This window comes from Calidris pugnax, unplaced genomic scaffold, assembly GCF_001431845.1.
Source record: "Calidris pugnax isolate Ruff unplaced genomic scaffold, ASM143184v1 scaffold24, whole genome shotgun sequence".
Taxonomy (NCBI): domain Eukaryota; kingdom Metazoa; phylum Chordata; class Aves; order Charadriiformes; family Scolopacidae; genus Calidris; species Calidris pugnax.
The window spans coordinates 34,568,038-34,701,362 of record NW_015090922.1 but is presented as its reverse complement, the minus strand read 5'-3'; the positions used below and the strand labels follow the sequence as shown (position 1 = coordinate 34,701,362).

At 36.6% G+C, this 133,325-nt stretch overlaps 1 protein-coding gene across 1 annotated transcript; it reads right to left on the bottom strand.

Moving 5' to 3' along the window:
• Positions 1 to 15,743: 15,743 nt before the first annotated feature.
• Positions 15,744 to 116,618, bottom strand: ADGB (androglobin). The gene is made up of 35 exons (XM_014950504.1): positions 116,479 to 116,618; positions 114,190 to 114,340; positions 112,500 to 112,592; positions 110,223 to 110,294; positions 108,843 to 109,031; positions 104,486 to 104,625; positions 103,115 to 103,201; positions 101,415 to 101,596; positions 99,588 to 99,710; positions 94,063 to 94,157; positions 91,415 to 91,589; positions 90,586 to 90,676; positions 87,689 to 87,830; positions 79,399 to 79,444; positions 73,663 to 73,831; positions 70,558 to 70,621; positions 68,267 to 68,369; positions 66,964 to 67,105; positions 64,744 to 64,858; positions 63,089 to 63,256; positions 61,086 to 61,224; positions 58,265 to 58,399; positions 55,957 to 56,050; positions 52,698 to 52,832; positions 52,337 to 52,490; positions 45,859 to 46,046; positions 42,068 to 42,252; positions 34,789 to 34,985; positions 33,090 to 33,201; positions 25,669 to 25,856; positions 23,872 to 24,027; positions 21,332 to 21,440; positions 19,154 to 19,256; positions 17,638 to 17,821; positions 15,744 to 15,989 (listed from the first exon to the last, which is right to left on the bottom strand). Exons 1-35 carry the CDS (start codon positions 116,616 to 116,618, stop codon positions 15,798 to 15,800), a joined length of 4,758 nt encoding a protein of 1,585 aa, XP_014805990.1. The 3' UTR covers positions 15,744 to 15,797.
• Between the last annotated feature and the right edge of the window lie 16,707 nt (positions 116,619 to 133,325).

Sequence of the window (133,325 nt, the reverse complement as noted above, 5' to 3'; positions counted from 1 at the left end):
AAGCTATTTCTTTTGATTGTTAAATAATCATTTCTGCTGAACTTTGCAGAAAAAATTGAGTTATGGAAAATGTATATCCAAAATCAAATAGATGTCCAAAAAAGCAAAAAAATGTTCATAAATTATTACAGTGCCAGGTTCTAGAGACATGACACAACAGTCTTAAAATGAAAAAAAGGTCATTATGCACTGTCATACCGGTTCCTTTCCTGGCTTCCATGAAAGGCAGATTTTTATGCTGACACTTGTGGTCTGCAGCTCTGTGGTCAGCCCAGCGCAGGCACTCCGGACACGTGACTTTCCTTCAGGGGTGGCTTTGTGGCATTTGGGAGAGCCCAGCGGCTCCGTGATGCACACCATTGGACAATCCAGGCACTGTGACTCTGGATGCCATGTAGCTGGAGGTCAGTGCAGGATACGCAGATGGACAATCAGCCTGATTTTGCTCCCATGTACAAATGGCGTAACAGAGGGATGAGTTATTTCACCTTGTTTTCCCAAGTTCAGAGCACAATCTGTTCTGTCACCTGGTCCGTTCAGGCTACACAGATAAAGATTTTTGCAAAACATCCTTGACCTTGCCACAGTGTTTTCTCAATGTTTACAGAATTTCAGTGAAAAGAGACACATTCTGCTGGGGAGAAGGAGAATAATGTCAGTCTGGTGCTCGCATTGGAGAAAACACTGAAGCGGGGTTAAAAAATTCAAATTAAATTTGGGTTTTACAGCACCACAGGAATTGATGAAATGTATGCCTTCTCTTGATGTAGTACTCTGTTTGCTCGCTCTGCTGACGAGGGAGGTACCAGGGACTGCACTCCAGCCAGCTGCTGCAGAGTGAATAACACTGCTCACAACGCCAGCACCTCCCCAGGTTTCAGTCAGACCGTGTGTGGCACAGCCTCTCCTCATTAGCACTGTCCCCACGGGGAAGGAGTGCTTCAAATCTCAGCCAAAAGCACCTGTGACAAGCAGAGGTTCACACTTCCCCTCAGAAGTGGGAAAGCCTGCACAGTGCCCGTGCAGACCCGACAGCCTCCGCAAGCCCCTCACCTGCCTCTTTGACACCTCTCATCTGTGGACAAGGGGACAACCCAGCCCCTCAGCTCACCCAAGCAGCTTTTCTGTGGCACAGCTGAATGCCAATTGCCTGGTGGCAACTCCCTCACTGCAGCCTTGAGCCAAACCCTGATGAAATCCTGGGGAGACCTGCTGCTGATCCCATGGCTCCCCACAGCTGAGACTGAAACGGCCCCATCCTCCTAAAAACGCGCTCCCTTCCAGCCTGAGAATACCCTGTTTGAGGCTTGGGTTTTTTTTTTTTTCTGATCTCATTTACTTCCCATCACCGGGCCTGTGATTACTCTCCCTCAAACCCTCTCTCTCCCTCCTACCAGCATGCCTTGCCTAATTCCTCCCGAGACGTTATCAGCTGGGATGATGAGCAGCTGATCTCTCCGTATTACTGCTGACGCAGGCGGGCTGACAAATGAAAGAGCCAGCGTGAGCCCCGCCGGGTCAGCCTTCGGGGGAACAGCAGGGGGATGCTGAGGGGATGGCAAACAGCAAGAGCCAGCAGCTCTTGATCTCCCTTCCCTTCCCTTTGTGGCTCTGGGCACGGAGCAACGTAGGGGAAAGACCCCTGTGCTTCATTGCCCTCCGCTTGCCAAAAGCCCCTGACTACCTGGCTGATCTGAGCCCTGCCCAGTGCACTGTTACACCGCCAGCTGGCAGCTTTGCAAAGGGATTCAGTGCTTTTTATTAGGTTGGTTGTTGGTGGTTTTTTTTTTTTTCCCTTGCAACCACCCCTAGGATAAAGAAACACTCGTGGCACAACTGCCCAGGGCCTGCTCTAGCAGAAAATGCTGCAGAGCAGCGGGAGGTAAAGCACCCTTTGAAAGAGGATGAAACATGCCCTTAGTTTCTCCTCCTAGAAAAGGGACTGGATTCTCAAATTTTTGCAACGTGGTCCCTGTGACCACAGAGGCTTTGGGGTCAGAAACAAATCAGCGAGCAGCCAGGGGCATGGTTTGATTCTGCTGGTTCAAAAACCTCACTGCAAACCAGTGTGCCCTGTGTTGCCGATACAATACATAGGATGCACTGGTGAATGCAGAGCAAATCTAGGATTAGTGGTGTTCATTTTTGTGCACCACAGAGAGAGCAGCATAGTTCAGGAGGAGGAGGAGGGTGAGCGGGGAGCCTGTGCTCTCAGGTTCATGCACCTTTCTTGGTGCCATACCAGCTGCTGGCAGCAGCATTAGCACTACCACAGCTCACAGGGTGAGCAACCAGGCAGGAGGTGGCAGGTCAGCCCCTGAGAGATGCCCAGCCATGCAGGGGTGTCTAATTAACAGGAAAAGATCCAGCATCAAGGAAAGGAAACGGCACAGAGCCAGCAGACAGGCCGGGGACTATTGTAAGAAGGGGTGAAAGGGTGAGAAAGGTGGATTTCTGCTCTGGGAAGGGAATTGCAGCATCCTTTGCCCTGTGCTGCTAGATCATCCTTTGCCAACAGAGCATCCTTTGCTCACAGCTTCAAGGGCAGAACTAGCAATGTGCCTTTTTTTTAAACACTTATTTGTTTTAGAAGGAGCACTTCTTTGGCACTAAACTGGTGGCAATACATATGTGGAACATTGTCCCAGAGATCAGCAGGACCAGCCACATATGTTCCCTTGCCAGTTCCCAGGGGCCTCTGGGCAATTGTCGTTTTGTCGTTTTGTGGTGTGATTCCTCTTCAGAGAAACAGTAAAGTTAAAAGAGGGAGCAGAGGCCTGAGTCTTTTCTCCGCTGGGATGGCCCACAGACCTTGTTTCAGCAGGAGGGAAGAGCCATAAGATCCTGTGGTCTCTCTGCTCACACTGTCCCTGGTGAGAACAGGGCTACAAGGCCACGTAGCTCCCTCCACCCACCAGCCCCTACTCAATTCTCCTGATTTTAGCACTTGGGATTTTCCTTAAGCCTCAGTCCTTGGCATAAGCTGAAAATACGGAAAGTTCATCTTTGTCCTAAAAAAGGTTGGTTTCCAGTTCTGCACTTGGAAATGTGCACTGAGTACACTCAAGTGGATCCCGACTGTGGGAGCAATTTTACAACATGATGATTTCTAGGTGACTTGCGGGCATTCAAAGTCTGCTTTTCCTCAGAAGAACAGACCAACACCTTGAACTGGGCTTGTGGTATTGCAATTACTGTGATGAACTGCCAGAAAATCAAATCAGGAAAATTATACATAACCAGCCAGTATTTCCCCACTCCGTTTTGTTACCAGCTCACCTACCTTTCCCTGTGTATTCCTCTTCTAGTGATGCTCCTGGTGAGATGGTGCTTTTTCTTTTGTATTTGAGTGATTAAAAGAGAATTACTACTTTGATGCTCTGCTTCACTAATAAATCTGGATTTCTGTGTGAAAAACGGCAAAATAGTTTGAGAGAAAATGTGCTTGAAAATGCAAAGATCTTGAATGTCCGTTCCTGCGATGGACACATTACACAACATAACAAGTAAATAAAGCTTTAAACAGTCCTTTATGCTGTAGAATTGTCACTTAATTGCTGTGGGGCAAGGCTGGTGCTGGTGGTCATTGTACCCAGGCAGACATACTCTTTCTGTGTCTCATTGCAGGGACAGAAAAACCTCAGGGATAGAGATGTCCCTGTCTGCTGCTTGCTTACCTGGGGTTGGCTCATATTATTTTCCGTTAGCCTGCGTAAAATAAATCCCACAAGGACAGAAGCTAAAATAAGCATTACTACACACATACATTCTGCAGTGGGTTGTTAAAGTGCAGCAGAAACAAAATGTGCCACCCAATGCCCTGTTTGGAAACCAGTGGGCAGATGGTGGCCCTTGGGGTGTGACCGAGTGGGTTTGTCTCACCACTAGGTGACGCTCGTGTCTCTCGCAAAGGCTCCTGCCGCCCCCACCGCTGGCTACAGGTACCAGAAATGGAGTCTAAGATTAACCCGGTGTCTGCTCGCCAGGTGGGAGCTCTCTGAGCATCTCTCAGACACAGTCGCTGCCTGGGTAATCTAAGTGGTTGCACCTTAGGAAGCCTTACTTTTTTATTTTGCAAAAGCGAGGTGAGAAAAAAAGGATGAGTCGACTTTTCAAATTTTGGTTTCCCTCCCAACGGAAGGAAGGTACCGTGCGCTCAGCAAGAGGGTTTCTTCTACTGAGTTGTGCAGCGTGGCTATGGATTAATGAGAGAAGGCATGTGATGTGCTCCGGTCCTACAAGACCCCAGACTCACCATGAAACCATGGCCATGCTGTACCTCCCATCTAACACCACTTTCAAAAGGCCACAATGCTTATGTGTTATTACTGCTAATACCCAAATTACTCTCTGCAAAACTAGGACAACTCCTTGGCCTCCGGCGTTCTCAGGAGAGAGAAACCATCCCTGTATGCAAGTGCTCAAATACCATAGGGTGACACTCTGTAGCTATCACTGCAATGGAAAACTTTTTGAGTAATAGTCTCCCTTCTGTTTCAGTGCTTGATTATAGGTGTTTGATACTGCAAATTTTGGAAAGAGGAGTCTGTAAAAAATAGCCTGACAATAAAACACTGGTATGGCTTTAGGTTAGCACAGTGATCATGTAGCAGAGAACTATAAAGGACACAGAAAACCGTAGAACATGCTGTTTAATTGCATTTCTTAAAACTCTCCCTGAAGAAATGTTCATATACTTCTGATTGTGAATATATGTGTTCATTGAGTCCCAGACAAATACCAATGGGGTGAATACCCCAGTTCTCCCAGAAATAAGAGAATACTGCACCATCCAAACACAGCCTGAGATGGCAGTCCTAACCCCATCCTCTGATCAGCTTGGACAGGCTGGTAGGGCCATGCAGAATCCCACGGAACTGTACTGCCACCAACCTGCTTGCAAGATGAGAGATTTATGTTTTTTACAGCTTAGCAAGTGATTATAGAGATAATGGGGGCAATTTGTCAGCAAGCTAACCTTTACAGAAACTTCCTAATATGAAGACCTTCCTCTCACATTGTGCGTCTTAACATGAATAATGATAGTCTCACGAATTTTGCTATTTCAGGTTTTCCCCAGCTTATGGTCTCTGTTTCCTCTTTTTCTACAAAAAAATGGAAAGCTGCTTCCCAAATATGTTTCCTCGCTTGCAGTGCTGGCCAGGCAATTAACAACTTCACCCACAATCAATACACAGAGTTTTCCTGAGTATATAATGCAGTAGGTAGGGAGATGAAGATAGATTTTTCCCACGTAAGCTTTCCACAGTAAACCTAAGTATTTGCTCCTCTTGCAGTAAATCTACTTACCTCCTTTTAATTGTGATGATGAAATCAATTAAAGATATTTTGCTTGTCTGTCCAAAAACTAATGAGGAGATTTACAGGCAAGCAGAGTATTTTTGGTAGTGAATTATTGAGTGGAGACTCAAGAGACTGGAGCTAGCCCCTGAATCTGCCAGCCTGAAAAGTCTTGTTAAGACTTTTACAGTGCTGGAGAAGTCTGAAAATACTCCAGACCTCAAGCTTTACTTTGTTTCTTTGGCAGAACAAAGCAAAAGCTGTAAGTTTGATTAGAGCTATTACCATACAAAGGGGAAAACAGGCCATATTAAGGAGCCAATTTACAGGAACAGCTTGTTTACTTTTGGACAAACAGTACTGCTTATGAGAGCCCTGTCTCAAGCACAGCTCCTGCTGACTTCAGTGGGAATCTGGTATGAGTCAAAAGTGGAGGCTCAATAGTGCATCCACAGAGAAGCATAATCATCATTATAGCAGAGATTATAATTGGAGACTTTCAAAGTCAATCAGACTGCTTCTGTTAATATCAATAGCACTGGTGGCTAAATTGCCTAGACTAATTCTTTTTTAACACCTCAGCCATAAGACTCATCATTAGACAAATGCCATATCCTAATATATACTGCAGCTTAAACACAATGAGAGATTCAATCTGTTTTTTAATCTCTGTGATATTCTGCCTTGTTGCCCACATACTGTGGAAGAAAAAAGTTTATTGTAGGCAGAAGGCTGCACGGAGTGTTCTCCATCAGAAGGTTCTTTAAGTCTTCTTGTCCCTGAGAAGTGATGGGCTCCTGCAGACCTTTGGTGCATGCTAACATTTGAAAAATAAGTAATAAACGAAACGTAACACAAATTTAAGTGGTTTGCTGCAGTTTTCAATGCTGCAACTTAAAAATTTGCTGAAAGAAAACAGCATACTAATATGCATCAGATTCATAAATGGAAGGAAAAGGTCTATCAGCTGTTCAAAAACCTAAGCAGCCCCTGCTATGATTCAGCTTACTCGTACAGTCAGCTACTCAGGCTGTGCAAGAGTACTTGGAGGGGAGAAAACAGATCCTCACTTATCCCAATCCCTAATTTTCCGCTTGTACGACATGCAAAGTGTGGATTTGGTATCCCAGCTGAAGAACCTACCCAGGGTCAAGCAAATGCCCATCCAGTGGATTTGGCACTTCAAGGCCAGGGCCTACAGGCCATGTTCCTCAGTGGCGGAGGCATGGCCAGTGCCACTGAGCAGTACCTAAAGTTATTTGGAATATTTTTATACTTGTTCCTTCCCTGGATCTCTTTTAAAAGGCAAGACTTGTACTCAGAGATGGCAGGCCGTGTTTTCAGAGCTAGACTCCACCAGCAGTTAATTCAAACTGCCCTGATTTTCAGTGCCCCAATTTGAAGCAAGCTCCTCACCTCCTCACAAAATCAAGTCATTTTTAGTTAGAGACCTACCTTTTGGTAACTGATTGGGAACATTGTGACCTGCCTTTAAACTGTAATGTGTTACAAAATTAAAGGGACAATTTATGGGACAGCAGATACTTCCCTTTGCAAGTTCCTCATTCCCCAGTGCATTATATCCTTATAATGAGTCAATAAAACAAGTCTCAGCTGTAGCACAATGAATGTCAAGAGGCATAACGGACAGCAGGTGTTTTTAATGATTTACTCTATCAGCCTCCTGAACAAGCACTTGTACTTTTTGGAAGTTCACCGTACTACATTGTGAAAGGTAAGTGAGTATCAGTATTTTGGCTGCACCTCTTGTACTGCAGTGAGATCAATATGTGCGCTGGTGTCAGCCTTGCTGGAGGAGAAAGGTCAGCTGAGCAGTTATCTGGCATGAGGAGAAGCACTGAAAACAAAAAGTAGAAAAGTCTTCTAGGACTCCAAGGCCTGAGGCAACTCAAGCATTTATGGGGGTTTGCAGCAGTGAAGATTCACCCACTGGTCGGCTGAGCTGTGTTTGAGACTTATCGTGGAACAGTTACACATACAGTCTTTGAATGGGCAGAGGGATTGAAAACCACACAAAAACCTTCCAGTTCACACATTCATTCTCCTTCAAAAGTAGAATAGGGCAAGACAGGGCACAGCTTTGAAGGACCTAGCTGAAAGCACTGAGCTTTTGTTATTTTGCAGACCAGTGCCTTTCAGTTATTACTTTTTACTTTGTTTATTTATAGTGCTACTCAAAACTGAGTACATATTTTGCTGTGGGGTAAATAAAAGACTACAAAGATAGCTATCCTCGCCTGCAGTCTCTCAGAAATAAGCCCAGGTCAGCTAGAAATTCAGCATTTCTCTTTCGTAGCCCGGAATTGCTGAGAGACCGGGTTTGTCAGAGCCCAGCCAGGACACAGCTCTGAGCAGGAACTCCCTTGGGCTCCCCTTGTGTGTCCCCCAGTTTGCAGCCTGGCGGCTGGATGAGTGTGGAAAGCGGCCTGGGGGCGATGGAGAGAGGGGGGAGCACCCCGTGCACCACCAGAGGGGCCGCTGTTGCAGCCTGGCAGCTGGATGAGTGTGGAAAGCGGCCTGGGGGTGATGGAGAGAGGGGGGAGCACCCCTTGCACCACCCCTTGCACTGGGTTGGGGGGCGGCTGCCCACCCGGGGAGGCGGCTGGTACCCAAACACCTCTCTCCAGTGACCGGCTCCAGCAAGCACTGCCTGGTGGCCTGGGGTCAAGGAGCCCTTCCACGCTCTGCATTACCCCTTCGTTACCAAGAGTGGCTTTTCCCCGTGGGTGAAGATGTTCAGGAGAAGAGAGCAGTGCATCTGGCCCAAGATCTTGGGGAGCCCTTCGTTGTTGAGAGTGGCTTTTCCCCGCGGGTGAAGATGTTCAGGAGAAGAGAGTAGTGCATCTGGCCCAAGATCTTGGGGAGCCTCAGGCTTGTGCCGGGATCTCAGCTACTGGTGGGAAGACACCTCTTTTTGCAACCGCTCTGAAAATAATTATGTCTTCAGTTTGGCAAAGGAGCACTGCGAGTGCATGCGGCTGTTTGGTTTGTATTTTTACAAGCCTAGGAAACACCTGATATGGGTAGAAGGTGTTAGACTCCTCAGAATGACTGTAAAGCTGTCATATATTTTGTTTTAATAAGTAAAATATTTTAGATTTTTACATGAGGAAAAGCAACATCAGGACTACACGAAAAATTACAAGTCATTTAGTAAGCTAAATACTCTCTTAATTACCTTATTCATGGTATATATTACCTGTTGGCATTGACACAATTCACATCTCATTTTAGAAATTACTCCAGGCAACAATCATTATGAATTTTTAAAAGAGGCTGAATGACTCAGCCTCCAGATTTAGTTGGCCAGTGTTAGTACAGCACTGCCACTGTACTATCTGTAGCATCTTTGATTAAAAAAAAAAAATCACCATTGCACAAGCTTTCTGTAGGTTTCTACTTAAAGTCATTTCCACTTATCCATATTACTTCCCCGTCTAGCCACATTGCTACCAGGATGACAATAGGAAAGCAGCAATGAAACCAGTGGATGGATGGAACAAGGAAACTTCAGGCCCTGTAGTATCTGAAAGTAAAGTACTTAACTGAACTGTCAAGGGTGATATCTCACAATGTCCTACCCTCTGCATCCTGCTGGTGAAGTTCCCGGCCTCTAGCAAAACTCCAGCTGAATTCCACTGAGCAGGGACTTGATCTTACAAAATGTCTTGCACCTGATTTGCAATTGTTCTGCACTGCACGTCGGCTCTGTTGCATTGGTGCTGACTGTGTGTTAAATTATATAGATGATATAGTCAGCACACGTGCTGATAGATACGTGGGAGAAAATAATAGACCTCTAGCTCTTGCTAAGGTCAGTGAGAAGACTGTCAATAGAATGACATCTCATCTTGAGTTGCTTTTATGTGCATTCGATTTGTAAATGACATGACAGGGAGGCACATTCTTCTCATCTTAGCCAGGTTCCCAGGTTTTCTTTTTTTCTCTTATTTCCTTTTTTTGTTTTTTGCTGAATAAATCAGAGTCTTTAAGACAAAGCAGATATGGATATAGATGGACAAACGCCCTTAACAAAATTTGAATATCTCAGTCTATGCACAAATGGCATTTCAGAGCATCAATTATCAAAACAGTTTCCATCTGCAATATCGCAGCTGCAATGTGTTAAGCCAGTAATATATATGGAAGAAAAAAAGAAAACACTCAAAAAAGCTAAGATACTAATGAAGTCTTTGAAACTGTTAACGCTGAATAGTTTAGGTGAAAACCCCTTAAGCAGGTTTGAGAAATGTGCTTTCAGGAAAACCACCTTTTGCACTGGATTATAGAAAAGCAAGGGAAAATACTTCTGATGATGACAGAGAAGGGCTGTGAAACTCAGTCTATCAAGAGTAAGGACAAGGTAAGAGGAAACCACTTCCAATTCCTTCTTTAGGTGAATCTCACATCATCTTATGCCACGTTTCTGTGGTCTAAGAGAGAAAAGTATAAGGATTGCTTTAGGCACTTGTGATTAATTTCTGGTCTCACCTTTCTCCAGTTGCCAAGAGTCATATTTTCATGTGATATGTGAAACCCTGTGACATGTAAGATTTCATCCCCTTGTCTTCCCAGATGGTTGGGAGTGAAGCAGCTTTAGTCTTTCCCGCAATTCTAGATCTATGATTCTGGCCTCTGCCAACAACTGTTTATAGAGCCAACTCAAGGTTTCTCTGTAGTGAAAAAAACCCAAAACAATTCTGTGGCCTTAAAGCTGAAGGGGTAGAGTTGCGTTGTGGTCTCTGGCATGGGCTGAGTGAGGAAAAGATGCAGAGAATATGAATTTTTCACTGCTCATTTGTGACCCTTTAGGCACTTTCTGCTTTCTGTATGTCTGAAGTAGTTCTGGTTGCTCCTAGCCATGCCACAGCTGAGTGCTTTGACTGTAGCCTCTCTGTAGCTGATGTCATCTGTTTTTTGCCACCTGTAAAATGTCCAGCCATGGGATCAAAATTAAATCTAGGACGCTCCTGGCTACAAAACAGTGGTCTCTTTCTAGCAAGCCACTTCAGTTTTTTGACTTGTTAGCCAATTAAACCTTACCAACATCCAAGAACATGCAGCTGCTGTATCCCTCTTTGCATCTTCCAGCTTTACAATGAGTTTGCTTATATGCAAAGTCAGGCTCTCTCTCGTTGTGCTCTATACCTGGTCTTGTGAGCATTGCATGGTGGTTCCAACTGAGGTGTAGCTGGGAAAGATGTCTGTGATGCCCTGCTGAGCGGGGCACACACGCACGGAGTCCACTTCAGCTTTCTCAGGCTGAGGGTGCAAAGGCCTGGCTATTGCTTTCCACGGATTGTGCTGCACCCACTGGGCTACTGTGTGCAAGGCAAACACCTCTCCTGTATCCCTGAAAGAGTGAGCATTTTGGTGCTTGCACTTAGGTACAAGTCCAGGTGTTGGGCAGAGGTGCCCAGGTTTCAGAGAGGAGTGTGCATCCAGACTTGACCCAAAGTGTCATGTCCTGGCTACACTTCAGTGTGTACATTATCACATTCTCAGGTTAGCCTGCCAGTCCCTGAACCACTGCTCCTAACCACATTCTTATTGCCACAGAAATGAAAGGCTCTGAGTCCTACCTGACCGCCCCCCTATGTCTTTTCTCTTATTTCAGCTAGCAACATCTTCAACACACTTTTCTTTTGTTCTACTGCCTCACTTCATGCCATGGAGACTGTTTTCTCTCCTTCTCTGACTTTCTACTTCATTCCTGTCCTTGTCCTCTTTTGAGATGGGGGACAACAGCATCATGTTTTTCTGCGAAAAACAAGAATATTTAAATCATTGAAACATTACCTGGACTGTGCATCTATTAGAGCCGATTCAAGAAATGAATGAGAGGAAAAAAGTGCTCTGAAATTGAGATTTCTTTCATTCTGCAAACTGCTGTGCGATTATGCAAAGCTGTTCTCTTATGTTTTCTGCCAGACAAAATATGTAGACGCTTTTCTTGCCGTTTGGAGGGGAAATGCTGTGCATGTGCATAAATGCTGTGTCTCTTCCTTGAATTAAAATGAGACCTCACATAGCTGGTAAATTGCATATTGCCAGGGTGAGCAGACTGGCAGCTCAGAGCTGAGCCTGATTTCACAGCACATTGCTTGTCTCAGCAGCAAGGCATCCTGGAACGGGCTTGGTCTGGTTTTTGGTCTGTAACTCATTGTGTAAATGCCAGCCAAATTAAAGCAAAACAGATGGGACAAGTCATTTGAAGATTAATGAAGCTACTTGTGTTAAAAAGTAACTTCAGATATGTATTTTAATGAAAAAGATCCTTTCTAGTTCAGAATAGCTGGTCAAAAGAAAAGAATCAAGCAGTGAAAACCCCTAAAGCTTAGCAGAACACACCTACAAAGAATTATTAGAAGTGATTAACTCTTTACAGAGTTAATCCCCATTAAACTGAATTATCAAGTCAAGGGCTTAATTTCGTTCTCAGGTACTTACATTGCTTTGTGAATGTTACCTTTTTTCCTAAAATGTAGAAGTCAACCAAGCAAACTCTAACAAATTCTTTAGGGATTATTCACAATGCAGTCTAAGATGTTGAAAAGTTTTCATTCTCCTGTGGCATTTGCAGTTTCCATCAAAACTTTTCAAAACTTCTGCTGAACAGTGACATTTTCCTTTGTATAACAGCTATACTTCATATGAAAGAGAAATGAATACCAGGAATCAGTACAGTAAACAAATTCTTTTTGTTTTACCACTACAATGATGCAGCTCAACCTTAAAAATGTTCTGAGAGATATCCCTCTGCTCTAAAGAATCTCTAAATCTTTAATCAAAATTCCAGCCGATCACAAAGTATAGCTGTAAAATATTTCCAGTATTGCCCTAAGCTCTGAGCTCATCACATCTCTCAGCCTGCATAGTTAGTCCCCAGGAGAAAAGCCAGGCTTGTCTTTCACATGCCACTGTGTGGATTCTTGAAACAGCTTCTCCTTGTGCAAGTCCTCAGCAATGACCAGCCCCTAACAGACAGTCCTGCTACATTTTAAACACAGAGATTGAAATTAGCTCTGTATTTGTCTTGTGTGTTGGAGGTACTTAAGGTGTGGGAGAATCACACAAACACAAAAGAAGAACCTTACCATAATATTGCAGACTGGCTCTGTAAGATGCACACAATCTTCTGCCAGAAGGGAGATCAGGATTTCTGAGCCGTTGGAGTACCGCATCCTCTTCATCGATGTACAGAGACGGCTACTGTCATACTCTTCTTCAGGAGTAAGACTTGGCATTTCAGGGGAGAAGTATGTAACTCTCCAAGTAGTAAGACAGCTAACTTCCAACATTAAGAGATGTTCTTCATATACAGTCTCCCATGACCAAAAAGTAGAGGCAGTGTATGTGACAAATTGTGCAAACTTTCTCAGGGATTATTTTCTCTAAGGAACGTTAGAAGGTAACTGCTTAACTCCTGCTTCCACTCACACAAAAACTAAATCCTTTCTTCTATGAATTGAAGCCACCGGATACCTAGTAAAATATGCTTTGATGCACCCATTTCTCTATTGCACTTCCAAAATGACTGTCATCTCAAAAGATCCAGCAATCTTGATTCAGAAAAGCCTTCCCTATTTATTCTGTTCTGTAAAGGGCTTGAACTCTTGTGTCAGTCCTCTGCTGAAGTCCTTTACTGAATAAGAAATCACATAATTTAAAGCTTGTCCTTGTGCCCCTACTGAACCTGGCCCTGAATGGCCATGCTGAGTATAAGCATGAATGATGACTGTTGAAATTCCAGAGCTTTTATTACCGGAAACCTTAAGAAAATACGAATACTTGACGCAATATGGCATACTTCTGAAATGTACAATCTAAAACCAGAATTTGAGCAATCTCCCGTACTGAATCCAGGTAGTAAATTTCTTTGATAGAAAGGCTGGTTGAATTTCATAAAATTATGGTGCTTAAAAGCTGTCTTACTCCTAAAGGGCAAAAGTGCTTTATCCACGTGAACACATAATTTGGCTTTTGGGCAAACTTGGTCTACAAACTGGAGGAAACAATCACATCTTTTAAAACACAACATACAGTTTGACTTGTTTGTTTTTCTTACAGTAAAGTGCTAAACATGATGGCTCCTTAAATTACTGCAAATGGTTGTTTTGAAATACAGTTCCGTTTTGGTTTAGTTTTTGTACATCTTTCCCTACTAACTTAGCTTGTAATACAGTGCACCATGTAAAAAGCTGTTGTGTTGATGTAAAACTGTTGCATATGAAATCTCATCAGTCATCTGCTTCTAGATCCAATGCATGTAAATTCTTTGGCACAGTCCAAATCAAGGCCTTTTCTCTCCCAGGCTCCATTATGATGTAAGTGGATATTTTGCTTTTCTGGAGTATGCACAGGGACTTAATAAAACTGCTACTGTGTGTCTCTTAAAACATTACATACTCCAAAGTACATGCAATTAAACAGTGTGACAGTAATTCATTCCTTCATCATATCTGTGTTGTTGAAATGATAAATGAGCCAATAGAGACACTTACAAACCACACAGGAGATTCTGATGATGCCACATTACTTTTTAAAATGAGGAAATTATGAAACTTAGAATTGTGTGTAGCATCAGAACTAGATTTGATAATGTAGATCTGAGTACACTGTGTCTGAGTTTAAATCTGTTTATAGCTGATTACATGCAGGGATGGGTTCTGATCACGCAGGTTATTAGCTGAATTTTTGACATTTAGATGTCGATTATGCTGGCTTTTGGAATTGGATTGATTTTTACAACAGAATGTCATTATAGCACTTGCAGTGACATCAAGAACAGAACTTCAGCTTGATCTTCCTCTACAGAAGCTCATTAGAGATTCACATAAGAAGACAACCAACACGTGCTATTGCCATGGAAACAAGATGGAATATTATGAAGCAGTATAGCCCATATTCCAAAATAGAGAGGACAAAGTCAGAGCAATTATAGCACAGGACTGACAGGCTTTTTGTTTGCAGCCTGCACAGGTCAAAGCAAAACTTAGATCCTGCTCTTTGAAATAAGAATCACCAGTGCAGTTTAGGACTCTGGTTTCAATGAAAAACTCGAGCCAGTTAGTTTAGTTCATGTTGTATGGGAGGAAGGAGGCCGAATGGAGGCAGAGGCATCACAGCAGGTGTGTAGGTGTGATGTACAAAGAAGAGATACCACAGAACTGATAGAGAAGTGAGTCAAGTTCAAGCCAGGCAGTGAGATACTGACAGAACACAGGTGAGCAAAACCAGCAGAAGCTGAACATCTGGTATGCCATTAAGATGCAGAAGAAAGGCTGGTTTCAAACGCAGTAGCTAGCCATTACCAGCAGCCAGAATGCAGGGGATAACATTTCTTTACTTTGCATTAAATAGGTGAGTCTCATGGTTTCTCATGTTGTCTAGATAATAACATGTTTTTGGACATCCTGGACAGATTATCTGTGTACATTCTGTAGGCAGCCCAACTTCCCAAGCTTCTGCTTGTCACTACCTATGCAAAAACTACTTTAAACCATTTGAAAGAGGTCTGTCTGGTCTAGAGAGAGTTCTCACTGTTGTAAGACCATTGTCTCTGACTGCTGAGTGCTAGCTAGTGAGTATGAATGCACACGCTTTTTTTTTGTGTTTGATGGCAATACCAAAAAATATAGGGATGTTAAGCTAATGGAAGCAAGAGCTTAGAGGAAATATTTCACCCTTCATGTAGAAAGCCTGTGATTGTCTACCTTTAAGAAACATTTTTAAATTCCAGCTGAGGGTCTAGGAGTAGACCGACAGTCTATTGTAATCACTTTGAGCAAAGCCACTGTGAGCAAAAACACAGCTTAGGAAAGATAAACAAAGAGTAATAGGGTTTAATGGGTATTCAACAAGCTTTGGGAAGTTGTACCATGAATTTGCCACTACGGAGAGGTACTGTGAAATTCAAAAACACGTAAGAGAATGATGAAAGGGAAAAATACTACTGTACACAGAAACCTTGTGAGTGTCTACTGAAGCAGGCTTTGGGAAGCCTTCCAATGCCTGCATATGAAATGTGCGGTATGCCACTATCTAATTATTATAAACTCCACAAATTGTCATCCACTTAAGGAGCTCATGTTTCTGCCAAGTTAAATGACTTCAAAACTGATAGGTTACATTCCCTGGTTCAACTCTGGTTCATTCTTGACTGGTTCTGTTTTGATAGGAAAAAGAGGATGAAAGACATAGCGAGATGGAACGAATATGAATTTTTTGTTGTGAAATTCTATTCCTGTAAAAGATACAAACTTTAATAGTAGTGAGTACCTTTATGAGAAACAATATACCAAACACTTTGTTAAAAAGATGAATACTAGATCAATTTATTCACTAGCACCAGGAAAAGAGATAAAATGAGATATAGTTGACAAAAATGATTGAAAATAACAAGCATTCTTTCTCATCTTTGCATGCAAACTTCTTTTCCCAAACTGTTAAATATAATTCAGTAGTGCTAGCAATTATTTTTTTTTCCCTAAACCTGTTCCTTGTTTTTTTTTCTGTGCATTTGGGCTTTTCTTCCCTTGCTCTGCTTGCAGGGCTGCTTCAAGAACCTCCAGCTCTTCTTGTTTTCTGCGCTCTTCCGCTAGCAGCTTACTTCTGTATGCTTCCCGAATACTGTAAATTCTGCCTCGGGTCTCATCTAAGGATGCCTAGCCAAAAACAAATAGCAATACCCCCCAACACATGAACCTTGATTTCATCACAAGCAACTGCATCCTTCCTGTCATGTTTCACTTTATGAGTCTATAAGTAGAGGGAGAGCATCTCTCCTTTTCTTTTTTACACGTGGTTTTATTGATTTGTCACAGTGACACAGCTATATGTCAGTCTTTTCACCATGAAGTAGAAGAGAAAGTTCATGAAAACCCTTTTAAAATGCTAGTATAACAAGCTGATTGTGTGAAAGAAAGATAGGGCAATTGCCCATCTGGGTCTAGTCCCTCTTCAGCTACTGCCTTGCTTTGTTGTCTTAAACAAGTCCCTTAAAACCTAGTTTTCAGTAATGCCAAAATGGCTTAGGACCTTTAGTCTTTTAAGAGATGAAAGAAGCCTCAATCACATTGAGCTTCAATGAGACTTAGGGCAAGTGGGACTTGGACACTTCTGAAAATGTTTTCCTTTACGTTGCCATCCTGGAAAATGGGTATCTCTAGATTCCTTGATATAGTTCTCTGTAGTCTAAAGATGCAAAAAAACTGCAAAAGTGCTAAGCAGCACAGTATGCATATTCCCAAGTAACTCATTTTAAATTAGTACTGTGAAAAACCTTCAATGGGCATAGTTTCTAGGAAGACTCAAGGATCTACTCTTAATAAATATTTGCCCTTCTAATGTATGATATATTAGGCATCCAAAATCACAGCAATGTCTAAAAACCTGGACACAGACTCTTAGTAGGATCAATCAGTCACTGGTAAAGAACTACGACTCCTTGCAGACTTGCAGTTAAGTAACATAAATCAGGCTGTCTGGAAACTTGTTAAGGAGATGTCTTCAAGTGATTTCTGTAAATAGGTTGGTTTGATGTAGAATTAATTTTACTGTCCCTTATCCAGTTTTAAGAGCTCTAAATAGTCACCAACTGATTGCTGGTGGTTATTGTATCACCACAGTGTACCAAAACATTTTGCTCCTGTTGACACTCAAGGGTTAAAGACAATTTTCCTAAGATATTTGTAGCGATTTAATGCGCAGTACTTTGGCTGAGTTAATCCTAGTAATGGATCCTACATGAATACTACCAAATTTATTATTTATAGTCATGGGTTTTTAAGGATTAATAATTCCAATTTTTTGTTTGTTGACATCATGCGTATCCCATGAAAACTATGCTCTCTAACTTTGCTGTAACACACACTAAGAGCAACTTACCTTCATATTTAAATTAACTTGTTCTTTATTATTTGCCAAGAAGCCCTATACAGTTCTATAACCACCCCCCCCCCAAATAGCCAAATCAGTGTTTTATCTAATATGCATCTGGTCATAGATATCAAATGCTCAATTTATTCTCACTTCTAACTAACCTTTTATGGTGATATTCTTAAAATAGTGTTTTTGCAATGAGCTGTATCAAGAAAGTACTAAGAATATGCTAGTAAGGATGTTGTGTAGTACTGTTTTTTTTTTCCCTAGAATCTTTAGTTTTAACCTTTGCCCAAGCAAAATTTCAAGCTTGTTCACTCTTTCTAATTATTGATATTGAATACAATAGTCTTGAGAATGGTTGATCAAGATATTCATACTAGTGGTGAATATCACAGTAATAGTTACTGGGAAGCGATCCTGAAAACCTACCTGCAGATTCTCATACATTTCAAGTATTTGGTGCTTCAATAAAGCTCTGGCATTTCGTTCTTTTTCTCTTTGTTCCAAAGCCAGCTCTCGAAGGTCCCTAAAATGGTTCATTTTTTCCGCTTTATGAATCTTTTGCTGTTGAATGACAGACTCATTTCTTAGCACAGACTCAGACGTTGTTTTTCTGAAGGAAATAAAATAATGTTTGTCTCATTTCAAGTGCAGTTTTCAGTGGTATATATTTTGCTTACACCCATATGCATATATTTGTGTTATATACTGCAATGTCACCATCGTATGGTTAGATGTGGTTAAGAAGTCATTTTTCCTCTGCTTATATATAATCCCAATGAGAAAGCACATTCCTGAGGCCAGGTCTTATACTTGAGTATCTATTTTAAAATTATTTGTAAAATCATGCTCATCTTTGAACATATGAAAAACTCCTACATATGACACTTATTAATTTGCAAGAAATACCATCTTCCAGAATTTTTTGGTATTATAATTCAGCATTGAGACAAATGTAATATTCTTTTTCTTGCCATTGGCATCATGGCAGCTAAGTGCATAATATATTTTTATAATTTGACTTAAATGACTAGTGAAAAAATCAAGGAGTTTAACACAAATTAAATGTTTTCAAGACTCAAGCTTGGAAGATATTTTGCCATATTTTCTACTGTTTTAATGTTATTCACTTCAATATAACACCAGCTTCCCTTTCAATTTAAAATTAAATTTGGGGATTTTTTCAGCATGTTCTGAGGTCTTTTGAAAATCAATAGCTGCATAAATGCCACATTGAATACAAATGGACTTAAATATGAACTGGGTTCTAGCTGCAGCACAGCAAACTTGCAGGTTCATAACACATGCAATAAAAAATATAGATCTTTTGAATAAAGAATATAGTTAATATAATTATTTCAGCTATTATCTTTTATTATTAACTGAACTGCATTTGTTAATTATATTGTTTGAATCCAGCATCACATCCTGACAAACTTAACATGTGCTTCTTTCAAGATGATCACTGAAATAAACATATTTGCCAGCACATGCATTTTCTTCAGGTTTTCATGTCACATTCTTATTACATGCAGTGCATTTCAGCTCCTTTGACATGTATTATAAGGAAAGGACATAAATTGTAAATGGATGTAGGAAAGCACAGATTTTCAGGAAAATCAAAGCTGAAAACTGTATCTTGATGCTGTTTACACTTCTGTGTTCACTACTGAGTGGTTTTGTGTACATAACATAAGTGACAGACAAAATATGGGCCAGGATTTTCACAGCAACTTTAACAAGCATGTTACAGAATTGTAGCTGACTTCAATAACATGTGAAGTATAGAGTCTAAATTCACATCAAATATACTGCAAGCAATTAAAAAAAGGATACAAGTGCATAAAATATATATTGCATTTAGTAATTCGTATATATGAAAATCCTTAGCCAGTCTTTCATTTTGGTGTTTCACTGGGACTTAATTATTCTTGCTGTTGTTTACCTCATATAAGGACTAAGGTCTATAGGCTCCCATTTTGTTTGCTGCATTTGGAAGCTTGAGTCGATACTTGTTTGTGATGATTTCTTTCCTATGGTAAAAGAATCTACAAAAGAACAGATTAAAGTGGTTACTCAGTTACGTTAGGAGACTCCATCTAAATTTTTATATAGTTTTTTCCCGTTTTGGCTCAATGAAATGCATTATTAAATGAGAATATGGGTTCCAGAGGATACAATATTTCTGCCTTTTTATTTCCAACACTCATGATAGAATCAAAGACACTGCAAAAGGCCCATATATGCTAGAGAGAAATTAATATATATATATTTTGGCTAAATCCATAGTACTCAAGAAGGTTTGTAAACCTAAGCAAGAAGATTCAATTTAAAGTGCCTAAAGAATATAAGAACAACTTCTAATCAGCAAGAAATCGCATTCTTTTATATATATATATATATAAAAATCAATAAAAATCTGATTGTTCAGTTCTGACTGTAGTTCAAAAAAAATTATATTCACTTTTAGACAGAGATTTAGTTTGAGAAATACCAGTCTAAAGAAAAAGGGTCTCATGACAACTTAAAATTGTCATGCTGAAATCTTAGATTTTTTTTTACCACATGGATAGTAACCCTATTATGCTTTAATGTAGCATTCTCATGATACAATTACATATCTGATATTAAACATGCCGCTGGGCTGAACTGCACTCTGATTATTCCAACACTTCATTCTTTCAGCTCGTGTGGACGTGCTGAAAATGCATGTGAAATTTGATAAGGCTTAACAATGACTGCAGTAGTTTGTTTCCATAAAAACTCTCATATTACTCTACTTATTTTAATAATCAATTGAAACTTTAAAAAAGCCATTACTGGAATTTTCTTACCAAAAATTGGAAAGAGGTTTTTGAGCATTAAAAAAATTTACTATTTATACATAGAGAAACATACCAGCCTTCTCTGTTGGTCTAGAAGGGTAACATGGACTTTGGAAGTGCCTTGGACACTGCCCGTCCGAAAAATATTCTCCAGAATGTAACAATTCTCATTAAGATACCGAACGCTAGATATATGTTCAAGCACGTTATTGCCTGTTGTTGCACTCCACAGAACCAAACCATAACAACTTAAAGTCATTGGCATATCACCTCTTTACTTCATGAGACACTGTATTAGACTCAAAATGCTTAGTTTAGAACAAAGCTCTTGGTAGACAACCATTAATTTTGTAGTCCTTATCCAATAGCTTAAAGGAAATAATATTTTTTTCAAGTTCCTTTGGAATGCAAGAAGTAACTAGTAGTGTGTTTCTTTACAGCATAAAGTGAGGACTACTTCTGCTTTAAATTCTGAAACATTCCTGGAAGAATTACTTACCTAAAAATATCAATCTTAACAACTTATGTACTCGTCACAAGTTCTAGTTCCAGGCGCATGAGCCATGACCAGATATTGTCATAATGAGACTGGATGTTATACTTTCTGTTTTGTGATGTCCTGATCTCAGCATTTTTCTCAGAAGAAAAGAAGCAACAAACAGCTTTGCAGCCTTATACCCAATTCAGATTTTCATCAGTCTGGTAAATGCCAGGGAATGCAAATGAAGAATGTGTAGAAGTTGTAACCACTATGTACAATTAGACAATACATTATGGAAGCTGCCAGGAAGTTGATGCTACTCAGTATGCACTTATTGACACCTTACTTCTAAGTCACTGTCCATGAACAGTTTCCATGGACATTAACATAAAGAAAATGTACATTAGAAGTATTAGTACATTACTGACATGTTATTTCAGCTGCTAACCAATTTTTTAATATTTCTACATTAATGACCTCTGGTATCCAATTTGGAATTGAGGGAGTAAGCCTTTTTTAATGAACTACCAAAAGTTTCGGGTTAGTTTATGGTTAGAATTCTAGTACAGGAGGACTGTTTAAAGTTTGCTTAAAGGTAACTTGGCAGCCTCCAAGATCTGTGTCTGAAAATAGAGCAATGCAACAACTAAACCACAAAGGGGATAGAGAAGATAGGGACTAAACATGCCATGTGCATTTGGACACCTTTAGCAGGGGTGTTCTATCCGTTTACTACCAGTATTTAATGCAGAAGTCTTTTCTAAGGAGCTCAACATGATGAACAGACAACGCTCGGGGCAGAAAGTTATACCCTTACCTCCTTCTATTGAACTAGATGTTAAACTGGCAGTCTCAGACCCAGCCATGGGCTCCTCTGAATCTCTCACAGCATACTTATTAATAAACCGCATGCGTTCCTGAAAAGCCTAGAGATCAAAGTAAGAATCCAGGTAAGAAAACTTCTAATGCATACTTTAAAATGCAAAGAATTTTCAAAGCTAGGGAGCTATAAGTGGTCAATAAGACAGTAAATCTTCAAATCCAATGCATGTGAGATATGATGCTACTTCATATTACTGGTGAGTATATTTCACTGGTTTCACCTATGAAAACATCACCTCTAACAACAGGAACACCATTAGTGAGTCCCTGGGGAGAAAAAAAGATAAACGTAAGAGGACCACATTTCATGTCAGAGTCATATTCAAGTCATCTCTCCAATGGATATTTTTTCCTTAAATAATAACCTGTCAACATGAAACATCCATCTTTTTCTAGTAAAATTTTGGAGGCTTTATTTGTTTACATTTAATATGCTGTATAGAGGAGAAATAAATTAGCAGTAGTACTTAAACTTCATCTTTAATTTATATCAAGTGTGTCTTGAGTATATGAAAAAGAACCTCTAAGTAAACCTTTGTGAGATGGTAGTTCAGTAAAATGAAAGGTAGATAGTGCACTTTCAACACTCATTGCATACTGGCTATATTTAGTACCTATCCCAAATGAGAAAATAGCGCTGTCAATAACAAACCTAAGACCAGAGTGCAGTATGAAACTCTGCCTGGGGCTAGAATCAGAGGAGATACTAGGTTCCCATTCAATCAGTACTGAGGTATTGAATGCTTACACTAAAGATCATCATGCAATGAAAAAAAAAAAAAAAAGTCACGATTTCTGGGTAGTTTAAACTAATCTTTGGATTTAAAAAAAAAAAACAAAAAACCCCAAAACAATCAACAAAATAAACCTGAAAAGCAAAATCTGTTCCCTCACAACTGACTGTACAATCAGAATACATTCAGCTACTGCACCTCCCTAGGACTTATCTCTTCCTCCTAGGAGCTGCTATAGCCTGGTGATTTAGGCTTCCTCCTAAGAAATGGGAGCTATGGATGCAAGCTCTTTCAGACTCAATTATCATTAATGCCAAACCCAGGCATCACCACTTCCGCCTGAGTGGTGAGACTTTCTCTTAAGAGTCTGATTGCCAGAATGGATGGAGAAGCCAAAAATTCAAGGCTAGAGCCAGGCACATAATTCCCAGAGTCACAGGGCATGTGACCCCTGGAACAGGCAGACACTGGGGCAAGGTGATCAGGAAGAAAGGACGAGGGAAGCTACTTAGTCTGGATCCTCAAGTGAGACCTTCTGTTTTTTAGCATATGACATAGTTACTGCAATTCTCTTAACAATGGATGTTTTAGAAAAAAAGATCACAGACCTCAGGGGCTTTTAAAATGGAGCCCTTTAGCTGTAATCCAGTTGATTTTCTGATCAAAAAAGGCAACGGTGATAGAACTAGCATCCTAAAGAGACTCTTTACACATCAAAGGGGATTCATTTCCAGCTAATCTTTAGGATGCTGTACTTGCATTTTCAGTTTCAGCACAGCCAATCAAAACTGCAGAATAATGCATCTCTCCTTAGATCAAAATTTAATAAAGTATTGTCAGAAAAAATTTTGAGCTTTGGAGACACTGAACAGAACTGACAAAATCTGAAATTGTTACTGTGAAGACCCATGTCTGAGGTTCATTTCTGAAAGGTAATATAAAAAAGGCAAAATGCTTATGAGCTGGAGTTTCTGACCGGTGGTGATGGTGACCAGGGATCACTGCTCTGTAAGTTTTAAGACTGTACTTTGTTCTTTAATTTTCCTCTTTTTTGTAATGATGCTTCCAAATCTGAATCAGCAGTTTAACTTTTTGCTTTGCTAGAAAGAACTTGTATTATTTTTCCATCTTAAGCATACGTCATGCCAAAAGAGCCCAGACGCAGCTGACATCTGCATTGGAATTACTTCTCCGAAACAGTGAATTCATACAGAGCAGCACATACAGGTTCATGGACAACCTGCAACCCAGAATGAAGTTAGGAATCCTGGCTGCAGGGGGCAATTTGAGTGATGATATGGCCACGTGCCAGTTCTTCAAGAGAAATCTTTTTGGCATGTTTGTAACAGTGTATTTCTCACTAGAATCTGTTCATGCTAAACATTAAACTTATCACAAGTAGCAGCTTTGCAATTGTCTAGAGGTAGTGGGCTTTCTGAGGGCTCAATTGTCTAGAGGTAGTGGGCTTTCTGAGGAGTAACTGTTCTCTGTTTTGTAAAGTCCAACCTAAAGTCTCAGTGATCTACAGAAGTGTAAAGGAGGTGATCTGGATTCCTTCCCAGAACTCACGCATATATGACTTCTGATTCTTTAAGCTGTGTAAAATTTCCTGTTTTCCACAGAGTGGTGAAGAGGACAGCCGTGTGAAGTCAAGTCTCTGTTCTGTCAACTTCTCTATCACCACAGCAGCTCCTGGAACTTGTGAAGAAACATTACTGCAAAGATTGCACTCTGATATTACCTTGACAGCTCTTCCTGGCTCTGCAGACTCCCATGCCTGTTTCATGGCTTTGATCTTATCTGCTCGCTGGGTGTCTTTCTTCACCTCCAGAACGTCTGCTTCTCTCTGTTCACTAACTAGACGTAAAGTCCAGTATGGTTTGTTTGAAGCAGCTTGCTGAAAGTGAAGTATCATAAACATAATGTTTGGTACACATCTACTACCACTGTTTAGGATAAAGTTGTATTTCTGTATCCTGGTAATTTTCCTGACTGATAAATGTTATACACTGATAGACTTTGACCTGCATTACCACACGGTGGCTGCCAAAGGTAAGGACAATTACTTTGTAATGTCTAGAAGCCCTTCGAGGTATTTTATGTGCTTCCCTCCACTCCCATACAGCATGGTCCACACTCCTAGTTCTTCTCAACAATCTTTCTGAACAAGAGTATTTTGTAGCAATTATTGTCTTATCTTCCTGTTGAGTTTTTTTCCTTTCCTTTCGTCCTTCCCCTTCCTTCCTTCCTTCCGCAAGCTTTTTTACTAGGAGTCTTATTATATTTAACTAGGCTTTTTGTGTAGAAATATATCTTGCTGTGTCTTATGAGGCATCTGATTCTTTCCAATCACTTCCCAAATTATCTAAACCACCTTAACGTATGGCTTCTCCAGAATCGTAGGGTACAAGTAGTGCCTCAAGGGTAGGAGACTATTTTGCTGTCTGACCAATGAATTGAGCTGCTGTGCTGCATATAGAGATAGGAATACTAGAGACAGGAGTTCAGCTTGCATTTGAGACTAAAGTGGGCATCTTCTTTATCTGCAAGTGGTTCCATCTTGAAACTTGCATTTGTTTTAGCAGCAGACTGAAGAACTCCCAAGAGTTATCATCCCAGCACCCCGTCATTGGAGCCAAAAGCAGAAGTCTGACAGACGGGAGCTGCATTGCATTTCTGTGGCCAAAAAACTCAACTGCAGCCACTTGGGCTGCTCTGAAGGGGGGGTTAAGGCACTATTACTACGTTATTATTACTATAAGGCACTCTGTATGTGTGGATGTGAATCATAGGAAAGTTTGCTGTGCAGCAGGTTTAGTCAACAAAAAAATTCAGCAGAGATTTCTTCATGAAAATCTCTATGGAGATGCCCTCCCCTTGAACTACCTGCCATGAGCCAGCAAAATTCCCAGCAAAAGCAATGCCATTAAAGAAGGAGCTGTCAGTTTCTTCTTTGCCTTCCATTAATTTATTTGCAATCCATACAGTCAGTTATCCCTTTTAAGGCACACAGGCTGGCAGTAGCCTTTCGGTCAACCACTGAACACTCAGTTTATCCCACCACATTGAGAAGAATTTGCAAGTAGGCACCAATTTTTCTGCTGTTGTGTGTCTACAAGCTAATGACAATTGTGACGTACGAGTCAGGAACTGACTATAGCAGAACGACCTATTTCATCTCCCTGGGAACCCATGAAAATCACTACAATGAGGGACTAGCGGGACATGAATATGGTGAATTCATGGAATTTAATAAACCTTCAGCAGAGACACAAATTAGACCAACAAAAGGATCAACCAGTAGTTGCTTTTATGTATAAAGAAATAAGCAGACTACATGTCTAAGTGCAGGATGGATATCTGTTATGTGCATAATTCAATGTCTCTCAGGTGTAAAGCTAAAAAGGTGGCAAAGAAATGCACACAGAAACACAAGGTATACACTAGAAGTGCTAGTAACACTGATCTGCAGGCCTGAAAATATCTCAGTACGATGATGGCACATAAAATAAATCCAGTTTCTTGGATTTGTTCTCACCTGAGATTCACGTCGATACGCAAGAGATATAAGTGATCCTCCTTCTTTATTGAACTTCTCTTTTTCTGTCTTCTCAGATGCTTTATCTTTTGATTTTTTGGTTGGTTTAGGAATACTTGCAGACTTTTGTCCTTCAGAATGATTAACCATTAAGGGAAAGCTGTGGTCCTCATGCTTTTCGCCATGTACTATTCAGATGGAGTTATGATGCATGATGAATTACAGGATGCCATTGTCATCCATAAATATATTTCCCCATATAATATCCAGGGTGGAATAACAGCATAAAACAACCATGCAGAAAGATAAAGAAAACTCAGTTAATTAGCTGACATTAAAGTACTATACTAACATTTATTGTTGGACTAAGAAAGAATGTGGGGACAAAAAAACTTTTAAAAACAGACTTACCAGGTGGACATATTGTGACAGCCTTATCTGTCCTAAATAGCATTTTACCCAGAGCTTAACTCTGAGTTTGCCATGGTCCCTGCACATCAATAGCTGCATTGTTGCCTTGTGTGTGGGTCAGTCCAATGACTGCAATGTATAGAATCACAATCTGACTCTTATTTCTCCTACATAGTCTCATACAGTCTCTGTCAGTGTTATGCACCAGGCAGGTGAGAAGCTCAGAGTAGGTAAAGGCAATGTTCTCACTGTTTCATATCCGTGTGAGCCTGAAAGTGTGAAGAGCAGAAGAGAAGATATGCCCCACCAAAAATGCAAAGAAGTTAAGGCAAAGGAACGCATTTGAGATTTGATGCATATTTAAGAAATTCAAAATTATCATTCTCAGAACTATCGGAGAACACGTTGGATTCATTATTTTATCACGTGTATGCTGTATGTCTGAATTAAATATGCTGAGAATTGGCATTTGTACATTTGTAGCACTTATTGTGCACTGTCTTAGCTGGTGGGAGCTGTTAAGAAGATTTTTTGTATATCATATTCTTGTTAAAACAAAGAAACAGATAAATAAAGCCTGGAATAGCATAAGGAATGTGTCAATTGAAACAACTTGGAATGTACCCACAACACTATGAGAAAGATTAAAAATCTGAATGAAATATCCATTTCCCTCCACCTTCATATTGCTTGAAGCATTAAAGCAAATGCTGAAAACCTCAATTTAGTCAATACAATAAAACAGGGGATTTCTCTTAGGAAAAAGAGGAACTGTTTTACAATCTGACAATAATAAAAAGGTACCTTTCACTTAATGCTATGCCTTTCTAATCTCTTTCCACTGAGAACAAATCACTGTGCTGCACGATTTGATCCAAAGTTCACTACAATATTGCACTGACTTTACTGAGCTGTGGATGAGATCCGCAATGTCATGGCTGAGGTTATATGGACATATAAAATTGTAAATAGTAAATATATAGAAACATATTTATAATACACATACAACTTACACATACATATATATATATTATATGATATATATGTGTATTACATCATATATTATACATGTATTTATCTATAAATTGCATTATTCTTATCTTTTCATGCCACTTAAATAATGTACAATGGCACCAAAGTGCCAAAATTAAATTGATTCAATGTTGACAAAGCATACATTAAAGAATGAAAGCAAAAATTAAAGTGGTCTCCACAAATACTGAAGATACCAAAGCAACTCCAGAGGAAATGCAAATATAAAATAAATAGTGATGACATTATTTGAAGTTATAATATCATTACATAAATGGCTTTCCATTTAATTTCATATTATCCTAACATATTAGCACCATAAATCAGGCTGGTGTACATGCATTATTCAATGAATTATTAATTTTAAATATAAATTATTTATTGTTTATACAAACACTCAAGAGACATTCAGTGTCATTAGCTAAATTATATCAGACAAAGACTTTCTATGTCATGGGATACCACAAGCTTCATCTGACTTCTATAAATATTTTAACAAGTTGGTGTTCTGGACTTATTGCATACACTGAGACATTAGTAAATAACGAACAAGCATATGAAATGGCAGCACTAAAATGAAGTAATCTGCTTTAACTCCAGATATAAAGGCTTAGGGCAGGATTCTATTGAGCTCTCTTAGTTAATGGTACCCTGCACCGTCCAGGTTCCCCCAGCCTGCCCCCCTCCCCCAGCAGAGCAGGCTGCCTCCCTGGTTTTGGGATCATAGAATGGTGAGAGTTGGAAGAGACCTTAAAGATCATCAAGTTCCATCCCCCCTGCCAGGGACACCTTCCATTAGACCTGGATGCTCAAAGTCCCATCCAGCCTGGCCTTGAACACTTCCAGGGATGGGGCATCCACAACTTCCCTGGGCAACCTGTTCCAGTATCTCGCCCCCATCACAGTAAAGAATTTCTTTCTAGTATCTAACCTAAATCTCCCCTCTTCCAATTTAAAACCATTACCCCTTATCCTATTGCTATGCTCCCTGATAAAGAGTCCCTCCCCATCTCTTCTGTAGCCCCCTTCAGGTACTGGAAGGCCATTATAAGGTCTCCCCGGAGCCTTCTCTTCTCCAGGCTGAACAATCCCAACTCTCTCAGCCTGTCTTCACAGGAGAGGTGCTCCAGCCCTCTGAGCATCTTCATGGCCCTCCACTGGATCCATTCCAATGGGCCCATGTTCTTCCTGTATTGAGAACTCCAGAGCTGGATACAGTACTCCAGGTGGGGTCTCACAAGAGCAGAGTACAGGGGCAGAGTCACCTCCCTGGACCTGCTGCCCATGCTTCTTTTGATGCAGCCCAGGATGCGGCTGGCTTTGTGGGCTGCCAGTGTGCATTCCTGGCTTATGTTGAGCAACAATCATCACAAGCTCTCAGTGGCTGCTATATTGTATATGTATGGCACCAAGTAAAGCTTGGGCATCACAGCAATTGAAAGTGATGACCAACAACTGATAGCAACTCTTAAAATTAGCTTCGTTACCACTTTTCAATTATTTACTCAGCAATTTATTTATTTTAATGCCAGATGGGATCATAGTGGTCATCCAGTCTAATTTCCTGTCTATGACAAGATAAATAATTACACTAAATAATTCCTATCTGAAATTCATAATTGCAGATTGAGATATGACAGTCCTCTTTTTTAGGCAAGATAGACAGCTACTCCTGATTTATGAAATTCAAATTACAGAGAATGCATCTTATTCATAGGTAAAATAGAGAGGAGTCTTTTGAAGTTTTCTTTGAGAAGATGAAGAACCCACTATCTGAAATATACTTTGACCATTTAGTGGGATTGCAGAGTAGCTGGTAGAAATGACTGTTACTTGTCCCATGAGAGACTTTCAGATTTGGTTAGGAAATGATCAAGAAGTTCAGATGCTTCTTTTCCTGTCTCTCATTGGACCCTCAGAAGGATTCTTGACAGATAGCAACATCAAAAATCTTTCCAAAGTTGGACTCATCCAGACACTAAAGTTGCAGTAAAAGTACACCAGGATAGAAGCAAACCACCAACTTGGTTGCAGTAGAAGGATGGGGTTAGAGCATGGCTTAGAGGTCTACAGGTCTTTAAGCTCTAGCACCACCATGTATCCTCAGTGACCTACTTTTTCACTGAACACCAGGCAAGTGATTAATCATAAATACAAATAAGTGATTAATCATAAATACAAATACAGACAAGCAAAGTGGGAAAGAGACAACGAGAGGGAGAACTGAACATCCTGTTAAACTTCACATGAAATCCTGCCCTTGGAATGAGCCAGCAAGTTCTCCTGCTGGAATAGAAAACCCGTGGGAGAAACTTTTTCAGCTTGCTTCTTAAACAAACAAACAAACAAACAAAAAAACCAAAAAAGCCAGTATTCCAAACAAGACTGCCTCTCCTGCCTTTTCAAACCTACCTCTACTACCTGGGTTGGGTGCCCTCTCTCCTCCTGCTCTTCCAGTGGGATAGACAGCCTTCTCCCATCAACAGCTAATACTCACGAGTTAACTTAAGGCAATACAAAAACTACATGCTGCAGTCAGCATTCAGTGCACACTGATGATTCAACTCTGTGAAAATTGCACAATAAAACTTCTGATCTAACTACAGGAAAAGTAAAACCAAAGAACCAAAAAAGGCAATAGCTGAAAATCATATATACAAAATGAACCTTGAAATAATTTTGTTCTTGCAGTCAAGCAACTTTAAATGTTATTAGCAGTTGCAAGATTGCCTGCTAATTTTTCCCTTTTTACACAAGAATTATGATCCAGACATTTTTACTAGATTTCCATTGAAATCTTGCCCCATTAACAGTTCCCAATGGAAGGGAAAAAAGAAAAAAAAGAGAGAAAAGAATGAAGACTGTATAAATAATACACTATCTGGCACTTTCTAATTACTGTGTTCTTGGGTTTTCCTGGTTAATGCCTTTTTAATGTTCTGTTTGTGCAATGTGGCCTCTAATAAAACATTTAATGAGATTTCATATACAATAAATATGACTAAATATTAGTCATTAAATAACTTTTGCTAACACAGTTCTTTTTACAAGTACTACCAAGCTGCAATATTAATGATTCTGAAGAAAGGAAGGAAAAAGAAACATCAACAAAATGCAAAATTTTCATAACATTTGTATGCCAGAGATGCCACTTTCTTCAAAAATGTTCCTAATAAATACTTATAACATTAGTGAATATTGATAGTAAAATATTATAGGTCTTCCTTTAAAGGGAGACTAGTTAATGCTAATACAAAGCTGAAATATCCTTTTGCCATGTTAAGTTAGCATTAATACAAAACTAACTCCAGATGGCACTGTTGTCCTACATGAAAAGTGATACCAAAAATAGTGAAAATTTGCTGCAGGAATTTTCCACCTGGCTCACTGCAGCTTTCTTAAAAATCACAATGTGAGAAGATGCCTTTTTGGTTACACACCAACATGGCTATTATATGAATTGTGTGTTTGACAACTGATTCTGGCAGCTTTAAATGGTAAAGTTCGGTTTTCAAATTGCTTTGAGAGGAGTTCACAATCAGAAGAAGATCAAAAGATTAAATGTTCCTTTTTTTCCAAAATACTTACCTATAGTAAGCACTCCAGATAAATACTGCTGTTAATAGAGGTACATAAAAAAATGCTAAGTAGTTAATACGGTAAGTATTGCTGTTTATGATATACATTGTTTTTAAACTCTGCTGGTACCTTGTATAAACAGAAACACCCAGTTAACTATGAAATGGATTTGGGTTACTTTGAAAGGCAGCAATTATGAGAGGACAGAGGAAATCACAACATTTGAAAAGAATCCTAAGAGAAAAGTGCTCGTTATCACTGACTGTGGCTTGATACTGGTTGCCTGAAAATGAGCCACAGCATCGGTTAACATGGGGAAGGGAAGCTACCAACTGGAGTAACTGCTCCCTGAACTAAACATGAGAACCCTCATGACATTGACAAGCTTCAGTAATAACAGTTGAGAACAGGTGAAGAAACATAGAAATTAAGTGACCTCCTTTGACCTGCAGTTTTACTTATGTAAAATAAGTAGCTTACTATGTAGCTGACTGAGAAGGATGACACAATGTAATAAGGTGTCTGTTATAAGAAACAGTCTGTCATTAAAGGAAAAATGAGGAGAATAAATGGAGTCGTCTAGGAAGAAAAGATGATTTTGTGAAGAACACAGCAGGCTAAAAGCAGGTAAAATAACCACTTAAAATGCTGCCTTTGTACAGGCCTGCAAGTCTATGTGATGTAGCTCCTCAAATAGTACTAAAACTGACTAGGGACTATAATAAACCAACAAGATTTATCTTTGTAAAGTTCTGTAATACCAGCTGAAAAAAGACTGCAAAAATCTCAAATGTTGCCGTCAAATACAAGAAAAGAAATAATATATGTCAGCAATTACTGCTGCTGAATCTAACTTTAGCCCAGGGTCATAAAAATTAAAAAAACCCAAAAACTACTCAATGAAGGGACATTAAAAACAAATATGTAACCTGAGTAAGAAGAGAGAAATACCACTAATAAATAAAGATCAAATCTTTCTCACAAAATATAAATAATATAATAATATAAATAATTTCTCCTTATCTCATATTTTAAAAAAATGAGTTACATAATTTTAATATTAATAATGTAGGGAATTTATGGAGTGGTGGAACTGGGGTGGAATTTTAGATTCTGCAGGAATGTAGGGTCAAGAGCACAGGGGAGTCAGCTACTGGGACCTGGGAAGTCCTGGTCAGCTGTGTGTGTGTGTGTGTGTGTGTGTGCAATGGTCTGCACCAGCAGCTGGAGCAGGGCTGCAGCCTCAGCAGCTCATATGGGATTCAGGAGCCAGCTACAGGGCAGACTAGGTGCCTAAGCCCAAATGTTGGAAGGATCCATGTTATAAACATATAGAAACACACACCCACGCAAATCCATATATAGTCTCACTAGTAAACTTGCATTCTGTCCACCCGGAGAGGGGAGCAGGGTGAGGCCATTGGTGTGGTCTGAGCTTGTGTCAGTGCTCTGAGTGTCTGTCTGTGATTTCTGTGCCTGGCAATACGTAGTGTGTGTGCGTGTTCTGTGTGAGTGTGCCTGCTGGGACTACGTTTTCAGCCCCGCTACTGGTTGGATTTGGGAAGTGGAGTAGCAGCAGCCTCCCCTCTCTTGGGCTGCTGGGCCCAGAATGATAAATTTTCCTCTAACATATTAAGATCTAAATCATTCCGTGTCAGCCTCAGCAGGAAAATCAGAAGCCAATACGAGCCATTTACCCAATTTCTAAGATACTGACTAGAATTCTAACTGCTTTTAATGCATATTGGGTTCTTTTCTGACCCTTAACAAGAAATGTTAAGACAATCTGAAAGAGAGAGCAGTTTCTGAAATTTCTCTGTCTTCCAGGCTGGAATGCACAGCCTGTCCTTGAGAACTTTCCTAGCCTTGTCTCCTGCCTAAATTCTTCACCTAGCAGTACAGAAGTAATGCATATTCCAAAACAGACCTTTTACCTCCTTTCAGTGCATCTTCCTAAATTATCAACAGGCACATTGCTCTAGTTTCAGCAGAAACTTGTACATGTGGAGGTACTTTATCAGGGCACTTGTCTTTATATTACACTTCATACACTTATATTACACCTCATCAGTCTCCCTGAGTGCAGAAGAATACTTCTACAACCATTCCACATCCCTACCTAAACTTGAACCCTAATAAGCTCAGGTGATTTTTGCAGAGTATTCTCTGCTTGCTTTATAATTTGTGAACTGAAAGTACAGAATCATGCAATCAAACTTCATTTCTATGAATCATGGAACAAAGTGCTTTGTTGCTCAATTATTCCACTGAAGCAGTGAATAAAAGAAAACATATCATATGGTCATAGCTTGTAGCAATATAACATACTTTTTTTTTTTTTTTTTTTAAAATCAATAACGTGATGCATTTGACTAAATACATGCTTAGATTGAACCAACCTTTGATTTCATTTTTCTCCATTTCTTTCAGTGCCTGAACGAACAGGGACTGACTCTCAGTAAGTGGCCAACTATTATATAGCACCAACGCTTGTACGACATACTTGTGAGACTGTGAAAGAAAATGCAATATGTTAACATGCTGAAGACATAACAATTATAGTAAGCTTTCAGAAGTCTTAGTCAAAGGTGAGTAAACTGCCAGCTACTGAACTCAGCAAACGAAGCACATAATTAATTTACAAGCTTGCACATAACAGTATTCACAAGAAGCTTAAAAAATTAGTGTTAATTCCATAGATTTTATTTTCATTCCTGTGAAATTAAACAATTACTCATGTGTTTATCAAGTGAAACTAAACTAGGCTATACAATAAAGAGCTGCATTCCTTCAAGATTTCCATGTAACTTTCCTATGTATCCCACGTGCTAAAACAAAGACTTTTGTCTTTGATTTTAAGACCTGCTTACAGGGCTTTGAGCCCTAGCACTAGCACTCGATATCGTCTTAATTTGGGGTAGAGGTGAAAGGGTCCACGGGTTATTTTAAACATTATCTACACTGAGCAGGAAATAATTCTCCTTAAAAATTGTTTTCCAAATCCTAAAGCCAGTTCTGAGTCAAAGAATCAACCCTGGAATTTGTTTCTCAATATTTGTTTTCTTTTTTTCAATATTTTGTTGCAATTGAACTCAATTATCAGAAAAATCACAGTAGAGAAACACTTGGAGATAGACAAACAAGAACTGTTTTAAAAAATAAATGTTATTTTTCTAAGACAGATAAGTAATACTCTGTGAAGTCAAGAAAAATGCACATTTTTGACATCCCTCTAGAAACCCAGCTCAAGTAGTAGCTATTGTGTGTATGTTCCCAAAGCTTTCAGCTGACTGGCAATAGGTGTTTCTCTATTAAAAATATTATAGATGGCCTTCTCTTACATCCTATTTAAAAGAAAACTCACAATAAAGCATCAGAAGTTTAACTTCATTACTTTTTGGCCCTTAGCTGAAAGTTATACCATACCTGAATTTGACTGAGCAAATGACGAACAGTTAAAGATAGAATAGATCACCTTGATTTGAAAATAAAAATGACCTCTTGTTATTTGGTCATTCATGTATGTACGTTATCTTTTCTCCATAGCCTCATTCAGAAGCTACCAACAATCTTAATTTTGGATTCCTTTTTTTTTATTTCAGGATATCAGCTCTCCACAGGTACCAAAAGAATTATCAGTACCCCTTCATTGGCTGGGGCCTTTTTTTCGCAAATCTCAATTATTTGGCATCTCTTACTTGTTGTGAGCTTCCACCATTATTTTGAAAGTTTTCCAAGAGTGAAGATTCATCTTCCAGTATAGGTGGACCTTCTCGTACAAGTTCTGGCTTGAGAGGAGCTTTAGTATCCTTTGAAGATGAAACACTTTTTTTTTTGGATCCTCCAGTTTCTGGTCCCTTCTTTGTACTACTTTGAATAATCTGGCTTTTGCTTGCTGCAAGATGATGAAAAATGTCAGTGTTTATTTCCAGAAATTCTATGAATTATCAGTATGAGGTAAACAGATCCCTCCAGAAACTATAAGAGAGAAGAATTATCATAGTCAATTTTCTCCCACAGGTACCAAAAGAATTATCAGTACCCCTTCATTGGCTGGGGCCTTTTTTTCGCAAATCTCAATTATTTGGCATCTCTTACTTGTTGTGAGCTTCCACCATTATTTTGAAAGTTTTCCAAGAGTGAAGATTCATCTTCCAGTATAGGTGGACCTTCTCGTACAAGTTCTGGCTTGAGAGGAGCTTTAGTATCCTTTGAAGATGAAACACTTTTTTTTTTGGATCCTCCAGTTTCTGGTCCCTTCTTTGTACTACTTTGAATAATCTGGCTTTTGCTTGCTGCAAGATGATGAAAAATGTCAGTGTTTATTTCCAGAAATTCTATGAATTATCAGTATGAGGTAAACAGATCCCTCCAGAAACTATAAGAGAAAAGAATTATCATAGTCAATTTTCTCATGCTGTATTATGCTCACAAGGTTCCAATTAAAATTATGCTTATTCCAAATACTATCCTGATTTCATTGTACATGCAAGTCACAAATCTCTACAAAGTAAATAATGAGAAATTTGAAAGACTGAATATATAACTGTTGTTACTGTTTGTAAAGCATATAATTTTCCCCTCCCTCAAATCCCACATTTCTTTCCTGTGCAAACCACCACAGCACCATAATATAAATTCCATAATACAGATAGCCCTTTACTCAGTATGATCTCTCTTTCAGCCGACCTAATTTAGTAAGTTTTGTGCACCTATGGAAGGAGAGGTGCATTGGCCACAGTTCTGGCAACTCCTACACTTACAGAAGTCTCTTCTGTCAACCTGAGACAAAGATCATAGCTGACTGAAGTTTAGAAGCAGCCAATCTTGGAAGGAGCTACAGAACCATTTGTGGCCTATCACCTGTCAAGTTAGAACATTGTCTCCTAAGGAAGGAACTAATGTGGAAAAACTGTGAAACCCAGGAATGTGCTAAAGAAAGGGTGTAACAGAAGTGTGTTCATGCCATGTAAACTGCTTTTCATTTCTAAAATCTATGATATTATCTTGCCTGAATCTCTATAGAGAAAGGAAAGATAATTTTAAAACGGAATATCTCATAGAAAATTGAATAAGGGCAAAAGTAACACCTCTGGGGAAGCAGCTTCACCTGTGTTACACTAACAATAGCTGAACCATCAACTGGGAAAGAGGTACAGTTTTCACTTCACTGAGGACAGAAGGCTTCACTTTTCCCAAGGTTTATTGTAGAAGCAAAGGGTGATACTGTATCATTGTAACACTTCAAAAGAAAAACTTGCAGTTTCTTATGTTGACAAAACAGAACTATTAGACCAGATTCAGCAAAATTTACTGGTGGTGTGTCAGCATACAAATGCCAAATAAAAGTTTAAGTGTGCCACTAGAAATTCAAAGGAGCCAGGAAATATTGTTTCTTGTGGAAGTCAAATGCCATGGATCACTCACTATCAGATCTTTCCTCTGCATAAGATAGTGCTTCTTTTTTCCTAAGAAAATCAGTAGAAGTCAGGAAATGAAAACAAGTCCTTGCAGAGATGCTTTCTTCAAGATGTCTCAAACTCCTAATCACAAACTATGAGTTGCTCTTCTGCATGACATTGAGAATCTTTTGCATCTGAGCTATGCCTCTTGCTGTCCCTGTGGTAAGGAAGCCTACGAGAGAAACCTGAAGGAAAACAATATTCAGTTTCTTCTAACCCATTTTTTAGATTGATGCAACTCCCTGGGCATTGTTTTGGAAAAGATCTGCCTAAGTAAGCCCATATCTGTGGAACAGCTTCTCACTCAAGTAGAGCTTGCTGAGCTTTCCAAGTATCAGTTAGCTTCCCGTGCTGTGAAGGTGAGACAAAACTCATAGTGATTAGATTATCAAGGATTTCATCAGAGGGAACCAAAATCTTGAGGCTTTCACTCAACAGAAGGGCATTTAGATGAAGAAATATTATCCAGAAACTAGAATTTTGCATATTCTTTTACATCTGTGGAAAAAACCTGCTACAAAGACACAATTTGGATTCCAAATGGAAGAATAACTACATACAGAAATTTTCCAATCAGGTGATTTCCCTTTAGAGTAACACTTGCAGTATTTGCATGAAAGTTTCTAGCCAGGATGGATCTTACAATGCCTGCCTGAGCACTGTTATCCAAGTGCAAATAATTTACAAAAAGGTACCTTTAAAGCAGTGAGGCCAACTAAATGTACTCCCTCTTGTACTTGAGAGAAGCAAGGTCATCTCCAAGAGGTCTGGTGTCTGGGCTTCAGGAGCTGTGCACTGCCCTGTGAAGGAGCCTACCTCTACCTATCAAGGTAGGTAGGTTTCAAGGGAGGTTGCATTCCTTAAGCTATAATTAGCTTTCATGAATGTCTCACCACCCTACTCCTTTTTCTCCCCTGAATGTGAAGAGCTTAAGTATTGAAAAATTCTATAATGATTTGCCTAGAGGGTGATCCTGCCATGAAGGTCACTCAGCTCAGAATGGTGGAGTCCTCCGTAAGACTCATTCTGCTGTCCTTGCTGGAAAGACGACCTGGAAGAGTTCCCAAAAATGCATACACATCCAAAATAATACTTTTAGCAATCGTCACCAGGTGGTGCTATAACACCAAACTACTTTTCTTTCTCTCTATATATTCTTGGTTTTTCCAAGCAAAGCTCTGACTAGAAGGAACTCCTGCCTACCTTGATTCCAGATTCAAACAAATATCAGAATGAGATTTTGACACTTTGAGATTGGATTGTATCAGACTGTTACTATGGAAAATAAAAGGATTATGAGCAATCACTTGCTATGCTTGTATCAACAAAACAAGTTGTGCTTGTAATGTGTCTATATGTAACTCCTTTATTGGCAAGTCAACGCTTAAGGTCCAAGTCATCTGCTACGTCTCAGAAGAATTAAATATATTCAAAATCAATTGGTTTACTGTAAGTTTTGAGCTAGAAAAGACATTTATAAAACAGCTGTGACTGGAGATGAATTAACAGGTTGTAAGTGGGAAAAGGAGATAATGTTTTATTGGTGATGCTAGCAGAATAATGTCACTTAAGAGTACTTCTGGCAACACAGAGATCAATTCTATGAGAGGCAGAACATATGTGATACTCAATAGCTCTCATATGTGAAGATTGTGTCTTGCTTAACTAATAAATTTGGTGGGGATAGTATAAAAGTGGTTTCTGATTATTCCTATTTTATGAAAGCACACTTTGAGAGAGCTAGAGAACAGTATGAATCTTCTTGTATTGAGTGTCCATTTTAGCAATCCCCACCATCAGTATTTACGGAGATTCCTATATCGTACAGGCCAATCTGTGAGTAGATTCAGACTACGTATAAGGAAACAATTTTTTACAATTTTTTATTATAAGGATTGTGAAACACTGGCACAGGTTGCACAGAGAAGTGGTAGATGCCCCACCCCTGGAAACTTTAAAGGTCAGGTTGGATGGTGCTCTGAGCAACCTGATCTAGTCAAAGATGTCCCTGCTCATTGCAGGGGGGTTGCACCAGATGACCTTTAAAGGTCCCTTCCAACCCAAACTATGATCCTCTAACTTTGTAATTTCCTAATATTTTTGACAATAGTGAAGAAACATGCTTTTACAATGCCATAAATTGCACATACAGACGATCATCAGGTTGGCTAATATGATACTATTATATCGGTTGTGCTGAGCACATTTCATAATCTTTTCATGTAATTTGGATGCTCTGAAAGACTTGGAACATTTAGAGAAAATGCCTTCTTTGTAATATACAGGCTGCATATATATATATAGGAAAAGAACTTGAACGTTAAAGCCACTTGGTCTAGTATTGTAAAAATAATAGTAATAGTAAAAAACCCAACAAACAGTGACAGCTTCACAGTCATTCCTTCTAAATGACAGGTCTCTATACACTCACACACACTTAAATTGCATCAGAATATGCATTTTACCTTCAAATACAGTCTGAAATCATAACACTTTTTTATAATCTCCACTGCTGAATAGGAACCTGATGACAACCTTCCTACTTCCAATCAGTCTAATGTAACAGATATTTTATTGAATGATTCACAATGGATTAAAATAATATGAAATTAGCATAAATTAATTGTATCACAGCACATAAGAATAAGAGATTGAAACCTAATGTGTGTGTCTGATTTCTGAGGATATTTTGTGAAGTTCTCCTCACCTATGCCCCCTACTAGTCTGGCAAAGAGAAGACATACCTTTTAGTTATTCTGCCCCATCCTCTCCCTTGCAATATCTGTTGGAACACATTTCTCTTTTACCTGATTGTGCCTTTTAACTTATTTCAGTGTTCACACTATGATCTTTGCCAACAGGATGCTTTCCTAAGAGAAAGTTTTTCCTTCACTTTACTGAGGGTCACTTGGCAATTTATTTCAAGTATTGTGATGCTGACCCTAATCTCAGCTATTTTATAACTTTCCTGCTTCTATTTCCAGCAGTCTACTATTAAGTTTACTAATCCATTCCCACATTCCAAAAACTGTAACCAAAAATAGCACTTGATTGTTTTGGTAATTAAAAATCATGACAGCTTCTCCATTACTTCCTTTAGAACCACAACTTTGTCATCTAATGAATTAGGCTTTAGGAGCATGGTCTCCATAGTATTTAATTTTACATTTCTGGTAATAACAAGGTGCAATTGAGACAGAAATCAAGATGTTTCATAAAAATGACCAAATTAGTTATATTTCCCACACAGCATTGGAAAACTAAATTTAGATAAAAATTTAGATAAAATTTTCTAAAGGATCATGGTAGAAAACTAAACTTCAAAACAGCAGAGCTGAGTGCATGAAATATGATGCTATTTTGGGCTTTACAGAAGCAATAATCCAGTATTTGAACAATTTGTCTTTGCCTCCGGTTCTGAATATGCTCAAACAGACAGAAACTGATTGATTTAGAAGACTCATTGTTTAAAAGTCTTCATAAAAGGACCAAAGACTTTAGTATCTTACAACATTGATATTTAGTGGAGTCCATGGACAGTACAGTAGCTGACTTAGCTTATAAACAACTGATTTAAGAAAATTTGTAATGCTTATGAAGAATTTTCAAAACGTAACCCATAGATATAATGAAAAATTCAAAATAATGAACAATCTTACAAATAAAATGGAAACAACTTGATTAAGAAATGAAGTGCACAGAAAACAGGGAAACAAATTAAGATTATGGAAGAAATTAAGATGGCATGGCAGTAGCATCTAACGTCTATTACATACAAGTGTAGCAGAAGTAGGTAGATGGTACTTCATTTGTTGTTAAAATTACTGGCGCAGTACTGGGACAGTTGCTGAAAATATGCCTAAGAATTACGTACCTCATTCAGCTGTATTTATTGTTTCTGAACAGTAAAATTAAACAGCACTTCAAAATCAAATGTCAATCAACTGTCCAAGTACTTTCAGATGACAAAATTTTCATTCCAATTTTGGTTTAGTTGCTTTGTGGTCCAGACCCAATTTTATCAAACAATAAAAATGCCAGTAGCAAGCAGCTAATATTGTCTGACAGGAGCTCTTAAGTACTGAGTTTGGCAAAACTCTAACTTCTGAAAGCCTGGAAGTAAAGCACGGAAGAGGAAGACTAGATAACCTAACTCTGCCCTCTACTGTGTGCAGGAAGTTATCTCACTACATCACAGGGGAAAGATGGCAGAGCATCGCCACAGTCTCAAGCCGAAGGCTCTCTCTAGTAAGTCCATTTCTAAATGAATACCTGTTTAGTTGGACAGCACATCCAAGGAAACTGGAATATTTGTGTATCATTAAGAGAAAACCAAACCATATGTCTTAACTACTAACCGGTATCACAGGATCATAGGAGGTTGAGTGGTTGTGGCAGAGGCTGGAAGACACCTCTGAAGATCATTTAGTTCAAGTCCACTGCAAAAAGCAGGGTCAGCTAGGGCAGGTTGCTCATGGCCAGGTCCAGCTAGGTTTTGATTATCTCCAAGGATGAAAACTCCAAAATCTCTCTGGGCAACCTGTTCCAATGTTTGACACCCTGAGAGTAAAAATGACACAAACCAAACCCCAAAACCAAACAAACCTCCTTCTCCAAATCACCCTTTCTAATGCCTAAATTGTATTTTCTATATTTCAGTTTGTGCCCATTGCCTTTTGTCTTGTCACTGATTGCCACTGAAAAGAGTTAATTTTCTACACCTCACTGCCCCTTCCCCCAGTATTTATATGCTGTCAGCCTTGGTCATACAGTAGATTCAGTATAGTAATTTGCTGCACTACTAAGAATCAGTTTTAACTGATGCCAGGTGGACTTCTGTTAGGTACAATCACTAGCTTCAAAGTACTTTGAGAAAATACATGAATTTTAGCATATTTATGAAACTGGCTCTCATCTTTAACAAAAGCTGAGCTGATAAGACTGCAATGTAATGAGTGGCAATAAACTAAAAAAAAAAAGAAAAAAGAAAATTAATTTTGAGCAAATAAACTTCTCAGATTCAACTGCTCAGCCAAAAAATAAGTGAGGTGTTTGCTGTAACTTTCAAATAAATTTCTCTCGAAAGAAATTTTGTTTGGATTTGTGTATTCCCATAAGGGGTAATTTTTTCTTGGTATTTCAGTTGCTATTATAAAGAATTGAAAATAGCATAATGGGTATTTATAAGCTTTGCAAGTCTGGGGCAAGTAGCTCTTCCTTCAGTGTCTTCTGTTTCCATCAATATCATTGTGAAGCTGTAGCAGAGGCAGAGTCAAAAACTGAGTTTTTTTTCCTTAAGGATAAATATGGTATCGTTTATACAAGAGTCTTTTTCCTCGTACTCTGAAGCTCATATGATGGATGATAAGCCAATAAAACGTGGGCTTCTGCTAAAAGTAGTGATGCTTAATATGGCGCATTTAAACCATAAGGCTTACCATAAGGTGCATTTAATCCATCTCTAAATTATCAACCGTGTTTCATGGTCTAGGTATCAGTTTTCTAAAAGCCAAATTTTTTTGGACATTAACATCAAAAACATAAAGGCAAGATCTTGAAAATAAAACATATTTCAATTCTCAAGGGCAAGACAAGCATATGCATAAAATTTTCAGAACTGAGAATTTTCCAGAATAATCTTTACTTAGTTACAAAACAAAACCAAAAGGCAGAGGAAGAAAATGACACTGGACATCTTATTTCAGTCAATCTTTTTGGTATCTTTCCTCATTACTGAGGACCAAAAGCTCCTGTTCATTGCTCAAAAATGTAGCTAATTTCACTCAATCCCAAAGTAATTATGAATTCATGCAAAAAGTTGGAAAAAATAATATTTTCTGTAATTACCTGAAGTTACCATAAGAATGCATATCGCTCAGTGAATAAAATTATCAAATACAGAACACAATACTTACCCTGGGAACTTGAAAGTGTCTCATTACTCAAGAAATTAAAAGCAGGGATGACTGCATGTCCCTTTCCAGTGACACTCACAATTTCTTCCTCATTATCTAGGACTTGTAGTTTAATGAACACATCTGATTTAGAGGTTTGTGCCTGCACTGTAGCAATATGTGAGGCTGTGACTTTCACAAAATACCTGAAGGGGAAGAAAAAATTATAGCAATATAACCAACTATGCCAGATCATTGTTTTTTAGGAAAGCATCTAAACATTGTGCTGACCTGGAAATGAACACTTAAAATTGAGTTTACAGTCAATGGTTTTCCTGCAATCTAATGGACAAAGCTTCCTGCAGTGAAGTTTAGTGCAGTGAATCTATGATCAAAGTGCTGCTGCAAAAAAGGGGTGATCTTGCCATTTCTTTTTTCCACTGCCTTATCAAACGGCAGTGATAATTTACATTTCCCCTCCTGCTGTACTAGTGTTTGTTAAAAAACGTGGTTAGCCAGATGAGGGAACCATTTCAATTAAAAAGTAACCGAGCAAAAGGAAAAGAAGAAAGATTTACTTTCAAAAGAGTTCTCATTTGACAGCAGCTTCTAGTCTAATGAACTTAAAAGACTGTGGAATTAACAGACTGTAGAATCAGAGTACTAGGATGAAAATGAAACATTTATGTTTTTTTGCAACTCGTAACTTTCTATGTTATTTGTTTTGTGTCCATAAATTCATTTTTTTTTAAAAGATTGGCAACATCAGAGAGGAAAAAGAAAAACAAACCACCAAACTCATCAAGAAAGAGCCTACAGAATTTGAGTGCATTTGTTATATTTCGATTACATGCCTTCTTCATTTATATTGACCCTGATTCCTCATGACACAATTTTCAGGTCAAGATAAATTGTTCTAGAAATAACTTTCAAAATATATACATGTAATTAGCTCTAACCACGGGGCCTGCTTAAGTGCAGCATGCAGTCCTTTGTGTAAAAACTTAAGCATACTCATTAGGGGTCAGTTATGAACTCAAACTCTACTAGAATAAACTGATTTTAATAAACTTTAATCAATTAAAAAAGGATTAATAAAAATTAAATTGTCATATTTTTATTAAATATGTTATCCTAAAGTAATCGGCATGCTAAAATAGAAAGTATATAAATTCTGCCAACACTGCAAGATGGAAATTGGTATTATCTATCAGGAAAGAAAGTTTATTTCTGGATTTTATTTAAAGCTTTACCTGAACTTTATTTCTCCTCCCCACCTGCAAAATGTCAAATTTAACTCATATTTAACCCCCACAAAATATTATGGAATTTCAGTAATTGACATAGGAATAATATTTCAAGATCAAGACTGCAGAAATGCAAAATGCCGTTATTACAATTTTAAGGTTATAGTCTGTGTGCTTCATACCTGTTCTTCATTTAACAGTGGCAATATTTCAGAAAATAACACTTTCATAAATGCAATGTTAAATTTGGTACTGCACATTAACGGCTCATAAAATTCAGATATTTGCTTTAATACCTAAGAGAGAGGAAATAATATATTTCTCTGTCAGAGATGGTCCATAGAAAAAGCAGAATTTAAACATTCTTCTCTCAATATTTACCTGAACATTACATGCTTGTTATTGGGTATGTAATACTCTTGAATTTCTTTAGTAGAATAGACACTATTTACAGCCTCACGATTGAGAAATGGGAGTGGCCTACGAGAACCAATGAGCCGAAGCCTCCATTTTCCAGCTGCTAAAGGTAGGTCACCAGTACGTGCTTCAGCCATAAATGTGTATCCTTTCTGAAAGAAGAAGATAAATAATTTTCGCTTGGAAATGACACTACTCAAAATGTACTCTACGGCAACATGCAACAGAGTTTTTGTCCATGTTAGACATCAATGTAATGTGACGGTGTACTACCCCCCAACCCCAACCTGACCTTTATCTCCTGTAACCCTGCCCAAGTGGTAACTACACGTGGTGGTCACAATGGGTGCATCCAGTCATGATGTCTGTAACTGGCTCAACATGGTTTTGGAGAGACAGATAACAACACAATAGCCAAGGGCTAACTTGAGCAATGTGCCCACGTAACCACAATGCTGGTACTGTGGTTGATATGCAAATATGACTACAGGTCAACCATTTCATTTATTTATTTATTCCCATAAATAGTGAACAGCCCAGGAGCCCTTTGAGCTCTCCTGCATGGCATTAGGCTGCACGCCGGGATCTCCCCTTGAGTAGGGATGTCTGTCAAGGTTACTTCTCAAGATTATGAGGTTTCTGACTTGTAGTTTAATGAACACATCTGATTTAGAGGTTTGTGCCTGCACTGTAGCAATATGTGAGGCTGTGACTTTCACAAAATACCTGAAGGGGAAGAAAAAATTATAGCAATATAACCAACTATGCCAGATCATTGTTTTTTAGGAAAGCATCTAAACATTGTGCTGACCTGGAAATGAACACTTAAAATTGAGTTTACAGTCAATGGTTTTCCTGCAATCTAATGGACAAAGCTTCCTGCAGTGAAGTTTAGTGCAGTGAATCTATGATCAAAGTGCTGCTGCAAAAAAGGGGTGATCTTGCCATTTCTTTTTTCCACTGCCTTATCAAACGGCAGTGATAATTTACATTTCCCCTCCTGCTGTACTAGTGTTTGTTAAAAAACGTGGTTAGCCAGATGAGGGAACCATTTCAATTAAAAAGTAACCGAGCAAAAGGAAAAGAAGAAAGATTTACTTTCAAAAGAGTTCTCATTTGACAGCAGCTTCTAGTCTAATGAACTTAAAAGACTGTGGAATTAACAGACTGTAGAATCAGAGTACTAGGATGAAAATGAAACATTTATGTTTTTTTGCAACTCGTAACTTTCTATGTTATTTGTTTTGTGTCCATAAATTCATTTTTTTTTAAAAGATTGGCAACATCAGAGAGGAAAAAGAAAAACAAACCACCAAACTCATCAAGAAAGAGCCTACAGAATTTGAGTGCATTTGTTATATTTCGATTACATGCCTTCTTCATTTATATTGACCCTGATTCCTCATGACACAATTTTCAGGTCAAGATAAATTGTTCTAGAAATAACTTTCAAAATATATACATGTAATTAGCTCTAACCACGGGGCCTGCTTAAGTGCAGCATGCAGTCCTTTGTGTAAAAACTTAAGCATACTCATTAGGGGTCAGTTATGAACTCAAACTCTACTAGAATAAACTGATTTTAATAAACTTTAATCAATTAAAAAAGGATTAATAAAAATTAAATTGTCATATTTTTATTAAATATGTTATCCTAAAGTAATCGGCATGCTAAAATAGAAAGTATATAAATTCTGCCAACACTGCAAGATGGAAATTGGTATTATCTATCAGGAAAGAAAGTTTATTTCTGGATTTTATTTAAAGCTTTACCTGAACTTTATTTCTCCTCCCCACCTGCAAAATGTCAAATTTAACTCATATTTAACCCCCACAAAATATTATGGAATTTCAGTAATTGACATAGGAATAATATTTCAAGATCAAGACTGCAGAAATGCAAAATGCCGTTATTACAATTTTAAGGTTATAGTCTGTGTGCTTCATACCTGTTCTTCATTTAACAGTGGCAATATTTCAGAAAATAACACTTTCATAAATGCAATGTTAAATTTGGTACTGCACATTAACGGCTCATAAAATTCAGATATTTGCTTTAATACCTAAGAGAGAGGAAATAATATATTTCTCTGTCAGAGATGGTCCATAGAAAAAGCAGAATTTAAACATTCTTCTCTCAATATTTACCTGAACATTACATGCTTGTTATTGGGTATGTAATACTCTTGAATTTCTTTAGTAGAATAGACACTATTTACAGCCTCACGATTGAGAAATGGGAGTGGCCTACGAGAACCAATGAGCCGAAGCCTCCATTTTCCAGCTGCTAAAGGTAGGTCACCAGTACGTGCTTCAGCCATAAATGTGTATCCTTTCTGAAAGAAGAAGATAAATAATTTTCGCTTGGAAATGACACTACTCAAAATGTACTCTACGGCAACATGCAACAGAGTTTTTGTCCATGTTAGACATCAATGTAATGTGACGGTGTACTACCCCCCAACCCCAACCTGACCTTTATCTCCTGTAACCCTGCCCAAGTGGTAACTACACGTGGTGGTCACAATGGGTGCATCCAGTCATGATGTCTGTAACTGGCTCAACATGGTTTTGGAGAGACAGATAACAACACAATAGCCAAGGGCTAACTTGAGCAATGTGCCCACGTAACCACAATGCTGGTACTGTGGTTGATATGCAAATATGACTACAGGTCAACCATTTCATTTATTTATTTATTCCCATAAATAGTGAACAGCCCAGGAGCCCTTTGAGCTCTCCTGCATGGCATTAGGCTGCACGCCGGGATCTCCCCTTGAGTAGGGATGTCTGTCAAGGTTACTTCTCAAGATTATGAGGTTTCTTTGCTGCAACAGATCCTCAGTAAGTGACTAACAGCATGCTAAACTTTGAAATCTTAACTAAGTGATATAAAGGACTGTGCATATATAATCCTCTAGACATAATCTGTTGACCAAGTCTGGGACTAGGAATGGATCCAGCTGCACCTGGACTCCTCTCTGAGAAGGAGTTTAGAAAGCAAGGGGGTCCTTTCTGAACCTCATAGCTCAACAGGAGGGTCTCCCTGACAGTTCTGACCGACCCTGTCCTCTATGCAGTAAATAACCAAGTGTGCCTTGTCATCAAATTTTGTTAAAACACTGTCATATTTACTATCAAACTTTGTTAAATCCCTGTTTTATATCAATAAATGTACCACAGTTCTCTCTACTATCAAAGTCCAACTCTCCATCTGCAATATGTGATAAGATGTCCTTCATAAGCAGGAAGGACTATATCGTCCTAATACTATTGAAAAATATAGCAGTCTATAGTCTAATTTATGGAACATCCCATATTACAGGAATTTGTATCTCACAAAAAATTACATAGCAAATCAAATCTGATATCATCTGACTTCAAAGTTGACCTTATTTTTAAGGGCGGATATAATCAAATTCCTGAGGTCACTTTCTAACCAAATAATTTGATGATTCAAAGTTGTTTAATAAAGTCTAATTGCACAAATACTAATGGTTCTTACTCTTTTATTTAAGCATTGCAGAACTCTAGTATGAAAAGTCTTCTTATACCATGACTAAAGTTCAGTAAAACATATTTATTCAATATATTTTCTTGCTTTGTACGTAATACTACTGTGTCAATAGCTCCCAGACAAAACACATCTATATAACCCTGGATTCAATAGTAGTTCAATAGTAACATTACTATTTTTTTTCTTGTATAATCAGTAGCAATAGTATCAATCAAAGTCTTTTCATTGGGTTCAAAATATTTTTTCCCTCTTGATATCCGACCAAAACTATATGTGGTGGTGGTGACAGCAGCAATAGTCATAGTAGTAGATATAATGAAGAAAGACTTAAAACTGCAGAAACCAAGAACTTTCACTCCAAGCACCGAAACAATCACATTAAATTTCTACTCAACTATTGTTGGGAAACATCTGGCCTCTATGCCAGATTTGAGGAAGATGTGTATTTTAAAGTGTTGATGTATTTGAAAACTGCACAACAATTTCGAGATTATAGATACTTTTAACTCCAAAGGTGACCACAGCTAAAGAGAAGGAAACTAATATTTTGGCAAATCACGTACAAGACATTTAGCAAAAGCTAGCAGCCCTCACACATATGAAAGCAAACTTAGATAAAAATAAAATGTAAACATGAAAATAACTACATTCACTGGTAAACCAAAGATTTTAAAATGTCCCTTCGTGCTGTGGGCATTGTGAAACCATGTGTGAATGCAATTTACTGCATGGAAATTCAGAGATCAGATTTATTCTCTCTTCAAATCTGAGGTTAAACTAATATTGCCCCTACTTTTAATAACATCATTTCAAGTATAACATTAAATGTCAGGATATTAATCTTACTTTTATTAAAATGTTGATTTAAGAAAAAAATACTTCTAGTATTAGAAAAATCAAATACAAAATTACTTAAAAATGCAACACAATTAATAATCCTATTGCAGCTTTATCTGCTCTTTAGGAATTCTGAGGAGAGGAATATGAGAAAACAGAACATAACTCAAAAGGTTTCAAAATTAGAATTTATTTTGTATTTGAAAAAAGAAGACATATGAATACCAGTATTTGAAAGACAGGGGCTGGAAAAAGGAAAATGAGTGCAATGGCCAACTGCAATGTAACAGAGGAACTCAGGATTAAGTACCTTCTTCAAATTCTCCAAACTATCCATACCAACTTGCTATTTCAATCATTAAAATTTCATGACAGCCAGATATTCAAGTGCTATCTGACACCATGGTGCACATGAGAAAAACACTTTCAGTTGTATACCTATTTATAAAGAAAGGTTATACAATATAAACATGCAGAAAATCTAGACTTAAGATTAAAAAATTGTTTGAGTGGGCACTCCCTGAATACTATAAGCAAGTAGAAAGCACAGTTACTGAATTTTGTGGCTAGTAGGAATACAGAGTAACCATCAGAAATTTTTATTGAGAAATAAGCAAATAGATCTAGCCAACACCATAAGACTTATGTGTTTTTCTAAGAAACTTTTGAGAAGTTTTATTACCTACTTACATATCTTGTTAAAGTTCACTATCTCTAGAATCAGAAAGGGTTGTTTTCTAATATACCACCTAAACTATTTTTTTTGTAAAATAAGATGATTTCCTTATGTACTTCTATGACTGGTCAAGAAAATAACTGATCAGTGTCCTTGCTTAAATACACTTCTATTTTCTAGACTAAATATGCTGTTAGTCATGATTTCTTAACCTCTTATCTTCGTTGGTCAGATGAGGCCTGAGAAATGTTTCTCTTTATCCTTTTCTACAATCTGTTAAAAAAGACTTGTGAATGATAGAGTAGAATTAAAAACCAAACCCAACTCCATCCATCTGTAGAAAACATTACCACTGAAGAAGAACATTTAATGCAGAAAAAAAAAAACCTAAATATTGCAAAGCAAGCAGCCAATTTCTATCTAGATTGTAATGTCTGCAGAAAGAAGACAGACATTATTGCTAGTGTGCAGATTTTGTCCTTATTGTCAGTCATTCTGAAATGAGCTATAATGCATTCCAGGAATGTCTCAGCAGCAGAACAACAATATCTGTTGATAGGATTTCTTTTTAGCTGTGTCGTAAATTGCTGATTTGTAGTTTTGAAGAACAACAACTAACTAGTAGATTTATTTAAAAAGGAAAAAAAAGATTGGACTTTTTCTGTATTAATATTGACAGTTAGGAATTCAGACATACTGTATAATTTCTTGCTTGATTTATTACATCATTGACTATTTTTTACAAAATACTGTTAAAAAGAAAGGTAAGAGATTAAAATGATACCACTGTCTTCTGTGTTTCATAATATTTGCATAATGTCTTGTCAAAACATCAATAGAGCTTTCAATGGTTTTTGTGGGCCCACTGAAACATTAATGAATCATTTACAAATATAAAACAAGCTCAATTGTGCAGTATAAAGTCATATTTTTACCGAGAAAGTTGGTAGCAGTGATTAAGAAATGTAGTAAGAACAAGTCGAAAAGTACAGCATACCCACACAATTCTGTTTTAATACTCTTAAGCCAAAATCACTCTTTACTGATATTAACCATGTTTAATATTTTAAAATGTAAGTCATGAGTTTAGAGGATAATAACAAAAATGACTGATTGAAGTGGAGACTTCTTCAATAAGGAAGGACAGGAAAAAAAATAAGAATGGCCATTTTCATTAGTTAATGATAGAATCACTGAGGCCACGGTGCTGTGCCCATAAAAAAGCATATTATGGAACGTACAAGGTGGGGTAGCACATAGCAAAACAAGCATTTTTAATATTAAAATCACTGCACTGCACAAAATGTTGGTAAGATCTGGTTTGGAATATTGTGTACAGTTTTGGACATCTTTATTCAAGAAAGTTATGTTAAATGGGAGGAGGCCTGAAAAAGAATTAGTAAAATCAAGGAAATGAGAAGCTGACCTTACAAGACAGAAGTAGGCAGTTGTACCCTGCTAAGCAGAATAAATGCTGAGAAGAGACCTGAAATAAATCTGAAGTCGTGATTGTTCTTTCCACAACTCATCACTTTTCTGAAAAGCAGTAAGTAGTGTTCACCACTAAGATTTCTTTTTTGCATCCTGCCACTTGCCATTGTTGGATTCCAAACTGATTTTTTTCTGTCTGGTGGGATCCACAGCCCATCTCTAAGGATTCCGAATTAGTTTTGAGAGCTTGAAGAGCTTGTCTTGCAACCCTTCTTTTTTAAGCATATTCCTCCAGCAGTAGCAGTCCTTATCTGTCACATTCAGCTAATATTTACTGTAAACACTAGATAAGTCAAGTTCATTCTAGTGCAAAAAAAAAAAAAAAGTCTGATGAAATTGAATGTTACAAAAGAAAGACAAGAAAACTACTCCTGCAGTGTTAGACTGACATCAATTCCTTCTTAAAGACAGGTGAGACTGAGAAGGCAAAAATGGGAACCAGTCTTCACTAAAAGGTCAGCATGTGAAGATATAGGGGTAATATTAAAGAGGCAGGCCAGCACAGGAAAAGAAGTAGTAAATTATATAGATAAAGTTTTAGATTAGTTCAGCCTGATTAACTTGTGAACTGTTTGAAGGATAATTCAATAACAGGTTAAAACAGAACTTCAAAATTATGTTTGATAACTGATGGAGGACACATAAGGCACTGGAAGACTATAGAACTGCAATGCTGCATTTTTTTTAGATCTAGAAAATTATCAGTCAGCATAACTATAGTGGCTGAAAACATAATGAAATAACTAATAAAATTAACTTCTTGCAACTCCCGCAATGTGGCAAAGCGACTGCAAAACCCAACTGCTATCACACCAATCAAGCTTCCCTGCATAGGAAAGCACACTATGGGAACAAAGGACACCTGACATTGTACCTCTGATCATTCTTCTAAACCTAAAGAAATGCTGTCATAATGAAGAAACCAGGGTGGCTGTTGGACAATCACATTCAGAGAGCACGTTCATGGCTCCTTTTTGAAAAGTAGGATGCAATCAGTGAGATTTCAAAGATCTAACCTGAACCTGATTCTATTCAATATTTATATTAGTAATGTGGATGCTGAAATGGAGAACATTTCTGTTTAATTAGCTGATACACAAAGAAGGATTTTAACTTTAGAGGAAGATAAAAAATAATTCAACATTATTTTAAAATAGGGAAACGGTCTGAAAAAAAAAAGCATTAAAATCGGTAGTGAAAGACACTGCATTTAGTCAAGAATAATAAATTACAAGATTCAGTTCTTCAGGAAAGCACCTTGGGTTACAGAAGTACAGGAGTCAACAATGTTGTTGCAAAATAGGCAAACATCAGAGTTGGCTATTTAAGCAGAAGTAAAACCCACAAAACACATTAACTAATTGTTCCTTACTCATTATTTGTATGGCCACAAGTTAATCTTTGGTGTAAAGTTCACTGCGCTTAGGGTTGTGCATCATAAGCAAGAAAAAAAAAAACAGCAGCAATTTGAAAGAGTTCAGAGGAGAGAGTAAAACGTAGAACATGAAACTTGCAAGGAAAGACTGAACTAATTGTCTTCTTTAGCTTGAAGATAAAAAGGCAGGGGGAGGAGGAGGGGAAGTTGTGATAACTATTTACTGATCTAGTTATTTTTCAGAAGCAATTTACACTAATGCTTCCGAGGTAACTTACACAGGCTTTGAGAGGGAGCATATCTAAAGCTGTATTTGGTATCGATGCGGCAATTATCATCAGCACCTGAAGTTGCATGTTAATTTAATTAATATAAGTATAACAAAAAAAGGCTATTCAAACCTCATTCTGACTCTTGAAGGTTGTTCTGTCAGATGGATAGAATCAATAGCAGCCATATTGCCATTGATTAGCACAGCACAGCGGCATGGGATGATATTCCTCCATTTAGAGATAGTAAAAAAATATCGAAGGAAATTAGGGCTATGCCTTCACTGTTAAAGGTTTAGGACAGAAGCAGATCAGTGACAGTCTCTGTTCAAACCGTTAATAAACAAGGAGGAGCTTCTAAAAAGAACATTATGACCTAGATGAAAGTGTCCGTCCACAGAATATGGGCAATTGTTATTTTCTTTTAAATTATATTTTTCATAACCACTCTTTGCATTTACCTTATTTTTTGGATAAATGTGAGGTGTCACTTTGAAAAAGACATGTGGCATTTCCTTCAGTGTGTCATTATCAATGACATGAAGTCTACTGCAAGGGATAGTGGTATACACCTTTGGCACTATAAGCATGTCTTCTGGAACAGTGAATATTTCTCTAAGAAAAAAAAAAAAGAGAATTCAAATTATATTAAAATTATTTTCACAAATAAAATTATTTATGTAACATGGAGTAAAGGTATAAATTAGAATTTAAGGAAAGTAGACATATGGAAAATTATGTTTTTAAAGCAGGTTAATGAAAAATCATAGTGCAACAATACTACTTCTCCACAAGAGTTATATAGGGCTGTATAAAACTCACCTAAAAACCACAAACCACACATTTGGTGGCTGATCAGCGTATGTTACAGCATAGTCAGCGAAAGACATCTTACACCATTCATCTTCATAGCAAGGAAACTTTTCAATTGACTTACAGTTTCTATTAAACATTTCTCTGGAAAGCAGAAAACAAGGCAAATACTTAAATCTAACCGAGAAGGCAAATATATTTTTAATTTATGCTTATCATGAAGAACACCGCTTCATGCATGAGTGTAAAAGAATGGTATAAAATGTGTCACTAATTTTTCTCTAGTAGCTGTTCACTCTCAAAAAAAAAAAAGTTAGGGATCTACTCGTTTAGGCCTAATGGCCTGTAATGGTCAATGCTTACATACAAATATTTGTATCAGTCAGCTTATCCATGAGAACAACTGCTTCTAATATTCCCAAAATCTTATGGCTTCTACAAAACTTTGCTTTTTTTTTTTTTTATAAATATCAGTTAGCATATCTTCCATTTCTTTCTATTAAGCTGTCATCTTAAAGCTGTGGCATCATTAGGAGATTTGAAAACCCTTTGTTTCCTTTAAAAAATTTTGGAACAAGGAGTAAAAGCAAAAATTTAAAATGGGATTAAATACATTCCTTTCACAGAGGAAGGAAAATAAAACTGTAAATTCAGAAGTTATTTTTAAGGCAAATAAGCTCTCAAGTGTTATGAAGTTCTACAAAATTAGAGCTAACCTCACTGGCACCTAGCTGACACCATGGATTTTTATTTACCATATGCAGTATCAGAAATTAATGTTCCTCTGGACAAAGCAATGTGAAGACCAGCATACAAAATTCACTGTTATGTGAATAGGTAGATGGATGAAGGCCAGACAAAGATAATAAGTCCCACTCTATATTTTGACTCCTTCCAGTGATTTTTCTCTGGAGATTATGAGTGAAAATATGCCTACATAGAGATAAAGGAAAGGACATCCTTCTCCTCACCACCCCCTGTCTTGCATTATTCTTTAGCTACCTACTTTCTGCAGCAAGTAAACAATATATCTTTTTTGCTATCTTTTAATTACTCTAATTCAAAGTTTGGTTTAAATTGTTTACATAATGGGGATTGCCCAAGGCAACCTCACAACACCCATTTTTGGTGATACCTGTCTTCTTTTCTGTGTCAGAAATGAAGGTGTTCAAGCTGTTCAACAGCAAAAGTTTTATCCAGAAAATATGGACAATGTTAGGCTGATGTTTTGTTATTCTGTAATTACTGAGACAATCTCCACATTCATGTTTTCAGCAATGATATCAGTTGACCTTGACATTTGTGAGTCACATAGTAGATGCAAACATTGCCAAAAGTAATTTAAAGCAGAACAGTTTGAGATCTCAGTCTGTGAAGCTTTGAAAAGGTTCCTTCCACCACTGAGAGACAGCACACCCACAGACCGAAAAAGCCCCTCAGAAATCTCAATTTTTTATGTTATTGAAAATTATAGCAGGGACAAACATAGATGAGCTTACATGGGATGTATAAGGAGAAACAGGTGACAACCCTAGCACAAACTGAGAGGCTTTAGGGCATTTGAAACTGGTGTTCATGTTGTAAAATGGTACTGCTTCTTGCCTCCAGCAAATGTAGGGTTAGAGAATGAGAAAACTTTTATCCTAATGCAGAACTTTCAAAATTCCTGCATATTATTTATTGCCCAAGGTGCTGGCTTGTCATATTAAATGCAAGTATGTCAGCTGTTAAAAAAAACCCAAAAACACAAACCAAAATCCCATTAGTATGATTTTAACACTCCAATGTATCCCCTGGGACAAGGCCTAAGAATCAGTCCTGTAAGTTTTAAGTCTGAATGTAGACTAAAAACTGCATCTGATCTTTGCTGATTTAGAGATCAGATTTAGAAAATCTAAAACTGCGGTCTAACATTTGGTACAAGGCTGCAGTTGCAAAGTCCTGATCCCATCAACATATGAATCTTTTACAGGATTAGAAACTCTAAAAAGTGAAATAAAATTATACTCCATATGACTGTTCCTCAAACTGCTGGTTATAAGGAGTGAGGATTTATACCCACAACCAGTAATTACTGCCAGTTCTCACTCCTCACCCATGGCAGAACTGAGCTACTGCTAGATCAGTTGTGTGAATACTTGCAGAGAGATTTTTGAAGCACTTAATGAAAAGGTGTGATCCCCAAAGAGTGTCATGTTTGCAAATGACTTAAGGAACACTGTTGAAATCAGAGTACCTATCTTTGCAAAAGCTATAATTAAATACCAGGGAAAGCATCTATGTAGAAATACATCTACTTTCCTTCAAGAAAGTGCTGCAAACAAATCCTCTGATGATATAAACTGTGGTACAATTAAACAGTATAGCTAACTCCTTTCCAATGTCAACCAGAATTCCTTAACAGATAGCATGAATGAAAATGCTTCTTTAAATCAACAGGTTAGTTGTTTAACTAAGGAATCAGTATCAAATTTATAGAATCATAGAGTTGTCTGGATTGCAAAGGACCTTCAGATCATCGAGTCCAATGGTCAACCTAACACTGACAAAAACCATCAACAAACCATATTGCTAAGCACTATGTCTACCTGTCTTTTAAATACCTCCATGGATAGTGACTCAACCACTTCCCTAGGCAGCTTGTTCCAATGTTTGATAACCCTTTCAGTGAAGAAATTTTCCCTAATATCCAATATGAACCTCCCCTGGAACAACTTGAGGACATTTCCTCTTGTCCTATCACCTGTTACTTGGGAGAAGAGACCAAGCCTCATCTCTCTACAATCTCCTTTACGGTAGTTGTAGAGAGCGATGAGGCCTTCTCTCAGCCTCCTTTTCTCCAGACTGAACAACCCCGGCTCCCTCAGCCATTCCTCATAAGACTTCTGCTCTAGATGCCTCACCAGCTTTGTTGCCCTTCCCTGGACCTGCTCCAGCATCTCAGTATCTTTTTTGCAGTGAGGGAATTAACCTATGAACAGTCTACAGAATATTAAAAAAATAAATACAGGAGAAAGGTAATATTCTGTCTCAAGCTGTAGGAAAAAACCTGTAACACACATAGCTAAAAATTAGATTTGCTATAGCTTTACATATGTAGGGTATATAGAATAAAGGATCACATATCTTCAGTAAAAACATCATCCCTTCCAAAAGAGTTTTGTAATTGTAAAAATAGTAATGGTCTTATCATATTTATTTTGTGAACCAGAATTTTATGGCAATTCTATAGTACTGGCTGAAATAAAATAGTTTATTACATGATTACCTTAAGAGCATTACAGCATACTGTTCAAAATTTAGCTCAATTGCAGTCCACAATTTTTCCAAGGTTTCTTTGACCCTAGTGTTCTCCTCAGTACCTGGAAATAATGAAATAAGTTAGAAAATATAACATCTAGCTTTTGTTTTTTCTAAATATACACCTGCCAAATACTTGTGAAAAAAGCCACTCACACAAGTAAATTCTCTTATGAATCACTAGTTTTTATTTGGAATTTTACAGAAGTCTCACTGAGCTGAAAACGAATTTCTTCTTTGACAGAGTAAATTCCCTTCACCATCACCTTTGTACATTTCAGCACTCCTACAACTACAAAAATGAGGTGATCAGTATTTTTCCGATTTACAGTTTTTTCACTGTCACATGTTGTAGTGATATCAGGTGATCTCTGTCCTCAGAGAATACGCTGTTTAGCCCCCAGCAGCTTTTGTCTGCAGATGCTACAAAGGGGGTATGTATGTGCCCAGGTGATCTGTGTAACTAAAATGAAAAGAATCCGGCAGCTCCAGTGTATAGTTTACCCCACCCATGTTTGATATCTCTGAGATGACAGGATGTGTTGCCATATTAAGGTGTCTTTCTTCTAACCACAGAATACAGGTGAAGATTAGGCAACTAGTTTAGACCTGTTGTCTAACTTTTCAAGACTAAAGTGTAGGTGAAGTCCTTTTTTATTGCATAAACAATTAGTGACAGAAATGGAGGGGGAAAAATGAAATAACACTTTCCCGTAATGACAAGTAAGAGGAAAAAAAAAAATAGATAATGAGGGAGAGGAGGAGAAGAATAGTATGACTAGGAAAAAAACCCCACAGTAAAGCACTGTAAAGAAAATAACAGAATTAAAAGCAACAGAGTATTGATAAATCAGATGAAGTTAAGAAGGATATTATAGACAACAGAAGGAAAGAATTGGGATACTCATATAGTGCTCAGATGACAAAAATCTAAAATCTAAATGTTCAAAAGAACATCTTCTTGGCTCTCTAATATGTAGGAATAAATAATACCCATGAAAGTTTACAGAAATTCCTAAATTAAATGGCACTTCATAAACAAAAATAGAAGGGCACTAGACTACTTAGTAGGAAAGCTTAAGGAAGACAGGGTTACAAGTGATAGTTTGGGAGAGGCAGCACCAGATTCACTGGTGAGAAGGTGAAGGTACAAAAGAGCTTGAAGAGAGCATCTGGTGCAGGTAAATATATAGGTGAAAGAACCTCAGCATTGCTAATTCAAGAAGGAGCTTCCAGCAGAATGGGGGTGACTTACTAAAGAGGGAACGTGTATCTCACAATGGAACACTTTTCTTTGTCAAGATCCTCAGGCATTCATATACTGTGAGGCTAGAAGGAATCACCGTGATCTAACTTTCTTTGCAACAGTCCTATTAACATATTAATTGCTATTTCATCACATATAAGTGACTATTAATCCTGTTTGAATTTGATTAGCATTTGTTTGATTTTTAAGCTTTCAGTAGTGTACCACAAATCTTGGTTATCTTCTAAAAATAAATGCCACTTTTTCTAATTTGAGTGTGTCTGGATTCAAGTCACAATCCTACAATCTCAGACGAAAGCCCTTCTTGTCAACACTTTGGATCTCAAACGAAAGACCCTGTTGCTATCAAATTCCTCTTCTCATACGGGTACTTTCAGATTATACTGAATGAATTCTTTATCTTCCCTTTCTGAAATCAAAAAGTAACAACCTGCAAGTACAAGGCCCTTCTTTAATCCTGATCTTTAAAACTACACCCATGTTACGTATCTTTCTTCTTGGGCTGCGGACTTGGACATAATATTCCAGCTGAGATAAGAGAATAAGAAATGTAACACAGGTATTCAACTGCTGTGTAAGATTCCTCTATTTATATGCATCAGTGCGAGGCACAGTATCAGCACAGTATCTTTTGAGCACAGTATCAACCTTTGATGCTGTGTTCTGCTGATTATCCAGTATGATACTTAGGTTCTTGTATGGACTTCCTTACCTTTCCAGAAAAAAAAACTCAAAACATTTAGCCTAGCTGTGAGCTAAATATACATTAATGTAAATTCCGATCTCATATGTATGAAAATTTAAGGGGGGTGTCTTTCCTCAACTTTTTAGTACCACGTGTTAATTGAGGGGTTAGGTTGAACAGTGTTCTTAGAGATTCAACTCTAATGTGCTGTTGCATTTCAGTTCATTTTGATTAGATATTAATTAGTAACAAAATCTTTGCAGTAAATATTTGAACAAGGTGAAATACAAAACATTTTCTAAAAGGTCTTTTTAAAGGACACACCTGGTTTCCTGCTGTTCAGTACTTTCCTAACGTAGGTCCCTCTCCAGATGGCTTGAAGTGTAAGAGCTGCTGCTTCTTCTTCAGAAGTGGGTGTTCGGTTCTGCCAGCTACTAAGGGAATTCTTCTCACAACTCTCTGAAAGACAGGGAGGAGGATGAGCAACATCAATAAATCTGGAAGTCCTGAAGCTGCTTGCAATCAAGTTAAAAAACCCCAACCAAAACACAAAATAATGAGAGTGCTCTATTAGAGAAACAGAGTGGTTTCTGCATAAAACTTCCATTTATTACAAAAATATCACTCCTAAAATTTTGCTTTTATCAGGATAAAACTAGACAAAATATTAAACGTAGCGACACAAAGTCAGAATCTAAGTACTATTCTAATTCCAAATATCAAATAATTGAATTCTTACTTCTCTTTATGGACAGCTATTACAGTGCATTTTTAAAAATCAAATCTCCTAGTGTAATTTCAAAATATCCTTCCAAACATGAACAAACAGAATTTGATGTATTAAAGCCTGACAAGATCTTAAGTGCTTCTGTCTCTCAACATGATAATTTTATTAAGCAATAATTTTGACACCAATGGTGTTGAAAACATTGTATTCATCCTTTGCTAAGAAGCCATGGAATAAGTATTAGATATATGATAAAGTGAGACTTCATTTATCTGGCTGTAACTTTCTGTTACAAAGGAGGTTTGGCGTGGAACAGATATTAGCAGGTTCTGACAGGTTAGTAATGAGCTCTTTGAAGGCATCCTTGCCTAGAATTAAGAATCCTGGGAGCCAGGATTTAGCGGGGGGGCTGTGGGGAGCAGCACTACCAGGAGGCAGTGCCAGGGGGCCAGTTTGGAACTGCACAGATAGAGAACCAGGGCAGTGAGACAGCACGACAGGAAGGAAACAGGGCTGCAGAAGGAAGTACCAACAAACAAAACGGAGGAGAAAAAAAGAGAAATCTGCTTGAAAAATGCAGACAGAATTGCAGACAAGCAAACTAGCTTAAGAAAAAATATTGCTGTCATCAGCCAGGAGATCACACATTTCAATCGAATCTCTTTTATTGAATATTGTTAAATGTGGCTGTGTTCCCAACCATCATTCCTCATTATTGTCTCATTTCCAAACCCCAGAAAGCCTCTCTAATACTTTGTGACTCTGAAAGGTTACACAAGCCCTCTTCAACAGACAACAAATTAGAACTCAACAATATGAAAGGCACACACAATTTTATAAAACAGAAGCATATAATAATAGAATAGTGTAGGCTGGAGAGGACCACTGAAGGTTATGTGATACAATCCCACATTCAAACCAGGATCAACTTAGAGCGGGTGGCTCATGGTCTTGAGCAAACATCCAGTCCGTTTTTTTAGTATCTCTAGGGATGGAGACTCCACAACCTTGCCGAGGAATCTCTTCCAATTTTTTACTAGCCTCACAGTGAAAAATTTTTTCCCAATATCCAACTGGAATTCAACGTGTTCTAAGATGTCTCCTGTCAGTGTGCATCTCCAGAAAGGCTCTGGCTCTTATCTTCTCCCATTTATTCATCATATTTGAAAATGAATTTGTTCCATCTACAAGCTTGTCTATTTTATAATTAAATGATTCAGTGGTAAAATGCCTTAATCATTGTTTTCAAGGAAAGGAAAAAGAGTTCTATTTTCAGCAGGTGTTTTAGCTCAGAATAATGGCCTTTGTTGCAGAGCCTACATTCCACATATAAGGCAAATTATACAACTTTTATTTACTTTATAATATATTACTTTTTATATGAACACAGAGCTACACAGTGTGGCCTACCAAGTAAGGAGACCCTAACAGCAAACCTGAATTAATAATTCATAAAAGTGAGACTACATCTAAAGTTACTCCTGGTTCATGTAAGCATGTGTTATTCTTGTTACTTCTTAATCAATCATCAAATAACGGAAATAACGGACAGCTTCCTCAAGAAAACCACAACTGCCACCTGCACTTGGTTTCCAACAGGTAAGCAAGAAGCTTAGTAGTGTCAGGTTGTATGTCAGTTACATGAGAACCTTGTAATAGGTGCAGAAAAAGAGATTACATAGTGGTATGGTGAGTCAGACTAGCTTGCTGAATGAACAATTTTTTATTTTTTTTCCCTGGCATAGTTTACTGTCAAATCAGCAAGCTGATCTCATCTCCTGGCATCTCTGCAGCTGCATATAGTGGAGGTACATGTTCTGGGATGGGAAGGGGGGAAGGACAGGACTTTAGTAGTAGCATTCAGTGAAGCTGCACTTTAAGATCTAAATGGGTCGGAAGATGATCTGCATTTAATCAATGGCTTATATTGAATTTCAGTATTTGTATTATCAGGAACAGCATTCATAATATCCAGAGAACTGTGAATTGCCTATAAGCAGGCTCCAGAAGTGACTAGATTGACTTGAATATCATGATTCTATTATTTTTTTTTTTATTACTGGCTATGTTTGCCAACTTAGCTGGCAAGAATGAGAGCCATGATTTGCAGCACATCAGGTAAAACAAGCATCTGTAGATTCTTGTCTGTCAATACTGACAATTGCCAGTCACAGAAGACAAAGGACAATTTTATAAATTAACAGAACACGAACAGACATTCTGGAATAAAGAAAAGGATCATTTCTATTCTGAGACAGGTCTCTGACGTGCTGTCAACAGTAGAAGGCTTAGGCATGTCATAAGAAATGTACCTTGCTTACTTAGGGAAGAAAACACATGATACGTGAAGAGCCGGCTTCCTGAAAAGTTAAGAATAGGCAGATATACATGAAGTGATTAGCAATACCAATACAGTACCTGAAGATGCAGTGTCATCTTCAGAAACATCAGTGTCTTTAAAATCCAAAGTGAGGGACCTGAAGGCAAGTTTACAGCTCTTGGCAGACTTCTTGTCCAACACATATTTGATCAAATGCCAAAGCACACTATTGAAAACCTAAAACCACAAAGAGGAAAAGCACTCAAAGAACAATTCATTTTAAAAAGCTGGTCTATATTGTTCACAGTATTGTTTAAAAAACTGTTTAGCTCTTTTCCTTTTTCATGTAAAAATGAAGTCTTTAACTTCCCCCAACAAATCGGATATCTGAAAATTAGTCCCAACTGTAGGACTGCAATGCTTTAAGCCAACAATTAAGAGAAAATCTGTTTCATGCCTGGCTTATTAAATATAGGACTGATTCTACAGCATAAGTTTTTATCACCTGAAAATATCTTAGTAGTTTTTATGAAGTGAGTTGGTGGTCTCATACCAGAGGACAGAAGAACACATCATAATCACCATGATGACAACTGACATTGGAGGCTTCAGAGACCAATAACTGAACAGGCATGCTTACTGAATTAGGAGGTGGCACAACAAGGAAAAGTAGGAATATATTTATGGGCAAGAGGGGAAGATTTGGTGTTCTACTTATACGACTGAACTGATTGCTTTATTTTAATTCGCGACATATTGATGCTCTTTAAATGGAAGAAATCGAATCTTTTCCTTCTTCCAGTAGATGGAAATTTTAGAGTGGGTTTTTCAGATCTTGTTTAATAATTTGAATTGAAGAACATACTAATAACTTATTGGAAAACACCTTATTTTTCTCTTTGATTGTTCTTATATTCCTATTTTTCTGCTTTGTAGAAATATTTTATCCTAAGTTACGTATTTTAATATTAATAAATACTTCATTTATTTTGAAATATTTAAGACTGGTGAAGAAAGACTTCTACTTTACTACATTTTTCTGTTCAGAATAATTTTTTCACTGTTTGTATTAAACATAGATAACTGTATATTTTCATTCTTGAATGTAAAAAATTTTTATTTTCCAATTTGGAGAGGTCAAACCGATTTTCTCTGTTGGACTTGGCATGAAAATTACCTCTTTCATGAGTTGTGCACTTGGAATTGTTCTTTCTTAATTTTGTTGTTTTGCTGAATTTGAGCTTGGTGTCAAGCCAACAAATAAAAACACTGGCTTAGATGTTCTATTTTTTAATATCAGTGATTATAAAAATATCAATGTATTCTTCCATTTAGTCTTCTAAAATATGTAGTCTCAGCTGCATGAGCTTTCTAGTACTTTGATGAAAGTAAGTGTATCTGGAATATATAAAGTACTGACTGTAGAAAATTTAATTTTTAGCAGTATTACCAATATTTGCATATACATAAAAATTAGCATATCTTTTATATAACTTTTTTTCAATCTTTTTATAATATTGAAAAAATACAGTATAGACATCTACAGAAAAGTGTAACATTTTCATGACATATCTAAAAACCTTTTAATTTTTCACACACACACAGAGCAGAGAAGTTGAATAAAAATGTTGCAGTTTCAAAAAACAGAAAAACCCAGAAATACTGTGAATGAAAAAAATTAATTACTGTCTCCAGTAACTTCAGCTGTAATAATGTTTTCCTGTACCATCAACGTTAGGCACAGAAAGGAACCATTCTTGCTTTTCTGCAGTTCAGGTAACATCTTTTAAATAAAATTTAAAAAGCTGATGGTTTCCAACTCAAAGTATGCAAAACTAAACTGACAAATTAGAGACTCAAATTTAGAATGTGCTACTCTCTGCATATTGAATTTTTTTCACATTAAAAGAAGATAATTATTGCACACAGTTGCAAGCTATGTCATTTGGGCTTATGCTTAATAACGAATGCCACATTTGGAGCACTCAGATTGTCATTTTTAAAAGCATATCCATTGGTTTGAAGAGGATAATGACAATGTTAAGCTGTTATCCAGCTTCAGTAGCCTTTAGATATATGTTCATTAAAATTGTTTGTTCACCTTGAAGTGTTCTTCAGCCATTCCAGTACTGTGGAGGCCAGGAGGACAATGAGTTAGTTCCAACTTCTTCAAGGCTTTAGAAAATTCAGCTTTATTGCTGAAATTATTTATCACATTTCCAACAGCATTCAGGATAGCTGTAGCCTGTTCTATAAACCGGAAACTCTCCTGAAGAAAGAGAATAAAAAGCAACCATTGGTAAAAAGATTGCTTTAAGATTTTTTTTTTGTTTTCTTTCTAGGCTGTGACAGCATATGAGCATTTTTTCTCTGATGAAGTGCAAAACTCTTCTTAAGTCAAGCAACTGTTATTAATTTTATAAACTGTAAAATCAATTAGGTCTCTGACATTCAAAAGCATATCAAATTTTCACTGATTTTAGCTCTTAAAATAAAATAAACAGGAACCATAACATATATCTGATAAAGATTTTATTTTTCCTGTGCCCTTAGTCCTAAGACATTTAATCAAAAATAATATGCATCTAGAGATTTTCTTCTACAGTGATAGCAAGACTCTTGTTAGCTGAAATGCTCAGCATCTATTCTATTTTAAAAGGACAGATAAGTAGTTGTACCCTGCTGAAAACAACGTCCAAATACATGCTGCCTAAAGCATCATTAATCTTCATTAGGATTTCTGTGCAAGAATGTGGACACCTTCCTGCAAATTACACTCTGCAGAGAAATTGCTGTCTTCAAAAAGAAGTGCAAAGTAGACCCCAGGATATAATCCTGCTATATTTTCTTGATGAGGAATAGCTTTTTACCCACAACCTGAAGACAAGGGGATAGTACAGTCACAAGACATTTTAATGGTCCAACTTCTTATATTTAAACTTCTTTGCTACGATGAATGTAATAAAATTGCAGAAGCTGCTTTAATGTCCTATTATTAGGATCCTGGATCTACACTGCTATATAAATTTCCTGTTGCACTCACCTTTCAAAATATTTTTGCCCAACTGTGCTCCAGAAGCTATAACTCCCTCCCCTTGTTGCTCATGACAAATATTTAGAGCTACCCCTTGCCAAAGAAATCCTGAAAATACAGATGACAGTGATATCTGCCTGGATTGTAGGCAATGAAGAACAAAAGCTGCAGTAATTACTCCCCTGGGCCTGTTATCTCAACTGTGAAAAGTTGTTTGAATCAGTTGTTCATTTTAGATATAAAAGCTGCTCTGGGATCCAGTGAGTAATATGGGATCTCATGGGAAAAAACAAACTTTACTGATGTGACAGTTTATTTTACTAGGTGGGTATTTTTGAATATTAATTAACATCTGTGCATGTATCTTATCACTTTTATCACATGCTTATATAAAGGAGAGCTTATATTCTGCCTCTGACACATGCATTTCAACAAGAGTATTTTTAACATTCCACTTTATGCTGCTGTTCTAGGTAAAGCACAATACTGCCCAATGCTTACTTACATTTTTATACAAGACAATTGTTGTAATAACCATCTCAGTGCCTGCTGTGCTGTAAAACACATTTCTTTTATGCACTCATCCATTTCATATTGAAATTAATATTATATCATTAAATATAGTAACTCTAAATGAAGATCCAACAGCACTTCACTTTAAAACCACATAATAGTCAGAAACACTGTTATCACAATGGTTGAATAGTTCTGGTTATGCCTACCTTTTCAAGACCTGGCATCACAGTATCCTCATCTCCAAAGACACATGGCACCATGCTACACAGATGAATATGGTGCCCTATGGGACCACTTACTGTGAAGAGCAGTATGTGTCGCCTATATTCAAGAAAAAAAAAAAATTAAAGGTGCTTTTTGTGTTAAAATCCAGTAATTCTTAAGCTTCTCCTTTCATACATTTGATAAAATGAAATCCTTCCCTATATCTTCTGGATCTTCAAATCCACATTTCTAATTCCTTGCTTCTCAAGAACTTCTAACAATATGCAGTAGGTGAAATCAGAGAACTCACTACTGTTTTATTTAATTTGTTTTGATTTTAATTTTATTTTCTTTAGTAAAATATGTAGTTTGACTATTTCAGATGGATCAAACAGCTTAGTTTTTTTCAGTCAGGATTATAGTTAGCTACACTTAAAAATATATCTGCTCTAGAAAGCTTAGAGAAAAAGTGTTCTGTCCGTGCATTAGTTAGATCACAATTTCCATGTTCATATTGACAAAACCAGGAAAAAATTAAGGCATAACTGTGTCAGGCTAGGTGAACACTACAGAGTGACAATTTTATGGAGCAACTGTGGGCCAAACCACTCAATCATAACCTCCTAAGATGGCAAATAACATCCTACTGGGCTACACTCAGCTCATTCTCGTTTGCCTGATCATATCCTATAACAAATTTCAATCACAAAAGAAACCATTCATAATTATATTTATACAACACAGGGGATCCATGCTCTTCTCTCCAGTCAACAATGTCCTGCAGTCCCACTGAAATACTTGAGCTTGCTGATACCAAATGGTGAAGCCTCATGGTCTTATATCATTGTCAAAACGGCATTTGGCTGGAGAAGTTCACCCAGGCCACAGCTTCAAAGTGTTAACCAGGGATCCAGCACAGTGAGAGTAAGAAAGTTACCCCTACACACATGGTCACACTTTTTTTAATTGCCATCTTGTGAGTGAAATTTGGAATGCCCCCTGGTCACCAACAGACAGAGGGAAGAAAGAGCCTTGTTGGCTTTGCAAGTCATTTCTCGTTTGGAATGAAATGGGAAAGCAGTCAATAAGTCCATTTGTGTCTCACACCTGCTATAAAATAAATCTTCCTGAAAGCCTGCTGGCGCTATCTGGAGTAGAAAGAATCAAAGGTGAGAAGCTTATCAATTTGAGCTGCCTGTATCTCTGGTAGCTTTGAAATTTGCAGGTGCAAAAAGATAAATGCTTTTGGCTTCCCTATACGACACAGAGATGCAACTTTCGGAAACTACACTAAGAAAATACATGTAGCAGCAGAATTAACCTATAAAAAATGGGTTTGACAATAATAACTATTCAATTTTAAGTCTGAATCAAACCAAATAGAGAACATTGTTAAAGATCTTTGATTTGATATCAAGGTGCTAGTATTTTCTTCCTATGCCTGTTTATTTGGAACCTTACTTGATTTTTTAAAAATACATTTTGTCACATCTCTTTGAGATTAAACTGGTGATCCTCTATTTTTGGAATAGTAGAAGGCCTCAATGAATTAGTCAGCAACCTTATGCTTACGGCAAGATATGAAGATGTCATCTTCCTTGTTTCACTGCGAGCATTTTCAGAAACTAGCAAATATCAAAGGTTCTTCCCTTTTATCTATTTCTTTATTTAAACAACCAGTTAATGTTCCACACAATATCTAGAGTTACATGCAAAGAAAAATAAATCACATTAAGCACTGTGAAGTAAGATATGCAAGGCTTCATGGATAACTTCAGAATTTCTCCTGTCATATTTCATATATCCTGCTTCAAGAGAAGCTATGAAACCTCCCATGGCATTATCATGCTTTTACAGTTCCACTAAAAACACAAATTCTTTAATTTTTGTTCGTAGTCAAGGAAACATCTCAAAATCATTCCAGTTAGAAACACTTTTAAGTAGGAATTTCTATTCTAGTTAATTTTTTACTAAGTCAGTATGATTTTTCTCGCTAAAAGCTCTTAAATAACAGTAAAGAATTCAAAACCTTCATAAAGATTTTGGTCATTATTTTAAATTTATAGCAATATTGCAGTCTTACCAAATCCTAGCTATCAACCAGTTTGATATTCCAAAAACTTATGCTTTAGGAAATCAACTCTTAGTTACTGTGTAAAGTAAAAGGTCATCTCAAGCCTTAAGACTAAAATGTTGGGACAGAAATGAAGCTTCTTACATACCCAGCAGGAAGTCTTAGCAGAGTAGCTTTGGTTGCAGATGTCTGCACCTTTAACACAAGTTCTCCAGGAGTCACAGATTTCCAAGAGAAATGTTCAACCATCAGCACGCCCTTTGAAATACTAGAACACTCTCGTTTATTACCTGGATTAAGAAAGAAAACAAACAAAAAACCCACACAATTGTGGGGGTAAATATCAGTAAAATTAAGACAAATACAGTTACACAGAATCTGTAGCTACATTGCAGTCACTGAAGTCTTTATTTAATCTTTGATAACTCAGAGAAAAGAGCCAGTCATTTAAAATGCATGGCTTATTTGTACTATTTACTAGAAAATAATGGTTAAAACAATGTGTCAGGAGAATGTGTAAATCAGACATCTTCCACATCATTTAAGGCTGCTCTAAAACTCCATAAAAATCAATTATGTCCACATACATAGGAAGCAAACAGCCATACAAAACTTACATTTCTGTTATAGTTTAATTATTTTAACAGGATAGTCAGTTTGGTTTTTTTATAGTTTCTTTTCATTCTATCTACTCTAGATACACTAGAAGTTTGTCCATAACCAACATTTAAATGTCTGATTAACTTAAGCCAACTGTCATAATATAGCCATACAAAACTTATATTTCTATTATAGTTTAATTATTTTAACAGGATAGTCAGTTTGGTTTTTTTATAGTTTCTTTTCGTTCTATCTACTCTAGATACACTAAATGTCCATAACCGACATTTAAATGTCTGATTAACTTAAGCCGACTGTCATAATATGCATTAGCTTTTCTGAATGCCATTCTATGATTTTCATAAAATGCAAGTGATTTTTATTTAAATCATCCAAGTTGTTGGATCTTGAAATAAGCCAGATGTAAGTATAATTAAGAGCATACTGTACACCAGTTTATAAATCACTTAAAAAATAAACTTTGGTCATATTGCTGATTTTACTGTATTTTGATCAGCTAAGGCATAAAGTAGCTTGCAAGAATGGAATTTGTAGAAAAGGAAACTAAGAAACACAAGGAAATCCACACCAGAAGTATACTGATTAAAAGCTTGCATCAAATCACAATGAACAGTAAAGGGAGGGATCCTTTGAAGAAAACTTTCAACATCAATATGAAATAATAAGAAAGTATTGCTTGAATATTACTGTACTTACTGGAATCAATTTGACTATTTAATGCTAAACTCTCAAACTCCATCAAAATACATCACAGACAAACACAACCCCACAGACGCATTCAAGAATGGGAAAACATAATAGTAACATGCACTTTTCTATGTTGGCCTTACCTCCAGCATCATCCCAGCATACCACTGCAGAAAAACCAACCAGGATTTCAATGGGCATCAGACTGTCCACAAGTAAATAATAGAAGACTCGGTCATCAGTAAACTGCATGGAAAAATTCATTTTTGTTCATCTTTCATTTTCATTGAATGCTGTCTACCTGGTCTAGTATGACTAAGATTTCAGATACTGTGACCCTAGATATGGTATGGGATATAAGTAACTCTCCTTTAACTCTCACTATTTTTTCCAAATTTCAGACATGACATTTAAGCCCACAGCCTCGTGCTGCATGCATAAGCCATAATATTCAGTTAACAGGTAAAAGGAAACAGGAAAGTTTCTTGATTGAGACTATATCTACTTCTATATGATATTCTTCATACGTACCTCAAATTTAGTAGTTCTACTTGCCAAACAAAATTCAATGGAAGACTAAAAATTTTGGTTTTTGCTGCAATTTTCTGATTCTAATTAATTACAGTAAGCTTGAGAGAAATAAGCACTCTCTTAATTTCTAACACATGACTTATTCTGCCTCATTTTGTTTGTGGTTTTTTTTTTCCTACAAAAATATATGGAATATATGGAGGAAGCATTTCTCACTCCCAACTTTAATATATAATTCCTATGCCAATATTAGAAACTACAGAATCATAGAATACCAGGTTGGAAGGGACCTCAAGGATCACTTAGTCCAACCTTTCTTGGCAAAAGCGGAGTCTAGACAAGATGGCTCAGCACCCTGTCAAGATGAATTTTAAAAGTGTCCAGTGTTGGGGAATCCACCACTTCCCTGGGGAGATTATTCCAATGGCCTATTTTTCTCACTCTGAAAAAAATTCCTCTTGTGTCCAATTGGAATCTCCCCAGGAGTAACTTGCACCCGTTATCCCTCATGTGACTCCTTGTAAAAAGGGAGTCTCCATCTTCTTTGTAGCCACCCTTTAAATACTGGAACATGGATATAAGGTCTCCCTTCAACCTTCTTATCTCAAGGCTGAACATACACAATTCTCTCAACCTTTCCTCACATGGCAGGCTACCCAGTCCTTTGATCATCTTTGCGTCCCTTCTCTACACCCCCTCCAGCCTCTCCACTTCTTTTCTGTATAGTGGGGACAAAAACTGAACACAGTGCTCCAAGTGTGGCCTAGACTGATTCTACTGTTCCTTGAAATTCTTCAAAAACTGAAGGTGAATGAGCGTCTTCATTTCAGAACTGTTTTAATACACTCCTTCCTACATTCTACATCAATTCATTTTTTGTACTTGATCCTGACATACCACCACCATTCTCTTCATAGCATAATACAAAAGTGTTCTTTTATAAGTCAGATCCAGAATTTACCTAATAGTGTAAATACCTCATCTCTATCAACATCAAAAAAATAGAATGGTTTTACAGCAAAGGGTTAGTTTTTTGGCACGATAGCTACAGACTTACATAGTCTTGATTCTGATTATGGCTTGTGAAAGTATATCATACCATGATTGGGAAAATTTCTTGTGATGTGATTACAAATACAGGGAAGAGTGAAATTGCAGGTATACTACGATTATGAAGCATAACCCATGTAGTTAACCTTCTCAGTACAAGATTTTACATGAAGTGTATGCCCAGAGTTTACATTTCAGTACTCTACAATTACACTTCAGTTACAGTATAAAACTAGAGCTGGAACAGGATATTCAAGCATGTTGAATAACCTTCTCATAATATGAACTAATGGCAGGTTTAAAGAAACACTAATTTCACTGTAACTAAGGGGTATTTTCAGTCTTTGGAAGAGAATCTTGCAAGTTGCTAAGGGATGTAGTAAAGGGAAAATGGAGGGCTACACTACACAGACTCCTCATCTGGGTTTTAGGTGACAAGTGAAAATGAAGGAGAAGTGAAGGGCAGATTCTGCAGCTGAATCATCATTAAATTTAATGCTGTGTCTCTAAATTGTTATAAAATGGATTTAAATCAATATAAAGAGAGGATGGAGAACTGATCCACCGTAATATATACTCTCAAAATTCATGATTTACGTACTTTTTTTTACTTACTATTATTTTGCAATAGTGTTTTTTTTCTTGTCTTAAGCACAGTGAAATACTTCTGGATATTTGCTAGCAAACATTATCTTTGTATTTACTACAGTAATCTTAATGCATTGTTATTTTTTTCAGTGATAGCAGTCCTATGTGACCTATCAATATCATTTCGGATATATTTATTATCTAGTTATGTAGGACTTTGACAAAGATAAATAAAGGCACATAAAAACTCAATACAAGCATATACCTTAAAATCTGTCTTCTGATAGTTATAAGCATATGTATGTGGCTTGTGGAAAACATACAGGTTCCTAGGAATAAAATAAAATAAAAATACGTGCAGGAAAAAAAAAAATGTATAAGTTATACATTTCAGGTAAATGTCTATTTCATAGCATAAGGTACTAATTTTACTTTCATAAATCAGACTTGCCACTATTTCCCAAAAGTGGTTCAACATTTTTTGTTTCATAAAAGGCGAATACAGTTCATCTCCAGAGAAAGCAGCTGACATTAATTTGTATCTTTACTGCACTTCTACAATTTTCTATTGGAGATCAGATCACTAATTTGTCCAATTTGAATCTATAAATGGAAATAAGCTAATAGTACTCTAAAACTTCCATGCCTACCTGAAAATCATTGCAATAAAATTATCTATAAAGTACCACTGGAAGGAAGAACTAGTTGGTATAGTTTATTAATGTGGTTTTTTCAATTCTGTTGTGTTTGCACACCTTTAGAAAGCTACTTAGCTACTGACAACAACTTTTTCTGACCTTGATTTAACCAAGGGCAACATTAATGCCTTCAGCTTTGAGGATGGAATCAGATGCGAAGTCCAATGTTTTACGTAAAATAAATGTTTTGATTATTCAGAAACTTCACATTACTGGCATATCAATTCCTATAATGACTAAAATTTTTCTCATTTTTCAAAGTTGATACGAACTCTGAACGGTCATCTTTTTTTCACTGCATCTGAGATACAGGCATGTCAGACAAGGAAATGCTTTCAACAGAACTGACTGGTAAAATGAAAACCTTTGGCACCTAATTTCTTCTGAGTAATGAATTCTTCAAAGGTCAATCAAAATGCTTTGCTAACAGCTACTTTATCAGTTCATTGTGAAAATAAGTAAACTCTCACCCATTTCAGAACAGGAATAAGAAATTATTTAACCAAGGGCAACATTAATGCCTTCAGCTTTGAGGATGGAATCAGATGCGAAGTCCAATGTTTTACGTAAAATAAATGTTTTGATTATTCAGAAACTTCACATTACTGGCATATCAATTCCTATAATGACTAAAATTTTTCTCATTTTTCAAAGTTGATACGAACTCTGAACGGTCATCTTTTTTTCACTGCATCTGAGATACAGGCATGTCAGACAAGGAAATGCTTTCAACAGAACTGACTGGTAAAATGAAAACCTTTGGCACCTAATTTCTTCTGAGTAATGAATTCTTCAAAGGTCAATCAAAATGCTTTGCTAACAGCTACTTTATCAGTTCATTGTGAAAATAAGTAAATTCTCCCCCATTTCAGAACAGGAATAAGAAATTGACAAATGCTCTATACATTAATTAATATTACAGTGGGCTGCAAAAGGTCAACAGTACTTTAGTGTTTGGCTAACGAGTTAAAAAGTTCGTATTTTACATTTTCGCTGTATGACACATGAGCAAGACTTTAAAAGGAAAGAAAATTACTTTGTTTGTGATGCTTTTTTCCGAAGGCCCTATATTCCTGGATCTGGGGCTCCCTAAAATTAGTCAAGCAAACCTCAACAAGGTTTAAAGTGATCTATGGACTTTTATTCCTAAAGGTCCTGCAGTGCTGCTGATACGAAAGTTATACATTCACCCTCAGAGAGGGAGCAGAGTTTAATATCTGCTCAAGAAAACACTCATTTATGAAAGTAAAAGCTTCACAAATACATCTCAGTTACAAATTCAAATGCAATAAAAAAAATCCCTGGATGAATTCTCTGATAAAATTACTTCCCTCAGCAACGTCAGATTCTCTAAAGAATATAGATTGTGCCAGGCTTCTTAAATCTGAAAGACAGAAGCTAAAGATATTGTGCTATAATTACACTAGCCCTTTTTATGTTTGCAGAGGTATAAATGCTTTGGAATCGTATAGAAAAGGGAGCTAAAGAAAGTACAAAATGAAAACCTTAGGCACCTAATTTCTTCTGAGTAATAAATTCTTCAAAGGTCAATCAAGATGCTTTGCTAACAGCTACTTTATCAGTTCACTGTGAAAATAAGTAAACTCTCACCCATTTTGGAACAGGTATAAGAAACTGACAAATGCTCTATACATTAATTAATATTACAGTGGGCTGCAAAAGGTCAACAGTACTTTAGTGTTTTGCTAACAAGTTTAAAAGTTCGTATTTTACATTTTCGCTGTATGACACATGAGCAAGATTTTAAAAGGAAAGAAAATTACTTTGTTTGTGATGCTTTTTTCCGAAGGCCCTATATTCCTGGACCTGGGGCTCCCTAAAATTAGTTGGGCAAACCTTAACAAGGTTTAAAGTGATCTATGGACTTTTATTCCTAAAGCTCCTGCAGTGCTGCTGATACGAAAGTTATACATTCACCCTCAGAGAGGGAGCAGAGTTTAATATCTGCTCAAGAAAACACTCATTTATGAAAGTAAAAGCTTCACAAATACATCTCAGTTACAAATTCAAATGCAATAAAAAAAATCCCTGGATGAATTCTCTGATAAAATTACTTCCCTCAGCAACGTCAGATTCTCTAAAGAATATAGATTGTGCCAGGCTTCTTAAATCTGAAAGACAGAAGCTAAAGATATTGTGCTATAATTACACTAGCCCTTTTTATGTTTGCAGAGGTATAAATGCCTTGGAATTGTATAGAAAAGGGAGCTAAAGAAAATAGGTAGTTGACCATGCTGAGCTATGCTGATGGCAACAGAAGATTTTTAACTACATTTTTTTCCCTTAGAATTGTGTTGTTCAGATGCAGACTGTGTCTGTTCAGTGGCTGACGGGTCTGGTATGTGAACATCCTAATGGGTGCACGCTCCATGACCTACCATTCTCCACCCACATTTCAGTCTGACACGTGCTTTATGAAGCTGCTGGTTGTGTTCTCTGCTGTGACAGCGTGTGACTGTACCTACAGACTCATGGCCAAAGGAACAGTAAGTCTGGTCTGAAGAGTAGCCTTGGGACTACCCTGAAAGGTGGGATAGTTATATAAAGATGATCTGTTGAGATGACACAGTTGTTATATAGTCACATTTCGCATTTTACCATTGTTATACCATATATTTTATGAAAGAAACCCCAAACCCTCTGCTCCTTACTGGAAACAAACACAGAAGTCTTCAAAGCTAATCCAGGTTTCCCTGGAAACAGAAGTCCTTTTTGACTTTGTTTCTTCCTTTGATTTATCCGCTGTCTGGCTGTTAATACCAGTATCAGTTGTTTCTGACATTCGTTTTGCATCAAAACTGATATTCTCATAACATTCTCCTGCCAAGACAAGATGACAGAGAGACTCAATACAGTGAAAACATGCACATCAACGCAGTACTGTTGTTATACTGAAAAATTATCCTAAAATCACCAGGATGTTTTCCATACATCTCAGAGTTTAAAAATAAAAACTAACCCACTAACCTAAAAAGCTCAAAAGGTGACTGAAACAACTCTGTAAAGATATTTGTTGTTTACTTCTGCAACTGCTTCAGTATTCTGCCTCAATATACGTATTGAACTGTGCACTAGAACCTTTATGAGCATGTTACATGAACATACATATGAATTCTGCAAACCTAAAGTCATCTATATAAAGAAAATGTCCAAAACTCCTGTTCAGTAAACAGCTGATGGGGCAGCATCATTAAATTTTTATAAACCACAGAAAATGATGAATACATTGAATTGTGGAGGACACAAAGACCTATCTTTGCCTCTGGTACATACATAGTACCCCCTGTGATGCTACTCATACAAATCAGTCTAACTACTTCTAAACAGAAATAGATTTGAACTACATTACATTAATTTTCTTGTAGGAAAACCAGAACTACTGTTTCATACCAAAATATAAACACAGAAATGCCATGTAGACACTTTTTGCAATCTTTTAATAACTTTTTGAGTCATAATGTCACTTTCTCTGCCTTTACTCTGTGACATTCATATAAATAGTTATTGAAGATTTTTATTCTGACCCAAAAGGAAGTTTTGAGAATATCTCAGAACAGCTGAGAATAGTAGAACAGAACAGCTCAAATGTGAGCAGCTATTAATTCAGAACGTCTGCTGAGGAAAAAGATGAGGTAACATCCAAACAGGTAAGGTATAACAAATGAGAAAGCTAATTAGAAAAATACATAATTTATATTTAAATGCACTTTGAAATACTTCATGATCAGCAAGACACATAATGATGTGCTAGATAACTAATGAGTTTATCAGATGTAGGTGGCTCTAAATTAGTTTGCAACTATTTTTCAAAAAGTAAAAGAAAGCTAATGTAAGGAAATGCACCAAAGATCTTCTGTTCTTTACACCATGGAAAACCTACCTGAAAGCTATAAAATCTAGGCTTTTTCTTTGATTTAAGTTAACACCAGTGAAATAACCAAAGTGCTTAGTTCACAAGTGTGAGTATCAGAGAGAGGATGATGAAGGGCTCATCAGAGCCAAACTATGCCCAATATTACCTTCCTGTGGCTCAGTGTTGCTCAGTGCTCATTCTGAACACGAATACTTGAGTAATATCAATAGACCTTCTGCAGGATCAATTGGGTCAGTAGATCTCTGCAGCCTTCAAATAGAAGATATGCTGCACCCTATTTAAAAGTCAATACATAAACCTTTTGATTGATTGTGTGCAGACTGGTGTTAGTGAGAAGATAGGTCTTCCATTACAGCTAAAGGAAAACAAAAACAGTGTCAACAAAATGGCTGGTTCTTCACACTTCTCTTTGCACAGGTAATGAGAATGTTGCAAGAATTTCATCAAAAAGCATATTTTATCCTTTTTGATCTATGCAGTCCAAAGACAGTGTTGTTCAGAGCTTCCTGATACCATTATAAGAAAAAAGTAAATCAAACTGCTAATTATCGTTTACCTTGTATGCAAGAAGTGACATTTCCAGCTATGAGAACCTGCAAACACTGGGTGATATAATGAAGATATAATTTATGAAATAAAATGATAAATCCATTTGAAGCAAATCTTAAAAGATGTTCAGTATAAAGTAGTATTTGAAAACTGACTAAGGAAGACAATCGCAGCAAATAATTGTCCATAATTATCATATAATTAATTCCTTTAACAAGTGCTAATCGAATACACAGGGTTCTAATATGAGCTTATTCTAAAGTTAAACACTGCAAAGAGCTGCAGAAAAGGGAACAGCATATTTGAATTCAAGAATTTTATGCTATTTAGAACTCAAGCAACAAAGATTAATGCTATAATCAAGCCCAAATGGGAAAAAAACCCTTACTTGATGAATAAGGGAAAACTTTCAAGTGCAGAAGTAATAACAAAACATGCATTGTAACAAAAAAAAAAGAAGACAAAGAAAACCAGATCAATAACTAAGAACACAGCAGCATACAAACTAGAATAATTAATACAAAAAAAGAAAAAAGAAAGCAAATGAACATACATTAGCAGAGTTTATCACAAAAATTCCTGCATATATAGTAAGAAAATACTGTACTGCATGAAACCTCCAAAATTATTAAAAAGTAACATTCTTCAAGTGAGAAGAGACATTTTCAGACAGTTTAGGATCAAACACTGTCTTTGCTTTTGATAAGCGCTCATAATTTCTCAAGCACTGGCTCTTACCTGAGGTGCTTACATGGAAATCAAGCCCCTCATCAAACTGACAACAGTTTTGGGTGCTAACATTTATTTTCAGTATCTAGACACTTTGTACCTGGCTGTTTGATGTCATGAGCTAGCTCTTTAGAACACAGTAATAAGCAAATTAAAACATTTGCTAGCCTACTAAATTAAAAAGCATGAGAAACTACTACCTTGTAAAGAAAATGTTCAATGTGGTTCAAAATTTAAATTTAATTTTCTCAGTCTTCAGTAAATAGGGATAGACAGGCTGGCTTATTGGAATAGAGGTACAAAACCAGAACTTTCCCATTTACAGCAGAAATTGCAAGAACTTAACACACCTAATATGAAGGTTGTAGCTAATTTCCATAAAAGAGCAGAGAGAATGGCACAGGAAATCTCAGATCCACAAAACAGTACTTAAGAGATCGTTAAATCTAGGTTTTCTACCATGAGTTTGAAGATTAGAAAATGTTTTAAAGAAAATATGAAAAGTGACCTAAGCAACTACAGATTTAGTCTGATGCCCATAAACCAGATTTCAAATGCAGGCAAGCTGGTAAATGAATTGAAAGGCAAAACAACTTTATCCAAGTAGAACACATCAGACTACTTCAAGGTCTGGGGTTTTTTTGTTGGGTTTTTTTTTTTAAGAAGGAGGGCAGTGGGGGGAAGGAGGAGGGGATTTTTTGATGAAAAAAAATCAAACAAAGAAACAGAAGTATCATACATGCTCTGCCTTAAACCAAATTGCATTTTTATTTTGAAAAATTGCTAAGTAATGCTGAAAGGCTGAAGGCTACAAATCTATTGACTTCAGGTCCACTTTAACAGAATGTGAAAATCTAGCAACTTTTATGGGAAATATGAAGATTTCCCACATGACCAAAGAAATTTTTCACCTTACTGTGTACTACTTCAATATAGCCTCTATATACTGTACAGTAATGTCATACTTAATTCCAGCATGCTTGTTTGACATTTCACTTTCTGGTTTTGTCATTTTCAGCCTGTATTTTAGTTTCATTTATGTTTCTGGACAAATATTGGAACAGCAAGATCTCTGTGAGATAACAGACAATCATGGGAATAATCTGATACTACAAATGACTTCCAGTATCTGCACCAAAAGCATTTGGGAATCTTAGAAAAGCACTTCATCTAGAGAATATAACTGCTTCGTTGTAAAAACAACACAGAATAAGTGCAAATGTACAAATTTACATTTTAAAACAAAGCACAATTTAGTGTAATTATTTGTTTTAAGACAAAATTTTTGTTCAGATAGAATTGCAATGCTATGATTTTCTACTCTGAGGATATTCTAGAGAAAGACAATGATACACTATATGTTTACAAAAAAGAGCTCCGGTCTTTGAATCCTGTAATGATCAGTAGTATTTTCTATGCAAAGTTGGAATAAATGGATTTTGCACAGGGAAATGAGAACATATGGGTTGAGATGGCCTGGAGATTGTAAAGAGAACTTGAGTACAAAGGATTTTGTTACAGTACTAATGTGAGTTATTAGCATTATAGGCCAGAGGATGGAAACAGGCTGACTTTGTCCTTTTCCTTTGTTGTGCTATGGGAGCTATTCTGCAACGGGCATCTCATGAGAAGATCTTTGAATAAGCAGAAAAGATGGCAATGTGGCTACTGAAAAACACTAACTTCAGAACCAATTTATAGCCTCAGCTACAAAAATACTCCAAGGTCTCGACATATTAATGGCAGGGTTAAAGAGTCATCTATTGCAAACTACTACATTTCTATTAGGTTTTGGCACTGAGCTGTGAGAGAATAAGTGAAGGATATACTTCAAGTTCATTAAATTCTACCATTTTGATAAAGTGAGATTTTTCTGGTTTGGTTCTTTTTTTTTTACTGGAATGATATTAATAAAAATAAGAATACATAAGAAAACTCATTCAAGCACTGTAGTACTTGACATCATTATCAGTTCTTAAAAGTATAACCTCAAAATTATACCCTTCACCTGTACTGAACATATATATACCATTTTTTTAAAAAAACCTCTTTATTAGTATAGGTGTTGGAGAAGTATGCTTTACTTTTGCTTCAAGATATCTAAAATCAAAAATGTAGTCTAGGTATCTATCTAGTGTCTAGATACTGAAAATAAATGTTAGCACTCTCCATTACACTTTTAGTATGACCCAGGGTTTTTGTCCCCCCACCCCCCCCCCCCCTTTATCTTGTATTACCCTGTTTGGGGATTACTAGAGATGGTTGATAGGTTGCACAGTTTTCCAGAATGAAGATAATGTGAAAATATGTAAACATTACTGGGTTTAATTACTGCAGAAGTTAGGATGTTGTGCACATGCTTTAACTGAGGATATTTACTGTATTCCTAAGTTATCGGAAGAGGAGATCATAAATATTTTACAAAGACCAAATAAAAATAAATAAATAAATAAATAAATAAATAAAACTTGCATTCTATGCCTTTTCCCTCCATGAAAAGCAGTCTTCAGAAATGCTTAAGAAGCAAAGGTGCATTTCTCAGGCTTCTAAATGGCCTGAAGAGTTGAAAACCAAAATGAAGACAAGTGTCACCTCTATGAAAAATGGTATAAATAAAACATGAATCCATTCACAAGTTTCACATGTTCTTCTGCTCTGAGATTAGATTTCAGGATTCTAGTAGAAGGAAAGCTTTTTCCTAGCAGTCAATTTTTGGAGAGACTCATTGTGCACCAAGCAAATCTGGTCATTTCTTTTAAAAAGGAAATCATTACTAACTTCTCCTGACCAAACCCTTAAAACATTCGCTTAAACCAAGAAGTACTCATTTTGAAAAAATTACTCAGTTTTAATACCTTCAAACACATTTAAAAAGTAACATCTATTACAATGGAAGTTGCCCTTTTTTCTTGTTTTTCATTTCAGAAAAAAAAAGGTATAATTCACAGTGACAAGAAAAAGAGCTCTGTGTACAAAATTCAGGAATTCAGTATATTTTACTGGAGAGTAACTGATGAGAAGTATTATTTTTTCAAAATATTCTTGTAAATTAGAGATTTTTAATGCCAATCTGAAGATTCTACCGTTACATTGTATTACCAGTTCTTTGAAATCTTTTTGTCATAAAACCGACAACCATAAATAAGACTGTTGCTATTTGTACATGAGGATTAATATTGAGACCAAACAATATGGGAATGATAGAAGCATGAATATAATCTTTAAAGACACTTACTTTTATTGAGTGTCTCCGTATTTTGCTCCGAAAAGAGGTTTGTCTCCTATATGGTGAAAAAAACAATAAAACAACAATGGAGATTATAATTTTGCAGTATTTTGTTAAAGAAAATACTTGGTTTGGGGGCAGTCCTTCCTGAGATGGAGAAACAAACTAGTAAGTTATAACTGTAGTTTTGGTGGTTTTTTTTCTAAAAAGAAAAATAGAAACAATAAAATTCACCATAATACCTACATAAACATCACCAGTAGACAGACTGATATTTTTCTAGAGAAGTATGGGTGATGTGGAGTCTGGGATAAAAGCTGTTCCATATGCCTACTCCTCTGCTATTAAAACATTTTCTTTGATATTACTGTTCTTTGACAATAAAATGAGTTCTATTCTAAGAACCAATTAGTGCTATTCCAGAACCAATTCTGTTCTTTTCTCTGCTAAATTCCCATTCCTGGAAAGTATATGGAGGGGTCTTTTTCCAACAAGCATTTCTTGCTGTGCAAATGTACACAGCTGTCATTGGCAACTGTCATCAGCATGCCTGATTGCTACAGCATCTTTTGTATTCTATCAGCTGCATAAATAAAAAGTAGTCTGCTCTTTTTTAATGTTTTTGGCAAACAACTTTATCCTGGTCAATCCCATTTCCAAGCTAGAACTGCTGAACTAATATGAATGTAATATCCACTTACATTTAAATTTGAAATCGTTAGCCAGCCTTTCAGAAAGTCCATTCATTAGATTTGCAAAGACAGGGTCCTTTTCTTTGAGAGATTAAAATCTTTGATATCCTTCCTTCTGACTGCTGTCTTACCTGCAATATGACACACTCTGCACAAGGCTCACCTGCACTTTTTTTTTATTAACGAGGGAGAGTGGGAGAAAGAGATGCCAGTTTCCATTCTATTTTCTATTTGAATGTGGTACTAATAATGGGTTAACTGGACTAGCTTTGACTTTGTGAAGATAATTATTAAAGCCCAAAAAGTCTACTGCAAACAAGTTTGCAAGCTTCTTTTCAACCCAGGTCTCCCTTTAACAAGATTTGTCATCCTCCCCCCCCACACAAACTCCTCATAAATACCAGCTTGACACGTGTCAAAGGGGTTAATGCTGATAGTGACAGCATTGAGCTGGCAAACACCTGGACACACGCAGTGATTTTCTGTTCTGCATCTGAAGGAGGAGTTGTGGGAGCTACACTGACTTAGAGCTGGTTTTACGCTTTCTCAATACAATCTAGAAACTTTTTTTGAGGGGTAGATTGACATAATTTAGAGAGTCCGAGTAAGTTAGGCTGGATGGCAGCTCACAACAGCAGCTGAAGCTTGCACAAGGTCATTGTGCTATAACTCCAGGTTTGCCTCAACCATCCTATTACAGACTACCTTGCATACACAGTATGAAGGGACCTGTGAATGCTTCCTTAGAGGAAAGCCTTATAGCTTTCTACTTTATTTCCTAGCTGCAGTAAAATTCTTCCTGCAGCAGCTCACAACACCTCCGCAGGCACAGAATAGGCTCAGGAATCTCTCCTCTTGTCAAAATTTTAGTTGTTCTTCTCTGAACTAACTAAAGGAAAATGTTGAGAGAAGAAACTACAGGTTTAAGAGACTCTGCCCCAGGATAGGAAGCACCAAATATCTTAATGCTTATAATTTAATTGCAGTATTCTTTGTTGAAAGAATCTGAAAGTCCAATTTTTGCACAGCATAAATCCTAAATTCTATTCCAAATCTGTCGTGGATTTTTAAAAGAATGTTCATGAGTCAAAGCTTGGGACAGATCTAATATAAACAGCAATTAAGAGAAAAATGCAGACATTGTTGAAATTGTTAACAGCTGGTTGAACAATTTAGTAGTTGAAATATATCACGTCTTACATGCGCCTTTTTAGATTAATTTCTTGCTTTTCTAGAGCAAATGAGCTGAAAAGGACACAACAGGATTTTGCAATTGCCCATGTACTTCAGCTCCTGTTTCCAGACTTCTGTACGTACAACTGTGCAAAATAAAAGGCAATCCATGATCACTTGTGATGTGACATTGACAGTCACACTTCAACATTTGGGTCTGAAAAATTTCTAGTAATACATGGACTATATCTCCCCTTTCAACTGTGACTTCAGAAGTACACATGCATAGAGCTGCTGCATTTCTGCATGGGAGCCTACAACTGGTAAGATTCCAATACTGCCAAATTTCTTGCAGGAGGCACAGGATTTACCATCAACTGTACAATTTCTCAAGTTTCCTCTCAGAAATCCTGGGCGTGTCTGAAGTATAAAGTCTACTGTACAAGCCGTGGAGACTGTAATGGCCACACCACGAGTCTGGCACTTTCTGCCAGACTTAATGTTCATGAGCAGTACATGATCCATGATTCTAGTAGGGACATGTGGCAGTTTAATATAGGGCTACTTTTTTGGTATTAACAGCTGGCAGCAGGAAGGCCTGGAGAGCTACAGAAAATCCTCAAAAATCGCTTCAACAGAATTTCCAGTAAAGGAGGAAATTGTACCCTGGAAAATCTGGATGCTTTGTAATGTTACTGAAGGCAGTTTAAGCTGTGAAAGCAATCTAACTGCAGCTATGCAGTCTCCTGTAGGCTCATTTACTCAGTCTTTGGGGCACAAACATAACATGGTCAAAAGCTGTCTGCTTCTCTAATGATACAGGATGTGTCCACCTACCTAAACCTCACTGATAATGAGACAACTGGGAGTGTCAAGGAAGTTCTCATCCTGTTATGCTGTTGCCTCCGCTACAGCGACTAAGACACTGGCACAGAAAGAGAAACTAAAGGCATTTTTCCTTCTTAATGAACACAAATTGTCTGAAAGGTCAGCTCTGCTGCCACAGTGTCTGATAAAGTAGGAAATAAAAAAAGACTTGGATCCAGCTGTGAAACATGAAAGGATGCACACAGACTCAGGGAGAATTCAGTTCCTTATTGTTCTCCCTGCAATCAATGGAAACTCTGAATGCAAAATGTGAGGAAAATTTGCTGGTTAACTTAAAGATCTGATTTATCATTATTATGTTTTACACTTATTAACACATAGTTGTAAAAATAATGGTAATTCATAAGTTTATAGCTATCTTGTTACTTTCAAGGATTCATTTCTATTGTTCAGCCTCCTAACATTAACTATGTCATCAGTTTATTCAAATCAACCAAATAATATGTTTTAAAATCTATTTCATGTTTTTATAAAACCAGTATCCTTTTCTACTGTAGAAATTACGAATGGCAAAACTTTTTACACTGGTTCTTCTGTAAAAAACACCAGTCATCTTCTAAGAATAAGGTTTCTGGATATGAAGGAATAAAGCTTCAAATATGTCACTTTTAAATAAACATTTAATTTTAAATGTACCTCCAAAATGACAACAATGACCAAGATATACCTTATATCCAACCCTGTATTAAATTTCTAGGTTTGATGTTGACCTGAGAGTTATATCAAAGGATTTTGCATCTGTAGCTACTTGGATGCATTCTTTTTTTGCCTGCTTCTGAGTCAGTGTTTTCACTAAATGGAACATCAGTTCTAGTTTTAGCTGTGATGTGGGAGAAGGTAACAGAGGTGGCTTTTGAAAGAAGGCAGCAGTACAAAAGAACAAACAGCTGCAAAATTGGGCACAGACTGAGGTATAGGAATGGATTAAAAATATTGAACTACCAGCTCAGCTTCTGTTTTAGTCAGTCTCTAATGTTGGAGTTGTCCCAATCTGTGTAAGCAAGTAGATATTGATGGGCCCATCAGAAAGATTCTCTGTACCACAAACATCTAAACTGAGAGCTCAAGTCCCTCTTCTAATTTATGTGCCTCATATCTCATGTGTGCTTTTACCGTGAAAAAATAATCAGGGAATTTTCATTTTGTGCAGATTGAAGTAATTTTCAAAACTACAAAATTTGTAAAAAAAATAGAGTTTTGTGTTTTCCACCTAGCCCTCCCTATTGGCTCAATACCAATTCACTAGGGTTATGAAATATCTCATAAGAAGTATTAAAGTGAGGAGAAGAAAAAGCTTGTTATAACACAGCAGTCTGGAATGTTTATGGGGAACATGAAAAACTCACACAACTGAGCATGCAAACTAAACAGACTGTTACCAGCTGTAAAGCAGAAGGTAAGATTGAGCTTGCATATGTAAAAGGATAGCACTGAAGTCAGAAAAAGTAGGTAAATGTGAACATTAAAGAACAAATATATTGTGTTTATGTCACTGGGAGAGAGTGGAAATTTTAACCCTTATGCTCTAGGAAGTAGTATTGCCAGGGAGCTTGACACTGAAGAAGCCAGAAAGAAAAAATCAGTGTGTTCTGCTTAAGATTTCTGAATATAGCAATCAGATCAGTCTATTAAAATTGATGGTAAAAGTGCTTGGATTAGATTTTTCTTGCTGTTACTTTTCAACACTTCCTCGAACAGAAGGTAAACAGCTTTCTTCTCAATGGAACTGGTAACAACTTGTATCAAAAAAGTCATCTTGATGAAGAATACTCAAGAAGGCTTTTGAATGACAGGGCTACAAGGAAACACTATTCCAAGATAATATTTTTCTCAAAAGAGTTTGCCAAAATCACTGTTAGAGAAAATTGCAAGACACTGTGCAATTTACATATGATGGCCTTTTTGCATTTTCCTGACCACAAAAGTGGATAACGAATGAAAATGGAAAGAAAAATCAAACTCTGAAAACCTTCTAGTTGAGGGAGCCATTATTCCACAAATAATTATTTCTAACCAAATCGAACAAGCCAAAAATCTACTTTCACCTGCATTTCAATGCATCTTACACACATAACGTAGCTTCCTACTGAAGAAGAATAAAAGCAAGTCTCTTCATTAAAGACCTGGGCCCTATTTATGGAATTTTTAAACAAAAACTTCACAAAAAGTATTATCTTAACAACAGTGTGATCCAAGATCAATTTAACCACCAAAAATATTTTTTTTTCCTTAATGCAAATCCAAAAAGCTTTCAGAACAGTAAAAACAGAGGGAATGAGTAATTCAGGGGAAAAAACTTTGAAAAAATAAATAACAAAAAGTTTCTATTTCTTGGCATGAGTACTTCGGGGACACGAGGGATAATGCCATGTCTTTTAACTTGATATTCTTCAAAGAAGGTACATCCAGCTCCTAAAATTTTATCTTTCTTTTATCACTAGTCTCTGTTTCTTTGACAACAGACCTTAGCAACAGTGAATCAGATATTCAGTGATGTAACTTCATAGACTTTAATTGGAGTGAATCGAAATACGCCAATTTAAACTTGCTGAGGATCTGGCACAGCAGCTGACTGAATTTCAGTCAGCTTGAAGCATAAAACTGCTTCATCCCAAAGATTTACCCTATCTATATCAAAGGTTTTAAAGCAGATGTCTCCTGAATAGCAATTGCACGGTCTAAAATGGAGACAACTTTATTCACACTCAGTGTACTACAATACAAAATTCTACAAATTATCCATAATCTAGTGAGTTTGAGATATCAAAGTTTCTCTTTCAGTGATCACTAGTTGATTAAAAAAAAAAGGTATAGATGTATATTGTTATTATTATTTCAAATTTTAAAACTTTGGAAAGAAAGCTCTCCCATAATGAATCTCCCAGAGACATCCACATAATTTTGTTGATTGAAAGATTCAATATATCCTTCAAAGATTCAAAGATCCTTCAAACAAAGATTGTTCCGCAAGTCAAAAACATTATTTTATTTTGCATTGCGTACAAGCACAATTCTACTTTCATACTGCAGCTATTACCAGGCATAGCATTTTTCAGCTGAGATTTAAATTGAGGCAGAAGTGAGGTATAAGTCAATTAGCTGCTCTTGACATCTTACATTTCACTTCTGAATCAGGTTGTCTTCACACTAAGTCAGTCTCATGCATTCTTCCAACTATTCCAGTATTATCAATCTCTCTCTCTGTCTTATATTTTCTTACTTGCCCTGGCCTCTCCTTGACTGTATGTCCTGCTGGGACAGACCAGCAATCACATGGTTCTTACACTATTGGAGTAGGGAGAAAATCAAAGTGACTTTCCAAACTACTTTCATGCTTCCAGCACATAAATGTCTATTAATTTATAATTAACTAAATCTATATTTGTATATCTAGAGAGACTGAAGTCTTGCAACCAATAATTATTATAAATTGTAAGATGCTACTTACAGCTCTTTTTCACCCTGCTGTTTTTGTAATGGTTTTCCTAAGTTTCAATTATTAAAAAGACTTCTAAAGGTCATGAAGTACTAATTAAACTTTTGTTTATAAAATGTACACAAAATACAGAATAACAAAATATATATTCTGTTGCAAAGAATTCTTCTTCACTACAAAAGTACCTTATTTTAAATTAATAAATACCCAATAACTATATCCACACATATATTTTCTATTCACACAATAGACATAAAACAGTTTAAAACAACCAAGTTTCAGATCTTAATACCAAAACGGCATTACAGCATACTCTGAAGAGTAAGCATATAAATAGGCCCTCCAAAAATTACATAGAAAATTACTTCAATTTTATTTTATATTATTTATTCATGAAGATACCTAACATTATCCTTAACAGTATGTCTATGGTCTTCAAACATATTTTGTAACTCTACAGGCAGCCACTATACATCAACCAAGTATCACAACTGCTATCCTCAAGTACATTTATCAGTTTGTCCCAGAAAACAACAGTACAAATTGTAAAATAATTGGGTCATTTTTACTGTGGGATTGTGTGGTAAGGACTTCGTTGCTGTTTTTTCTTTATGCAGCAGTATGGATGAATGCATTTTATAGGTTCTTTTAAACTACTTTTTGATATTATAATCATATTAAATGTAACAGATACAGAAGAAGTACTCATTCTTTACTTTAGATATAAAATAAATGTAGAGGAGAGAACTGTAGTAAACACTTACAAGTTGAGACTACATCTTCCCCAAAGTATAATTGGTTTATCGAGTCGGATCCAGATTTTGAGTCTAGCTTCATTCAAAGCATTTTTATTTTGCCTAGACTGCTTTTTCCCCTCAATTTTCTTAAAGTCAAAAAAAGAAATGTTATCAGATGCTCTTATGAGCAGTGTTTACTGCAATAAATATGAAATTGAAGAGATACTGGCACTGCCAAGTTGGGTTCTTTTGTAGGTGTTGAGCAAATAAAATAACTTCAGTGGATCCCTGTTTGTTTGAATATTTAAGTCTCTATTTCTCTACATTGCAAATTATTTCCCTATACAAAATACTTTGTATGAAACAGTGTCCACAAGCTCTTTGAAAGTATACTTTATCTGTTTAACAAATAAGATTTAAATGTTACAAGGAGCATCTTGGTAAAGGTTTATCTAAAAGCAGACTTTGGTAGCATATGTAAGTAACACACCACTTAAAAACCAAACCAAAACAAAAAACCAACAACAAACAGCAATAAGGGAAAAAAATCCAACAGTAGTTAGAACTGCCCAAAGTAATCCTAGTAACAATGTTTCACTGAACTTGGGTAAGATTCATCTTATCCCTCTTGGATAACTACCATGGAAACTTCTACCTATTAACTAGCATTTCCCAGGGTAGCTTGGACAACCTGCGGTCAGCGTGCTGCATCTAGTGAACCTGTCTGGAGGAATGTCACTCTCTCAGGGTGTTGCTCAGGAACCTTGAACATCTCATTCATGGCTGAGAATTCCCTTAGAAGACAAAGTTTCTGCAACTTAAGAGCCAGCAAACTCAGCATCGAAGCCTTAACTCTTTTTCTAGATTTAGCCTGAAGTCTTTCAATTAAGAACCAAACCAGGACGCCATTTTAAGGCATCTGTTTATAAAGGTTACATTTTTCAAGCAGCCACGTGCCTAGGTACATCCTTCACTGTAGATGAAATAAGCTAATTGTAATATTAATCCATGAAGTAAACATTTATTTACAAAGATCCCTGACTATCTTCTTAAGAACCTCCCATCAAATTGATTTTAAAGAGCAAAACCAAAAAATGTCATAGTGTTAGCAATAGGACTTTTAGAATGTGAGGAATAAATAATAAAAAATAAGGTTAAACCAAAAAATGTTAGGAAAGATTTCTCAATAATGCACACCAAAACAGCCATGAATTGGAGACAGCAGGGAAGTTACTTAAACATCAGCAGAAAAAAAGCTTACTGAAAAGCCTTTAAAAGCCTATATTTAAGTATAAAGTATTTTCTATTTTGTCTTTAACTGTCCTTTGGAATAGAAAGCTAGGTCAAGTTTAAAAAAGTTAGGAAAATGTTACCTGAGAATCTTCTGCATTTGAATGTCTCTCACTTTGACTCATATCCACATTACTGTCATTTACATTTTCATCACTTTCAGTAACAGAAGGGAGACGGGAGAGGGAATGAAATCCTTTTTTGATGGTAGACCGTGGAAAGCGGCTAAATAATAAAAGAAAACTCAAACACTTTAATCCATACATTTACTTTCAAATGACATTCTTCAAAACTACTATTCTTAACAGAATTTTGTCAAAATAGTTTGTTGCTCCTTTATTATGACAGCTTAATTGGGCATCACAAAATCTCTATATACATATGTTTCTTCTCATTATTGGCCTGGCACTACATGCATAGCTACACTTAAAAGAACTGAACTTATGCCCTCTTAACTAACCCTCAAAAAACCAAACCCCAAGTTACTTGGGGAAAACTAGATGCTAACACCAGAAGTGAATAAATTCCTACAGCCCCTAGACACAGAAAAAAATTATAATGTGAACTACTTAAAGAGAGGTAGGGCAAAAAAAAAGTGTTTAGTGTCAGAACAGTTTTTTGTCTTTTTCCCTCAAAATGGGTCTCCATAGCTACCAGAGAGCTAAAACACATGATAACCAAGGAAACGTGTGCAAGGGCTATTCTGGCTATACTTTGTCACTGACTTAAGTGAAGGCACAAGTAAAAACTGATGGACATATAAATAACTGTGCTTGTTAATAGAACTAGGAGAACAAGATCAAAACAATGTCACACACATGCCAATTAGACCTAAATATCTATTTGTGTTACTGCAGCAATAAAGAACAGAGAAAAATGTAAGCATGTGTTATCTAAACCCCTTTTTAATGGATGAGATAATGAAATATAGAGATCTTTAGAAGTAACACAGTCACAATTATCTTCCCTTTGAGTGTTTAGAAATATTTTATTAAAATAAAAGCAAGAGATTAAAAACGGTTTCAGTCCCAATTGTGTATCTAAGTCCCTTATCTTATTTAGGCAGTTTGTTACTTTAATGAAATGCTAATACTTGCTATATATTTTTGGTGACTACCTGTTAATTAAGTCACAAGAGATTAAATTAGCTGATTGTCATGGAAACTTAGCACATTAAATAAACTGTCCTTGACAAAATGGGGTAAGTTGACCATGAAGCAATCTATTAATTTTTTTAAAAAATAAAAATATATAAAATATGCTAACATGCAAATACTGCAACATCTTAATTACTATTCTCTCATTATTTTAATAACCTATTAATTGATATTACTTAGAGCATTTTTATGCATTTCTACTGTTGCTATTTGAAAACAAACAATAAGTATTTTAATGCATTTTTAACTAAATTACAATTACTACTGTATCAGCAAAACAATGATATTCCCATAAAACTCCAAGGTCATTTCTTCCATGGACAAATATTGCTATTAAAAAAAAAATAAAAAATCTAATGAGCCTATTGTCAGTCCATCCAAACACGATGATCAAAATGCAGAACCTGTCAAGTATGTAATTTATTCAGTTTACTTCGAGATGTACATAACAAAAGGTGTACACACCTAAAAAAATACACACACCTCCAACAACTTACAAATTATTGTTGGACTCGGGTTCCAGAAAAGTAATATCCTCCAAAATAACATAAACCTTTTGGTACTCACTTTGATACGTGATACATTTGGTATGTGGCACATTCAATGCTTCCTCTGTCAGGAGTTCAGTCAGAATAAGAGAGAGGAGACAATAATTCTAGCAGTGGTCTACCAAATGTTCACACCATAAACTGAACCTGACAGTAATTTAGTATGCAGTGGGTCACAGTAGAAAACCAAGACCCTAATACATTTAATATTAATCCTTTTCTTGCCAGTGAGCAAGTATTATGCTGACCATTGAATTGAATTAGTGTATACATCAATTTCTGAAACTTCTTCTTTAAGACACCCTGTTTAAATACCCTGGTTTTCAAAGGTTTATAGGACTTCTAAACAGTCTTTAACACAAGACATTTATACAAAGTCATATTTCAAGCATGAGCTGCTTCACCTGCACTCTCAGGCTTCTTGTAACAACTACAATGAACAGAGAACAGCCTGCTCTATTCATAAACATTAGCAGTAACTGTTCTGTGCCAAATAAGTGATGCCCATGAAAGTACTGATTGGCCAGTCAATGACTTCCTTGTTAACTGCAACAGTTGAAAAAGACTGGTAGTTTGAAGGAAAAAATTGAAAGATATCAAAGAATATTCCCATCTGTGGTGGAAGTAATCTATTGAATATTCTATGTCCTTGGACTCAATGAGTAGAGAAACCAGTAAAGTGTTTTTACCTGACATAGCTCCCTGGTCTTCAATATCAGATGCCCTGAGAAACATGCATCCAAATCGGGGAGTGTCCATATAGCGTGACAAGTTGGGACCCACCCCTCTGCGGTGTACATGTCCACCTCCTGGTTGGCTTTTTCACCAGTGTGTAGATTAGCAGAGTGTAGGAACAGCATATAAAGCTCAGAGCATCCCAGTTTGCACCTCCAACAGGAGATGTATGGAACTAGAAGAACCTGCACTCCCAAAAGAGAATGTGTGTATTTCTCTGTGTGCATGATTAGAAATTCTTGGGATTAGTTACAGAAAGATGTTCAGAAGTGTGTAGGTGTTTATTAATGCTTTGTAAGCATCTAATATAGTGGTCTATCTATTGCACTGCTGATATTGATCCTAAATGTACAATTCACTCATTGCCAATTAATTGTGTGACATCTATAGAACAATAGAGTGCTCTTATCCTGATGTGCTTTAAACTACATAAATTGAGCAGCTTTGCCCTGTGACACCAGTAAACATAAGCCATTGTGCTTTCACAGTGAAACGGACCAACAACAGGATGTTAGGGCTGAAACTACATTGAATACTTACATGTCTGTGGGTATTGTGATAAGATTCAATTTGTAATTCAAAAATAGGCTAGCAATCTCAATATATTCTTCAGGTTTCTTTACCACAGGCTCTGGAACAAAGCAGTAACTTGTTAAATATATATTCATAGGGAATACTTAATACTGCAATTTTGACAAATAATTTCCATAGTGGATCCATCACCCCTGAATAATTCTATTTGCCAAGTATCATTGTATACACTTGAATGGAAGAGTAAAACCAGGGGTTGTGGCTTTAGTGGCATATCATGAAAAAATTAACACACTGATCCTCAGCCTGCAAGGTATTAAAAGTGTTCTTAACCTGTATGCAAGGTTATCCAAGGCAGCTCAGAATGGCAGCACATTTTGCCTTTGCTGATTTCCTCTGTTTCTGACCCCAGTAATTTTTGCTAGCATGCCTGTAATGCTTTCATATTCAAGTTGTCTTATATCACGCATTTAACTCCATTACACAGTATAGACAAACCCTAGAACAAGTTTACCCCTAAAACTATGATCTGTTGCAGCAGCACTAGTCACATACTTCAGAAGTTTAAAAGGTGTTCAGAAGCTGTCATGGCTTTGCTCTGTGTTGCTTTGATAACACTCCCTCTTCATTTTCTCCAGTAGAGTGCTTTCTCAGAGATAAATTAAGACACTGCTCAAAGCATTTAAGAAATAATAGGGCTAAGGGGAAGTAGCACAAAATTGGCAATCAAAAAAAAAAAAAAAAAAAAAAAGAGTAAGAAAGAGTAATTCCTAGGAAAAAAGTTTATAATAATTAAGATGTAATTAAAAATATATTCTGGAGGTTTGAGTAGACAAACCTTGAGGTTCAGATGTCACAACAGTCTCCTTTTTCTGACGGAAAAGTTTCCAAGGAGGAACTGGTGGCCGTTGTGGTGGTGCTACCAGAGGACAGGACCTAGTTCTAGTAATCAGGACAGGATGGCTATGTACATGGGAAAGCCCATTTTGCCTCAGCTTCTCTGAAGAAACAGACTATGAAACACAGAAAGATTATCTCACTGTGGTCAGCTCTCATATCTCTCTCTCAAAAAAAAACCAGCATTCACACAAAAGCATCTAACAGCTTGGGTAACAAATGAAACAAAAAATCATTCACCTGACAAGGCTACCCATAAACATTCTAATTAGGATTTGATTTTCAGCAGAAAAAGGTATAATGGCATACTTAGAAGTGTTTCAATAGATTTTTCTTTTCATAACAGATTCATCACTTCTTTCAACTTATTTATATAACCATATTCTTTTAGGCACTACAGAAAAATTTAAGTGAAGGAGAATTAAGATGTTCAAAAATAACAGTGACAACATTTTGCTTTAAATTTACATTTAAAAATATTTTTTCTGAGAAAAAGACCTTACTTCATGCTGAATTTATAAAGCGGCAGAATTCTAAAAGCAACTGGTCTTTTAGATAACTTATGAAATCTCCGTAATGTAATATGTCTTTGAACCAATACATCATTAAAGTTAAGATTTTTATCTGCTGGCTAATTTAGAAACCACATTACAGGCACTACTGTTGACCCATATACCAAAGCAATAGACTTAAGAGCAATTTTAGATGTGGTCATTGTGTGGTGCTCTTCCCATTAAAATAATAATACTCCAGGACTTAATATTTTTACTTCTGAAAGTTCTGTTACAAGGTTTGTACATGCCTTTGATTTTAAAAATACATCTTCCTTTGGTTGCTAAATAAATCACCCATAACTTATTTCTTTAACTTGTTCATCAGCAAGTCTCTGCTTGCTCCTGCTCACCGTCAAATGTTTCTGTTTCCCAAACTGCAAAGAATGTAGTTGTGGTTATTTAAAGGGAGACGACCAAATTAAACACATTAAGGTACACAAGCAATATATCAGCCTCATTTGATAACTCCTCTGAATTTATAAAGATATATTACAGGAGTGGTGACTGGGTACACACATATCTAAACAACTTAAAAATGCAAATTAAAACCTCTGAGATTATAAAGGATTTTGAAGAGGACCAGCTAGGTGCCATAAAGGAGAACTTGTCATCTGCTGAGTAGGAAACACACTTGAATGAGTCAACTATTGATTTTGTTCATTTTATTTGAGCGAATTTAGGACAATTAAATTCAAGCCACATCAATCCAAGGACATACACAGTAGAAAAGTGCAGCAAAAAAGGAATACTGCAAAAATTCTGGAGGGAAATTCTGGCAGAATTTCAGCCAATAACAAAGTTTCCTCCAAACGTAGGGAACAACTCTTATCCCAAGCTATGAACCCACTCTTCCAAACTTTAATTATTTCTATTGATGTAGTATTTCTCAGCCCCCAAAGAAAGCTTGAAAATGGGCTTTTTTAACTGAGGCCTTACAGAAATCCACTACGCTTCTATATTTAATTTCTGTCAACTTCCATTTTTCTATCAGTCTTTACTAAAATACTTTTTTAAAAATAAAGGTCCACCTGCCTCATCCTATTTGGCCTGCCATGCCTCTTTGTCAGTAATCTCTGGACCCTAATGGACTAAAGCCAAGTTTGAGACTCAAGGTCCTAGGTGGCAGAAAAGATATTACCCTATGTCACTGTTTCCACTTTGCTTTTTGATAGCTAGTATTACTTGTTATTAGCAAAGAGACAGTATTGTCTAAAATTAATATAAATCAAAATAAAATCACAGAGAATGAGCTAGTCTTCCAAACAGCATTAAACACAAAGAAGAATTTAAAAAAAAAAAGAAAATAGAGCATGAATTAAGAGCAGTAAAGCACAACACCTGCAAACCATTTCTGGAAATTTCTTTATGAAACCTATCAGTTTTACGAGAAGGCAGAGTAAATTTTAATGTTCTCGTTATGATAAATATGATTTAAATGAGCAAAAATTAAATCTAATTAATAATCAACTCAAGAAAGTCTGCTCTGGCATTATAAATAGCTTTCTGTAGTGTGAGTGACTAAGTGAAAATTTAAGCATTGTTTTCACCCCAGCTGCATGAAATGCTACACTGTTTCCAGCTGCTTTCACCAGTTACATTACTAATGATAGAAATGGGTATAAACACGCTATTTCTTATAGAACAACATATCAGAAAATTTATATCAGAGAAGTCACTAATTGAAGTCTGAAAAAAATTTGAAATTCATGTTTTTGAAGTAGCCCTTAAAATAATAAGTCTTTCCATCCAGAAGTATCTCATCATGATACATTTTCTAGTCCAAATCCAAGCTGAGGTCTCCTGGGATCCAGAGGAAAGTGGAATAAAACTGAAAAAAATGCGCAGGGATGTGGCAGGAAAATACATGATCAGAATACAGAAGTACCAAAATACAAATTTAACTGATGGTCATTACCTGGTGACTGTTTCACTATACCAGTTTTATTCTCTTCATTACAACGTAGTTACTACAAAATGAAACACTCTGATAATAAAATATATAATGCTTTTCTGTCCTGAGAGCATGGAATCTTACCATTTGCCTTAACGTAAAACTATCCTCTTCAAACAAATGTAGTGGAGTACAGGCAGCATACACGGCCATTTCTGGCTGGGTTGGTATGGAACATTCTAAAGAGAAAACAACAACATGCCTTAGCACAGGGTAAACAGTAAATAAATGTTGTTGTACCACCCTAAATTATTCTGCTTTCTCTGCCTTATTTTTACTATTCTTTTCTTCTGACTGTTATTTATGTGAAAATAAGAGTGCACTGTAAAGTACTCAGAAGAGAAGCCACAGATGGAAAAAACACATTGTTTTTTAATCATTGCCTGCTTAGACTGTCAATGGGTTTTGCATATTTTACTTCTTTTACACAAATGAATACCAGAAACTACAACGTAGAAATGCAACAGGTCAGATGCTATTGCTCTTTTGGTTTTCTTCAAATTTTAAGAATACTAGATACTAGCACAAAGAACAATATACACATCATCTGAGTAGATGAAGTAAAAACACACTGATTGGTGAGTACTAACTAAAGACTTCTCACCAGTGAAAGCCAAATTTGATCTTGCCAACAAAACAAAGAACAGAGCTCTGGCTACTCCTGCCAATGAATATGAAGACTGAAATAAGTAGTTTGAGAAACCAAGTGCACATAATTCAGGGTTACTGCTCTTACTTCTGTCAAGGAGATGGAAAAATGGAAATAATGATGGCTGCTTCACAAAGTGTGAGGGGGTAACCCTGTAGTTCTTATCCTACATGCCTTATGGAAGCTTGTTTTCCTGCCATAGGCAAGGCATAAAAGCAGGGGTATGTTCACTCTTTTACCCCTGTAAATCTGTTGCACTAGGCAGCCACACAATCATCCAGATCTGCAAGGCTTTTTTCTTAAAGCAGTAAGGTATCTCTGTATCTTAAATATTCTTCCAGAAATTCAACTTCTCAATTAAATACAAGCTGATGGTAAGTCAGAGTTACTTTCCAGTGGATACTTAAAATTTCTCACTGCATGCTTGTGATTCCAGTGTTAACCACAGCTCTTGGGTCTATAACCTAGGTTTGATCTCAGTCACAACTGACAAATCTGATCTGCTACAAATACAGCAGTCGTAGCTGTGATGTACTACACATTACAGAACAGTACGTGCCTCAAGGCACACCGATCTCTTTCCTTGTGAGAAGTATTTCTCAAATAAAAGTATTTAATCAAATACTAGGTGGAATGTAAAGCTGTCATACTGAGACCAGATGGGATGTGAAAGAAAACGTCTGCAGGGCAGACAATAGATAGTGATGAACAATTTATTAGAGCATGCAAATGATTAACCAGGCACACCATACTCACTTTAACAATCCTACTACAATCCTAGAAAGATTTTGTATGCTATGGCAGTACCTTTTAACAACAATATAGCAATTGATCTTTTTTCACTGCAGAAAAGATGAGGAGGATATATGCAAATTATTTGCCACCAAGTGTACTGTTGATTAGTGTGAATTCAGCATCTGAGGAAACTAGTTAAAACCAATCGACTTGATAAAACTGTATTATTAGATGAAAAATGTTATGACATATGGCACAATAAAACAGATTCAGTAAAGCCAATTATTTATATCCATCAGTAAGAATTCTGAGGTGCTTTGTTAAAGATTTCCGAATCCTTGTAGCTGCTTATGTTTCACATCTGCGGCTTTGCAAATTCATTTACAGAGAGTGAGTACTACATAACCTGAACAAATGGGAGAAAAGAAAGCATCATTTGAACTGATCCACATAATATATATATCCAGCCACTTAAAAAGAAAGGCCAGGAATGAAAATTGTTGGGTTTAATAGTTCTTAAGCGTTTTTATTTTAAAAAATATCATAGGTTTTGAAGACTCACAAAGAATTTTCTCACTATATCTTAGTGTTTCTCTTAAATATCTATTTGTCAAACAAGTTGATGCTGAGTTTTAACTTTCCAAAACACTTTAGTTGGCTTTCAATATCCTTCTTATCAGGTTTGCAGCTCATATGCTAATCCCTGCTGTTGTGTTAGACATGGATTAGCTTTGCTGATTGGAGGGTATTTTTTCAGTCTTCAGAAAAATGACCTATGTGTTTTTCCAAATTGACATAAATATTGCAGAATGATAATATGCGTTCGAAAAACCAGAAGAAAATATTAGGCTCTGGTCTGCACTTATAAGTGAAAACTCTTTTGAATACACAAAAGGAAAATGGAAAGCACTTTGCAGTTATGTGTTATATATCTCATTGACTGATGATTAACATTACAGATCTACTTGTATGACTTCAGAAATTTTTAAATATAGTGACAATAATAATAATCTCCCAACACCTCTGTGACATAGAAAATAATATTGTTTCTAATTACAAAACTGGTATGAAGGCACAATGAGACTTAGGAAAAACAAATGGCTGGTTTGTAGAACAAACTCCCAAATTCCTGGCTAGTGCCCTCTCCAGTGGAATAGTATTCCCTTTCCAGCAGTTTAGAAATTATTAGGAAAATTATTAGTCTAGAAACATAAACAGGAATTGGAACGGTGGCGCTTTATATAAGAACAAGAGACCTAAGTAGCTCATATCGTCTGATCACAAAAACCTTTTATGAAATGAATGGACCCCCTAGGTATGAAAGGAGAAATAGCCACTAGAAGAAAAGGCTGAGGAGTGGAAAAGTGCAGATTGTGTGCAAAAAACGGGTCAGCAGGAACATATGAATCATCTACAAAAGCTTCTCAAGGACTGGCTGGCTGATAAGCCACAGGACAGAAGAGCTGGTTGCTCTCAAGAAGGGCCCTGACTGATCAGATGATGGGCTCATTATTCCGCTGGACTCACAGAATAGGATGAATAGAGAAACAGGTTCAATGCTTCAAGGATCCTGCAACTCATACTGTACTTGGGGGGTGCATCACGCATTGATCTGAGTGCACAAGTGATTTGGAACTGTATTTATGTATTTATATTGGGTCTGGCTGGGATGGATTTTCTTCACAGCAGCCTGTATGGTGCTGTTTCAGATATGTGACCAAAACCGTGTCAATAACACTCCAAGGTTGAGCTCACATAGCATTAAAGCCTTCTGATTCTCACTCTGCTGCCCCAGTGAGTGGGATAGAGGGGGTGGGCAAGAGGTTCAGACCATCTGATTCTCCACCCCATCCCACTGGAGGGGAGCAAGCGAGTGACTGGGTGGAAGCTTTGCTGTCAGACAGCATCAATCCACCACAGCGTTGGAACCCGCACAATATCAAAAGCCCTAAGAGAAGTTTCAAAATACTTAGCAGTAACTGGTATGTCAATGCGTATGAAAATAAACAAGATAATGAATATATAATGCAGAGAATACACAACGTAATGAATACAAAAGGTTTTGCCATTTTAGAAGTAAGATGTAAGTGATAACAAGAGTAGTTAAATTCCTCTTTAGAAATAATTTGCATTTACCACAGAAAAAAGAACAAATCCCTTAATTTCCTCACACTCAATAGGCAGAGTGAAAACTTGCAGTAGGAAAATAAGCACTTTTATGGTGCAGGAAATGAAATAGTTTTCAAGCCACTTACATTAAAAAAACAAACAAACAAACCAACCAAAATAAAAACCAACAGAAAAAAAAAAGCTGTTGTAGTAAGTGAAGTCACTGTTACAAAATTCTTAAGAACACTTCAGAAACTTTTTACAACTACTGCCTCTGGAGTCTGACTTTGAACCTAGGCCTAATTTCAGATGTTACTTTAAGTGCAACAATGATTCTACTGTCCTGGGTCACTCTGCAGACCATCGGTCTCATATACCCTGCAAGCTTTCTCTTCAGGCTACATTCTCACCTCAGAAATGCATTTTAATTCAGTATTATTTCAAATGGCAGTTACCCTTTCTTTTTTTCCTTCCTTTCAGTCTAATAACCTTAAATTTGCTCCATACCTTACAGTCTCTGACTGTGCAATCTCCCCATTTATGTCTATTCATATTCTTATTAGGTCTATTAGTGATATAGCTACCTCTTACTGTTTTTCAGACCTCTTTTCTGGTTCAGACTCAGGATAAAAGTTCTCTGGCCATCATATTTGAGCACCAAACTAATAATCTTTCTAAATAACCTCTTTGCAGGCCACTAACTGACTTTAAGAAAACAGCATAAGCTGTGCTTTAAATGGCAGAACAAAGATCAAAATGTCATGTAGTTCTTTTATATGGAAACACTGCCTGATGATTTGTAATGCTCTTTCACTTATCATGCACAATTTCTAGAATTCTTCACTTTGATCTTTGTGCTTCACCATTTCTTTCTTTTCCCCACAACATGCTTGAGCATTAATCATGTCCCTTATATTCATGTGAAATGCCTCATTTTCTATTCCGCAACTACTACCACTAAAGCAAATTACATTCCCGTGATACATTTTAAAATTTACTGCTGTTTAACTTCTTTAGTAGTATATAAGGTAGGAATTCAAATGAATATGTTTGCTGATGACAAACAGCAATATTGATTTGATATAAATTATTTAAACCACCAATTTTAATCAGGACTTAAATCAAGAAGCAGGAATCTGATTTACATAGTGAGTTTCATTCTTGTTACACATTTTTACTTTGTAGTTATTTCCCCAGACAAAGATGCTCTGCCTATTCTTACCCATTGATTTGCAATTAGATAATATTCCAGTTAATTAATACATTTCCATTTGTTCATGATATGGAAATGTCACATGTATGCAAATATAAGCAAAGACATAAGCAAATCAGATTAATGTACATTTATGAAGATTTTCTGTACTTTATGCTAGTAAGCACAAGATTTCTTATTGACTGATTAGTTTACCGATTAGTATTTACATGTGGTTTGTTCTAACTCTATTAAAAAAAATTAAATATAATAAAATAAATATAAATAAATTAATTTTAAAAACAATGCAAGAAATTAATTATTTATTAATTTATTTAATTTTTATGCTGTCATGAATGTATCAATACAAAAAATAAATTTATCAAAATGTATTTCGAGGATAAAGGAAAAAAAATTATTAACCAATTAAATTATGGAGGGAACTCTAATGAGTATTTCGGGTGCCTTTCCCACCTTGCCCTTCAACAAAGCAGCATTCTTTTTTTTTCCAATCACAATTTACTGAATAAAGTAGATATTGAACAAATACGTTATTAGAAAGGAAGGAGTTTTGGTGGTTTTTTGTTTGTTTCTCTGTTTGTTTTTAATAAAGAAAGACAGTTTACACTAGAACAAATCTTGGTCCTACATGACTGGCCAGCAACTTTGAAATATTCCACATAGTTTTACTTTACCTTTTGACATCAAACACAAATTACTACAGTACTATTGTTAATATAAGCTATACGATTTTAATAGGTTAGAATGACTTCAGTCTGTAACGCAGCCTGTAAAGAATTGCATTTTTTTTAAATGTAGTTTATTTAACCTCCCTACAATTAAGTTCAAAACCAAATAAAAGTAAAGTCCTTTGCTTCACATATATGTCTTATTTATTTTTAGCTTCAAATGAATAGGACTTACTTTCAGTTAAGAGGTGAGGAGAATGTTGGTCTTCTGGCAACGCATGTGAAGACTGACGTGTTAATTTGGCTTTCTCTCCTTCTCTGATTTTCTTCTTTCCAACTTCTCTCTGCTCGGCTTTTTCTATTAAGCAAAATAAAGATTAAATATATATTTTTTTTTCAGATATGAATTTTCAGTCATAAAGTCTCATACTGTGTAAATGCTTTAATGACGTTTTAGCTAAATTTAAAATAAATCAACCACAAACTATTCCAAGTCAGAAGAGTTGAGATAAAAGAAAGAACTAATGTCATTCAGTTTAAAAAAAAATAGCTTAAGATAAAAATGCAGATTTTCTGAGAAGGGGCCCGGAAGGCTTCAGTCCCACCTTCCAGTTAATGCACAACTCTCATGTACTACTATAATGTTTGGAATTCCTGAATTCCTGGCACTGTATCAAATATCTTCTTCATGTCCTTGCTCCTGTGCAAAAAAAAAAAAATCTAACATAGATGAGGCATAGGTTCCCAATGGACATGGAAGAAGAAAGTCTCACACATTTAGAACCTTCTTTCAAGCCTTAGAACTTAGACTATAAGAAAATACATTTCTAATAAAAAAAAAAAAATCTAACATAGAGGAGGCATAGGTTCCCAATGGACATGGAAGAAGAAATTCTCATACATTTAGAACCTTCTTTCAAGCCTTAGAACTTAGACTATAAGAAAATACATTTCTAATAAAAAAAAAAATCCCAAACATTAATAAAGCATCTGAACAGAGCTTTTAACCTCAGAGCTCGAGTTTACAGAGCTGTATTGTAACATAATGCTTCCCTGATTCTTAGCAGTTTCCATTACTAATAGAATTTCTAAGTCTTAGGCAGGGTTAAATTTACAAAGTTTTTTGGGAATAAATTACAGAATGGATGAATGACAGTGCTGTTCCCAGAGGCTGCATCCTGGTACATGTTCATTCCAAACACTGAAATATCTACTACTCTGCTGGGCTGGTCATAAAATGAAAAGAATTCCTAAGAAGAGAGAATACCCCCTCAGCCAGGTCTTCTCTAATATTTTTACAACACTTTTGACACTAGGACTTAGTATTTGGGATTCAAAGTGGGGAAGGCATAGACTTTTTTGAAAACCTAGGAAGAATTTGAAATTGTAGTATATGAATTGTACCTTCCAAAGACATTAGAAGTATTGTGAAATTGCATCCATGCCTTCAAGTTAAAAACAGCAACTAAAAAAACTCAGTGTCAAATATAAACATCAAAAAATAATATATTATAACAAGTAAGTTTCTAAACCTAAGTCTTTTCATTTAAATTTAAATAGGATTAGCAGTTCTTGAAGAAAATTAATACTTATACCTAGTAGTATAAAAAGAAAAGTTGCTATAAATAAAAACGCAGGTAGTCATTAGAATGTACTTGTCAGAACCCTCTGCAGGTAATCACCCTTTGTAACATCCATTATGAATTGCATAATTTATTGATGGTCAGAGTAGTTTTGCCTTTGGGAAAACTGTAACCTCTCTGATTGTTATCCCTCTGCAAGGAACCAGTCTTTAGAGAAATGGCTGTAACACAGAGCTGAACACCTCTGCCATAAAATGAAGCTGTTTTCATAAAATAAGAGACTAGTCCTGATTCTAATAAGATCTTTAGTTAAAACAAAACTTTTTAAAATTTACACCACTGCAACATGTTCAGTAAAACAACAACAAACGCACAGACTTGCATGTGGCATAATAAAGACATAGAAATTCAAAGACAAAGGTTATATTAACTTTATTTAGGCTTGGCCTACAAAGATAACGCTACCTAAAATTACAGACCTTTGCCAATTTTATCTGCTTTCTCGGGTTTCTCTGAATGCTTATTCACATGTAAAACTTTGGTCTTTTCAGGTTTTGTATCTGACTGATGAATATCAGGTTCTGGAATTTTCTTATCTGGAAACTTGAATTCTGGCACAATCTCTTTCAAAAGGCCCCAGACTTTGTCCAAGTATCCAGGCCTTTAAACAAAACACACGTGTATATGTCAATGGAAATGATATATAAACATACAGAAAAGAAAGGGTGATTTTTACTTGCACAACTCTATACAACAACTGACAGTCCAACTCTTAGAAAGGTTACTGGGTTATTTCGGTAAATAATAACCTGATTTTTGTGCATCAGCCAATTTGTTAAGAAACAGATTATAGACAGATTCATAAAGAAAGAGATGGTGGTTATAAAAGCACATAAATAAAACATCCTTTCTAAAGCTTTTTAGGAGATAATTGCCGCAAGGAAATTTGCAGACCATTTTGCAACTACACTGTATAACTTGGTTCGGGCTCTGTACATTAAAAACCTCCTCAAAGCGACTTCCAAACTAGGTTTTCCTAACTGTTTCAGCACAGGTAGTTCCATGCCTCTTCCACTGATTCCACCAGCTACAACAGCTCTCAGATATGACATGGCAGTTGTGGCCATACTGACTCTCCACAAAAACACAGTGATTCCAGAAATAATCTAGAACTGAATGAATTTTTCAGGGCCATGAATAAGCTTCATGCAAGCTAACTGAAAGCAACCTTTAAAAAAAAAAATTAAATAAACTGACTGCAAAATGAGCTAAAGCAATCTTATACTACTATTGCAAAGACTCTGTGGTGTTCACATTAGATTTCTAAGACCATGGGCTAGACAAACACTACTGTAAGACACCAATTTATCAAAAACCTAAACTTAAAGCATAGCTTGGGATATAAAAATTGCTGAAATAAGGGCTAAAATACCCTTTGACTGAACTTAGTTAATACTGAAATACTGTTAAAAATAAACAATTATACCTAAATAAAAATACATAAACTGAAACTATTTGTTATCTATGTATTCATTAAAATGTATACATCAAAAGGCCAAAAAGTGTAATTTAAAGAAAAATCTAAATATTTAATGCCTGTATCCCAGTCATTCTTTCATTAAAAAGATTGTCAAGCCAGAAAATTAGAATGTCTCTTCTTTAAAACCACAAAATGCACTCAAAACACACAGGAAACAACAAAAATATGTTGGAAATAAAGATTTATCAACTTTTCCAATTTAAAAAGTGAAAACAACATACTAGCTGAAGTTCCTTACTTCCAAATTCATGATGTATGCTTTCCATAGTACATCCAAATATAACATTACTATTATTAGTGGCAGACATTTTATATCTGTATAATAGATAAAACATAGGTTTCTCTAAGCCTGTTTTCATCACAGTGTTTAATATTAGTAAAAAATAAATTAATTTTATAAAGAATAGGCATCAGCTTATGGTGATAAATAGCTTTACAAGCAACTGTATGACCTACAAAGGAAAACACAATAAGACTGCACTCTTTGAAGGCACATTTCTCAGGTGCCAGAAGTAAAAATTGTACACTTGTCAAAATTGATGCTGAAGGACTTTTGGGGCTCAGCTTTATTTTTCATGATGCCTTATAGAATTAAATATTAAACAACCGATATGTAACTTATTTAATAGAAGAACTTACTGAAGAGGAATAACTTCTGGTATCCATCCAGTCAGGGTCTGTAGAATTGTAAATTCCTCCAGCTCTCTTTTTCTGGTTACATCTATGCTGTAAGATAAAAGCAGACATTATACAGAAGTGAAGTCTGTAAGTCTACATTGCTTTCTGTAGGAGCAAGACCATACACAAATAGAACAGCATGCTGAAAAACAAGTTGTTATTTGCAATTTTAGTGGTTTTCCAACCCACTACTGACTACTAGCATAGAAAGTCAAATTTGCTTTTATACCTTTGCATCAGGCCTATTATTTTAGCGTTACCTACAGTACACCAGCATGGTTTCAACACTGTTAGCAAGCATACCATATATACTGACACACAGTAAAGCCTCTTTTTGCAGGGTTGGAGATGTGGGTTTGAAATCCCTCACACTAGAAGGGGGATAAGAATCTAGAACTTCTATTTCCTGAACAGCTACTTTAGCTCCCAGGTTATTATGCAAAAGTTGGCTGTATTTCCAGTATACCATACTCCACTCTTTCCAACAGATACAGTCTCCTACTCTCTGGAGAGATTTCTGTCTATAGATCCTGAGAAGACCAAGGCTGAAGATGCCAGCACCAGGCCATGACTAACCATTGTACTCTGGAGAAACACTGTTTTTTAAACACATTCATGCAAAAATAGATTCTTAATGGGCAGCTCTAGACAAGTCCTGGCCTGTCTGGTAGTACTTTAAATCATTCTTTCAACAAACATAAGCTGATATGACCAGAACAGGGAAACTTGACTATCCAGATCAGAGTTTTGAATTTTTTACTGAACCTTAGTCATTTAAACACTTCTTCACCTCATAGGAATCTATGGCCATAATTGTAAATCATTTGCACCATGGGTCATCTTCTGCTTTCCAGGTCAGTTTTAGGGAACTGGATCACCATACAGCCCACAACACCAGAACTATAGCAAAAGCATCAAAAGTAGCTGACAATACTCTACTTTCAGTACTGGTTAAGTCAATACTAGTTAAGGCTGACAATTAAAACTTCATTAAATCTTCTTGGAAATTTACATTTGGCAGAAAACCACATATGAATGTTTTTAGGAATAATGGTAAACAGAGAGAACAAACAGGGAGAGCACTCCAGTTTCTTGGCAAAGTTTTTTTTTGTGCACAAGTGTAACAAACACACATTTAGCACAGCAGCACACCACCTTCTGTAGCTACAGGGGACCCTGCTTTACTGATTTTCTATGTCATCTTTCAGAAAAATGTCTATTTGTCATTAGAAATTTTTTAGCAAAATATATTTCCCAGGTATACTATAACAACTTTTTGCAAATTCTGTGTGACTTCACAAAACAAATCAAAAGTGATCTGATTAAACATACCTAGTATTTGCCAGCTTAATGATAGCTTTGGATAGCAACATTGGCCAAAGTTCAGCTTGACAGGTTGTAGCTGGTAGTAACAAATGATCCTCTTCACTGAAAGGCATAGTGTCATCCACAGTGATCTTTCTCCAGCATCCCTGTAATTGGGGGGGGGCAGGGGAGGAAAGAAAACATTGAGTTTGTGTGTTGGAAACAGAACATGTGTATAAGAGCACTTTTAACGCTTTCCCAAAAACCCAATTCTAAGGTAATTTGATTTACATTACAGATTGCTTTAAAAGAAGTTCTCATCTAATATCTGAGATGTATGGAAACAGTCATCATAGCATTTTATTACTGCTTTGGCTTATTTATTACAGAGATTAATCTAATTGCAGCTATTTCCAAATATATTTCCTCTCATATACGTAGTCCATCATGTGCATGCATTCATTGCTGTTCCTTCAGCTGTCATGACAGATGCCTGAGAAACAGTAATGACTGAAAAAAGGCTTAACTAAGAGAGTGGTTTTGCAAATGCCTATTTAAGGTCTTAGTCTGGAAAATATTTGTGATAGCTCTCCTTGCTTCCCAAGAACTACCTGGGGATGATGGCTGCAGTCAGTAGCCTCCTGGGAAACATTAAGATTTAGGAAACGATGCAAAATGACTGAACATAACAAATATTCATATTTCCTGGATAAGAAAAACTATGTTCAGTTTTGGCCCCTGACTACAGGAAAGACATGGAGGTTCTGGAGCATATCCAGAGAAGGGCCACGAAGCTGGTGAGGCGTCTGGAAAACAAGTCTTATGAGGAGCTGCTGAGGGAGGTAGGGTTGTTCATCCTGGAGAAAAGGAGGCTGAGGGGAGACCCTTCTCTCTCTCTACAACTACCTGAAAGGAGATTGTAGCGAGGTGGGGGTCGGTCAGACAAAAGGAAATGGCCTCAAGCTGCACCAGGGGAGGTTCGTATTGGATATCAGGAAAAAATTTATTCACTGAAAGGGTTATCAAACTTTGGAACAGGCTGCCCAGGATAGTGGTTGAATCACCATCACTAGAGGTATTTAAAAGGCAGGTAGATGCGGTGCTGAGGGACATGGTTTAGTGGTGGTTTTGGCAGTGTTAAGCTGATAGTTGCACTCAGTGATCTTAAAGGTCCCTTGCAACCTGAACAATTCTATGATTCTAAAACGAGATACTGATGTCTCCAATACCAGATATTTCACTAGTAAACTGAGCTAGTATCCCACAAAATAATCTTGCCTACCATTCTTCAATAGGCTCTCTCCTAGTGATTAAGACATAATGAGAGGCAAAGGAATTAGTGGGGCAATAGCAAGTACTTCTAATAACCAAATCACTAAAGTGTTCGCCATACGTTATCAGAGAGGGCAAAAGTACTGCTCTATGCTTGTAACTAAACTATGACTACAAACTAAAATACCCATCAATTATATCTATGTGAGTTCTATAAGTTTCAGAAGAAAACAAATTTAGGCCACATGGCAAAGATATCCAAAAACCGTAAGTAGGTGGCCAGGTTTTAGGATAAAAAGCTATTTGCTGACAGCCAAAACTAAATTTTTAAGATTTCCCAAGTTAGAAAAGGACTTATTAAGTGAAATTATTGCATATTAATCTCCTCTTTCAGTAACTGCAGAAGTTTAATAGAGCAAGCAGTACAATTTGGAAAGCAAAGAAAAAGATTGAGGAGCTATTTGGGTTTCTATAGCTCAGGACATTTTTTAATTTGGAGTATTCTGTGCATGTAATTCTTAAAAGGCAATAGTATTTTTTGCATATGTAGCACCATTATAAAAAATTTCTTATCACCAATTGCTTGCCTTTCATGCTTAATAAACAACAGAATCCATCTTGCTTTATTTTGCATCAGTGATAACCTTTTCATAGCACTTCATTATTAAATCTAAAGCCAATTATGCTAGTTTAAGGAGATAAGACACCAAGAGAAAGAAAGAAGAATATGTGGGGCAGAAGGTTTATGGATAGAAAAAGAATCTACAGATGAGAAAAAGTGGAGATAAAGAAACAAATTCAATGAACCTCGAGAATGCAAAATGAAAACAGGATGTGAGATAGAACTGAAAGAATATTGTGCCAAGTATATGAAAAATTATTATCCACAGATTTGACAACAATCCCCTCAGGACTCAATACAGCATTTTACTGAAACCAGTTGATAATTCTTCCACTGTGTTTTCTTTCCCTTTTAATTTAATTTTCCACTTTGTTCTGTGAAATCCGTTTCTCCTCTATCTCTACTGATATTTGTCTTTCCTCATGTGTACATTTTCTTTAACCTTCCACCATTTGACCCTCTTTTTTCCCATCTGTTTTTCTTTCTGTGAAATACAGCTGTATAACCAGTGGGGGAAAAAAAAAAAATAAATAAAAAAAAATAAAAAAAAATAAACCCACAGGCCCAGAACAAAACAAAACCAAACAAAAGTGACAAAGAAACCAAAACACCATGATAACTGTTAACTGCTTTAAAATGCAGTCTTTTATCACATGAATACACAATCTCTGCAGGATTAAATTCACACACAGAATAATGTCCTCTGCTGAGGAACCTGGGCAACATCATTTTTGCCTTCTCAAACTCAGGAGACTCACATTCCCTATACAAATATAAATTATTCTGTATATGGAGGCAGTAGTTAGGGATGAGGAAAGCACAGGCATGTAAATCAGCTAAGTGTTCTTACAGGAAAGTTAAGAGATTCTTCCAGTTTTAACTGCTTTCCTATTTCTTCCTCAGCATTGGCCAGCTAACATGTATCAATAGCAAGCTGCATGAAACTTACTTTTAAAATACGAGATTTGATCGATACTGCATTACAACTGTAAGTTCTTCTTAAAGAAATACATGGTGTAGGAGTGTTTTAAAATAAAATTAATATGCTCAGGGTTTTGACTCCCTCTCAAGAGACACATATCAAACTGCAATATGCATAAGTTGCATCCATTCAAAAACTCTCCCCAGCTTTGTTTGTATTTATGTTCATTCCAAAAGATGGACAGATTTATAAACAATTTAACAGAGTGATGGATAAGTAAAATAAATCCCTCCTTAATTTTATTCACAGGAAGTTTTTACACCAAAACCACTAAAAAAAAATTTTCAGCGTAGAAAAGAATATAAGCAATTTTCCAAGCATCATGGAAGTGTTTGAGTAATTATTTTGTATTTGTAACTGTAGAGATTTCTGAAAGAACTCTGCGGCAAGGTGTTTTTAAGTGACCTGCTGCATGCAACTGCAAGGCTCTCTCCACAGGTCCAACATGAAGCTTGGCCAGCTTGGCCAACTGAGGCACTGACCTGCTGCTGTTTCTCTCCAGAAGCATCATCTGCTGCTTTTCCTTTACTTGAAAATTTTAGAAACACTGTAAGATGGAAAGTTTGTGCCCTCTCCTTTTATAAAGCAACACTAATTATCCCAAATAATGGTAAACTGGAGACTTGCAACAAAGACTATCTGGAAAACAAAATTTCTTCACTCTTCATCAAATTATAGTCTCTTCCTCTGGTATATTTTTATGTCTCAGATTGTTATGCATTTAAGAGTGTTGTCCTTGAGTATTCTGACCTTGACTGTTACACTCCATCTTCCAAATCCTTCCATTAACCACACCGGCGTTTGTCACAAACACAGCCCTCAAAAAACCTTTTTTGCCCCAAGTTTAAGATTTTCAGTCTTACACTTTTTGTTGCTCTTTCTTTGACCGTCTCCTATTGGCTGAGAACATCTGCTCAAGAGACCTCTATTTTTTTTTAATTTTTTTTTTTTTACCTTGGGTCAAAAAAAAAGACAAGACCAAAAATGCTCCAGGCTGTTCTTTCTTGATTCTCCTCCTCTTCTCTTGCATTTCTTTCAGACTTTGGTGATTCTATTTTACTGTATAAGGGTTTTTTCCATGCATATATATTAATAACATATTCTCCCAGAAAGCAAAATGAGCAATTTATTTTTAATTACTTCACCACATTTTAAGGACATGAAGTAATGCTGAAGTAATTCTTTTAATATTTAATTGCCATTTCTTCTAATTAATTATACCATATTTTGTATTGAATTTATCTAAAGTCAGATTCAAGTTATCCGACCTTTTTGTATTTCAGTAAGAAGTTCTCCACTAGAATTATCTTCTTTTCCATTTGTAACTAAACTAAATAAACACAACGCCTTTGTGACCTCTATTAAACTGGAGGAGACACAAAACACACAACAATGTAAAGTCTAAATGCTGCTGAAACTTTGGAAAAGAATCCAGGTGTCACCCTTGGGTTTTTGGTCCTGTGACGTACATATTTGGAGAGCAGTCAAAGTTGGAGGGAAGCACTCACCATCCAATACAGTTTCACTACGTATTTTCCATAGCTATTGTATAGTGGCATGTGTCCCTTGGTAGCTTTACATAACGCATAAATGTGTTCCCATGGTTTCCAAAAAAGTGTGGATGGTCCATTAGTTAAGGCCTTTTCATTACATAACCTCCAGACTGCATGAATTTCAGTTATAATCCATCTCATCAGCTGAAAACAGAGAAAAATAGAAAAAAAGAAATTTTTTGGATGACGTCTTTCAGAAAAATGAAATCAAGTTATATTATAATGATCAAAGAATAACAAAGGTGCTGTTTGAAATGGAGAAGTGACAAAAGAGTATAGCTATAGTTTCATGCAAAAATTAATTTCACTGATACAACTTTTATTAAAATCATCATAGTGTCTATCCACAATAACACAAAACTTCATGAAACTAAGTAAAGGCACAATATAAAATATGCTGTTCATCACGTACCAAAGAAAAACAAGGATTTCAAAATAAACTGTGTTACAGGACTTGTGAAGTGTCACTTGTTTACTGGCTATTGCTAGATATAGCTGCTAAAATTGGTATTGGCTTTAAATACTTGTTATTTGTAGTCAGTAAAAAAACAATCCTAAATTATTAAAATTATTTAATAATTTATGACATTTAAAATAGAAGCTTTAACTAATCATGCTTTCATGCATGTGTTTTTCTAACATGCAGATTTCTGATGTACGCTATAGTTTCAGAAGTATTACCAGACTTCTACAGTGATTTATATAAACAAGAATAAGATTTTACTACAAGAAACTTGTCCTAAAATTTATTAGAGTTCCGTGGACAGCAAAATATACATTATATGTTTCCTGGCAGCTTCTTCCTGTACAGTTTCTCTGATGCTGGATTTCAAATTTGCATTGAAGCATTGAATGAAATAGAAATTATTATATTCAGTAAGACAGAAAATATTCAGTAAGGCACTCAGATGCCTTCATTTTACCAGCTTTATATTTTCCTCTGATCTTTGGAAATTCAGTAAACATTTATTCAGCTCTGGAGAGAAGGAAAAGACTGGCTGGGTGGCAGAGATTTGTACATACATGTAGGCACACTAAGACTTCAGGAAAGTTTGAATGAAAAATACAAATTCTTTTTAATAGAGCTTCTATTTGCTCTTAAGAAAATATTAATCCAGTAATAAATTTTGTAGTTCATAGACTGCATATTTTAAATAAAATAATAAATTCATGTTTGGAAAAATCTCAACATAGTTGATTTTATTTTCAATTTCAAATGCTATTTACACAAATCTAGATGATTTCTTGTCATTTTATTTCTTGCCATTTTATTCCCACCATTCTATTTTCATTTAAAAAATTTTTATAAAGACACATAAATGTATTTCTACCTACCTCACTACAAAAAAGATGCTCATTTGCTGAAAAAAGGTCAAATGAAGTTTCATTTTTGACAACCACAGGAACCTAGGAGAAAACATATTAGTTAAGTCCATAGCTAAATTATCTGGAAAAAATTAAATGAATACTGATGTTTAACAGCAGTGACATACAAATGTTAGACATTTGGGAAACATTCGTTAGACATTTGCAAACTAAAGGCTGCCAGTTTGCAAATCTTGTAGCTGCTTTAGTATTTCTTAATAAAAAATGACTTAATATGTAGATATTCAGAATTTTTTAAAAATCATTGTTTTTACCAGGAGATTTGTAGAGTACCAAATGAAATAATTGCATAAGCAAATCAAGATTCTCTCAATCTATTCATAAAATTTGCAGTTCTTTATTTAAATCATGATTGTAATACTGTCTTATACATTGAGATTTCCTTGCCCACCTCTCCCCAAGATTCAAAGGGATTTGTTTTGTCACGGTCAGTTAGACACTGCAATTGGCAGTATGAATGCTGACTTTATCAAACCTTTGCCTGTATTACAGTAAGCGGTTTAGAAATAACATACTAGGACTGTAGTTTATTGAACTAAATCTATCTGTGCCTCTCCTCACTTAATGGTGACCATTGTTTGATTCTTTGCTTACCACATTAAATAGGCTTGGTTACACTTTCTTTTATAGTTACTAATAGATTAGGTAACAACATATGTCAATAGCCTTTCATCACTTGACATTTACATTAGTTTTTAACAACTTATAAACTTTCTAGTAATCATAGCATCTTGATACAAAATACACTGGACCAAAACAAGCATTGAAGTTTTAATCAGGTCTTACAGAAAACAAAGGCTTTCTTCATAGTGTTCTAAAGATAGATTTTTTTAAAGCTTTTTTTAATACAGATACACATTTCCATGGCTTTCTGGGCTGACAGCTCTCTTGCCCTCATCTTTCAGATACCTCTACAGTTTATGCATTTTGGCAGCATTTCTCATCCAATCTTTTGGTCTTGTCAATTACTCCTCTGACCTCCCCTCTCCTTCCTCTATTAAAAATTAAACTTGGACCTGTTTAGTGTCTAGTTAATAAAAAATGGAACTGACAAGCTGACAAAAAGAAAACTGACAAGCCTGAAAGAGTTGGAAGGGTGGTCAAAGTGTTTCAAAACTTCAGCATTCCATCTGAAGCAAAAACATTTTAAAATTTAGATTAGCAACAGCACTGGAGAACACTAACCTTTGAAATGGTAGGCCGTTTATTTTCTTTGCAATTAATTTTAAAAATAAACTGAATAAGAGCTTTGCAAAATTTTAAAATGTTATGGTTACCTTCCAGACAAGTGCTGTCAAAGCTGTGGACATGTTCTGTATGCAGACTGGAGAAATATAATAGTTGAAGTGAGAAAAATTGCTACTTTTCTGGTAAAGTTAACTCATGGTTTCAGGAAATTTACTTCAGATACCTGCTCAAGGGAAGCCTCAGTTTGAACAAACAGAACTTGTTTTGTCATGACACTGATTTTTTTGTGAGAACACAAGAACACAAAGCAAAACAGGAAGGCACCTCTCTGTCCAGGTGTCAAAAGCAGAGCAGACTTGGGAGGATACATTACCATGTTTTGCACCAGGGGATGCTGGACCACGGTGATTCCTGTCAGAAAGGCACTCAGACTCTTAAAATGCTATTATTAGAGCTAATTAGAAAGAAAGGGGTTAGTACACGTAACCTTATGTCCTTTTAGACACCGGAAACGCCAAGTTGCGCAGCATCAAACAGGCTTCTGATCCACAGGCAGCATTCTGTGCAGAACCCATCTGCAGAAAGGATTACCTCAATTTGCTATTATTGAGCTATGATAGGAGTTGAGCTATTACATGATCTTCTTAAAAGAAAAAAACTCTTTTCTTATTTCTACTATAAACCAGAAAAGATGTTCGCATACATTCCTGCCACACTTAGATAAAGAAAAGAAGGCATACATTCCTGCCACACTTAGATAAAGAAGGTGGTGGTGTAACCACTGGGCTGCATGCTCCTGCCTTACAATGCGCTGTCTGAGGCATCACAAGGGCCTGAAGGAGAAGCTGTGCGAGCAGCACAGGTCAGCTGCTCTCTGCATCACCGACTCCTTGCTGCACAGCAGTTGCCCAGAGAGGATGACTACCCATGGTCAAGTGTGTTTTATCTGTTGAACTAATTTCCTCTACTAGTTTTCCTCTACTTGTGACATAGTTAAGCGAGTAGCATTTTTTCCATTATGGCTTAGTTGTTTCTTACCTTATTTGTTACAAACTCATGTGGACGTTTCCATGAATGTACTTTTAAGGATGCTGGCAACTCTATTTTCCCTTCAGGGTCCTCAAAGCCAGGCTACACAGAATACGCAAGAACAAAAATGGAACACTTTTTATTAATTACAATATTGTCTCTTCGACAAGATTTAAACTAATTTATTGTTCACATGATAATTCACTTCAGAGAAAAAAGCATAAAAAGGAACTAACAGTATCTATAACTCTGAAGTAGAAGAGCACAAAGCCCAAACTGAAGATTCAGCACAAAAGCCACTTAAAATGTTCAGAGAAGGTTATGTGTCCCGCATGGTCTAAACAGGTCTTCCTTTCTTTTCCACCATTCAGAAAAAACTCCCAAAAAACTGTTTAAGCTTTTAATTCAGGCACTTTTCTACCAAGTTGTTTCTAAATGCTTTTTCTAACTCACTCACTTCGAAAGTTTTTAAATTGAAGAATGAAAGTAAATATCTAAAGCGATATTTAGACACAAACAAAGTGAGTTCCATGCATTTAAAACTGCTGTAGAAACCAAAGAGAGCTATAATTGTACAGCATCGTGAATTAGAGATTCTCAAGGAGAGACAAAGTGTCACATAACTTTCAAACTTCCATTTCCAAAGTGACACATTCTCCGTGTGAACAGAAGTTGTCAGGATATAAGATATCTGTTTACATAATAGCAAAATATAGGATGTGGAGATACCTCTGATACTGCTCATGCTGACTGAGAAAGTAATCAGTTACATGGTAACCAATTTCTTCTATTTGTGCCTGGAATTTTAAATAGCTTTCAGGCATATTATAGATTTCTGTGCATTTCACAGGCCATGATGTACACTACTTATCTTCTACAGACTATCCAAGAGACAGGGTTTCTGGGAAGGAAAAACTGTAATGCTTTGGGTACTTACTTAATTCAAAGGAAGGCAAAAGAAAATATATGACAAAACCATAAAAAATAAATAAAAACTAACAACCCTGAAATGGTACTTTCCCCACATTTTTTTCTTACTTAGTTCATTGTGTAAATTCTTTCAACTTACCAATCTGCAACAAACTATTCAAAGTACCTGAAGGAAGCAGGGGAAGTTTGGAAGGAAAAAAGAACCTTTTAGGAATGTTTTTTCTTCTAAAAGCTTACAGGAAGCCTTGTAGGCTGGACCATACAGAACTGTATTAAGTGAGTTTATATTCTGCATTCAGAGACATCCAACCCTGACTACATGGTGTGACAGGGAAGTTTAGCATTTAAGCTCTTGATAAACCAAAAAAAGGTGAGAATGGCACACACAATGCAAAGAAACACTAGAAAAAAATTGAGACATACACCTTTCTTTAGCTTACAAGTGCTGTCATGGTTCCCACATCCCCAGTTTTAATTATGTTATGAAACAGATTTGGGGGTTGCATTTTATTTTTTTTTAACCATTAATGTGAACATATTAATACACACACATGTCAGAAGTTCGTTTAAGAAGCAAAAATCAACAATGCACAATATTTTTAGTTTATTATTTTAGTTCAGTAGGGAACTATGTAAACTTACTGAAAATATATGATTGAGATGAGTATGTTTATCAGTAACAAATTATTTTGAAGTTGTGACAAATACTAAACACGGGTACAAAACAATGCAGTGGAAATAAAATATATATGTGTGTCACACAACTTACTGCAATGGGACTTTTTCCACTTTTTTCTTTCTCTTTTCCAGCTTTTCCAGTATCCCATTTTTCTGCATTGATATCTGCTTCATTCCATTCTGGCCAAATAGGAAATCTCCACTTCTCATTGGAAGAACTTCCTTGGGAAGACATAGATGCCCTGGGAAACAGACAGAGGCAGGGATAAAAATGAACAGTATATTAGGCAAGGGTAGTATGAAGATTTTATCTAATAAGATTTTATTTTTTTAATGTGATAAAATAAAAAATTTAGTGTTAGTAATTACAATAACTTTTTGTCACTAAGATAAGCAAGCCTGTCGAAGTGCTAGATGGCATTATTAGGGATAATCCAGCAAAATACTTATATGCATTTACAGGAGGAATCCTGCTGAAGTAAATGGGACCGCTGAAGAACAAAAGCAGAAGCTGAGGGCACAGTTTCCTCCTTCTTCCTTCTCCCCTGCTTCAAGCCACATGGTTCTCCTTCCTCTTCTGTGTCAGCCCTAGCATTCATGACCCAATTCAACTCACTCACCCATCTGAAGGCTCTCAATTTTTTCTTTTTTTTTTTTTCTTCATGATTTATTTTTGTTAACCAACCAAAAGGAGATTGCCATTGACAAAAGATATATTGGGGAAAAGGATTCCCACTTCTAGGCACCTGTGAGCAGCTAGACTAGCCAATTCTGTCTCCAGTTAGTTTCATTCCAAGAGCCTCTTGTGCTACCAGCACTCTTACTACCCTCTTCTTGGGATTCACAACTTCTTTTTCACAAGACTAATACACAACATGTTCATAAGTACCACCTAGTGCTAGTAGTACCCTTGCACATCATTTTTACAGTGTGTGCAAAGGTCTGACAAACTGAATTAGCTAGAATGAGAATACAGTAGCTCCTTCCCCCTTAACTACCAAACCTGGAAGAAGGTCATATCTTAATTACATTCTCCCAAACCCACTGGCGATAGACTGTAGACATTGTCCACTCAAGAGAACAAAGTGAAGAAGCCTCAGGGACCTGAGAAGCAATCTGGCACCAATAATTGAGCAAAAAGGCTTAAATAAATCTTATTGCAGAAAAAACCCATGGATTTCAACTCGCTGGATAAGGTCAAGATTTCCTCTTTGACGTTCAGCAGTGTATTAGATAGAATTTTTTTACTACTGGAGCCTTACCAATATACTTGCATGACACTTCTATTCCATTATGCACATCAGCTATAAAAAGCTAAAAATATTGTAATTTTTCTTTCCTTTCCTTATACCACACACTTTTTACATTTTTTTTTTTTAATACAAAACAGCAGAATTCTGACAAATATGTCCAGGAAATCAGGAAGATAGCAGTGTTTTGGGCTAGAGCTAGAGAGCTGTCTTTACAAACTAGTGCCAAGAAATATTTATTTTAAAAAATAAAAGCTTAATTTCTTTAGAAACTGACATCTTTAGGAGATTTGAAAGGGAAAGCTTCCATTTTTTTTTTATATTTGAGAATAACTCCTGGCCATATATTGCATATCATATCATGTGAATACTTATACTGATATAGAAATCATCAGTGATACCATACAAAACTATACTCATATTTCAAGTTTCAGAATTATAGCTTTCTCTTGACATTTCAGTGACTCCACAGAAAAAAATGAACTGCGATTATGATTTACAGAATCACTCAGATTTCACAAAGATTTGACATTTCAGATAAAATGGTCACAGTGTCATAACCCACATATGCTGATTTTCAGTTGTTGTACACAATATCCATTCAGTGTTCCTATACAGATGCAACATTATTATGACTACATTCTAATGACGATCTCAGGCTACATAAACAAGCAGTCTGGCTAGGGGAAAATGCTGTGTAGCCAGTGACACCTGAAAATACTATTAAGCCCTGTCTCCCAGAAGGTGGAAGGACGGGGAGGTCACTTGGGGGAACAGCGGCATTGCTCAAGTGTAGAACAATGAAATTACAGAAGCAAATGCTCAACTGGACTTGAAATAATCAAAGGACATTTTGGGTACAGACAAAAGCTTCCATAAGTACACTAGCAGCAAAAGGAAGACTAAGTAAGGAAAGTGCATGTCCACTGCTTAATGGAGCAGGGAACCTAGTGACAAAGGATATAGGAAAGGCCAAAATACTCAATGCCTTTTTGTGTCTTGGATTTTGTTGGCAAATTGTTTCCCAGGCCTCCCAGTCCATGGGTCTACTAACAGAGTTTGTGGGAGTGAAGCATCGTCTACAGTAGAGAAAGGCACCTAGGAGGCACTTAAGCCAACTAGACACGCACAGGACTATGAGAGTAGTTGGGATGTGAGCAGAAGTACTAAGGGAGATGACTGGAGTCTCTCCAAGGCTCCCTTCAATCACATTCAAAAGACTACAGTAAGTGGGCAAAGTTTCTGATGACTGGAAAAAGGCAAACATCATACTCATCTTAAAAAACGGTAAGAAGGAGGGGAACTACAGTGCTTGAAGGTACTTTAAACTCAAATGGACAAGGAACTAAGCAACCTGATCTAAGCTGGCCCTACTTTGAGCAGGAATTTGAACTAGATGGCTTCCAGAAGCACTTTTCGATCAACATTTTTATGTGATTTCATAATACATAATTGTTAGTGATAATAAGTACAAAGACACGGGTAAAAATGAAGATTTCTCACTGTCTAGACAATAACCACATTTATCCACACTACCAGTAACTCTCATTGGAAGACAGCTGTCAAAATTCAATACCATCTGTGCCTTCTGCTGTTCAAATAAAAAAATACAGCTTCTACCACTCTAACTGGAAGGAAGCTATATTCTCTGGAGTGATACCTTGCTTTGCTTTTCCATCTTTGTCATCTCAGTTACAGGTAAATGGCCTCCAGCCTCGCTTTATTATGTTTGATCTTTCATTGATGGTACCATTTTTTTCTCCAGCATTTTCTTGAAGACTCAAATGATCTTTCATTCTATATTCAAGAATACTTCACAAGCAATTGAAAACGCTGAAGTGTTTATCAGATTCCTTGGATTACTAGGAATGTCTATATCAGTTCCAGTTGTTTCAAAGAATCTGCTGTATCTTCATTGACTGCGTGCATGAAGAACAATGAAAACTAGAATGTGAGCCTTACTAACAGCTTCAACACTTGTACTATTCTGAAACTTTGCCCCTGTCAACATGGATTTAAATACAACTCCTGGCAGCTTCTTACATATCCTTAGAAGCAAACAATGACAAGTTAGACTTCTTACTTTTTCTTTTTTCTCTTATTTAAAATGAAATATGAATGATGTATGTAGCAATTTAAAACAATCACGGACTATGTGTAATTTTTTCTACCTTTTCTTCTCTCTCTCAGTTTGCATTTGCTCTTTTAAATATTTATAAAAGAAGCATGGACCTTTCACCAATATTAATGACAATAATAATAATGATAAAGGTGTTCTGAAGGCATTCCCAAAGACAATTAAATAATAATCACAACAATTGCTATAAAATTTCTGACTGCTTTGGGAGAACAATGTAATAGTAAAAAACCTTATTTTTAAAAAACAGCCAAAAGATATGGAAAGACTTGCCTGCCTTACTATTAGATTATGACATAAAATTACTTTTCATCACACTTTGGCATAACAGAATATATTCAACACTAACAATGTGGGAGACATGGAAAAATAGCTGTCTATGACCGAGATGACTAAACTAAGTTGAGGAAGCCCAATACTCCTGTTTCTCAAAAAGAATGGTTCAGTAAGATTTTGGAAAAATCATAAAGAACTGCAATTTAATTGGACTCCAAATATCAACAAACAAGTGAAAAAAAGACAGCTGAATTTATTTAAATACTGTATTTGAGTAAGGCTATTAAGAAATTCCTTTATTATAAGAATTGAATAACATAATTCATTGATAACACTTTGAAATAAACAGACACAAGGACAATGCAAAGCATTACTGGTATTTTATGCTCAAGTTGGATGGCTTCATTGTGCAACGGTATTTTAAACACCAACTTATTGGCAGACTTCCTTTTAATCCTGGGCTAAACACTAAAGGAGAAAAAGAAAGAATAAATTGCCAAATGAGGGGCACACTATGAAGTTGGCACTAATTCACCCCTGAATCTCTAAGCAGCTTCTCTAAGAATACTGGTATAATTGATATAGTGCCAACAGGGAAAACGGGGAACAGCAGGATAGACAAACACAGCAGGAAAAAAAAAAAAGCAGATGAATTGCAACCTAAGGTTTTCAGAGACTTAAGATTTAATAAAGAGACAGCAGACAAACCTGCAAGGTTCCAGAAGTGTGCTCTCTCAAAATAAACATAGGCACGTAGTCTGTAGCCTTATACCCTTTAGCTGCTCACCCACTTGGCCTTGCCAACAGGGTCCACAGAGAATAGGGAGCAAAAATTTTATGCTTAAAGTAGACAAGTCTACCTGTAAATGATCTATGACCATTCCTCACAGAGGGAACCCAGCAACATTTAAAGGAATCTTCTCGAGAGAATTACAGAAGTATTGCTTCAGAACAGCATGCCTACTCCACCTTCCTTTCCCAGTACAGATGTCATTCTGGATCACCAGACAATAATGATTTTGTGACACACAAAAATAACTGATGCACTATGCAGTGTTTTTAGAATTCAGACACCACTCTATTTCATTCTTTCCTCCAGATAAAGGTTTAATACCCCCTTTTCCTAGCCCTCCCTTGCAAAAGTTAGATGCACCCTTAATCTTGCATAGCATTTTGATGTTGTCACTTTCCTTAATTAAACAAAACAAAATAGAAAAAAAAAGATGGAAAAATAATTAGTTTTTCACTGTTGCTTAGATGAGCAGATCTGAGGATGGAAATGAAACATCTCACAATAATCTCAATTGGGAGCATTTGAAACAGATAAAATTGTTTAATAGTTCAATAATAATGCCAACACTGCTTCCACAATGACTCTAGGGCCTTATGCAGAGATCTGGTTGGAGTCTTGACAAATAAAAGTGCTTCAGCTTTTTCTGTCTCCACGTCTGTACTTTGGAAGTTTGAAAAAAAAAAATAAAAAAATCCCCAGGGATTCCACCACCACAATGACTTCTGGGTTTCTGGTTAGTTATTTCCATAAGGATATATACAATATCTTTTACTCTTTCTGCGATTCTTGTCATTCCTTATAACACAGGATGCAAAGATGATATTTTTTGCAGGTAGATAATTTTTCTATTTTCATTAAGGTTTCATTTGTTTATTTATATTAAACCTATTTACATTTCAAAGCTTAAGATCTGTTTTATATTATCATCCTAAGAAATCAATATGGAGGTTTTTATGGACTTAGACAGTATTGGGATCTCTGCCTGAGGACTGAGATGCAAAATTGAAATCTAAGTTTTGATTGATTTAATGAATTGCTACTCAGCAGCTCAGCTACGGTTCCTGTCTTATGCATCTGTTCTGACTTCAACTGTAGAGTAAAGTATCTGCTTGCTTAAACCACATTTTGGAGAATAAAAGACTGAGGATCTGTGACAGCAACTGTTTAAACAAACCAGCCATTTTATCTGCAGTATGATACATCTAGGTGGTGCAGTACAACTAGGTATTTATATGCTAGCCTTTCTGTAGACGAAATGATTGTGAATTTGGTCTTCACTTGATTCACTCTATTAAGAGTTTGTTTATCTGCACAGCAGGGCATTTGTTGCTAAGTAACTGCCAACAGGCCATCACTTTATCCCATCTTAATGCTCCCTCTAGGTGTTTTAAGTGATCACCAACATCACCCATAGCATGTTTTAAAGATTAAAAAATTAACTGTGAATTTGATCATAACAATATCCCAATAGAAGACAAAATCTACTTGATGCTCATCATTTTCATCCTTCCCTGAAGACTGTTGCCAATCTTTTATCTTTCATTAAATACTATCTATTCTTTCCATGAAATGCCTGCAACCATTACACTGTGAAGCTTAGTTTCAGTCAAACCCCAGAAAACACAGTATTAACAGAAATGATTCAGTAACAGGACATGCTATTTAGGTAACTAGTATCTGACAGGTCAGTGAATGAAGCTCAGAGCTGAAACTTTTACCCTTCTTTTCTCCTATAGCTCCTCTGGATGCTCCGAACTTCTCTGTATGTAGAGAAGTAAGAGCAACCTGAATGGTGAGACAGGAGTGAGGAATCTCACATCTCCTCTTCCCTATTGGATACCAATGTTGTGTCACAGGGAGATGAGAATTTTGGGCTCTTTCTGTTTGCCAGGAAGCAGCAAAGAAAAACGTGTCCCTTCCCTCGGATTGTTTGAGCAGTCAGAAGCAGCGATTTCCGGCCCCAGTAAAAGCTTTTATATTAGGAAAAAGAGGGTAGAGAACAAACAGATGTCTCAACTTCTCCTCCAAATGTGTCCTGTTGGGAAGCTATTTAACTTTTTCCCTTTTTTCTCTTCAGAACTCAAAGACAAAGACTTTTAAGACCTTATTTATGGCAGAAAGTTCTTTTAAATTCTCATCACTGAAATGTGGTGATTTTTTTTTTTTTTTAAAGTAGCACATTAATATCTTAGAAACCCAGAGCAGAAACCATGGCAACACTCAAGTTCATAAGAATCTGGAAAGGCTACGAGAACGTTTGACCAAGTATCAGTAACTGTGTGGCAAAAAGCATTTGCTCTTTTTCTTCATACCGCAGAAGAGGAATGAACAGAATTAATTATGATCAGATGATCTAATAAGCAGCTAAGGCAATACAGTCTTCATTGTTAGTATAGTCAGCAATTGCAAAATAAAGCCAAAATAAGTATGTGTTGTTTACAGTAATTTACCATTATTCTTACCTCAGACACTGGAGCCAAAACTTAAAGGACTCTCTGCAGAAGAAAAATACACTATTCTAAATGCTCAGAGGTCTCATGTTTGGGGAGAGACCTAAGCCACAGATACAGTTCAGGTACGATGAGCAGAACAAATAATTGTAAAGCATCTAAGTTGCAATGACAGTTGCTTGCAAAGCCTATAACAATAGGTTTTATTGTCATTTTATTTTTGTGGACTTGAGTAGGATTTCCTTCTCAAAAAGCACAGAATGCTTTCTGTGTAGAAGCAAAATCAAACTGTGGAAAATTAAAGTGATGATAGAAAGAAAAGATTAATACCAACTGATTATTCTTTGTAGGCATATTGTTTTAAAAGGAATCTGTAACTTGGATCACTACTTTCAAGAGTAATATCCTCATTTCTAAACATAGCTGACATCCTTGTAGGTGTCAGACAAACTACTAATAGACTTCAGTAACTCGCCAAGAATGAGCCTATATCAAATGCGCACACATTTGCTGAGAATGGTCACCTCGCCTCACATCTAGCATTGCCAGCTAGAAGTCCATATGTTTTCTTATTTTTATTTGCCTGCGTATTAATGGGAGGTGAAATGTTCCTTCTTGATTTGCTTTCCAAGCTATAGAAGCGGGGGGCAAAAAAATCCACATGTCAAATCCCTTGCCCAAACAGTACACAGGGCTGCTTCCTGGACATTATTTCAAAGAAAAACCGATGGACAATAATGGCCTAGAAGCATTGCAGTTTTTAAAACTCTGAGTTTGTTCTCCCTATTTTCAGACTGATTCCATTTGTTGCCCTATAAATATTGTCTGAACTTCACTATTTATCATTTTAAAATTCCAACTAAATTTGAATATCATTCTTTAAAAGTTTGGCTCAGTTCTCATCAATATAATTCAGATTTCTGCTACTTTGATCCATTTACACCAACTGAACCTTTTTGCTGTATAAAAATATGAACTGACAAAACACTCAGAAATTGAACATAAAAAGCAGAATAGAGTACTAAATTGGTGCCATGCGTTAAGAGGAAAAAAAATGAAGATGCAGTCAGAAAACTGATGACATAGCGATAAGGCAACTGGATCTTTCATATAGATCACAATAGATATGTTTTACTTTGTGCAACTAAATCTTAGCAAAGATAAAACAAAGATACATTTTTTCATGTATTTTTGAAAGAACTCCGGTGAAATCCAACCTTCATGCTCATAGCAAGCTCATGCACAGTGCTAGAATTTTGGACTCTTTTAACCTTCTATTTTTGTATTCCAGGAAGAATAATAGTTTTTATTGCACAAACTGTCATCAGTAAATGGCTCAAAGACAACAGCAAAATCAGATGAAGTTACAGACCTGAGAATTAATAACGTGGATACAGCTGCTTTCAACAGCAGCACAAGTCAAGACTCTGTAGCCTTTGAGAGGAATGCTAGGAAAGCTCAGCTCGCTGCTTTCAGTGGCAAGAGCCAACTGTAGTAAAAATTCTCTTCTCCTGACTCTACGGAGCCAAAGGTCTGCTGTCAAAAAGATTTTAATATAGATTAGAAAAAAAAAAATACTATTTCACATATTTGAAAAACACTCTTGATAATGGAAGTATCAGATGGCCTGGAAGCCAATCATTTGCCAGCCTTTCATGTTCTACCACACTGGAGGTCGCTTAAGACTTTTAAAAGACATCCTTCAAAAAAAATTGTTTTTTTAATTTACATGCCTAAGGGTGGAACACTGAAGATTAATGCCAAGAGACGCCTGCCAAAGCAGAGACCTTGCAGTATCTAGCACTTAAATGTGCACTTTTAATCTATAGAAACAAAAATAGTTTACAGAAGAGGGCTTTATATCCAGTTTTACAGGTGGAAATATGACATACCTATTGAATATGTATATTGATAGCCATATGAATACACAGCTAGAGACATAGCAAGGGCCTGGAAAAAGGAGTACCTTCTCTGACAATTTTCAGGTGCCAGTCCCAGCCAAGACAAGTGACCTCTGACTGATTCTCCCAAGGTCATGGACTCTGGGTCGTGCTCTAGGTGAGATTGTCGTCAGCTGGCCCAATTCCTTTATGGTTATTCAGTTTCAAAAAGTAGAGGTGACAGGCCAAGTGAACGGAGTACAGACTACCATAGGCACCGAGGGGGCCCAGCTGCATCTTGCAGTCTTTCAACAAGTCACAGATTTGAGCGCAGGTGACATCTACATCCAATTTGCAGACCAAATTTCTGTTCAATCAATGCACTGTCCTTCCAAATAGCAGCAAATGACTTTGGGTTTTATAGTTCTCAGTTAACGACAACACTTCAAGATTAGGAACTGCCTGTGAATTAAGATCTCTGTTCGAGTACAGTTAAAGAAAGCAAATAAAACACTAGGACACATTAGGAGCGGGATGTCCAATAGAAGAAATTAGTACAATGCCACTCATTATAATCAATTTTATGTCCTTTGCATGAAATACTGTTTGCTTCAGTTGCCCTAACAACATAAAAATAACTTTGCAAATTCAGTGACAGGCAACAGTTTAGAGCACAGAGGAATAACAAAGCACAAATGTACAAAATACTGAGTAGCACAGATAAGAGCATATTATTTACCTGCTCTCATAACACAAGAAAAAAAAAAAAAAAAAGAATCTGTTTTGGGGCAGAAATGAACGATCCCAGCAGGTGTTCACTTCTGAGCAGTGGGTCTGGCAACCAAAAAAAAAAAAAAAAAAAAAGGAATCTAACATAAACCACAGCAAATTTAAAAGTGATAAAAGGATACACCTGACCGCTCAGCAGATAATTAGCCATCAGAACCCTTTTACATCAGATGCAACTCAGGTGAGAATAATGATCTATAGCTTCTGGAACAATTTATCTCAAGCAGCACATAGCTCCATCAAACTCGGGACAAAAAAACAAAAGAAAGAGAATATGCCACTTGGGGGATCTTAGTTCCACTCCACTGAGCTCTATGTGAGAAACCACTAACGGCACAGTGACGGAGCATCCGCCTGTTCTGGTTTTCCTTCAAGGCAGGACCTCTTTCAAATCCTTCTTTACTGTACCTGATTCAAAGAAGCAATCTGAAGTCACGTTTCCCCATATAACTGGACAACACCTTAGAAATTATGGAACCAGTCACTTTCCTGAGTTTGCTTCTCCCAGTGTTTGCTGCTAAAAAGATTGAGCTGGCCTAAGATTCAACTATAAGAATACTGTGAAAATCAGAGTCCCTCTTTTTACTCTAGAGTTCGGTACTCAAGTATCTTCTAAGAACATGGTTTATGTTTCGCTCATTTCTTTGGCATTTCTTCCTCACTGGCTTCTGCAAAATCCTTCTGTATGGCACCCGGGTAATTAACTAAGAACCAAAAATCTCTGCATGGCAGAACACCTCTGTACTTCTGTGGATTTAGATCAACTCATTTACAAAGCACTTAGCATGTATTGATAAGAAAACCAGGAAATCCGATTTCTTCAGTGGTGGTTACACAGAGCTCACCGGAGAAGCAAAAGACCGTTCTACTTAAGTAGATGAATAATCCATGGCAAGCAGAGTCTCTAAAAAAATATTTTAAGAACACTTTCCAGTTTCGAAGCACAATTATTACCATTTTTCTTTCGACAGCGTGTTTCTTTCTGCCATATAGTTCTCCTGAAAGCTGCTTTTCTCTATTGCACTGTTTGTTGTAATAGAGGTCTAGGCTTCTCATGCACAATCTGATCACACAGTCTCTAACCAATGGCTCATAGAAAGCACTTGCCTGCAAAATCCCCTAACGCTGCTCTGAGTTACAGGGAAAGAAAAACCTAAAACCATGATCAGTAGGGAGCACAGCATTTAGGATGAGATTGCCACTGGTATATTACTTAATGTTAGCATGCCCAAGAGTCTATGAAGTTCCAAATCTACAGATCAGGGTAGCCTGAGCCCTCAGGGGTTCATTGTTTTAATTAGAAATAACTAGGAAAACTAATTTGAATACATAATTTCCTAATTAAAATGTAATCTAGTTAATAAAAAAATTCAACTTACTGGTTGGCTTATATGCTATTTTAAGATGTTTATCATATTTACTTGGGAAAGAACGCATTATCTCTCCACAAAGCATGAAACTAAAAAAAAAAAGTTAAAGGCAGAAGAAACAGGAAAAAGAAAAGTATTAAGAAATTTTACTGCGTTTACACACTCAAACATTTCAATGAATGAAGCACAGTGTGCTGAAAGCAAGATTTTTCCTCTTTCTGGACAAAAAATGCTAACACTAAAAATTCTTAATTTTATTTCTGAGACTAACAAAAGTACTGGCCTTGGAAATATGAATTACGCACAAAAGAAATAGAAAATAAAAGCCAATAAATGAAGAGTGAGTATTTTATGCTCAGAAGGACAATGCAAACTCTCCAGAAATGTCTCTAGTTTTTGTTAGATTACAATTTAGGTATTAGAACCATAGTTGAGTAAAAGAATTTTCAGATGCACATTGATGCAATAAATAACTTCCGAACAGCAATCAAGAACCAAAGATTTTCACCCAAATTGAACCTAAGGTCATAACACATTTATCGACTAGCATTACTCTATCTGGAGAAAGCATGCAGGTGCCCCATGGTACCCTTTGCTCAGTGTTGCACATGGTTACTTTTTAAGCTACATTTTAATCCACTTCTTCCTTCAATCCTGGAGCTGAACAGCCCTGGAATCCTGGGCCATCACAGATTTATGTTACTGCTGAATTGGAACAGGAAATGCCTTGTCATATCGGCAACACCAACAGACAAGGGCAATTCCAATAAATAAACAGCCAATAAACCATCCAAAAGGCTCTGGACGACAATTTAAAATAAAAGAATTCTGTTCATCTTCAAGAGTGATTGCAATTAACAGCCTGCTAAATGAGACCATGATCTCAAAACGCCTGTTCCTCGGGATTATCAGGACAGTAGCTGCAAACTGGAAATGAACAACTGTTGCACCTCAAGCTACACCACAGCTCACTCCCAGAGTCTTGTAAAGCCTTAACTGGCTTTGGTGACGTGAATGCTCAGGAAGGATATGAATTGAGATATCTGAGATAAAAAGCCTCCCGGTTATCCAAAATCAGCTCTGTAGTAAGGGTATAGTATCTTGTAATGCATTACCAGTTACAATTGTAAAGAAGGTTACAAAGGCAGTGAAGGTTTAAAGTTCTTCATATAAATTTTCTTTCCCTTGCAAAGTCCAGTAACTAGCTGTACTGATTTTGGCTAGGATTTAGTTAAATTTCTTCAGAGTAGTATGGGGCTATGTTTTGGATTTGTGTTGATAACACAGGGATGCTTCAGGTATTGCTGAGCTGCGCTCACAGCATCAAGGCCTTTTCTGTTTCTCACACTGCTCCACAGTGGGGGTGCACAAGAAGGGACCAGAGGGGACACAGCTGGGACAGCTGATCCCAACTGACCAAAGAGACATTCCTGAAGGCTCAAACCATGACACAAGCATGCTTTGAACTCGAGCACTGTGTTTCTCATAACCAGAACCTTGAAACTAACTGTATTTTCAAAGACATCCCAATTTCCAATAAGTGGTACAGAATTAACCATAAAATGGATATGCCTAATCCAAGGATTGCAAAAATCAGGACAGGTGTCCTCAATGCCTTTTGTCCAAAATTTTAACTCTGTTTCAAATCTCAAGTAAAACTTAGAACCACCAAGCCATACTCACCTCTGACTGAAGCTCATGCAAGGTCAAAAACATGCATAAGCATCCACATACAATTCTAACTAGCTTCTACAATAATACAGCAACCCCTTCTCTCAATGACACGTATGTTGCAAGACAAAGATAAACCACTGAGCTCTTGGCATACAAAAGTGTACCCTCTTGGACCACAAACATAAGAACAGGAGTATTGAGTCAGAGCAAGGGTGAACTATAGCCCAACATCTTATCTCAAACAATACTCGCAATTGAAAGTCTATGAAGAGCATAAAGTCATATATAGTATATTTCCCTAATATTTTGATAGTCACCAACTGCTTTTAGCTCAAACACTTCCTGGGCTAGATGTGATTATACAATCTTCAATCAATGTATTTATACAATCTTCAATCTTCTTTCTTTTCTGCAGACTTGTTCCATGACCCCATGTAAATTTTTAGTGCCCATTAAAACTTACATTAACCAACATGAGTGCTCCAGCACAACACTAAAAGCAGCTTCAGGTTGAACCATGCTGTTATCCACAAGACATTAGTTCTTGCTATTTCCAAACTTCAGTCAACCTAGTGAGCCCCACCATAAACATCACAAAAATTATACTGTTCAACCTATATTCTCTAAACTACTGCTGTAGCCTAAACCTTAAGAATACTTACCTGAGGAACACATGCTGGCAGTGGATAAATCCTCAATCACTAGCCTTGTCTTAATCCTTATCTTACGCACATGGGAATTCAAATGTGAATTAGCAATACTACTATTTTTTCTCTTCTTTCTGTCCTAGCCTTTAATCTTAATAACAAACATTAGGTAATCCTCGTTTTTCGTGCAGCAACCCACTGTACAACAGCAGTACAGCAACCTGCTACTCTTTGCAACCAGGCACACAGCTTAAAATTAAAACATTTCTTCCAGCCAGTCCAGGCTTTGGCCTGTCTGTGCAGGTCCTTCAGGATCCACCATCAGTAAATAGTGCTCTTAGTTACTGCTTTCCCTAAAAAGAACTCCAGCACCACTCTGACTCTCCCTTATACATTGGTGACCTCTGTCTGTGCCACAATTAACCCTAAATCACTTGCCTCTATTGGCACTGACCAGTAACTCCTCACTTTTGTCCCTAATAACCCAAACCCTAATTCAGATAGATGCTGGTGACTCAAATTTAATTCAGAAGATTGGGCTTGATGGCACAGAGCTTCATCAAATTCATTTAAAAAGCATTTTAATTCATTATCCATTAGTACTAGCCAGAATCTCTTTCAGTGCTGACAAAGACATCAATTGCTATTCACTATAGCTGTTAAAAACTGGGAAAGATCAGATTCTCAGTAGCCTCTAATGGCACAATTAAGAAAAGCTATAAGGACAGCATTTCTTTTAAGCTCTTCAACCTGTCATCTCTAGCAACTGTCTAGCTCCTGAAGGGAATTTCTACCTAATTAGAAAGCAGTAATGAAGACAGACCCAATGGAGCATTCTGCAGAGACCAACATGAAGTCTGACTTAGCGAGTCCAGAGGAATTTTCCCTCCTCCGTATGCTTCTGAGGTCCCACTCCAGCATCACAATATATCCACCAATAATCCCTGTTGGTTTCCGAAGTGCAGATGTACTGTGCTGACTATTGCAAGCATTTACAGGGGAAAAAAAGAAGCCTAATAAGCCTTATCTCACTAGAAATCAAACAAAGAAATTGTAAGGTGATTAAAATATATTGCCCAGATTACATTCCCCTCAAAGGACTTCTGCATTAACATTATCCACAATAGTTGAAATTATAACACTGTAATTCTTTATCCTAAGCATTCACAGCTCTCAGGATTTATCTTTTTTTTTTTTACAAATTACTTCTAAAAACTATTGCCTTTTTTCTTTTTTATACTACTGATATTTCTATTCAGTATTTAAATCATTAGAGACATAGAAAAACAAGTAACATTTACAATCAGAGACAATATTAAACAAAAGTTTTAAAATAATTCTTTTTATTTTTTTACATTTTTATCCCTGCAACTGCAAGTTGTGTTTGAAAAGAAAACAGAGATGCTCAGGGAAAACCTACCTCACAATTACCACCGGATACTAAACTGATGTGGCAATGTTCCCTCGGGCAGCCTGCAAACATCTATTCCTCTTTCTGATACAGGGATAATAACATCACTTAAGTTCTCATAGACTTACAGAAAATTTGTACGCTAGAAGTTGTCTCTTTCTTGCAGACACACCGAACAAGCTCAGTAACAGAATGAATGCAAATAAATGTCAAGGAGACAGCTAATAAGTAATTGCCATATCTCCAATGAACACAGCTCCAATCTTGCACTGTGCGTGTAGATTTTCTTCCACTCTCCACAACGCATTAAAAAAAGATTTGGTACACTGCCTTTGATAAAACATTTATAATCATTACTAACATTTGCCTACTATGAGGAGAAAGTCATTATCTGAGGGAACAGAGCAATTTCTCCAACACAGGGATTGCCAACAAAAAAGGAGGACTAAGTCATAGGGTTACATCGTATAGTTGTTTTATCACAACATTCAGCAATTTTTCTCAACAGTTCTAAATATTAAGAGCGGCGGTCTTAATTATTCTGTACCAGAGCAGACTACTGCAGAATCAACTTAATACTCTGATTTTTCTTGAAAACCATGATATAGATCAAGCCTTAAATCAGAAAATTGAACATTGTCTGCATTGGGGGCTAGAACTGTACTTTCTAGTAAATGAATAAAATTTGCATCTTCTTCTCATGGACCTGCAGGTGCAGAATGTCTTCACTGTAGTACAGATATTCTATACTATACAGCATCTTTCTATTTCCAAATGAAGAAATAACATGTTGATGTCTGCTGTCAATTGCATCCCTGTCATTCTGACATCACAAATCCTACGACAAAGGGGAAAGCTCTCTAGAAGCAATGTTGAAAACTGAAAAATGAAACATAATCTCCATTTTGCATAAATCACCATCTCTATTTCCAATTTTTGGCCATAAGCTTGATCCAAATAAAAAGCTCCCTGGAGACTTTAGCAGACTGTAGTTCAAAACTGGAAACTGCTTAGACACTTATTCTCTCCATAGAAATTCTGTGGCTTATAGCAGCAGTCTCTGAAGTGGAGGGTGCACACAAGGAAGAAAGCATTACAGCTTCAGTGGGCCATGTATAAATAAATAAATACACATATACTGGGGGCATGTGCTCAAAACTTTTCTACTGATAGGGGTGCACAATCCAAAAAGTTTGGAGACCACTGGCATACAGCATGACTCAAGAAAAGAAATATGTTTCAATGTTTCGGTCCTTTCAGAGGGACTAGGAATGCTAAAATATATTTTTGATATCAAGTTTGAGGTATAAATTCCAATACACCTGGGAAACAAGGGAAAGCAAGAAGAAAAGTTATTCAAGCTCCAAAAGCACTTACAGCTTACAGAGCAAAACAATTGGAAGCAAGCAAGGACTGAATTCACATTTTCAAATCTTTTGTAGCACCATTCTCTATTGTTTCATGAGAAAAGGGGGCTACTTTTTCTGTAAAATGTTTGTTTCAAGACAAAAAATTATTTATGCAAAAGTTAAGAATAAGCTGTCACAGCTTTCCTTGATTTAAACTCATTATCCACAGCTCAGCAGGTGCTGAAGTTAAATCTTTCCTGACAGCTTAAAGATGTATCAAGTTGTTTGCTGAACTTGGCAAGACATACATTGTCCTAAACCAACATTTTTTCATCCATCTATCCAAAAGGCCTTAGTAATATTTCAGAATGATAAAAAGCAAGCAGGGATAGGTTAGTCAGGAAATTAGTACCAGAGTTGCTGTAACCTTAGATTTTTATGTCACAGATTTCCCCTTTCCCCTTTTTACATTACCAGGATTTCTGATAATATGTATTAATATAAATATTAAATGATAAAAATACAGACGTAATTTTACACACTAAAAGCTGTTCCATCAAATAAATTAGAGGGCTGATTTTTTTTGGTTGTTTTTTTTTTTTTTTAAGAGGTTACTTCAGCTCATCCTATGCCAGAATACCATTCAGGTGAGCAAGATGTCATATGGAAATAGATATAAGCACATACACTGAAACATCTAGAAACTTACTGCTGAGACTTACTCCTGTTTGCAAGGTCACTCAATATAACAATGACAGAGCAGAAAAAAACTAGAAGATATGCTACATTTTAAACCAAAGTTACAGGCTTAAAAAAAATAAATAATACAAGCTATATATTCTGTGATACAAAAGGTTCTGCATTATAATCGGGTTATTGTAACAGTTTCTTCCATATTCTAGTGACATAAATCACTAAGCCACCACTTGAACATCTTCAAGCTACTACACTTTACATAAAATAGCCTTAGTGAAGTGGGTAAATACTCCTGTGGTCCGATTCGTAGCTAACGCTAAATTAACATTGGCATATGCTAGACTAGTTCCATTGCAATTAGCTGATAATTTCAGAGCAAGAGATAAATCATATCTTCTGTCCTTTAGGTCCAACATGAGATTTCTAATATTGCGTTTCAGAGGTGTTTCAGTAAACCTGAACACCATCCAAATAGTTTGTAATTAAATATTATCTACTCTCAACTTGACACTGGGAAAACAATTTTCTAATCTGATTTATCCATTGTGATCTCATTTAATCAAGCCTAAAGTAATGATGTACTAAAGAAAAAGACTGATACTGTTCTAGTATAATCCAATACAAATAACTCATTTCATAAGAATGATCCTTTTACAAGTTATTATGTACAATATCAGACATAATTAATGATTTTACTATATAAAAAGTACATATTTTCAAACTCTCCAAAACAAGATGTATCTTAATTTAATGGAATGGCTAAAAAATTCTTACACTGTAAGAACGCCTACTAGAGGACAAAACCTGAAATACTGGACAAAATCTTTTGGATGACAGCCATTTATTTTCACATACACTGGAAAGTATGAAAATACTTCATTTTCTCCAACAGTGCTAAAAAATAGAAGTGTCCCTGACAGCTTAGATATCATCAGAAAAATATTTGTAAACCGCTTAAAGCAGTAAATATGAGGGGCTGCAGACAAAACAAATAAACAAAAGAAGTTACTAAGCAAAGGGATGCAGTGAGGAGAAGGGAGGAATTAGAGATACTGGCTGTTGGTAACAACAGAAAAGTTACCAAAATGGGAATCAAGGTCTGAAATACGAAATAGAGGTATGAAGCTATGAAATTTTGTAGCAAAAGTTGGGTAACTGGCTATGGAATACGAACAAAGGGGCATTTGAAGATTGTTTTCAAGAGAGGAAGAAGTGATACTACTGAAACCTTTACTTAAGGCAGGAAAAAGAAGAGAAGGGCATGAGTGCATGCATCAGATACCTCTTTCATCTGAATCCTGCCACTGCCACGCATGCAGGCTTGCCTACTTTAGGATGAGAAAGCCACTCAAAACATAGAAATAGAACTTGCAGGTCAAAATAGCAGCAGTGAAAGAAAGTCAATAGTTTCTATCTACTTATTTGCCTTTGCAGGAAGAAATGTACGCTTTTACAGAAATAGACAACTTCACACTAAATACCTAGCAAATAGCAAAACATTTAAAAATATTTCAAGAGAAAGTACTCACACAGAAACCTGTAAGAAATGAATCGGAAGATTGGGTGGGTTTTTTTATATTTGATTTCCTCAGATTCATTGCAATTTAAAGCAAGGCATTTGAGGCACTGGGAATTGCATTTCCCTTCTGTAAACAAAACTGATGTGCTATGAGAGTTGTTATCCATTTTTCCCTGAAAATTTCAGCTAGCTGAGTTCCTTCACCTGATGAAAACAGAGGGTGTGTACTCACAGAATCTCGGAGCTGTAGGGGTTGGAACGGGACCTTTGGAGACCATCTATAGTCCAACCCCTCTGCCAAAGCAGCTTCACCTAGAGCAGGCTGAACACATTCAGGTGGGTTTTGCGTGTCTCCAGAGAAGGAGACCCCACAGCCTCTCTGGGCAGCCTGTTCCAGTGCTCCATCATCCACAAAGTGAAGAAGTTTTTCCTTACCTTCCAAAATTATTGTCCCAATTCACAGCTTGGAGGTTCTTTTAAACCCAAACAACCATTTTAGCAGACACTGACGGTCAGGAGCAGCCAGAAGTTAAGGTGAACATTTTGTACCACGAGCCACCGTGGCCAACATGCCACCCCTCGTGCACAGGGACAGCCACCTCAAGAAACCAACCACCCAAGTGCCACGACCTTCTTCCTACCTCTCTCCTCCATGACTACGGCACCCTGTCTGCTAGAGACGAGGTGCCCACACTCCATTGCTCTGCCAGGATGATGCTCCCAGAAAGGTGCATAAAAGGTACCATAGGAGGGAAGAGAGCACAACTTCCACACCGAGCTGGGCCTCCAGTTTAACCCAAAGAAAATGCACCACCTGCAACCCCCGCCTGGCCTAACGAAGCCACTTTTAATTAGGCACCCACCTGAGCGAGTAAACTTTCTCAGCGCAAGTTAATTGCCCGCCCAGGACGGCGGGAGAGCCGCCTCCCCCGCACCCACCTCCGGGCCCTGCCGGTCCCGAGCAGGCGGCCGCCCGGCGGGGGTGG

Bases quoted from the DNA above. Each gene is read 5' to 3' on its own strand.
- ADGB (XM_014950504.1), bottom strand. From the start codon at position 116,618: ATGATGTTTGCCTTTTTCCAGTCATCAGAAACTTTGCCCACTTACTGT. The intron at 112,593-114,189 runs GTAAGTTGTGTG...TATTCTGTGTAG, and splicing joins GTGGAAAAAGTCCCATTGCA to CCTGGCTTTGAGGACCCTGA. The intron at 19,257-21,331 runs GTAAGGGTATAA...GTTCTTTTGTAG, and splicing joins ATCTAGTTCAATAGAAGGAG to ATTCTTTTACCATAGGAAAG.